Genomic DNA, 144179 nt, shown 5'->3' on the forward strand with positions numbered 1-144179 from the left:
TCTTCAATCTCCTTCCATCAGTGTTGTATTGCGCTTTCAGGCGAAGTTAGATAAATAATTATATCATCTGCATATAGTGCTAATTTATGTATTTCTTTCCCTATCTTCATCCCTTTAATATTTTCACATTGTCTTATGGCTATTGCCAGCACCTCAATATATATAGCAAATAATAACGGAGAGAGAGGATCTCCTTGTCGAGTGCCTCTTTGGATGCTAAATTTCCTTGAAAAGGTACCATTTGTTTTGACTATAGACACAGGTTTACTATAAAGTACTTATAACCATTGGCAAAATGTGTCATCTATACCAAAGCTCTTAATTATTTCAAACATAAAAGGCCAACTTACTAAATCAAAAGCTTTTTCAGCATCTAATGTCATCAATAATAGCTCTTCCTTCTCTCTTTGTGCATAATCAATTATATTCAGTGTTCGTCTAATATTATCAGCCAGGAGTCTTCCTGGAATAAATCCGCATTGGTCGGGATTAATTGTATCTATAACTGTATCTTTTAGCCTGTTCGCTAATATTGATGATATTATCTTATGATCCGTGTTGAGTAGTGATATAGGTCTATATGATGCACATTTTGTAACATCCTTCTCTTCTTTATGTATCAATGTTACTATTGATGATGACCATGTTTGAGCCCACTTTCTTGTATCTAGTGCATACCTGTATGCTCTAATCAGTAACGGACTTAATTGATCTTTAAAAGCTTTGTAGAATTCATTTGTAAAACCATCGTCACCTGGAGATTTCCCATTTTTCAACCCCTGTATTTGCTTATGTACTTCTTCTGCCGTTATTGGTTTAGGTTAAATTTTCGTTATTTACTTGTATTAATTTGGTAGGCTCCAGTTTTCTTAAATATGTCCGAATTTGTTCGCGATCTGCACTTGCCTCTGCCCTATATAGTTTTTCATAGTAACTAGCAAATTATTCTACAATCTGGTCCTTGTCAGTTATTATTCTAGCTTGTTCTGGTTTTAAATTTGTGATATGCATTTTCTTTGTTTGTTTCTTAAGTTTGTAAGCCAGTATTTTTAAGGACTTTGGCCCACCATCATAACTTTCCTGCTTTGCAAACGTCATTAACTTTTCAATCTCAAACATACGTATTTTTTCTAATTGTGTCTGTTTTTGTTTTAACTGTAGCTTATCTTCCTTGCTATTAGTTTTACTGTGTCTATTCTCTATCGTTTTTATATCCTCGATTAGCTGTTTCTCTTCTGCTCTTCTTGTTTTTTTTCTAGTTGAGGAATATGAAATAATAATTTCATAATTTTAAAATGAAAATCGAATCATTTATTTAAATTTCACTCAACCCCCTTTGACCATGAAAAAGAAAATCGCCTTGTATTTCAATTTTATTTTTTGTATTTTAAAACGAAAATCAAATAACCACTCGTTTTTTGTTTTTTAATACCCGTTTCTTACAGGAAAATCGAATGACCAAAAGATGCACGGACCCCATTTCTACTTCTGCACTACAGACGAATCATCAGAGCAGTGACACTGTCCCTCCTCTCCGTATCTGAAACTTTCACACAGAGGACCATGCAGAGAATTGGTGCACCATTCTGACACTCAAAGGGCTGTGTGAATGGGGCTAATGTCTGCACACCGACTACTCACATGCATGAATTCACAATTAGGAAATGTACAGCTATTCTCATTGGAATTAATGCAGACAGGAGACTTATATCCTTAAGGAAAAGTGCCTGACACTTTGGAGGACAGCTTATGGACTTAATCACTAGGTTTTTTGGCTGAGGCTGATATTTCATGCAGTGCAGTTCTTGAACAAAGGGAAGTCATGTGTAACTCTGGAATTCCACTGGATGCATGTGCATGTGGAACAGCTCAGCAAGAGTTTTGCCCCGTTGACTGTCATCCGGCAACCAGCTGAAGTTGTTAGACAGAGAAGTTCCCACAATAATTACATTATCCTGCGTGACCACAGTTATACGTACATTAAACACAATAACAAGAAGTGTTCCCAACCAGAGGATTAGAAGAATGGCTTGGATTTGTCTCTTTTTTGAGATTTTTGTGCTGGAGTGTTTTATAATGGGAATTATGGGTCTGACTTCTGGCTGCTCTGTGCTGAATTCAGCTGAATTGTTGCGCCGTGCTCCAGCATCCAGAGCTGCAACTGGGCAGATATGCAACACAGCGGAGACAGTGGAAGTAAATACATGAACTAGAGAGAAAGTAGAGGCTGAAACTAGAGGCTGTCGTGCACTCCACACTTTTCTGTTTTTTATTTGTAAAAAAGAATGTAAAACCATGTATCATCTGCCTTCCACTTTACAAGTATGCACCACTTTGTGTTGATCTATCACATAAAATCCCAATAAAATACATTTACATGTGTGGTTAACTTGAAAAGTTCAAGGGGGGTGAATACTTTTGCAAGGCACTGTAGATACCTAAATAGTAAAAGCCCAGCTTGGACAAATGAAAGAGAATTGAGATTTGTGTTTTTGTTTTGAGACGGAGAGAAAGAGAAAGGGGGTTGATTGGGAAACATTCCCTTTGCAAGAATTTTGTTTTGTAACCTGGAAATTAACCCAAATGCCGAAGAACAGACTAAATTGGAGGTATGGTAGGACACTGGTTTCATTACATAAAGCAAAAGATCATCTGCACAAAGGGATACCTTATGCTCAACACAGCAGCAGCAAACAGCTCCATTGCTATGGCCAAATCTGACCTAACTCCTAGTTAATGGACCCCGTTATCTAGGGGCACTTTATTTTAGAGAACACTGAAGATATGTAATCAGCTGTTCTTTTTGTCAAATAAGAATAAAATTAGAAAAATATGCTCTTAGACTGTAAAAATACAAATGTATATGCTAAGTAATCTAATAAAGACGTTATAAGACATAATTTGTAAAAAAAAAAAAAAAAAAAAAAAAAAAAGACAAACCCTAGAAATATGTTCTTTATTAGAAACTGGTACATCCTAACTAACTAAGATGCAACAATCTGAAATGTATATTGACATTAACAAAAACTATAAATAAGATGGATATAAACCATAAATAAAAAATATTATAATAATGTAATTCAGTAAGAATAAAGTTAACGCTCAGATTAACCAGCATTGCATTGGTGGCAGAGGGTTTTGTTAATTTTCTCCTTGCTTTGGGCTGCTCATACTGCAAGTTAATGCTTTGCTGATGACCCGGTAGGTGTCATGGTGTAATAAAACAGACTCTGTCAGACCATTAATCCTCAAGATAACAAAGTATTATATAGGCCTACGAGATTATGAGAGTGACTGGCACTGTCGATATAATTATTAAATTTTTTCTTTGTGGATTTAGTATCAAAAACAGTGGTGCAGTCACACACTAAGTAGGGGACAGTTGATGTTTATCCGGTTGTCACTTTTTAAAACTACATGTTGCTGGAACTGTTTGTCAAGAAGTATAGTATTGTACTGGACCAGTCGAACAGGTAATCTGATGTGCTGCACTGTTAATTAACCTCTAAGAATGTCTAATTAGGGTCTAACAAGATTGTTATTGGCAACAAATACCCTGTCATAAAGTGAATCTATTATAAATAATCCTCTGAGCTCTGTTTTTTTTGTGTGAGCATTATTACTATGGCACTGCATTTATGAAATCAGCCTGTGTTGTCTAATTAATCCATCGTAGGTCAATGTTGGTTAGGTGTGCTGTCTACAGTATTATTTGGTGAAAAGGGTAATATAGGGTTTAACTAATATATTTTGGATATGATTCTTGGATATTTCTGATATGGTCTTGCATTTTAATTTTTTATTGCATAATCTTACAAAATGTTATGTAACAGTGCATGAGGATCTCCTATTTGGTTAGAGTGTAATTCGGTAAAGTAATGTCTAAGTATTGTACATTTGAGCTCTAATAATACCTTATATGCAGTTATATAAAATTCAGTTTGTAACATCTTAGTAAGTTAGAATATAACAATTTAATACACTAAACTACTTTCTAATAAAGAGCACATTTCCAGGTGTTGCCTAATTTAATACAAATTATGGATTATACCATTTTATGAGTGTATTGAGCGTATAACTGTGTATGTTTACAGTCTAATATAGTCCATATTATTTCTGGTTTCACAAAAAGTACAGCTTATTGCATTATCTGCATCAAATGAGACAACGATGCCTGGAGCTAGAAGAGTGGATAACATTTATGAGCCTTCAAATATTGGAAAATGCAAGGATCCTTTTTATCATTATTGAAACTGATGTCCAAATAGAAAATCAAAAGCGATCAAATCAAGGTGGTGGCGCAGAGACACAGCAGCTTTGCTCTTTCTTCTCACTCTCTCTTTCTCAGCAAACCTGACTCTTGAAATCTGGGCTGCTTCCTGTCTGCAAGTTTAGCCCAGTCTTACACAGCATGTAATAGACCCATCGCTACAGGTCATAGTGTGAGTGTGATGATGTGCCATGCCTTTGTGTGAAAAGTACAGATGTAACAGTCTGATGAATATAGTATTAGGGCGAGGTGACAGTGAGGAGTTGGTCTACTACAGTACATAATTTGCAGTGATACCAGGTTGGAACGTCATGCAGTGTTCATGCAGTGTTCATGTAAATGCTTAAGCTTAGTTTTTCGTCAATTAAACTTTAGTCCCAGTTTTTGTTTTTCCTAGGAAACCTAGCTTATCCATGCCTAAAAACGACCCTGCTTGTCTGCGCACAGCAGACGTAGATGTAGATGACATAGATGTAGTCATCTCCCCCTAGAAGTTATCTAGTCAGTCCTTAAGTCAGCTAACATTTTTGTAGCTTCTTTCAGCAGGACCCAGAGATAAGAAAGCTTTATGCCTAGTTTCCACCAGATACGTGTCAGATAGTCTATGTGTTAACTTACACCTGGTCAGCTGCGTTGTGTATCTGCTCCTTCCCATCTCCAGCAGACTGGGGCCCTCTGGAACAGATACGCAGGACTTCTATTTTGGCGGATGCCGGAGCCACGACGTAGCAATTCAGCCGAATTCAGGACAAACAGATAGGAAGTCAGACACCTAAACAACAACATAACATACGGTTCATTTTTTTTAAAAAAAACCCTCTGTGTTGACGCCAGCACAACAAGCTCAAAAAAGACACAAATACAAGCTCTTCTTCTAATCCTTCGGTCGGGAACACTTCCTGTTGATGTGTTTATAAATAAGACATAACTGCGGTCGCGAGTGATTATGTAATTATCGCAGGAACACCTCTGTCTCGCATCTTCAGCTGTCTGGCAGTGCTATGCTATCTTTATCATTATGAGCATTTATTTATGAAATTAGATTGTTGTTAAGAAATTAGATCTTTCTGTACATTTGTCAGTTTTAGTTTACTGAACAAACTGGTTTTTTCACAATTTTATTTCAGATTACATTTTGGTTGAAATGTACATTATTGAATCAAATCCAGTTTGTTATTCTAAAGTCAGAGATAATCAGTTCTACAATTCCTTGAACCAATGAAGCCAATATGTAGATTTTTGCTACATACATAATATAATAACAGAAACTGTAACTGCTAGCATTTCCATTCACATTTTGATAGAGGCCAATCCATTTATAATGCAGCAAGTACAATATGTGCATAAATACACACAATCTATTGTGTTATCTAATCAGCTGACACACCCAGCACCACCATTTCCCTCCTGTATGGTCTCATTCTCTCTCCCTCCATCTCTCTCTCTGCCTCCCACCTCACATGGACACACACTTGCACACACACAGGTCATAAGTCAAAAAGGGTTTGAATGGCAGGAAGGGAGTGGGATTGTTAATACTGGACTTTACTGTAATATATGGTGTGAACTGCTTTCTGTGCCACCAAGCTTTATCCTCACATCTCTCTCTCTCTCTCCCCCTTGTGCGCACGCATGCGCGCGCACACACACACACACACACACACACACACACACACACACACACACACACAAATTGTGTGTGCCAACATCTTATCTTTTCATCAACAGACATGGGTAGCTCCACTACCTTCCTTCCCTATTATGGAGGGATTTGACGTGTGCTTACATCCCACCTTTGCTTCCTGGAGACTAAAACAAAGACAAACAAAAGGAACTAACTTCATGTATTTAACAGAAATAAATGTATGCAGGTTAAAGTGATTACAAAATTAGGTAATTCAACATATGAAGCACTCTTTAGACTTGGAAAGGTAAAACACATCACCCCTCCCTCGCAAGTTGACAAATGGCAGAGGCACATTAAACAAGGTGTTTCAATTGAGCAAATGTTCATTCAGCTCAGCAAATGCAAATAAATACCTTGTCATTAATTGAAAGGTATACTATGAAGGATTTTCAATGAGGGAGAGAGAGACAGAGAGCCACTCGAACAAAATAATTCATAACTTATGACCCACTAGAAGTGTGTGGTGGCGTCTCTTGTTTCTTAATTTAGCTGTGTTTGGCACATTTCTGGATTAGGGTTAGACTCAGCCAATAACAAGGCACAAGGTATGAAGTTTGGACTCTCTGTTGCCCCCTCTGAACATGCACTTTTGGCCATATTCACAACAAATCTGGAGGATTGTGCATGGGGGGTTGATTTGTATTTTAGAACACTACAACAATAAAACAGAAGATATCATAATTATCTGATTCAGCGCTTTGTTTTTGCTTATGGCGCTTCCTCTCTTTATTTGCTCTTTAGCTGATTTCACCACTGTTGCTTTCTCACTGTCTGGCCCATTAAGACAGAGAGGAGTGGGCAATTATGCATGGTACACTGCTCAAAGAAATTAAAGGAACGCTTTTTTTATTGGGTATGGCATGAGGTCAATTGAACCTGTCTGATAATAATCTGGTCAGTTAAGTAGCAGAGGGCGTTGTTAAGCACTTTCAGCTGTTTTGGTGTTGATGGAATTAACAACAGGGACAATAGAGTGGCAACAATGGGAAAAACCCCAAAACAGGACTGGTTTTGCATATGGAGGTCATTTCAAGTTTCTCCCTCTTGATCTTTTTTGGCTGGTTTTCCACTAGTGCTGGTTTTTGCCAGAGTCGTTATCACTACTGGCAGTATGAGGCAATTCCTTAACCCTACAGAAGTTGCACAAGTTGTCCAACTCCTCCAGATTTCAGGAGACAGGCAGTTACTCTAGGAGAGCTGGACAGGGCCGTAGAAGGTCCTCAACCCATCAGCAGGACAGATATCTGCTCCTTTGTCCAGGAGGAACAGGTTGAGCACTGCCCGTGCCCTGCAGAATGACCTCCAGCAGGCCACTGGTGTGAATGTCTCTGCCCAAACAATCAGAAACAGACTTCATGAGGGTGGCCTGAGGGCGCGACGTCCTGTAGTGGGCCCTCTGCTCACCGCCCAGCACCATGGAGCTCGATTGGCATTTGCTAGAGAACACCAGAATTGGCATGTCCGCCACTGGTGCCCTGTACTTTTCACAGATGAGAGCAGGTTCACCCTGAGCACCTGTGATGGATGTGAAAGAGTCTGGAGAAGACAACGAGAACGGTAAGCTGCCTGCAACATTGTTCAGTATGACAGGTTTGGTGGTGGGTCAGTGATGGTCTGGGGAGGCATATCCATGGAGGGACGCACAGACCTCTGCTGGCTAGAAAGTGGCAGTCTGACTGCCATTAGGTATCGGGATGAAATCCTTGAACCCATTGTCAGACCCTACGCTGGTGCAGTAGGTCCTGGGTTCTTCCTGATGCACAACGATGCCCGGCCTCATGTGGCAAGAGTATGCAGGCAGTACCTGGAGGATGAAGGAATTGATACAATTGAATGGCCCTCACGATCACCTGACTTAAACCCAATAGAACACCTCTGAGACATTATGTTTTGGTCCATCAGGCGCCGCCAGGTTGCTCCTCAGACTTTACAGGAGCTCAGGGATGCCCTTACACAGATCTGGGAGGACATCCCACAAGACACCATCCGTTGTCTCATTAGGAGCATGCCGCAACGTTGTCAAGCATCCAAACAAGCACGTGGGGGCCACACAAGATATTGAGAAGCATTTTAAGTTGCAGCAATTACATTTTGGCAAAATGGACTAGCCTGCCACATTATTATTTCACTTTGATTTTCAGGGTGTCTATACAATTAAGCCCTCTGCAGGCTGAAAACTTTTATTTCCATTAAAAGATGTGGCATCCTTTCATTCCTAAGCCATTGCCCTGTCCATATCTGTATAAATAAAAAACATAACTTTTTTTCACATCGAGATTTGATGTGTTTTCAAAGTGTTCCTTTAATTTTTTTGAGCAGTGTATTTCTACAAAACAACTGACTGATCCTACATAATATGCCGTGAAAAACACTGGTGTGATACTGTAGTACAGGGGTCTTTTTTCAGGCCGAGGACCCCTTAGCTTATGGAGAAATGGACCCCTACTCCAATTTTTTTGCAAAGTAACTAAAATCTTACATATACAGTATATATTCTACAGATCTCCACAAACAAATGATATCAGGAATTTACCAGAGGAATGTCTGTATTTGCAGTTTAATAACAGTGATTATGTAATTACACTACCAGTCAAAAGTTTAGACACAGCTTGTCATTTAATGTGTTTTTCTTTATTTTCATGACTATTTACATTGTAGATTCTCACTGAAGGCATCAAAACTATGAATGAACACATATGGAATTATGCAGTAAACAAAAGAGTGTGAAATAACTAAATATGTTTCATATTTTAGATTCCTCAAAATAGCCACCCTTTGCTTTGATTACTGCTTTGCATACTCTTGGCATTCTCTCAGTGAGCTTCATGAGGTAGTCACCTGAAATGGTTTTCCAACAGTCTTGAAGGAGTTCCCAGAGACTCTGAGTACTTGTTGGCCCTTTTGCCTTCACTCTGCGGTCCAGAAAGACTGGCAACTATTGGAGAGACTCCATAAGGTGGCTACAATGAGGAAGACTTTACAATGCAGTCTGAGAGCATCAAAGCCTTCATAGGTGTCAGCTACAACAATGGTAAAAATTAGACGTTATATACAGTAGCCTATATTGCTACTATGCATATATGCTATGCTAAAAAATTATAACTTAGAGCGTGTTTCCTGGTAATAATGGGAGACAATAGATTTCAGCCAGTAATAGTACTTATTCATAATGGAGTCCCATGCACTTAACTGGAGGACCTGAGTTTTTGGGGACTTGGTCAAAGGAACTTTGAGACATTTTTATAATTTGGAAGGATACATCCACTAACATGCAAGTTAAAGGTTGTTTCTCACCAGAATAACTTATTGGGTTACATGCAGTATCCATGTGGATTTGTTTGTTCTGTGTGGACTTTTCGGAATCGGCCACACACTTCATATATCTGTGCACTATAACAAGCATGTGATAGGCCTCCTCTGAACAAATGTTGTGATATTCTGACATTTGAGGCTCCGATGGGATCTAATTAGAATCAAATTGTTGTGTGTGTGTTTGTGTGTGTCTCTCTCTGTGTGTGTGTGTGTGTGTGTGTGTGTGTGTGTGTGTGTGTGTGTTTATTATTAAATAGAAACATAATCTTGGTTTATTTTGATGTCTGACTCTGCTGGTGAGATACAAACAACTCAGACAGGCAAAGATACAGGCATTGAAACACACACACACACACATGTTGGCTGGGTTGACATGAGGGGTGATGGTTCAACAGCTAACATTCTACATCTGGAGTGGATTATAAAAGTATCTACCTCTGGAGCAGCATGTTCTCTGTACACACATACAGACATACACATACTGACCTCTGTACAGCTGCAATAGGCTGTCTCTAAGGACCATCACTGTGTGTGTGTGTGTGTGTGTGTGTGTGTGTGTGTGTGTGTGTGTGTGTGTGTGTGTGTGTGTGTGTATAAAACAATTGAAAAAATAATTTAAGAAAATGATTTCTAATTGATAATGAATGTGATGAAATTAATGTAAAGAGTGATAAACTGTCAGTTAATTTGATAGTCTTGACTGACATTTTATCTCAATCAAAGTGAATTATTTCACCAACACTCACCCCATCCCCTGTTAATCAGAATAGCAGTTCTCATGACTTGTCCCGTCCGATCAGAGGACCGAGATCCACGCACTATTATGTACTCGGAGATGAACATTAATAGATCCCTATCAAAGGCAAAGCCTATGTAGAAAGAAAGGACTGTCAGTAGCTGTACTGGGTTGCTTGTAACCATGGTGCCTTCAGCTGATCAGTGAGAAGAGGGCAAAATCTGTGCATACAGATTATGAATCAGAGAAACCAGGGCTGCTGCAGCTAGGGCAAAGCCTCTGTACATGGGACGCCTGCTCTACCCACTGAGACAAACGGCGCCCCACTTCTCTAGAACTCTATGGGTTAGTGCTGCAGCAAACCAGCTGACAGGGCCTGACATGCATTGAAGGCAAACCTAAAGACTGAACATCTTAGTTCAATTTCAAAGCTGATGGATGTTTTCATATTTGCATGATGTAAACCCTCATTTGAGCATTTATGTAGCCACGGGGTGACTCATTCCTGGAGAATGTTCAGGAAGGAAATGAGGAGGAAACAATAATAGGGTCAGTTTTTTGATAACATGTCTTAGCGGCTGAACTGTGCAGGATCCTCTGGCTGTGTGAACTCCAACGTGATTTGAACAAATATTTGTCAGTAGAACTTGTTCAGTATTTGTATTAAAAAACTTTCAGACAGCTTCAAGAATTTTGAGCTTTTTTTTTATTTTTTATAACAATGGCTTGTGTCGTTGAATGTTTTAACAAATGCTTGCAAGTCTCATGTTCCTGACATTTTCCAAAAACAGTAGTGTATTTTTAATATGCTCTTCCTACTAGTCAGCCACAGGTTTCAGACTATTTACTATGCTATTCTAGTAAAGCTTTACAGTGAATATACTGAATACCTCTTGTTAAAGCTAATATTTGTTTGCAAATACAAAATCAGTTTTGTATTTGCTGTAAAAGATTGAACCCAAAAGGCAAAGGCGTTCATAAAGAAAACATTCATTTTTTGTAGTATCTTACACTTAAAACCTTCTTTTGTAGATTGTGGTTGTTTTTCTTCATTGTGAAATCTGGTATTAATCAATAGCGATAATATGTATTCCAATACAAAAACATTTTTTGTATTTGTAGATACAAACTGTGGTCTTGCACAACACACTTCATTCAAACTGGACAGAAACTGAATCAAAGTCACCAGAATAGTCTTGGTTTGTTTTTTCCACAATCAGCTCTGGTTTTGCACAAATAAATCCTCAGTTCACAGAATAAGATGTGAAAACACACACAGTTTTCACCAGCTGAAGATGGCTGACTCTCCCTCTCCTCTCTGCCACTTCATGATTCTTCTGTAACCCGCATCACGTCTTTCGGATTCATAGTGTTGATCAGAGCTGCTGTAAATCACCTCTGTACCTTGTTGCCTATCTTCAAACTAGCATCTGTTGCTCTTAGGGCGTTTTCTCACCTATAGTTCGTTTGCTCTGGTCCGAATCAGGGACCAACTTGTTACAATGTTGCATATTGCCTCGAGTTTGGTTTGTGTTCACACAGCAGCATTTACAGGTGGACCAAAATGTGTGATGCGTGAGGAAACTGCTCTCTAATTGGTCTAAATTTCGAAAACGAGGCAGCAATTCAGCTGAATTTAGCACCGAGCAGACAGGAAGTCAAGCACTGAAGCAACAACAATTTGACATCTGGTTACTTTTCAAAATAAAACACTCCGTGTTTACACCAGCACAAAGATCTAAAAAAAGAGACAAACACAAGCTCTTCTTCTGATCCTTCGGTCGGGAACACTTCGTGTTGTGGTTTTTATGACACAGACCTATAACTGCGGTCGCGAGTGATCATGTGATTATCGCGGGAACTCCTTGGCCTCGCGACGCCAGCTGCCTACCGTACTGCACCGTGTCCGACTGAAAACGCAACCGGGGGTTACCGGACGGCGGAGCAAAACACCTGATCGGGCCGTAACGCAGCGGACACGTATCCAGTGGAAATTCGGGGTTAAGCACTGATGCTTCCTGCAGTTGGGTCGGATCAAGTTTGGATCATGTTCTCACCACAAATGAACTGTACCAGAGTTTGTTTGGAACCGGATCGAGACCACCTCTTCAACAAGGTCTCGGTCCGGTTGTTTTGGTCCGCACCCGAATGTGATTGATGCAACGAAGTGCACCAAGGGGGTAAATGCTCCAGGGTTCGATTCAACCGAACTAAACAAGGCAGGTGTGAAAACGCCCTTAGGGGCGGAGTTCAGTCCCGGTCTGCTGTCCAGACAGTTTCACTAGTGGTTGGCAGAGCCTGGTCTAGCTGAGTACCATTGACATTGGTATCATTCAAAGTTGCAGTACATGCAGACTCCTGTCAGCTAATGGGACCACTTAACTTCATGGCTAATTGAGCTTCTTGCTAATGGCAGCAAAACAGATAGCCACAACAAAGAGTTAATAGTGAGCAGAAGTGAGGGGTTTCTTCTGTAGCTCTTTAGCTAGCATCGAATTCTAGACATTTCTGACAAATAACAACATTAAGTTTTATATTTTGGACTATGAACAACTGCATACAGTGATACGATGATATGCACTAAACATCCTTTACTTACAGATTAAGAAAATGGAAATGGAAAAGCAGGGACGAATATGAGCGCTTACAATATATTATTAACTGCATGTACACAGAGCCTGAAATGTAAGCATAAAGAACACTGTTGTACATGGAACAGTCTAACATTAGGTATTTTATTGCTATGAGAGAAAGCAATTTAAACAAAAACAATAATAAAATGTGCATGTCTGATTATTTATCACTGTATTATTTTCTCATGTTATCGGAAATTACAAAATATTGTGGAAAAGTAATAAGTATAATAAATTAAGAGTGGGGTTAATGATTCCATCAGTTTTGTGGTCTAAGAAATTACCCCAACTTCACATATCGAACAGATGCTGCTCTTGAAGGTTCTTATCCACCCAAATCCTAAGCTGATGCTATAGCTGTCTTTATAAATTGAACTTATTGTCAATGTAATGCCTTCCCAGTGTAAAACACCTTCAGCTTGTTTCTGTTTGACACATACTTTCACAAATATGAATAAATTATTATCAATAGAAGAAAATCTGGGTGTTACTACCACTACATTATGTACTGTAGTCGTCACACTATGAGCAACATAGATTCTGACATTTACCTTAAGGCCAATATTCTACCAATGCACCAGAACAGAAAACTAAGTTAACAATATAATATGTCCAGTATACTTTATTGTATACTTTATTTTACACATATACTATATGATACAAAAATATTGATCACAGTGTATTTTCATAGAAAAAGATTGAAATTGCAATAAACATAGGTTTAAAAAATTTAATAAATTATATAATCAATATCTGACATAATAATAGTGAGACATAATTAATACAAAAAAATATTTTAAAACAAATTATTTAGACAATATTTTAACATGTCAAATGTTGCTGCTCTCTCTCACTTTCAGTCCTTCTTTCTGTTTCTGGGCTCCAATCATCTGCTGTCCCATTAAAATGTCCTCAAAGCTGAGTCAGTGCATTTCCCATCTTCAGTTCCCCAGAGGTTCCCATACCTGCACCTTCATCACTAAGGTTTCCCCATATTCGTCAGGGTCCGCACACTTAGCCTCCATCACAGCTGATGGGGATACTCATGGCCAGCAGGTCTACAGGGGATGGCTGATGAATTCTACTTCTTCTAAGATTGTTATCTGTTCATTAGCATCATGTTAGCATGTCATTAGCCAGTGGTTAGTCCAGCCGTCTCCAGTGGGATGGTATGCAGCGACACACTTCCTCGCTGAATGAGAAACCTGGTTCACACCTTCGCCGCCTTACCTCGCAGGGAGGCCTGAGACAACTGTAGCCAAAGAGACACAAAATGGATTTAGTTTCAAGACTTAAAACATCCCGTCATATGTGTGTTAGGTTAGATTATTACGGTTAAAAATAATAGGTGGTCATTGTAAAGCTTGGAACACATTTATACAGGGTTGAGTAAAACAAAACAAAAGTTGTGTTATTCAAAGCCTGAAGTCAGACAAAAAATGTATCATCTGTATCTGGGTAGGGTGGTGCTGGAGAGAAAAAATATCTTAAAGATTTATTGCCCTGAGAGCATGATTGTTAAAATATGAACCTCAGGGCATCACTATAGAAAAGCTCATGCAATGTCAAAAGAGCATGAATGTGCTCAGTAAATTTCAATTGATTTTGACATTGCTTCTGTTCATGTGAAACATTTGGCTTGATAGTAGTAGTTTCATTATCAGCAGGTATCTGATATTAAACCAAAGTAGGGCTGCATCTTACAATTCTTTTTTTATCGATTAATCTAGTGATAATTTTGTCGACTAATCGAACTATCGTTTTTTATTAGTCAATTAATATAACAACAAATTTACCCAAAATAAAATGTAAAACTTAATATATTTCAATATTTTATTCAATCATCTTCAATCATCGGCAAAAATATGACAAAGTATGTGCTGCAAGGCATTATTCACCAACAAAAATGGTCCAGTTTTAAGTGGTAATCTGTGTAATCCTAATAGATGTTACGTTTGAGTGGGGACAACAATGTAAACAGGACTTATATTCACATTGGATCCAAAATTGTGGTGACAGTGCTGCTTTTTTATGATTCATTTTAGTAAGGGGAACATTTTTGGAGCTGTGGTGGTGTGTGCCGCAGGGGATTCCCCCCCAAAAAAACGCAGCTGGCTGCTGTGGAAAAGTTGAAGCGAACTCAACTTTTGAAGAAATGCAGTCTGACATCGTGTTGCGGTGGCCAATCATATTAAGCTGACAATCAGGAGGCAATGTTAAAAAGCATGGATATTACTACAGAGGGAACACAACGGATATTTCTCTGCATAGTGTTAAGTTTCACTTTCACCTTGGTTCAGCCTTGTGCCCCCGTTTAAAACATAGTAACGATCTGCCGCATCCTGGTTGTTTACTGTTATTGATGGGCAGTAGGTGATTTGTTCATTTTTAACAGGGGGGATAGCCCAATGAAAGCATCACCCTGCCCCAACACACCTATGCACACCTCCCAAAGGACATTGTTGCAGTATGCCTTAACCATAACTGTGACATTTCTAAGTCTACAATTCCATTTTATCCAGTTAATTGTATTTTTATAACTGCAATAAAGTAATGAGTAAATTCACCTATAAATTTAGTTTCTCCTGTTTCTCACAGTACACTACAAGCAGGGTCATTTACATGACCCCTTGACATTTTTGACTATCTAAATTCCTTGAAGGACACACATTGAATATTGTGCGAAATAATAGAGCACGACTGATTTAACAATTTATCGAGCAGATATATCAATATCGGTGTATATATTGTCCTATATGAAAACCTTATATTTAAAAACTATAATGCAGAAAAACATGCTTGGGGTAATTTAAAATTGGTGTAATGACGTAGTTTGTCCAGCAGAATGCGCTTCGACAAGTGATAAAACAGCTGGTGTCAGGAAATGTAACAGCTTCCTCACTAATGGTTAAACTATAAACCAGCACAAAAATTACAATTGCCAACATAACATAGCCGCCATGTTCTGAAATGACACACTAAAAACACTTTTTAGTTTTAGAACATAAATAGCAAGTTTTTGTTGATCTGGTAGTTTTTCGTTTTTATACAATCGGGAGTCTGCACAGGGAGTTTTATTTTGAAGATTTACCAGATGATTCATGCCGTTCCTGTGTCTCTGACTTCCTGCTGGAGCGATCTGCTTTATTCAGCTTGTTGCGGCTTCCGTAAAAAATAGACCAGGCAACCAGATCATACAGCAGCCATGCCCGCCTTGACTCCACTGTGTGCCAGAGCTGATCGCGGCCACTTGTGATTTGCAACACACTATCTGCTACAAGCAGATGGAGAGTGATGGCAGGTTAACAAGGGGGATGCTTTTTGGTAATTTTGCTAACAAGGGGGATGGCATTCCCCCTCAAATCGCATACTGTTGATGAGGACAAACAATCACTAGTAGGGCAACGCAGCAGCTTCATCTTTTGGCTGATCAGTGGGGGATTCTGAACACGTCACACACATGGACCATGGAGTTACACTCCCAACTTGCGGCCTTACACTGCGCCGCTTGATCACATGTAAATACAGCCACCCTGGGATGCTTCTGCTTCAAGTGCTCGAGTATGGCTGTTGTACTGCTTACATCCTCTGGGTTGACACATGTGACAGTACGTAAATTCACGTATTTATGTCCACGATCACGTCGACGCATCACACCAGCCCTAAACCAGAGTATAACATTTTGACCTAATGAGAAGTCCTAGATAAAAGGTCAGGTGATCTTTTTAGTCAAATTCCTAAGGGGATATGAATATCTGTACCACATTTCTTGGCAATTCATCCATCAGTTGTGGAGACATTTCAATAAAAAACACAAACGTTAACCTCGAGGTGGTACTAAAATGGGGGCGGGACTTGATAAGCTTTGGCTTCTCCCGCTTTTCCCTTTCGGCCATGTGTATTGTATTATTTGAACAATGATGAAATGTGATGTTTATGAATTGACATGCCCAAAATAAACAACATAAAAAAGTCAAGACAGCAGACACACAGCAGAGCAACTTTTACATTATCGCATGTCATGTTTGTGGCCACTTAAAGATTAAAAGCCAATACACTTATTCAATGTAAAACTTTGTGTGTAGAGATCAATCAATTATCAGGGCCAATCATTTTCAGCATTTTCCCCATTATTGGATTCAGCGTTTGTTTCTTCTGATTGCTGATAAAATAATGCAATATCCCTTTTCTGTTATTGGTCACGACTCTGTGGTCTCAGTGTCCACAACACTATTTGTGTTTACAAATAATGGCCAATCAGCACTGTATAATCAGAATTTTAACAAGTAGCTTAAGTTAACGAAAAAATGGAGTGATACTTTGTTGCTTACACTAATTCTGCCGAGCACCACAAGTTTCACCCATAATAGCTTCCCCGGGAACCTCCCCAGGAAACTCATGGATATAATCAACCCCTTCACATGATGGCATTTGTTTGACTGCACGTTTACTATTACAATAGTTTAATGCAGGGGTGGGGAACCTCCGACGGAGACAGTTTGGTCCGGCCCGCAAGGCAATCCGTAAATACATTCACAAAAAATTACACACAACATCAGTGTAACTGTCATCGCGTGTCATCTCATCGCGTCGTGTCCTCAGTGATTGACAGGTCACAACAATGAGAGGAGACTCGCGTTGGCTAAAACGGGAGATGGCGAGTAAGAAAAGAAAAGTTGGTGCGGAGTGTCGCTCTTTTAAGGATAAATGGACGAATGAATTCTTCTTTGTGAAAGTGAAAGGCAAGTCCTTGTGCCTGGTTTGTGGGGACGCTCTGGTGGTAATGAAAACTCAAACATTGACCATCATTATAGCGCGAAACATGCAAAACTGGATGCGTTAAGTGCGCGTGGATAAAGTTGCCGCTCACCGAGTTTGATTGGCCAGCAAGCAGATTTATCCAAACCGCCAGTGGACCAGGACAACGTGACGCAGGCTAGCTTCGTCGTGGTGAGTGAGCTAATTGCTAAGAAGCTGAAACCTCATGCCGAGGGGGAATTTGTGGAGTGCCTCCTTGCCGCTGTGGAGCTGCGCACGCCAGAAAAAAATCAAGCTGTTCCAAAGTGTCAGTTTGTCTCGGAGAACCGTCTCAGACTGACATGGCACAAGACATTGAGAAATCATTGAAGGATTCTGCAAGAGATTTCCAGTTTTTCTTTTCAAAACTGACTCTTGCAAAGACTCGGCTCCGCTCAAGACTGACTGACCCAAACCAGGACAACCAGCTGAGATTGTCATCACTGCCACCTGACATCAGACGTCTCACCAAGGAGAAGCAGTTCCAGACATCGCAATAGGTCACACTGATATGATAATGATACTGATACGTAAATTTCTTTTTTTCCACCTCAGATTGACAGTAGACAACCTCATAATGTACCTCAAATCATTTCAGAGCATTCTGATGTGAAAATAAACAAATACGGCCCTCTCAAATCACTAGAAAAATGACATCGGAGCTATAGTCAGCCTGCTTTCAAAAGAAAACTCCCTGTTTCAATTTCACCTCAGATTGATAGTAGGCAACCTTATATGAGACAACTCAGATCAATCATTTTCGAGTGATTTGAAGCTGATATATGAGATTTAAGAGAGTTGATTTATTTTTTATTTCACATCAGAATGCTCTGAAATGATTTGAGGTATATTGTAGATTATTTACTGCTTAAACTGCTAAACATCAGTGAATATAAAAACCAACAGGAACAGACAATTAATTGGATTAAACAACTAAGATACACTGAGATGGATGAAATCAAAATTGGCTAAAACATTGATTAATAGTCATGATATTTGCGTTATTGCAATTAAGTTAAAGAGGCCATAAAAATTATGTTGTGAGCTGCTTACCTTTAAAAAAAATGTCATGGCCCCTGAGGGACAGTATGAAAATTTAAATGGCCCTCGATAGGAAAAAGGTTTCCCACCCCTGGTTTAATGGAAAGCAGTCAACTTGAAACCTGATTTCTAAATCAGTGTTTGGATGTGATTACTCATGGATGTTAATGAAAACTAAAGATTGACTTATGGTCCTCTATAGTCTACATCCACCATTACTAGATGTGGTTCTTGTTACCAGGGGCCTGCAGGTTTTCAGGAGAGCCAAAGACCACTGCAGGTGACTGAACAAAGCTTCAAACACTAACTACTTTCTAATGGGTTCTAATGGTCAAAGATTAGAATATGGAGCCAGAACGGTGACTTTAAAATTTGGCATCCAAAAAAAAAATTGGCATTGAAAACAAAACCAGTACTGAAAAAAGAAACATTGTCATTGAAACATTTGTATTGAAAACAGTTGTATTGGCATTGAAACAAGTATTGGCACTGAAAAAATAAAGTAATTCAAATAATTCAAATCCGAAAATCTTATCATTTTATTTTATTGGGATTTTTTTTTATTTTTCAATGACAATCTTCAGATTTTTTCTTCATGTCACTTTTTTTTCAGTGACAGATTTTTTTACAATGTCAGTTTTTTTTCAGTGTCACTGATTTTCAGTTTCAACTTTCTGTCACTGTTTTGGCGTCGAGAGGGAGGGGCCTGAGGGGAGGGGCAAGTAGAGCGTGGTTTGCATATCATTTGAGAAGGTAATGGCAGCAGCCTGCGGGAAGGCGGGGCTGGACGGTCCAGCCACAATACACCATGTTAGGGCCCGTGTGCCGGCCGTCTCTGGGCAACACAGAGTTCAACTACCTCGCGGATTTTTCTTCAAGCTCTCTCCTGATGTGTCCAAGTCTCTGTGTATCTGGTTCTGACCCGCAGCTCCCGAGCTCCGGTCTCTATGCGTATGGAGTGTGGTGGTAGTACCGGGGCGCCGAGCACGGAGCATTAGCCACAGTTAGCACAACAGTAGAACAGCCTGTTGCTCCGAGCCGGGGCTGCAGCGCCGACAGCAGCGCTCTGGTCTGCTCCCTGAGCTCTATGCCACCTAGGTGCCAATGCTCCCCGAGCTCTATGCCACCGCAGTGCCAATACTTGTTTCAATGCCAATACAACTGTTTTCATTACAAACGTTTCAATGACAATGTTTCTTATTTCAGTACTGGTTTTGTTTTCAATGCCAATTTTTGGATGCCACATTTTAAAGTCACCGTTCTGGCTCCATATTAGAAATTTAGATTTCGTAGTGGTAAAAACATCAGTGTTCAGAGCTGCTGTAGTTGTATGAAGGTAGATTTGTGTCTTTATTATTCAATAAAAAAAGTTTGCTTCAATCAAAATATATATTTTCAATGAAAAAAAACCTTCACTTCAATCCATAAAACCCTTTTCAATCAAAGATAAAAAGTGTTTGAATGCAAAAATATAGTTGAGACTCAAAAAAATGCATTTGAACACTGTTTTCTTTGATTGAAAATGTTTTCTTTGATAGAAGTAAAGGGTTTTTTGTTTGAAGCAACTTTTTTGATTGAAGTAATGTTGTTTTGTGTTTGGGCCATATTATGGGTAGGACATTTGTGTCTTCATAATTCAATCAAAAAAGAAGTTGCTTCAAAGAAAAAAATATATTTTCCATAAAAAAATCACTTCTATCAAAAAAATAACTTTTTCAATCATAGAAAAAAGTTTTTGAATGCAAAAAAAATATTTGAGACTCAAAAAATTGCATTTGAACACTTTTTTTTTATTGAAAATGTTTTCTTTGATTGAAGTAATCTTTTTTGTGTTTGGGCCATATGATGGGTAGGACATTTGTGTCTTAATTATTCAATCCCAAAAAAGTTGCTTCAATCAAAAAAAATATTTTCAATCAAAGAAAAAACTGTTCAAATGCAAAAATAAAATTGAATCCCCCCCTAAAAAAAAAAAAATCATTTGAAGTGTTTTTTATTGAAAACACTTTTTTCGATTTGAAGTGATTTTTTTTTTTAATTAAGTGAAAAAAGTTTTGAGTCGTTTTTTTTTTTTTTTTATTGAATTATTTTGACACAAACATCCCGCAGTGGGCGGGTGCTTCCCCATTGGTCAGACATGTTTGAGTGACAAGTGTCTACACAAACGACGTCTTTCTGACAAGCAAGTCATGGCCGCCAGCAAGCCAGGGAGCAGTGGTGGAGTTGTTGTTAACTACAGCATTAAAATGATTGGTGTCATGTTATTAGCCTACTCTGTTTGATATTTCGATTAAACATAAAGCTTGCTAACTTAGTTCACGTTGACTAATTTGTGTGATGGTGTTAGATATCTAACGCCGTCATATTGTCAGGCAGGCTAGCTGATAACGTTAGCCGATGGCCCTGCACACTGAATGAATTGTTTATTTCACCCAAGTACAGAGGCTTGCTATGTGCTAGTGCTATGTGATGTTATAATAAGTAACGTCATTAGTGGTCAAACAACAGTCCACAGGCCAACTGTTGCCCGCAGCGCTGCCTGTTTAGCAGCAACAGATCATGCAGAGCCTGAGTCTATCTTCTCACACAGCCCAGTGGATTACTGAGGTAAAGCAGCTCTTTACTTAAAGACACCTATGAATCCAGGATGAAATACACAGAAGAGTTCAAATAGACCCACACTTTCATTCAAACACACATGAAGTTACATACACACAAGCGCCAGATCCCAGACAAAGATTCCTACTGCTATGTTATACACATAAATCACTCTCAGAAGAGGTCACAAAGGGTCAAGACTGGACGGTATGGATGGATTTGTGTGTGTATGTGTGTGTTTCCTTCTGTGCCGGGAGAGGAAATGGTTAAGTGACAGCTAGGAGAAGTCATTAGCGCAGTGAGGTCTTGTATTACACACCAGGTTCATGCACATAATCACGATAACCACCTAGCACTGCCTGACTAGTGCTTCTGTGATTTTGTGTGTATTGTGTGTGTGGGTGTGTGTGTGTGTGTGTTAGAGTGGGGGTAAACTACACTCAATTGATGCAACCACTGAACCACTTAAATCTAACGAGAAGTCAGAGATTGTATCAGTTGTATAGAAATTATTTATGTTGATTCATTAAACTAACTGGCATTCAGTAGCTAATAATCCTATGCCAACACATTTGGCTTTACATAGCACCTGGCAATATGATATTACAAGTACATCTTTGAACACTACACTTAATACAGCAGGAATCTTTACCGGAAAATGTTTTTTCTGTAGTTGATTTTCTCTATGTGGCCTTAAAATGCCTCTCGTCATAAATATCTGCTTTTACACCCTATGTTATTCCATAGAAATATATAGGGACCATATCATAGGCCTTTTACAGACTATATGAATCTTTGAATCTGTATTTTTTTAATCAACGTATCTCTCATCGTGCAACACAGAATATACTCTATAATTAAAACACTATTGGATCTTGGCTGTAACGGTAGATTTAATCAAATAAGTGATATCATTATCAGTAATAACAATAAGTCTTTATGCAGTCAATGACCCTGCTTCTTGCTGTCATGGATGGATGGATGGATGGAAAATGGATATGTGGGTGGACAAAGGGATGAGTATATGGAAGGCTCAGGAGGAAGAGCGGTCATCCAACAACTGGAGAGTCTGAGGTTCAAATCCCAGCTCCTGCAGTTTACATTTGGAAAAGTCCTTGGGAAAGACACAGAACCCCAATTTGCTCTAAGTGGCTCTTCCATCGGTGTGTGAGTTTGAATTAATGGTGTTTCCTTTTTTATTGTGGTGTCTAACTCTACTCTCTTTCCAAAGCCCCTTGCCTTGTCTGTTCCTCACCACGGTGATTGCCTTATCCAACAGGATCTGCATTGTGTTACTTGTATTTCAGTGCTTTAGGTCAACAGTTAACAGTCAAATGACCACATGAATAAAAATGATAAAGATGGAATTTGCATGGGACAACAGTGAGGATTACAAGTATTTTGAGGTGGTAAAAATACACTTCAATCTTGCACAGCATTTGTAGTAATGGCCTGGTTGGATGGGTCATGCACTGGATTTCCCCCTCTGATACAAGGGTTTGCATCCTGTTTGGGTCCGAAAGTCCGACTGGATGTAACATATTACATATTACTGCTAACTTAACCATGGTACCCTTGATGTGCAAAGCTGACACTAGAGTGGTAGATACAGTGTCATGCAGTAGTTTAAGTTCAGGGCAACTGACCAAGCTGCTGTATTTGATCAGTTGAGATTGAGAACAAGTTGTTCAGGATGCTGCTAGGTGGTGAAAACAATTGTGTTTTTGTAGGTTTCAGCTGTATACAGGTTGGTGGATCTGAACCCCCCCACATTGCTCCTCACCTGCATGTGGCTTGGTGAAACCTCCTTCCTTTTAAGAAACACTTATTGGGTGACTCGTTACATTCGCAGGAACACTTTGTTTTATTGAGGGGCTGGTGCCTTGGGCATGTCTTGCTACACATGCACTGACAGTTCTCCTTGTTGAAGATGTGGTTCAGTGGGCAGGAGGGAGCAGGCAGGATATTGCAAACGCACTGGCAGGTGTTGAGGTCGAGGTGTCGGTTAGAGCCACAGTCTTTAGTTTGAAGCCCACGTTGACACACACACTGACAGGATTCCACGTCCAACTCCTTATCTGGTCCACACACATCTGCTGAGAATATGTCTGTAGAGATGAAGGGAAAGGGAGACATAAGTAAGGTTTGTCTTAAACGACTTGAGACATAAGTTTATTGATAAACTGTGTTACTGTTCTTAACTCTCTCATCACAAACTACCATGGTTTGAACCCAGCTCTACAGCAAGTGATTAAAATCAGCATCAGCGACATCAGTGAAGTGAGATGTCTACACAGAGCCCAAAGGATACTAAAAGACAACACCCACCCAGACACATTCTGTTCACCCTGCTGCCATCTGACAAAAGATACAGAAGTATCTGCTTCCATACCACCAGACTGAAAAGCAGCTTCACTACCCAGGCTGTGAGACTTATCCTCAACGCTCCAACATTGTTTATTTTTGTGACTTGATCATGTATTAATTAGTCTGTGTTGTTGGATGTGTCATCAGTGGTATTGAGGTGGCTGGTGTCTATGAGTGAGTACTGTCATGATTCTTGTTGTATTTCTGTGATTTCCTTTATTATTTTAAAGTTTTTCTCTTTTATCATGTGCTGATTTTCATTATCTCCCATTTTGTGATTGTCCCTCCCTCCTGTGTCTTAAGCTTCTTTAGCCCATCATCCCCTTACCTGTTTCTAGTGTTTTTTAATTTTTTCCCTCACCTGTGTTACTCCACCTCACTCCACCTGCACACCTCATCCCCTCGTTAGTTGTATGTGTATATAGTCTTCGTGCTCCCTCTTGTCTTTGTCAGTTCATTCCTGTGTTACCCACCTGTGTAAGTCCCCTGTGTTTTTCACCTGAGCCTCTTCCCTCCAGTGTCTTTGAGTGCATACCTGTGTCTGCCCGTGTCCCCACGTATGTTTTGGTTATGTGTGTACCACGTGTTTGCCACGTGTTTTTTTTCCTAATTTGAACTTTGCTTTTGGTTGTACCTTGTATGAGGTTTCATGCGGCGACTTTGTTTTGTGGTGTTTGCTGTTCTTGGTTTAGGATTATTTATTTGTAGTTCCTTATCCCTGTTCCAAGTATTTTATATAACACCACTATGTACAGTGTACTTAGTTCCACCTTATAGCGCCTCCTTAACAAATTAAATACAGCTTGGACTAACATCAGTTAGGTACTCAAAATAAAGTTTCCATATAAATACAAAGTAATGCTTTACACATGGTTGGGAGACCAAAAGAAAATAAATAAAATACATTTTTTGCCACTCATTCCAAATCAGTATAAAATAGATAGTGATTGTTGAATCACATATGTACAAATGAAAAATGATAGATAATGGGACGTAAACAGTATAATGTTAAATCCAAGTATATTAGCAATGCTGCTTTCACTATAAACTGTCAGGATATATAACAGATATATAACAGTATAATAAGTGTTACATCTGTATTACGTCTTTGTTTCCTGTTAAGGAGAAAACCGTCTCCTTCTAAATGTGGCAAAAACAAAGGCAATGGTTGTGGACTTTTAGAAGACCGGGACTACCCTGAGCTCTGTTTCCATCCTGGGAGAAGAGGTGGAAGTAGTGAAGAGCTACAAATACCTTTTTGTTCATCTTGACAACAGACTGGACTGGAGGTGCAACATTGAGGCTGTATACAGGAAAGGACAGAGCAGACTCTACTTCCTAAGGAAGCTCACACCTTTTAATGTTCATAGAAAGATGTTGCACATATTTTATCAATCTGTTGTTGCCAGTGCAGTTTTTGCAGCTTTTTTGCAGGAGTCTGAAGGGCCAGGGACACCAAGAGACTTAACAAAGTCATTAGGAAGGCTGACTCTGTAATGGAGACTGCTCTTGCGCCCCTAGAGGTGGTCGTGGAGAGAAGGATGCTGCAAAAACTGCTTAACAGCATGGACAACACTTCACATCCTCTCCATGACCTGCTGATCAGGTTTACACATTTTAGATTTATACTCATATTTTATTCTATTTATTTATTAGCTATTGTCGCCCGTTAATTTCACAGTATTGTAAGTACACGTATGTATGTATATCATTATAATTATTGTGTTATTTTTATTTTTACCATTCTTGTGTGTGTGTGTTTTATATTGTGTGTTATTGGGAATTGTGTTATTTTATGTTATGTTAACTGTTAAATGACCCTTGTGGATTAATAAAGTTATCTATCCATCTATCCATCTATCTATCTATCTATCTATCTAATAAGAAGAGGCGGCTGTCATTTCTAAGAAAGTAAATAATGACCTGTACAAGGCACTGTTTTAAATGTTGGCTATTATTGAAAACCTCACTACAGTGCCTTGCAAATGTATTCACCCCCCTTGAACTTTTCCACATTTTCTCACTTTTTAACCAAAAATGTAAATGTATTTTATTAGGATTTTATGTGATAGACCAGGGGTTCTCAACCTTTTGCAAGCTGGGCCCCCCCAAAGCTGGTCCATTGCAGTTGCCCCCCCCCCCACACACGCCGTCAGGGGCCCATGAAGAAAGAAGAAGGAAAAAAAGGAAAAAACAGCTGTCCAGAATTGCCACAGGCCCTGTTTTTGTGATTGAAATATCTGGGGGCGGGTCAGTAAGGTAACGCTGAGTGGCCTTGATGCCTGTCAGTCATGATGAGTCGTGTCTCGTCACCTCTCTGCTGTGTCTGCAGCTGAGCACTGTGATGCATGTCTCTCTCCCCGGCCTGGAGAGTTATCCTACCGTAAAATACCAAATAATAGTCGGGGCATTTATTTGTTTCGATCACTGAACAGACCAGGCGGCAATTTGGGACAGGCATATAATTCCTTCCTCACAAAAATACAGGATGAAAATGTCACAAACTTCGCCAGCTTCTCTGTGAATTCTCTGGCATCTTACTGCAAGTGAAGCTGTTGCGGCTAGAGATGGGATTTATGGCTCTTTGAGGGGAGCAGGATCTTGGTGAGCCGTTCCTTTCAAAGAGCCATTCAAAAAACTGGCTAATTTGCCTGATTTTTAAATTTATTCCGTTATAAGAAGCCAGCCTGGTGGTAACTCATTTTATCTTGGAAATAATCACTGGGAGGTATGATGGGGTGAGATTCGGGAACAAAACTGTCCTCCTCCTAATTAAGACCGCTGCAGCTGCTCTGCTCTCCGAGGCAGGGCAGTCACGTGTTTCTGTTTTTTTATTTATTTTTTTTTAGCAAAGGCAGCGTGCACAAGTCAGGTGGCCTAATGCTACATTTGCATATCTAATAAGCACCGTGCAGTTGGGTGCGCTCCTCCCCATGTAACTTCTCTGTTCCACTCAGGAGAGGAGCAAAGGAGGAGCACACAGTGATAGAAAAAAAAAAAAAAAAAAAGAACGGTTCTACCTGCGACTCGGATCCCATCGTTGATGTTAACGAGGCGTTCAATAGAATCGGTTCGTTCGTGAACGTCACAACACTAGTTGCGGCGGAGGAAACGATTCAGCCAACCAGCACTCGCATCTCATCTCTGCTGTCACTCACGGTGGCGTACATTTATTTCGCCCTGATCATTATGCGGGACACTCTCTCGTGGCGTGCCCGTTTGCTGATAACTCATCCCCGCATGTTTATCTCCAGCTCCTCGCTAGCCTTCTTCCTCCCTCCAGCAGGCAGCCTGGCCCTGTTGCTGTCCTCCTCGGACAGACGCTGAAGCTCCGTTTGATTTTTTCGCCAGTCTCTCACTCTCTTGGGGTCGACAGAGAAACATGTAGCGGCTGCTTCTCCAGAGTTTTCCTCTGCATATTTTACGACAGAAAGTTTGAATTTCAAGTCGTACTTTATATTTTTTGCTGCACCGGAGCCATGGCGACCATTAATGTGATGCTGACTGAGAGGAAGCAAGCACAATATGTGAAGAAGGCAAAGAAGAAAAATGTGCAGTGTCAGTGGTCACGTCTTCTTTCTTGATTTAAAAAAAAATAAATGAATTAGACCCGGCATTTATTTGGGTATTTATCAAAATATACACCTGCACCCGGCGTTTAAAGGGGACCCTGCGGTTAATTGAAACCCGGCTATTATTTGGTAATATACGGCACATTTACACCTCTGTACGCCAGGGCGGGAACGGCGGCGGCCATGCGCATCCGCGATTCATTTACATCCTGGACGCGGAGTGGTGTGTTTCTCCTCTCTGCTCCGACTGCAGGCTGGACTGCTGCGAGGCGAGAGACTGACCGCCTGTGAGTGCTTTTGGACGGGGGAGGGACTCACGGCAGCACCCGCTGCTCGTTGAGCAAAGTAACTGCAGAGTGATAGGTGCTCCAAACACCAGAAAAGTCTCCAATAACACCAGTAAAAGATAGATTTGTTGGTAGTCGCTTTTGACAAAAAAAAGTCGCCAGAAGGATGATTTGTTTGTGTGTTTTAATAGTCCAACCACTTGCATTTCTACGGAGCCCTGGAGGTGACATGGATAGGTTTTTTTTTTATCTTGCGAGTGCGAGTTATTATCTCGCACGCGCCAGTTACTATCACGCACGTGCGACTTGCTGTCTATCTTGTGCACGCGAGATAGTAACTGGCGCATGTTAGATGATAACTCGCACTTGCGAGATAGTATGTAAGATGCAGTGGCACTGTGGCTCAAATGATTGAATGAAGTGAACGTTGTGGTGTTAACTCAACAATGATGGGACGCAGGAATCATGAACAAGTGCCGTTTACTTCAACAACTTATACTGTAACATTGTTCTCAGTAGCAGCGTCGTATCGTACATAGTCGCCATGTTGTTGCACTCTGACCTCTCTACGTGCAGGTGTTAACTATGACCTGTCTTATACAACAGCGCCCCCTTGTGGTATAAAGAGCAATAGTATATCTGTTTTATATAAAACAGAAGACAACAAACGTGTTTAGTGTACTGCGAAAACCGAGAGAATGTGGTCTGTGTGAGAATGTCGTGGAAAATTGAAGGTACTGAAGGTATGTAGGTTTTCTGTCACAACTTTCACATGAATATGATACTATATGCACCTGCATCCATTGTTAATCGTTTGTCCTGATTGCCAGTTGTGACTGCTGCAACGTTATTTCCCAAACTACTATTACCTTTACAACTCCTCCATCATGGCTAGCATAATAGCCATTAAAATAGCTATTAAAACACCTGGACACTCATCGTGGATCATAAAAATACCTGTTACATGTACCTCTTACCGTTACACAATAACAATAAGACACTTTATTAACTTTAATTAATTAATTAATCAATAAAAATTCTGAGATGGTCTCGATCCATGATAATAAGCCTGCATTTAACCGACTGCACTGTTTAATTACGTCAAAATGCGCTTGAATTAATATCTCGCACGCGCGAGATACAGTAAGTCACGCGCGCCAGAAAGTATGTTGGGCGCGCAAGATACAGTAAGACGCGTGTGCAAGATAGTAACTGGCACGTGCGAGATAGTAAGACGCCCTCACGAGATAAAAAAAAAAACATCCATGTCACCTCCAGGGCTCCGTACATTTCGACATGGGGGAATTTTCGTGATTGTTTTTTATTTATTTATTTTTCCCTCCCATCCTGTAGCCTACTCGCGCCCCCCCGAGAGAGTGTCCGTGCCCCCCCAGGGGGGCGGGCCCCACCGGTTAAGAACCACTGTGATAGACCAACACAAAGGGGGGCATAATTGTGAAGTGGAAGGAAAATGATACATGGTTTTAATTTTTTTTTTTTTACAAATAAAAAACAGAAAAGTGTGGAGTGCAAAGTATTCACCCCCCTTTACTCTGATACACTTAAATAAAATCCAGTGCAACCAGTTGCTTTCAGAAGTCAGAAGACATGGCCGTCCACCTAAACTGATAGGCCGGGCAAGGAGAAGCAGCCAAGAGCCCATGATAACTGGAGGAGCTGCAGAGATCCACAGCTCAGGCGGGAGAATCTGTCCGCAGGACAACTATTAGTCGTGTACTCCACAAATTGGGCCTTTATGGAAGAGTGGCAAGAAGAGAGCCATTGCTGAAACAAAGCCATGCAGTTTGCCACAAGCCATGTGGGGGCACAACAAACATGTGGAGGAAGGTGCTCTGGTCAGATGAGACCAAAATCGACGTTTTTGACCTAAATGCAAAATGCTATGTGTGGCAGAAAGCTAATACTGCATATCACCCTGAACACACCATCCCCACCCTGAAACATGGTGGTGGCAGCATCATGCTGTGGAGATGCTCTTCTTCAGCAGGGACAGGGAAGCTGGTCTGAGTTGATGGGAACATGGATGGAGCCAAATACAGGACAATCTTGGAAGAAAACCTGTTAGAGTCTGCAAAAGACTTGAGACTGGGTCGGAGGTTCACCTTCCAGCAGGACAACAAGCCTAAACATACAGCCAGAGCTACAATGGAATGGTTTAGATCAGGGCTATTCAATTACAAATTCAGTTGGGCCAAATTTTAAAAACAAGAAATGTAGCCGGGCCACACATGTTAGTTGCCCAGTAAGCAGCTGGTAATGACACATTTCAAACAAATACAGTTTAATGTCATGAAAAATATGCTTTTTTCTTATTCATAGTCTCCCTTTTAAATTCAGTAACATGACAAAGCATATCAAAAAGTGCATAAAAACACAATAACAGAGCTGTAATTGAACAGAACCTGTAACAGTAGAAATATTTTTTTCAGTTAAATAACAATAAAATACACAGAAAGAAAAAAATAAAAGGAAATAATAAATAATCATTTTGGTCTCATCTTACCCAGGCATATCAAAAGTGCATAAAAACACAATAACAGAGCTATAATTGAACAGAACCTGTAACAGTAGAAATATTTTTCACTTTAATCGAATTAAATAAACAGAATGAAAACAAGGTAATAATAAATAATCAGTTTGGTCTCGTCTTACAGAGGGCATATCAAAAGTGCATAAAAACAAAATGTGCACAGTTGTAGAAATAACATTTGGTTCTGGCTAAAGTGAACTTAGCACATTACAAAGTGCATTTCATTGAATAACAATAGAACTGTCAAACATATGAATGAAACTTAATCACACATCTACTACTGCAGTTTGTTTTAAATCACCACATGTGTGTTTAGGAAACACATTTAGTTACACATCCCACATTATCTCGCTGACTTTCTCAATGGGAAAAGAGACATTTTTTGTTCTGGACAAGAGCAGTAAGTTTTGGCTCATAAGATGTTAGTGCAAATCGAAGACACTGGTGAAGAGTGCTGTCAGCCAGGGAACAGCGGGTGCTGCTTTTTATTGAGTTTATGTGTGAAAAGCTTGATTCACATGTGTATGTTTATCCAAACATACTGAGCACGTGGATGGCAACTTTTTGAACGTTCGGGAACTGGTGCCTGTTGACATCACTCCAAAACTTCACAGGTCCCTTTGTACGAAGCTCTTGTGCCATAGTTAGGGATGACTGCAAGTCCACAAGTTCCAGTATGAATTTCCCCTCGTCTATGGAGGGGACCACCTCCCTTGCTCTGGTGGATATGTCCCCTGCTGTTGCAACAGTGAAAGGGTCCCTGGCAAAGCCCATTACTTCTGTGGCCAGGGCAAATCCATCCAATCTACTGACAAAATTCTCCTTCAACCTCACAATGAAATCTGTCATCACATCCGTGATCTGTGATGAGATGCTTTTGCGTAGCATCGGAAAATGCAGCATTCTGCCGGTGCTCAAGTCTGTTGCGAAAAGGTCCAGTTTGACTTGGAATGCGCACATCTCTTCCACAAGATCAGTGACATTTTTGTCTCTGCCCTGTAATCCCACACTTAAGTCATTCAGGTGTTTGAATATGTCACACAGAAAGCAGACATTAGCCATGAAGTTGTCGTCCAGTATATGTTTCAAGTGTGCGCCCGCCTTTTTGTGCTTGCTGCTATGGAGGAAAGTTGCAATCTCCTCTCTGAGATCACAGAAACGCTCCAGTGCTTTAACCTTTGGACAGCCACCTGACGTCATTATGCAAAAGCAGGTCGCGGTGCTCAGCAGACATTTCTGACAGCAGCTTGCGGAATAGACGATGTTGGAGGCTTGATGTGGAACGAATAAAATTAATTGTAGTCATCACACTCATTGTTGTTTTAAGCTCCCCGCTAAGTTTTGCACAGAGCACCACCTGATGAACGATGCAGTGTAACGATGTTATCTGAGGTGCAACAGCCGACCAACGTGCTGCCAGTCCACTTATTTTACCTGCCATAGATGGAGCCCCATCTGTCAAGCATGGACACACGCTCCATATCCAGGCCATTGTCTTTGAAAAAAGTTGAAATCTTCTCAAAGACAACCTCGCCAGTTGTGTGTCCTTCTAACGGCAGTAAGCCAAGCAGTTCCTCTCAGAAGCATTTGCCGTCAAAAAAACGGACGTATACGCACAGTTGTGAAGTATCGGTTCTGTCCGTGGACTCATCTACTGCTATAGACATGACATTGGCTTTCTTCACTTCACTCAACAGCGTTTCAAATACATCTGTAGCTAGAATTTCAACACTGCGGATGTTTGACGTGTCTGACAGGGGTACATTTTTAATAGCAGATGTCACACTCGTTTCATTTTGTCGTCATTTAACACTTCATCCACGATGGCTAGCATACATTCTTTCACAGTTTCAGAGTCACTAAATGGCCTTTTCTTTTTCACCAAAATCCACAAAACACGGAGGGAAGCAGCTGTAGCTCTCTCCTGAGATGTGCATGTCCACACCATCGTAGTACAACTCCTGTTGTAAGATGCAGTCAAACTCTGCACTTTCACTGCTCTCTCCTGAGATCCTTCTGGAAAGTTTGTCCTGAAGGCCGGGTGTTTCTCGATGTGGTGCCTCCGGACATTGTAATCTTTGAGTACACCAACGCACTCATGGCAAATTAAACACATGGGTTTGGCATTTGAACTCGATGGTAATATGAACAAATATTTGTCAGTCCAGACAAGGTTAAATCGGCGGTTTTCATTGTCAATTTTGCGTTTAAGAGTGGAAAAGGACATGTTTCAGACTTTCTTGGAACGACTTCAATTGATGCCACGCATCAAAACAACGCGCTGCATTGTGGGCAGACTGTTGCTAGGCTACGCGGAGTGTTGCATTCACGGTCTGAAACACTACAAACGAAATTTGCCCTCTGCCCTCTCTTTTCAATTCAGGCCCGCTGGACCACAGGCTGGGCCAGTCAAGGGTTGGTTCTGGGCCGCATGTGGGCCGCATGTGGGCCGCGGGCTGCTAATTGAATTGGCCTGGTTTAGATCAAAGCATATTCATGTGTTAGAATGGCCCAGTCAAAGTCCAGACCTAAATCCAATTGAGAATCTCTGGCAAGACTTGAAAATTGCTGTTCAGAGACACTCTCCATCCAATCAGACTAAGCTAGAGACTTATCCCAAAAGACTTGCAGCTGTCACTGCAGCGAAAGGTGGTTCTAAAAAGTATTGACTGGTACTGGTGAATACTGGTACTGGTGGTGCACAACACACTTTTCAGACTTTTTATTTGTAAAAAAAAAAAAAATTAAAACCATGTATCATTTTCCTTCCACTTCACAATTATGCACCACTTTGTGTTGGTCTATTACATAAAATCCTAATAAAATACATTTACACCGGTAGTTAAAACGTAACAAAATGTGGAAAAGTTCTAGGGGGGTGAATACTTTTGCAAGGCACTTATATCAAACTGTGCATAACAGTTGTTTGACGACACTGATAAACTAGGAAACTGAGACATTCCCGAAATCCCTTCCTCAGGGATAACACAGATGGTTCACTTTTAGTGCTGGCAGATCATCTTTTAGCTGAGAAACAAGTGGAGAGAGGGAGCAACAGAAGTTGTGGCTAATGGATGTTCAGACTGTCCCATACACACATACTGTGTGTTTGTGTTTCTACAGATGAACAAACAAAGATAACATAGCTTACTTCTGACAAACTGCAAGCTGTGTCTACTCACACATAGCAGCATGTGCGTACACAGACTTTTACAACCTAAATCAATGTAATAAACTTGGATGGAACTTTATTCACCCCCAAGTATGATTGCTTTTACGATGACTGAGAATGAAATCTTCATTACACAATGCGATATACGGAGAAGCTCCTTTTGTTGAATAGCTCTGCCAAGTGAATAATCTTTGCCACAATATATACATATATATATATATATATATATACACATATATATATATATATATATAATAATATCATGTGAGGCGCCGAAAAGGGGGGGATAAGGGGAAGGATTCTAGGGGCCCATCATTGACAGGGGCCCAGAGAGGCCCCTAATAAAATTATAATACTGACAAAAATAATAAGACACTAATTTGTTAGTTTATAATCATAAATATGCATCACTTAATGCACTGATAATAACACTAAGTTTATTTTGGAAAAATTTCTCAAGGCCCCCCCCCCTTAGGTAAAATGGTTTGGTCCTTCCATCGAATCAACTGAACTGCTGTGCGGTGCGGTGTATCAGTCAGTAAGGAGACCGAGAGAAGGCAAAATGCCCCAGAAGTCGGGTAGCCAAAAAAGGAAAGACAAAAAGATTAGGCAGGAGAGAGAAGCAAAGGGGCGTCAGTATGTCACCCAGTTTTTCCAAAAACAAGGTGGGTTTGGTTCATGTGGTGGAAAGTTCTGGAACACATTAGTCTGTTGTTTATCTTAACCTTGTGTTTTTTAAGCTAGCTCACTTTTCTCCCCATATTAGCTCATATTTTGGAAGAAAACTCTGGATTTTTAGATTTCACTGTTCACGTTTAGCAAGCTGCCCATATTTAATCAGTTGACCACCCCTCCTGTCAAAAATGATGCATGTTTGAACAGACACGTCAAGTGCAGCAGCAGCACCAGCCGCAGCTGTCTGTGAGCCCTGTGAGCCCCCTACACCTGAACCAGCCCCAGTACCCCCACCTACCCCTGAACCAGCCCCAGTACCCCCACCTACCACTGAACCAGCTCCAGTACCCCCACCTACCCCTGAACCAGCCCCAGGACCCCCACCTACCCCTGAACCAGCTCCAGTACCCCCACCTACCCCTGAACCAGCCCCAGGACCCCCACCTACCCCTGAACCAGCCCCAGGACCCCCACCTACCCCTGACCCAGCCCCAGTAGGCCTACCCACAACTGAGGAAGGAGGTGAGCAGCTCTGTGTTGAATTAATCTATTATTATCGAAAAAAAGATAAATTGAAATTAATGAATAAAGATCATTCTGAAATAAAAACACATAGTCTGTATTTATTTCAGAATTATTTAAATGGTTTAAAAAGCATATAGCCTATAACTTTATTTTGTTTTGTTGAAATTTAGCTATCACTGAAACTGAACTATAAACTCACTGAAATACTATGTTTGGTCAGTAGTTTGGGACTCTCACTCCTTGCTTTGCAGTAGGAAAAGAGGAGAAATTTTCAGGTGCTTGCAGACTAAGTGACTGCTCTCAATCCAATCAGAGAAACGTTAACAATATTAAATCGCAACAACCATAGAGCCTCATTTATGTATTTTTTTCCACCCCAACTCTATTTCCACCACGTACAATTTTGGAGATAAATTATTATTATTATTATTATTATTAATAGATTTTTTTAACAAAATATAAACGTATATAACAAACTTAATAAAGACAACAACAAAAACATAATGTAAGACAGCATACAGTTTTTACATTGAGTGCAGTGGCTGGTCTAAGTGTGTGTGTGGGGGGTGATGTGCATGTTTGAAAGAGAAATTGTGTGGTATTGCTATAATAGTATTTTTGGAGATAAATTAGACCTAAATGCAGGGCTACAAGAGGGAGACAGTGAGCAGTGGGGTACTGGTTGTGAAAATCACATTTTCTTTTGTTATTTTTGATCAAATCACTGACAGTAAAACAGAATGGTGGGAGGAAACCTGAATCTGGTGATGGTGATGCTATTTCAAATGGTATTACAGGAAATTCTATATAAGTCATGTATGTCATGCATTTGTATGTTTCAGGTAATTTAATTTAAGAGAATTTTATATTTCAACCATTAAAGTTGCAGACTTGCAGACAATGAATCTAAATTCCGTTATTCTGAGTGTTCAGTGCTTCCCCTACCAAGTAACTGTCATGTTGTTCTTTTCACACATATAGGAAATTATAGTCAAAAATATCATTAAAATGCACAGTTAAATGTAAACAGCATAACAAATTTTCATACAAGGGCCCAGTAATATTTCTTTTCATGGGGCCCAAAATCCCTGGCAGCGCCCCTGACTGCAGTTATAGGTCTGTGTCATAAAAACAACAACACGAAGTGTTCCCGACCGAAGGATCAGAAGAAGAGCTTGTGTTTGTCTCTTTTTTGAGATTTGTGTGCTGGTGTAAACACGGAGTGTTTTATTTTGAAAAGTAACCGGATGTCATATTGTTGTTGTTTCAGTGCTTGACTTCCTGTCTGCTTGGTGCTAAATTCAGCTGAATTGCTGCTTCGTTTTCGAAATTTAGACCAATTAGAGAGCAGTTTCCTCGCACATCACACATTTTGGTCCACTTGTAAATGCTGCTGTGTGAACACAAACCAAACTCGAGGTAATATGCAACATTGTAACAAGTTGGTCCCTGATTCGGACCAGAGCAAACGAACTATAGGTGTGAAAACGCCCTAAGCCGTTTTAGTTTGTGGGGAGCTCTTTCACACAAAATGATTTGTGTAATATTTCTTAATACTAAGGTCACTGGACTAATAACATGGTTTGTCGAACCTAAATTCCAAATATCTGTCTTATGTCTTAGAGGTGACCTCTGAATCACCCTCCATAATAAGAAGTTTCTGATTCCATTGAAATCAGGAGATTCCAGAGTGATTTAGTCAGCCCACAAATCAATCCTGAAACACAGACTGATTAAGATCTTTACTTTATTGCACGGCAGCTTCCAACTTAGCAAGTGTCTGAAAATTAGCATGGTTTCTCTAAATATAACTAAGGTGTATAACACACTAAAATGACTACTATTGGTGTTTTTCCACCGGCACTTTTGGTTGCACTGAGTTGAACCGAGCCCCATCAACTTGCTTTTCCACCACCAGTTTAACTGTGCAGAGTTGAGTACTCTTGTATCTTCTCCCTAAATCTATTTAGTTTCTCTCATCATATTTGTTCTTTCAAAGATCTTCCTTGTTTTACTGTTTCATCGTGTTCACTCTCAGCTGTTTAAGGAGTCTGCTGCTGAAAACACAGTGTTTCCTGTGATGTTGCTTCATAATAGAAGATTTTAAATGACTCAATAACAGAGGGAATTTACTGAGAAGAAGTTATAGTAATGGAATGTGTTTACTTTGTTAACATCGATCCTTTGATAGTACTTTGGCGATAGAGACAGGCACGTCATTAGTTGAAGACACCTTCAAGTAGGTAACCCAGTTGTGATGGAAATGCAAAACCTTGCCGCGCCAAGTCAAACTGAGTGGAGCTATGCTGACAGTTGAATGTGGAAAAACGCCATTGTTAGCCCATAATGAAGAGATGAGGTAAGAATGGTAAGTAACAGCTTTAGAGCAATGGTTCTTAGAGTGTTAGGGTTGTCGCCATTAGGCAATATTACACAGTGGTTTGCTTTATCATGTCAGTGACACGGAAGTGATGTGGTCCATAAGCATCTTCAGCTTTTACCAACAAAACAAAATGAATTATCAAAATATTTTCATTGAACTAATTGTACATTAAAAAAGAGGCTTTAATCAATTACTTACTACATTCATTTATGAATCTATATATAATTAAAACTGCAAGCTGTGATGAACGGGCCCTCGCAGGCCGCGCATGTCGGGCTGCGACGTTGTTGGACTGCGCGCTTACCTTTTACAAGCATGTCATGACGGGGAGAAAACAAGCAGTGAACGTCATGTCAATCGGATGATGTTTGTCTGACTTCCTGTGTCCAGTGGGTGGCGCTATGGATATGACACAGTATTGATGCACAGATCTATTCATGGCGACTCCCTCTAGATTCCTGAGAGATTTGGCCGAGATAGGAAATTGTATGAAGAAGTTATTAGGACTCGATTCTTCATGACGAAGGATTTTTATGGCGGGCACCGCCACGGCCAGCAGGTATGACATAGGATAAAGATTTCCATAACTTTTCATCTTCAAGGTCAGAGGATCATGCTGAGTGACTGTAAAGTCTTAATTTAAGCATAATTTAAGTACGAAGATTGGCAATATTTCAAAATGGCGGCCAAAAGCAAAATGGCTGACTTAGTATTGATGCCGAGATTTATTTGGGGAGACAGCCTCTACACTTATGAGCAGTTTGGTGTGGATAGGAAATTGTATGTTGAAGTTATAAAGCCTTGATGCTTGACGGCGTGAGGAAAAAATGGTTTCCACCGCCCCGCCCACTAAAGTATGTCGCAGCTGAATGATTTCCATAACTTTTGTTCTTCAAGGCATGAAGATGATAACTGAGTTAATTTGAAGTGTTTAAGCTCTAGGACAAGATAGTTTTCAAAGTAGGCATGAATTTGGGAAAAATGCCGCCACACATCAAAATGGCTGACTTCCTGGTGGAGTGACAGTATGGGACCCCCAGACTTTTTTGTGCATCTGGTCATGAGGAATCTGCGTACCGAATTTCGTTTGTCTACGCGCATGTGGAAGGCAGGGAAGAACATTAGGGGGCGCTACAGAGCCTGCAGGTCATGACCACGCCCAGTGACAATGCAGGATCATAATTTTCGCCGGATGTGACGTATATTCCAAATTTGGTGAGTTTTTGGGTATGTTCAGGCATCCAAAAAAATAGAAAATTTCTATCCTTACAATTACAATAGGGACCTCGCAGGTCTACCTGCTCGGGCCCTAAAAAGACTAAAATACAAAGTAATTCATCATTAATTTTTTTTTACAAATGAAATATGAATCCATCAATAAATAGTTCAAATTGAAAAGGGATTTACAAAAACAACATAAAACAGTCATTTAGTACATAATTTGAAAATGCAGTTTTAAAGAGAAATAGTTCGATTCACGAATTGAATTAATAATACAGATTTTAATCAGCCATTTCAAAGAGCAATTTTCTGTTCTATCTGCATTTCCCCGCCGCTTTTTCTGTTAGCTATTCCACTTGCTTAGCTTCATTTAGCTTCTCCTTTTAGCCTCTCCATTTAATCTTTCCATGACACTTGTGGTCCATTAGCTGGTAAAAGAACGTTAAACAACGCAAATTAGCCATGGGATGTAACAAGCTCTCTCATTAGTTATTATCACCTTGTATGTCATCTGCATACGTATGACATGCCTGTATGTGGCAGACCTCCAGGCCTGAGCTGCACCCGCCTCTTACCCTATCATTTTCTGTGCCAAGAACCCTTAAGAATGAGCTGGCGCTAAGGCAGTGGCTCATTTAATTTATTTGTGGCAGTCCATCTCAATATAAACATTAGCCACAACGTATAGATTTTCTATTTTTGGAGCTGCGCATTCCTTTTCTCACTCACTCAAGATGCACCTGACAGTGAACAGCATGATGATATATACTCTTATACAGTAGATGGCGTATGGCTTGACCGGAACTTCCTCTGCAAAGAAGACAGCTAAGAAGACAGCTGGCCACAGCCCCCTGGAAAAGCGCCAGGCTTAAGAGCTAGTTTTCATTGTGGCCAAACCATCTAATTACATCGCTTCAAATGCGCAAGTCTTCCTCCACTTTATCACCTTCTCTTTCCCACATCCAGGCAAGTCATACATCTTTAGACGACATACATGGTCATATTAACCATCAGAGAGCCTGTTACATCCAATAGCTAATTGCATTGTTTTATTCAGCTCATGGACCACAAGTGTCATGTAAAGGATAAAAGGAGAGGCAAAAATGAGAAGCTAAATGGCTAAGGAAATGGAATAGCTAATAGGTAAAGGAAAAGTGGCAGGTAAATGGAAATGCAGATACAAAAGGATATTGCTCTTTTAAATGGCTGATTCAAATTTTTAATTCAATTTGTGAATCCAGCTATTTATTTGTCTTTTTAAACTGCATTTTCAAATAGATTAAAAGATAAAGATAAATTCCATTATTTAATGTATTAAATAAAGTGGTGTACTTATTGACTGTTTCATGTTGTCTTATTAAATGCTTTTTTAATTTGAACTGTTTATTGATGGATCATATTTAATTTGTAAATTTCATTTATAATTCCTCTTTTTATTGCCCATTAAAATATCAAATAATGAATTACATTTAGTCTATTCATCAATAGATTTCTAAATTAATTTGTAAACTAATGTATTAATGCCTATTTTTATAGAATTTGTACAAATAGTCAGCTCAATTACTATTTCTGTGACACTCCTGGAATCTATCCCTTACACATGATTTGTTTTGGCCCTGTTAGAAGGAGGAAGTGTGTATTTGTATGTGTGAGTATCTGTGGAATCTGCTGCTCTGGGGTCTCCACATTCTTCTGTTTCCCATTTGTTTACACTGGGTCCAGAGTGTTATCATAGCCAAACCCCCCCCCCCCCCACACACACACACACACACACACACACACACACACACACAGGCTCTCAACAAACATATTGCAGTTGTAAATACTCCTCAGTGTGCACATGAACATTCTCCTGTCACAAAGATTGCTTTACTAATGGTGTGTTTGGTATGTGCATGCTCACTACAGGCCTCAGGGACATGTCTTCATGCAGCAACAGGCCACACTGATCAGTTGTTGTATAGGTTGATTTGCAGTTTTGGCATACAACATTTTTGTAAGCCGACCCCAAACCTCTTGTTTTTTTCAGTCAGGTTGGCTTTTACAATTTGTAACTTTTTTCTTTCAAATTTTCTAATCTATCTATAAATGCACGGAATCTCTGTCTGTCTGTGTGTGTGTGTGTGTGTATGTGTCTGTTGGTCAAATATCTCTGCGGATAAGGATCACACTGACCCGAGACTTTCAACATGGCTGCTGCGTGGTTCAGTGGTGTGCATCTAAGCATTTGTTTGGACTGCAATGATACCGTGAATAAATTATTTCATAAATGCTTTACAAATTCCGCCGAGCATTGTCCACCAGAGCAACCACAGTCACGTGTGCACCAGAGCCAATCACTGCACACCGTGGCCACGTGCACACCAGAGCCAATCACTGCAGAGCTCAAGCCCATGACATACCTGAAGAAACAAGCTAATTTATACCTGCAGCGGCGCGAGCTGGACCGGGATTTTGCCGGCGGTTTGGTCCATTCTGTTCTGTTCTGTGCATCTACACTGACTGTTGTGGATTAATGAGATTAAACGAGTCCGGACCGAGTCTTTTTGGGTCTGAGGAGATCCGGAGATGCGCGGACTACAAAGTGGAATTGGAATCTGTGGATGTTCGTGTGTAGCTAGCCGCTAGCTAGCTGCTAGCCACTAGCCGCTAGCTACATGGCCCACCTCCCGAGGCGACGGACCGGACGCATCGGCATGTCCAAAACCGGACCTAGGGTAAATAATGTCCGCCACGCTTTTTCGCGAACATTGCCGTCACGTTTGCTTTGTGTCTGGTGCAGGAAGAAACGGTAAAAACGGGCTTTTGTCACGAAAGTGTCCAAGCAGCAAGTTTGGTTGTTTAAGGAACAGGAAGTTGTGGGAGGGACCTAGGCGGATGATTGACAGGCAACGACGGTCGGTGTGTAGACAGCAATATTGAGAGTTGAGAGATTTGTGACATTTAGCGTGTTTGGAGTGTGTAGTTAGTGTGTTATGTAGTGTTTGGTGTAGTGTGTTTAGTGTGTAGTGGAGTCGGTTTTTTGTTTAATGAGTCAGAATAATGAGGAGATGCTGAATGTGGAGCAGGCAGTCCAGCTATTTATTCAGCTGGAAGGAGCTCAGGCAGATCTGAGCATTGCCTGCATTTAAATGTAAATAGTTACATATAATTTTGTAAATTTTTTAAATGTATGCACAAATTTAGCAAACAACAATTTATATTTGCATTATAAGTAAAAAAAAAAAAAATGGTTTGTTAAACATATTTGTGGTTTTCACAGTAAAAAATCAAACTTTTTTTACTCAGATTTTATGTTTTTTTTTGTGATTTTAGGTCCATTGTGTTAAGACAGTATGTCAAAATGAAAAAGGAACTGTACAGTCACACATGTGAGGTTGTGCTGAAAATAATGACACCAAGTAAATAGCTTTTAAGGTGAAATATAATGGCAAAATCAAAAATAGTCAAAAACAGCCGATTATACCCTGGAATATCGGATTTCACAACAAACCTAAATATCCCTGACGTCACACCTTCAAACACAGCCTCATTTGGCCATCCATGAAAAAGCTGCTTAACCTCCCACTTTTTTTATAGGAATACACTTTTCTTACGGGCACTGCACTAGTTTCAACTAATGACACCAGTTTATCAGGAGATGTGCATTTCTGGGGTTTATTATTAGCATAGTCAATGCTGTGATATGGAATTGTGTAATTGTTATTAAGTTGTAAATGTATTTGTTTGCAAATTAATGGTTTGATATTTGTGTATTGCAATTTCCTGTAACTTATACATGGGCTCATATATACACTTATGACAATGTATTTACAACTTAAATGGCACTCGATAGAGCACATATCTCTGCCTAGGCCCAACTGTCCCCTGCCATTCAATCTGTCTATGTCTTTTAAACCATTTAAGATCACATCTGAGGTTACTTTGTTCACCTTTTACAATACATGCCAAAGAAACGACCAAAAAATAATTTCTTTGTATTTTCATATCAAAATCCAGTCATGTCTCCTATAAAACAAAATGTCACCTCTGCTTATGTAAGCTTGAACCAACTCATTTCAATTAATAATATCATGCCATCCACTCATCACTCAAGCATCTTTAGGCGTTGAGGGAGTGGCACACAGCTCAGATTTCAGATCAGAAAAGATGCAGCTGCAAGACTACAGCAGCTAATTTTATCACATTAAATATTTATGTTTAACATCAGGCATTAAAAACATGACCACACACACCTTCCAATAGCCTTGCATTGTACCCTGCTTCTTACTATACTCCTGACATTCTTGGCAGTGGAAGGTATTTCCCTTGCCATTGGACCTACTTTATGCCTATCAGCAGCCGGTGTTGTTGATTTTCTTCCTCTGTTGTCATTTTTACTAAGTTACTGCAGGATGAGTAAGCACACCCAGTTTCCTCTACAATGTTTTTTTCTAAAACAATGAGAAAAAAAATGTATATCTCTGTGTGCAAATTACCAAGGTGCTGTTGGGAGGGTCTTGGAGGGTGCAGTAGTGGAGGAGGGGAATTGAGGTGCACATTAGCGGTCATGCTGAAACACCGACAATGCCTGCTGCTCCAAGTCTGGCCAGGAGGACACGTTCTGTTGGCTATTGGACACCTTCAACAGAGACAGAAAGAGGAGGATTTAGGTACATGAGACGATTACTTAGTTCACTCTGACAGCCACAAAGGTGGTTTCATGACTTTATGCCATCAAAAATCACCCATCCTTCACACTTAAGTTTATTAGTTTTTATTTCTTTTACTTGGTTAATACGTGATTCTGATTGGCTGCAAGGTGTCAATTACCTCGTGATAAATGGATACCTATTGAATTACTGTCTGTGTACTGTTTTAAATTAATGTACTATCGCCAGTATCTAATCTGAATAATTAATAACGTGAGATGTGAGATGGTAATGATTGTTCCAGGTTTTAGTTAAACCATCAGATGATGACAGGAAAACATCCAAAGATAATACAAATATGTTATATGTTTTTCTTCATTGTCCATTAATTCCTGATTATAGACGACTAATTGGGCATTATCCCTTACTATTGATGTTGTGGAAACTTAAAGATAATGTAACTCTAGAATTCCATTGGATGCATGTCTGTTGCAGAACGGCTCTGGTATGGTTTTGCCCTGTCGTCCTGAAACCCCCACCGGCCACGTTTTGAGTCCGCCATGCTGGACAGCTGGAGTTGTGAGACCAAGGAGTTCCCGCAATAATTACATAATCACTCGCAAACGCAGTTATAGGTATGTGTTATAAACACAACACGATGTGTTCCCAACTGAAGGATTAGAGGACAGCTTGGATTTGTCTCTTTTTTGAGATTTTTGTTCTGGCACTGACACAGCGTTTTATTTTGAAAATTATCCAGATGTTATGTTGTTGTTTCGGTGTCTGACTTCCTGTCTAGTCTGTACGGAGCCCCAGACATGACATGGTCAAAAAAAATTAAATTGTGGCCACAATATAGCTATAACGTGGGCACGAAATAATAATTTGTGGCAGGATGTGTGTAAAGTGCAGGATGTGAGGCATACGGAACTCAGGATTAAGTCCATTTTAGGGATCTATCACAAACACATCTTTGCTATTGGCTCTGGCTGCTTAATAGAATTGAGCAATTGTTAACGTTACTGGTCACAAGTGTGTTGGAACTGATAAGGACCTGCTTAATCCTTTGCATCCTCTGCATAGGCCAAAGAGCACCATTATTATTTGTAACGCTTAAAAAAGCTAACGTTTTTATTTGTCTTACAGAACAAATCTTACAATGATACATTAGTATAGGGAAACAGTAAACAAAAATTGTAAAGAAAAGCCATTCTTACCCTTCATCAAAAAGATAAAATGCACAACACCCCCTAATAATTTCCCGTACAGCCACAGAGAGACAATATATAACCCCAATAAGCTTTACAAAACCCATTACCTCCAGAGCCACTACATAGAGCTATTGCTAATTAATATAGGCCTACCAAACACTGTCAAAAAAATTCTGATTATCACATAGAGTGAAAACAAACTCCAGGCTGATGTTAAAATTACCCTAGATACTAGATACTTTGTTTGGATTCCCACAAACTGCCAAGAAAAATATACTTCCTCTGCAAATATCACACACACACACTCACTCACACACACACACACACACACTCACACACATACACACACAGTCATTATATAAAACACCACAATGCAATGTGAAAATGTTCTGACTTTAATGCAATATTAAGGGAACTGTTGACTTTGTCTCCCAGACAGACAGAAGGCGGTGTGTTCGCAGACAGACAAATTGTTTGAAGTTGTGAAAGAGTCTGGACATGAAGAGACACAGTGTGGTTTCAATTAGAGCTGTAGAGACACACACACTCATGTTGGGCTGAAAGGAAAAAGAGAAGAAAGTGAAAGAAAAATACTATCTCCTTAACTGACCAGCACAAACTTTTATACAAGCTGATGTCGACATTATGTTAGTAGAATGAACATTGTGGGAACTGGAGTGAGTTGACGATAAGGTTTTAGTTAAAAAAAAAAAAAAAAATTTAGTTAATTCTTCCAGCTCCTCTACACTATGTCTGTTGAATCCCCTGTGTCTGTCAACATTCTGTCCCACACCAATGTAAAAATCTAAAAATGCCTCAAAAATGATGAATTAGTTGGACTGTGACTTTGCGAAGAGTATGAATGATGTGAAAAAGTTGAATAAAGATATGTATGAATATCTGAGAAACGTTTCAAAGTTTGTCTGGAGTTTCAGTGTTGATGTATGAAGGACTGGAAAGGGATTAAACATGAGTGGGTTGAAGTGATTTCTGATTCACTTCCATTATAACTGAACTTCAAAGAAAGTTGTATGTCTTGGAAGTTTTAATGGGATTTGAAAGATGAATAATCTCTTGAGTGTAGACTTGATGTGGAATAATATTTAAAGTTTGAATGCTCAAAGTTTCGAGCTGAAACCATGAATGAGTAGTTAAGAGTTGAAAATGCTTGAAAAGGTGTGAGAATGTGGGATTTTGTAACAGAGAGAGAGAGAGAGAGATAGAGAGGATTTAAAGTCAAATCGATCACCCTATTCAATATGCCATCTTCTTCTGCAATGGTCAAATGGCACCAACAGGCAGTGTTGTGCCTGAACGCATTCAATGAACGATCGTTCATGAACTCGTTCATATTTCGGGCTAACGTGAACTGAACGCACTGTATTTCTGCCTGATGAATGTTATTGTGAACGCGTTCATTCTGGCGTTTGTGAAAGGCGCGTTCTCACAGTTTAACTTCGTTCAAGACAGTGCCAGATTTCCATCGAGCCTTCCAGGTGAAAACCGGCTAAAACACACTGTGAACAGGCTTTGACATGTAGCGGGAAAACACCCAATCTGGCTGTTGTGTATAAAAAGGACGCTGGTCGAGAGGTTTGTGCAGCTTGCTTTACTTTCGATCAAAACGAAACTTAACTATTTCAGACAGAAACAGCTGCATACCAAACATGCAGTGAGGCATTACCAAACGAACACAGATGAATTCGTCCTGAACGGATACAGCACTGGCAACACCCATAACACCAGCCACCACAGAGTCGCACCACCGCATGCGTCATCAATGTGCTAAGCATGGAGGCAAAAACAAATGAATGCTTTACATCTGTTTTTTTTATTGTGATATATCTAAAAAGTTTTGGAGTGATGTTGTCGAATCTCATTTTTTTGATGCTGCTAACTCTGTCCATTCTCTTACCCTTAAACATGTTATTTGCTGTTAACCCAGAAGATAATGCTCTTGAACACATGATGAACTTTGTTATCCTATGCAAAATGTTTTATTCTCAAACAAAAATGTGCAAAATCACTATCTAAATTTGCTCCTTTTCTGCTGGAACTGAGCTCTTTGCTTAAATCTCTGATTTTGTTATTTACTCTGTGTCATTATTTTCAGCACAACCTCAGATGTGTGACTGTACAGTTATTTTTTTATTTTGACATACTGTATTAACACAATGGACCTAAAATCACAAAAAAAACATAACATCTGAGTAGGAAAAGTTAGATTTTTTTACTGTGAAAACCACAAATATGTTTAACAAACCATTTTTTATTACTAATAATGCAAATATAAATTGTTGTTTGCTAAATATGTGCATACATTTTAAAAATGTACAAAGTTATATGTAACTATTTACATTTAAATGCAGGCAATGCTCATTCAGCAGTCTCCTCATTGTTTTGACTCATTGAACAAAAAACCGACTCCACCACACACTAAACACACTACACCAAACACTACATAACACACTAACTATACACTCCAAACATGCTAATGTAACAAATCTCTCAACTCTCAATATCGCTGTCTCTACACCGACCGTCGTTGCCTATCATTCATCCGCCTACGTCCCTCCCACAACTTCCTGTTCCTCAACAACCAAACTTGCTGCTTGGACACTTTCGTGACAAAAGCCCATTTTTACCGTTTCTTTCTGCACCAGACACAAAGCAAACGTGACGGCAATGTTCGCGAAAAAGCGTGGCGGACATTATTTACCCTAAGTCCGGTTTTGGACATGCCGGTGTGTCCGGTCCGTCGCCTCGGGAGGTGGGCCGTGTGGGTTGGCTAGCGGCTAGCAGCTAGCTACACACGAACATCCACAGATTCTGATTCCACTTTGTTGTCCGCGAGTCTCCGGATCTCCTCAGACCCGAACAGACTCAGTCCGGACTCTTTTAGTCTCATTAATACACAACAGTCAGTTTAGATGCACCGAACAGAACAGGACCGATCCGCCGGCAAAATCCCGGTCCTGCATGCGCAGCTACAGGTACAAATCTGCTTGTTTCTTAAGGTGGGGGGTCGCGGTGGGCTCTGCAGTGATTGGCTCTGGTGCGCACATGACTGTGGTGGCTCCGGTGGACAATGCTTGCTGAATTGGTAAAATATTAATGAAATAATTTATTCACGGTATCATTGCAGTCTAAACAAATGCAATGTTGCACACCATTGAACCAAGCAGCAGCCATGTTGAAACTCTCAGGTCAGTCTGATCCTGATCCGCAGAGATATTTGAGGCAAACACAGACAGACAGACAGAGATTCCTTGCTTTTATAGAGAGATTTTTTATTTACATATTTATGTATTATTTTATTTTTTATTTTTTATTTGTACTCTATCCTGTACCACAAACCTGAAACGGCACATTGAACTAAAGCACCCGGCGAGCTTTTCAAGGTATGTGCAAGTGAATAAAAAATCAAAAGACACGGCAACAGCGAGCCAAAACAGATCCTCTACCACCCAAATCACATTAACGGCGTACAGTAGCGGCTCCGCTGTCTTCATCTCCCAGCCGCAGCTGGACAACCTGGTTTTGCAGAATGTTTCAGTGTTAAAACGGATAAAATAATAGCTGTCCGTGGTTCTATATGGGTTGTGGCAATAATTTTGAAAAATAATAACTCGCATCAACATATTGAAAAAAAAAAGAACTATGAACTAGTTCATATTTGGACCTGTGAACTTAGTTAAACATTTTAGATTATGAACTATGAACTATGAACTGAACTAGTTCATTTTAAAGTTTGTGAACTGAACTTTGAACTAGTTCATGTAGAAAGTGAACTTTCCCAACACTGCCAACAGGTGACTTGGATTGAAACCTGACTGTGCCACTGTAAGTAGAGTTTGGTTGTAATCATGCTTGTTTTAATAATTAAGGTTTGTTGAAACAATGACACAATTCTTGTATAAAATCAGTGCAATCTATGTCATACTTTCAGCCTTTTCTTTCTTACTTTCTTTCCACATTCTACCACTCTAGGCACAAAAGCCAGAGTTTTTCAAATTGTATACAATGGTGGCTTTTGGGGTTGGGTGATGAACGATGGCATTGTCCATTGCCAACTACAAACCCCTGACCATTGTGACATTGTGATTTAAAAGTTTTCCCACCAGAGAGTACAATTAAAAGCATGTCCAATTAGAGTTGCCATAGGGCAAGAGTTGTTGTTCTTAATGATATGTGGAGAGAGGAAATGAAAAGAAGCACGTTTCTGCTCAGTTAACATTACATCTCCTTGTCCTGTGTATTATTTTCCTTTTTAAACCAGCTCAACTGGGAGAACCCAGGACACTCAGTTTAATTCCTGGCAGCAGAGTTTCTTTTCCCGCTGCCACTGTTTCTCTCTGTCATTCCGATTTATACAACGTTTTCTAAGCTTAGCCGTGGCTTCCGTGGCTAGTCAGCCAATGTTGCAGAGCTGCTAAGCGTCACGCTTTGAGTGTGACAGTCACGCAATTTGACCCATTCTCACACCACACGCCACACTTGACATTTCTCGCGCTTATATTTCCCCATTTAATACTCTACTATACTATATATATTTATTTTTTTCATGATAATAAACTTTGGTCCTCGCGGATTGCCGTAGGGTCTCGGCGTCTCTAACTATCTTTCACACACAACAGCGCCGACATTTAAAACCCACTCGACGTTCTCCTGTGTGTGAAAGAGAGAGCGCGGGTGAGTGTGTGTTGGGAGAGAAAGAGAGCACGGGTGAGTGTGTGTTTGGAGACTCTGACTTGAAAGCACGTATCACTCTGCAGTTACTGTGCTCAATGAGCAGCGGGTGCTGCCGTGAGTCCCTCCCCCGTCCAAAAGCACTCACAGGCGGTCAGTCTCTCAGTACCTCGCGCAGCAGACCAGCCTGCAGTCAGAGCAGAGAGGAGACACACACCACTCCGCGTCCAGGCTGCAGATGAATCGCGGATGCGCATGGCCACCGCCGTTCCCACCCTGGCATACAGAGCGGGGTGTAAATGTACCGTATATTACCAAATAGTAGCCGGGTTTCAATTAACCGCATGGTCCCCTTTAAACGCCAGGTGCAGGTGTATATTTTGATAAATAACCGCCAGTTCCAAACAAATGCCGAGTCTAATTTATTTATTTTTTATAAGTCAAGTGAGACACTGACACCGCACGTTTTTCTTCTTTGCCTTGTTCACGTACTGTGCTGCTTTCTGTCAGTTAATATCACACTGATGATCGCAATGGCTCCGGTGGAGCAAACAAATAAAAAGTACGACTTGAAATTCAAACTTTCTGTCGTAAAATATACAGAGAAAAACTCGGGAGAAGCAGCCGCTAGATGTTTCTCTGTCGACCCCAAGAGAGTGAGAGAAACGGAGCTTCAGCGTCTGTCCGAGGAGTACAGCAACAGGGCCAGGCTGCCTGGTAGGAAGAGGGCTAGGGAGGAGCCTGAGATAAACATGCGGGAATAAGTTATCAGCAAACGGGCACGCCACGAGAGAGTGTCCCGCAAAATGATCAGGGCGATGGAGAAACAAATGTACGCCACCGTGAGTGACAGCAGAGATGAGGAGTTTGCAGCGAGTGCTGGTTGGATAAATTTTTCCTCCGCCCAACACCTTCACTTGCCGAAGACAACTATTGCCCAGAAGGATGCCGGAGAATTCACAGAGAAGCTGGAGAAGTTTGTGACATTTTCATCCCGGATTTTTGTGAGGAAGGAATTAAACGCCTGTCCCAAATTGCCGCCTGGTCCCAAATAAATGCCTGGTCTGTTAAGTGATTGAAACAAATAAACGCCCTGGCTATTATTTGGTATTTTACGGTATGATAACTCTCCCAGTCGGAGAGAGAGACATGCATCACAGTGCTCAGCTGCAGACACAGCAGAGAGGTGACGAGACGCGACTCATCATGACTGACAGGCATCAAGGCCACTCAGCGTTACCTTACCAACCCGCCCCCAGGTATTTCACTCACCAAAACAGGGCCTGTGGCAATTCTGGACAGCTGTTTTTTTTTTTTTTTCTTGTTCTGAAACTTGGCAGCCCTGATGTTGTTTAATGCATAAGTGGCTTAACAAAGCTAAGTCATGGACATGTGGTGCGGAGAAGAGGACACTTTCAAACATGGCACAGAGATGTATGTTGGGAGTAATGGCATATATAAAAATTAAAATGAAAAAGTCAGTGGATTTACACTATAATATTAGCCTATTCTTAGTCTATTCATACTTTGAAAATGTCTCACTTCACAACCTACAACAGCCCACACTCAGGATCACTGATTTAAAACCACAATGACAACTGCAGCTGTCCACTAAATATTTGCCAGTTGACTCAGACTAAGGGGCCGTCCACACGGGCGAAAACGATCTTTTTTCTCTCCGTCTTCCTCGTCATCATTTTAAGAATATTTGCGTCCATACGGATCCACTGAAAACGACCAAAAAACACTGTAGTTCATATTCCAGGCCTCTAGGTGGCGCTTGACAATCGCCAAAAACGGAGAAGAAGACAGGGAGCATGCGCATTAAGCTTGCGCGCTGTAAACAAACAGTTGACGGAGAAACCGAACACAACAACAAGAAGATGAAAATGGCTAGTGCAAGGAAACCAGAATTGTTTGTGTGGACCGTTAATGAGGTCGAACTGCTGCTGCGACTCACACTCAACTACAAGGAGAGTAAGTTGCAAGAAAGGCTCAATATCTTCTGCGGCACGAACACGAGCATGTAGTCCGCCATTGTTGTTGTTGTTATGGGACGTCGCGGGGTGGGGCGATGGCGTCATCGTTTTGGAAAGTATGCTGATTCGCCGTCCACATGAAAACGGGAGGGCTGCGTTTTCGGATTTCTCCACCCTGAGACCCGTTTTCAAAAAAGTGCGTTTTCAGGCGCTGCGTTTTCAGGATCCGTATGGACGGTCGGCCAAAACGATGCAATACGTGTGCGTTTTTCGAAAAAAAAACGTTTTCGTCTGGACGGGGCCTAAGGGGCCACATGTATTACATCGTTTTGGCCGACCATCCACACGGATCCTGAAAACGCAGCGCCTGAAAACGCACTTTTTTGAAAACGGGTCTCAGGGTGGAAAAATCCGAAAACGCAGCCGTCCCGTTTTCTTGTGGACAGCGAATCTGCATACTTTCCAAAACGATGACGCCATCGCCCCACCCCTCGACCTCTTACCTTCGACCTCTGAACCCCGCTTTGTCTCATAACAACAACAACAACAATGGCGGACTACATGCTCGTGTTCATGCCGCAGAAGATATTGAGCCTTTCTTGCAACTTACTCTCCTTGTAGTTGAGTGTGAGTCGCAGCAGCAGTTTGACCTCATTAACGGTCCACACGAACGATTCTGGTTTCCTTGCACTAGCCATTTTCATCTTCTTCTTGTTGTGTTCTGTTTCTCCGTCGACTGTCTGTTTGTTTACAGCATGCAAGCTTAATGCGCATGCTCCGTGTCTTCTTCTCCGTTTTTGGTGAATTTCAAGCGCCACCTATAGGCCAGGAATATGAACTAAAGCGTTTTCAGTCATTGGATCCGTCCATCCGTATGTACGCAAATATTCTTGAAACAATGCCGAGGAAGACGGAGGAAAAAAAGATTGTTTTCGTCCGTGTGGACTGAAGCCACATTGGAGTGTAAAGTAATGTGTTGTGTGTAATCACTCAGTTTGGCTTTGTGCACCAGATCTCTCTGTTTAACCTACTGTGGCAGAGACATGACCGGAGATCATAAACAGAGTACAATGGATCAGTAGAAGAACATGTTATCTAGCATGGATAAATACTACAGAGGGAGCACAACAGACATTTTTCTGTGTAGCGTTAAGTTTCACTTTAACTCCTGTTCGGTCCTGTGCACCACTTTAAAACACACTGTAATGACAGAAATGACTTTACTGTCATGTTTAAACCGTAGATGAGGACAAACAATCACTATTAAATTCAGCATGCCAGTAACAGAACAACATAGCTTTGTCTGTCGGCAAACTGATCAGCAGGGGTTCCCAACACATCACACACACGGACCATGAAGGGACACTCTCACACCGCCACATCAACCTGAGGCATTTACTTGCACCACCCTCTGCTTGCTATGCAGGAAACACAACAAAATATGGCAGGACATATCCACAGGATGGATGGATGGATGGATGGATAGATGGACAGATGGATAGATAGATAGATATTTATGTCACCACATATTGGATTAATTTATTGAGCATACACTGCAGTTACAACAAAGAGTCAGTAGATGGCAGGTATCCTCTATGACCTCTCTTCTTATGTTAACAGTTTCCAATTGACTGGTGAAACAAGTTATTGTCACATTTATATTGTGAATAGATTATTCAAATTTGACAATAAGGCCTCAGTGTGTGGCACATTGCAAGGAAGAATGGAGATTATATCACTTATGACACCATGTAGACTATCTTTTGAAACAAGATCAAAAATGATGATCCTAGACTACACTAGTCTAAAAATGGCATAGCCATCAGTGCTCATAGAAGAAACACACATAAAAAAAGACAGAGAATCAAACAGAATCATGATCGTATTAAGGATTTGGAGAATCATGCCACCCCTAATCTTTATATTAACAGTAACTGATTGGTCTTCTTGAATGTGTTTTTGAAAACAATTACACACAGTCATCTTTCTGTTTTCAAAGGACACAGGCCAAAAATACATTTTTAAATGGCTTCCTCTTGAAATTCTGACTGTCAGAGAGTGTGTGTGTGTGTGTGTGTGTCTGTGTGTGTGTCTGTGTGTGTGAGAGATGCAATGTAGTGAGTTTGAGTGCTTACTCAGACAGGGCTCTCCTGATGATGCTGTGAACTTGCTTGTAGACGTCCAGTTTGGACAGACAGCTGCACTGGGTGTGATTGGCCACACTGATGGTCACTGGCTTGGTGCCTTGGGTGATCGGCACTGTTATCTCAAAGAGCTTCATAAAGAGCAGAACAGAGAAGAGTCAGACAGTGACAAGGTGAATCAAGACCAGATGTAATGAGCATAGAGAAGAGCCCTGTGATCAATGGCAGTGCACTATATGTGTTGTCAAGGCAAGAAGCACCTATGCAAATGACTGCAGAGAAAGTTACATGACACTGAGGTAAATAATAATTATTATAAAATATATTTTTACAGGTGGTCCTTGTTTCCTTTGAGTTATGATGTTGCATTCGATAAATGTTATGTTTACATTTGACAATAACGTCCCTCATGCCAAACTGGGTAGAGATGTTGTCTTTAGGGTTCAACATGGCTGCATAAAGGTCCAACAGTACTCCAATTCATCATCCACTAATAAGTGTTACCCACAGAGTGACCCCCTTCAACTCTCACTGGTCCCTGGGTCCTTGTTTGATGCTTTAAAATGAGGTCGACTAAATCATCAAGGCAGTTCGACACACCTCATGATGCTTTTGATACGCGTTCTGCCTTTTAAAACAAACCATGAGTGTCAAATGCTTTCAGTGCATCAGTGCAAAAATGCCATAGCCTAACCACAAGTACTTTTTGATGGCAGCTGAGGTATAGTCTGTGACACACCAATCAAACATTGTTTTGCAGTTTTTAAAAGTGACTGCCCACAGCAGACTGACCAAACAAATCAGATGACTAAACTTCTGCCACACTCACTTACAAACAAGATTCGAATGACTTTGAATATCTTCACTTGGGACAGAAACTCGATCCCATTCACACTGAAGGAGAGCACTCCAACTTCTATTGTAATTTAGTGACACAACTTGTAGTATTGTGTGAAAAAGTACAAAGACTCAAAAAAAAATATAAGTAAGAAAATATAGAGTACACATTGTTTATTAAGAAAATGGTATAAGGGAGACCATCCATGTCGAATGCTGGAAAATTATAACAAATATGGACGTGTGATAGAGATGCACCACTACACTACAGACTGTTGGACAAGGTTGCACTGCACCAGTTTTAAAGCATCAAAATAGTAATGTCGCTGTATAGCTGTGTTGATGAAGGTTCTCAGTCATCCAGGTCATGGTGATTCTCAGTGCTGTATTGTAGGTAAATGGACCCATTATAGTTTCGTGAAGACATTTCAACTCTCATCCAGGCTTCCTCAGCTCTAAATAACTGGAGGGGAGTTGCAGGCTTTTAAACCCTGTGTTGGAGGTTCCTTACAGAGCTGTTAAGGACACGTGTGAGCTCTAAGTTTCCGAGTCGTTACGGCCCCTTGTGGGGCCCAACGAGTCTTCATGTAGGATATTAGGGTTAGGTGAGCCCAGGTGTGGATGCTTGTTAAGCTGTCTGGGGAGAGAACTCAGTACAGCATTGTATGTGGGTGATAAGTAATGTCTTAGGCCATCTCCTCTGTTCAAAGATGGTTGTTCTAGTTTGAGATAGATTGATTCCTTTACTCCCGTTTCAAACCATCTGTCTTTTCTGGCCAAGATGTTTACATTGTTGTCCTCAAAGGAATATTTTTTCTCCTTCAGATCTGTGCAGTCTTGGCTGCATTGAACAGCATAAACGACATTACTTTGTTTATGCCTGGGTGTTTTGTCCTTAAGATGGAGTTTCTGGCTTAGCATGTTGTGGGTTTAAAGTGAACCGGGATATGCTGTATATGAAAGATTCTCCTGAGTTTCTCAGAAGTTCCCGCAAAGTAGAGAATGACGATGTTGTTACGTTTTTTCATCTCCTCCTCTCCGTCTGCTCTGGATCTTTTTAGCGGTTTGACAAAGGTCCAGTTTGGGTAACCACAGGTTTTAAGTGCTACCCTGATGTGCTTCTGTTCCCTCTCCTTCCCCTCTGTCTTTGTGGGCAGGGTGTCAGCCTGGTGGTGTAGAATATTGATGACCAAGCTTGTGCTCCAGTGGGTGATGATAGTCGAACAGTAAGTATTGATCTCTGTGTGTCGATTTTCTGTACACCTCAATGTTGAGGTTTCTGTCTTCTTCAATGTGTACTGCACAGTCCAAGAAGAGCAGACTGTGTCCTCTGACATCTTCCCACGTGAACTTGATGATATTGTCTACTGCATTTGTATGTTGGGTGAATTTTCCACTTTCCTTGTTCTGATTTTTACCCAGGTGTTATCCACATACCTGAACCAGTGGCTATGAGCAGTTCCTGTAAAGGTTATTGTTGGGGTACAAAGGTAGGGCAGGTGTGGTTATTAGAAATGAATAATTATTTACAGTAATTATCAAAATTAATAATAGAAATGATTCATTAAATCAATAACATCGGTCATTATCCTGGAATTATGGACCAATAACCAGACTGGACTTCATATTTGTTTAAATATTTTGAATTAAAGGAACAGTGAAGGAAATGAATCCGAGCACTGACCATCATAACCAGCTGTTACCACAAAGCATATGCATGAATCATCACAGAAAACTGCTCTGTACAATATAATAGCATTTATTAATGTTAGTTAATTAATTAATGTGTGTGTGTGTGTGTGTGTGTGTGTGTGTGTGTGTGTGTGTGCGTGTGTGTGTGTGCGTGTGCGCGTGCGTGTGTGTGTGAGTCAGAAAGACAAAGAGAGAGAAAGAGAGAGACAAGATGGCAGACATGGAGAGAGAGTGAGTCGAGAGAGTGAGCCAAGATTGACAAAGCAATCTTGTGTAAAATGACGTCAGAGTGTTCAAGATGTCACGTCACACCAAAGGTTGGTCAACACAGAATCTCAAGACTATAAAGACTTTTAGTGTGTTGTTTTTTTCATTCTACCTGTTAACCTGTAAAGTATCTCTGAGTACCTTGAAAAGCGCTATATAAATTAAATGTTTTATTATTATTATTGTTGTTTTCATTACCAATAAAGTGCATTATGAAAAACTATGCTTAGTTCTCTTAGAGCAACAGGTAGGCTAACTCACCAACGAGTAGCACAAACCCACTTTTATGTTATGAACAATAAAAATAAATTGTTTACAAATAGAAAAAATAAACTAGTATTAGCAGTCACATGCTGCTGTAAACCAACATCAGTCTCACTTTCATAATAACAGTCATGACAATAACATGGTTTAGCTGTGGTAAGAATTTGCAAATAGAAAAATTATTCAAAGACTCAAAAGAAATTATGTCAACAGGCACCTTGTGGCCATCCAAAAGGTAACTCTTTTCCAAAGATGAAAGCAATGGAAGATCCACTTGTTTTTTCCATCACTGCAACACATCTCCACCCTCTCTCTGTATTTAAGATGCTCTCCTTAGCTCTCTCACGTATGGCCCCCAAACATCTGGTCCATAGTTGTCCTCTTCTGGGGAGGGACATCATCTACAGAGTAGAACAGAACAGTTGTGCTGACAAATTTTTTCTGCCAATACTACAATATGAAATTAAATTATGACATACATAACAATATATAGTAATATAACCCATGCAACACACACCAACATAGTTTTCTAACTTTTGGAACTGTTTCAATCAAAACCAACCATTGTCTTTTTCTTTGTTGGCTCCTGTCATCTTGTGTGTCGGCTTCTTGATCCTCATTCGGTGTAGCAGAAGTAATCAGTACAACACAGAGACTAGCAATCAGTTTAGCTTATTTAAATTAAAACAGCATCTAATTGAGAAACAAGTTAAATATGAGGAGTTATTTCATTTGACACATTTTGCTCAGGTTGTGCTTTCACAATATATTTTATTATAATGTATAGTGTTTATTTAATTATTCTAAGCAACCGTCATCATATAATTTTATAACTAATGGAAAAAATGCATGCACCATTGCACATACAAGCTAATATATGCTAGGTTTTAGACGGAAAAATAATATCACTAGTGATGGTAATCTTACTGAACATGTTCATCTTACCTCTCCATTCATCTGTACCACTAGTGATGTCATCTTCATGAATATCATGTCCTTGGTGTCATTGTCATTCAGGAAAGCTAGGTCTTTGAGGCAATGATCAAGCGCCGAGGCATAGTGGAGGAGGTCTTGGAGATATGTACAGTGGCCATCATAGTCCTGTTTCAATCGCTCCTTCATCTGGGAAATTACCAGTATATCATCCACTGTTTTTCTCCTCAGTGAGGAGTGTAGTTGCCACTTTCAGAGGGGCCATCAATTTGATGATCTCTGGGATCAGTGTCATGTCATTTCATCAGACTGACCATAGCTTCCCCCCTATATCTTCCTTGACAGCAGGATAAAACTATCAGCAAAAAGGACTCGGTCAACAGCGTAGTTAAAAAGCATAAAATACACACTTATTTCTTGTATTTACCCAGACACTAAATAACTCTCACTTGTGACTGCATTGGTGACAGTTAGCATGTGTCCGTTCGCCTGTTTCCACTGCTTGTTTCCACTGATTCATTTAAGCAAATACAACATTTTGTTAGTAACTTTGTAAGTACAAGGAGACTGCATGTTGGGCTTTGGTCTGTGTGCAGGCTGCTCTATCGTTAAACCATGTGGATTGAGATCTACTACTGGTATCTGTTCTTTAAAGTTCAATCACTTGGCAGGGACGTCCTTCTCCGGTTGGGGTGAATATTTTTAAATCTAACCAAACATCTACAAACATTCTCAAACATAGACAGTCGGACATGGCACACCAAACATACATCTGTTTGTCTGTTGTTTGATTGGTGAGCGAAAAAAACTACCAACTAAATGAAACTCGACTCTGACATTGGTGATACCTTTAGTTTCACAGTGGTAGATCCTACCTGTCAAAGTATCCTTGAACAAGATACTAAAGCCCAAGTTTTTCTAATGAACTGGGTGGCACCTTGCATGGCAGCCCCTGCCAACAGTGTCTGAATGTGACAAGGCTGTTGTTGAAGGCCTGTGCCACTGCAGTGAGCAGCCTGTATATATGGGACACCTGCTCTAGCAACTGAGCTAACAGGCGCCCCAGGATGACTTATTTTTGTTGGCAAACCCTGAAGTTAGCATTGCCCTGGTTCCCTCTACAGAAACTCTACGGGTTTGTGTGATTTTGGAATATTGTACAAAACAAACTCTATGGTTAAAACAAGTTTATGATACTAACATACATTTGTTTAGCAATATAATCCAGATGAACACCACTTTCATGAATTTTGAAGCATGAATGACAAAGCCAATGTTTGGCTACAAACAGGCTTCATTGTCACATGACTTAAACATCACCACCACTAAGCATCTTACTACACAGTTACTATACAGGTATTCAATAAACCGATCAATGTACAAGTTGTAAAGTTAGAGTTAGAATAGTTAATCACTAAAGGACTAGAGTCTCTGTGTTCTCTGTGATGACATTTAATGTCCCCAACAACATCTGTAGTCTCATCAAGACACTTATTTTGCGACTGCTGTTTTTTGAACACACCTTATATGGGCTCTGTGTCTTTCAGCTTTTATTACAGTTTGTCTGCTCTCTAGTGGCCACAAATTGACTGTTAACCATCTACTCTTTACACTTTTTACAGCATGTGTCACAAATGAATATATTCTGAATTAACTTCGCAAGAGTGGCATTGCTCACCTCAAGTGGCCTAGCCTTCAGATTCAGTCACTAAAGGTGGTTCACAAGAAGCCAATATTTCCCTCACTCTTAATACAAGCACCCTTCAGCTGGGAGTTCAACGTGAAGCTTGAAAACACCGCATTCTTTAGACAGAATGTCAGGGATTGCCACTTAAAGATCAAAAAGAGTATCAAGGAGCTCGGCTTCAGTTTTCACATGGTACTCATGAAAATACTTACACTAGACTTTTGCACAGAAACCCTGAGAGCCACTTCATTCTTTCAGTCACAGAGATGAACAGTATGAATAGAAATTAATTAGTTTGAATGATGCCTTTTCAAGACCTTTAAACAGCTTAAACTGTCTTACTGCCTATTGTCCTAATTGGGATATTATTAAAGCTGACCACAGTCTTTTTGACCTGGTAAATGGTCACCATGGTTACAGAACGCATGCAAAGAGCTCTTTGGTAGTCAATGTGACTACCACTGGGTCTACAAGTTCACCTGCACACATTTCTTAAATTTGTTGTAAATGTAATCTTATCCTGTTTCTAAAAATAAAATGAAGGCCCTGATATTACAAGAGACCATATTCCAGCAGAGGATGGAACCCCTCCATACTGCTCCAATGTGCCTTAAACAAAACACAAACTACAGTATTGCTGTTGTTTTGTCCTCTACAGCCCAGCAAAGGTGAGGAAACAGTTGCAAACCTAAGCCTAAGTGAAATATTATGGAAACTGGTTGATCCTTGAGGAGATATTAGTATGTTGCAGCAACAAACTGTAATAACATACTGCATGACACAGGAATAAGGGGTTGATTACAAAACTTTCCATTGACATCATGGCACATCTATAGTTTACTGTGGTATTTGCTGATGCTGTAAATAAGGATATGTTTTCTGAGCTGCAAACAACTCATTTATATGGCCGAACTTTGATGAAACACATTCATGCTGGTGTTAATATTAACATTTCTTGTCAAATTTATAAAGATGCCACCTGGTCCCCGTTCATTCAAGGTAATTTGATCTAGATTACCTAAGAAACACATGCTCTTGCAGGCCTGGAGTATAAGCGGCATGAAAAAAAACTGCCACAAGCGTTCCAGAGATATCACTTTCACAAGAATGGGATGGATGGCTGGATGGCTGGATGGATGGATGGATGGATGGATGGATGGATGTGTTTAGCATGTACTGTATCTGTGAAACATTGTCCATCATCTTTGGCTGCTTTTGAGAGTTCATCACCCCTCATCTGCATTCTATCATTGCGGAAGATGGTCCACCTGTCGGGTGCATGATCTGAGATTTTGAGGAGGAGCTAGGTCTCTAAAGATGTGACCACAACAGTCTCTTATTTCCTGTTGCTGGGTCAATCCCATTTCATCCATTTTATATTCTTTCAACTAGATATTAGTCAGGAGTGAGCTGATTAGTGGAGCAGCCTTAGTTCAAAGCGGGGTTAGCTTAGCTCTTATACCTGCTTTTTTCCTCTCTTTCTAGATCAGACGCCCCAACAGCTCTTGGTCACGCTGGATGTGTGGCCAAAACATTCTCAGTGCAGTTATTGTCCCAAGATTAATAGTGATTATTAATAGTTTTTACCTTTGATTTTGGTACATGTGTTGGTTTTGTTACCTTCCTAATCAGATTTTTTGTTATGTAATGTTTAAAGTTGACATTTAAGTTTAGGGCTGTTAAAGTGCCCAAAATGGAAATCTCACAGAATTTTTTTCTCACTGAAAATTTTGGCCTGATAATGGTGAAAAAGGAATGGTCAGAAGACTATCAAAAACATAAGGATTTATAATTTAGGGGTCATTAATACACTGAGCCAATTTATTTGCCATCTGGCCATTAGTGGTCCATATAAGTTGCTGTAACCATTGGAAAAAAGAGCAGACTAACCAATGTGAACCAAAATATCTCTTATATGGCATAAGTGAGGCTTTGAAGGTAACAAGCATGACATCGCAGGTGCTGAACTAGATCTTTAAACAGAGAACTACCAAACAGACATAAATGCTCAAAAATACTTAGTGTCAGTCAAATAGTAAATTACACAGTTTAGCACAACTTCTATTATCTGCTAACTGTTGAAACCTCTCATCACCTGCCAGCTGCTTAAAGACACTGCCAAAACAAATCAGCAAAATGAAACTTTGGGAAAGACGAAACAAACCACAGACTGTTGATAGAACAAGCCACATTTGACTTCTCACCTTCAATACATCCACTTTGACACAAATTATTAACAAATTATTAGAATTCAGAAGAACTGCTGCGTGTCTATCTAGTCTGGCACAATTTGAGTGATTTACGATGCAGCCTATGTTAATCTCCAAACTCTGGCCAGAGGTCTAAGACCGCAGCCAATAAAAGCATTTAGTCTTGTGGAACCTCAAACAACTGAGGCTCAGCACCCTGTCTTGTCAACACTGCCAGGAGAAAACCTCTCAATTTCAACATCGTCATCCTTTGTTCTGACCTCAACTTAAGGGTGGCAGCTTTAATGAAGATTCTTGATTCTGCAGTCCAAGAACCATTGAAACACTATTGTCCAATATTCTAAATATATGTGTAGACAATACATCAATACAAATGCTACTTCACTCCTCAACAACCATCTCAGTAAATTATAGTTTGCATCTACCTGATACACTCCACTATTTATATTTTTATTTTATAACAGACTCAGCTAAAATAGATGATGAAATCAACATGCTAGTCACATTACTGTCCTGCTCTACAGTTGCTGCTTTACAGTTTTTTAGTGTTATCATGAACATTATGTAAAGTCATAGCAAGTGTGCATGGTCTAGTGGCGCCTGTATACTCACACACACACACATATGACTATACACACAAAAATGCTTTTGCACATGTACGTCTACAAAAACACATACACAGCCAAACATTCAGCCACACACAGGCCATAGCACACTTCCTGCTCTGACTGAAATCAGCTTAACACATCATGGAACAAAAGAGCTATCAGCCCAGACTGTCACTGCCAGTTCATTAAGCTAACCCTGATGGGAAATGAATAAAGCAGCTGAGCTGAAACAATAGGCTGTAACACACACTATGCACCAGTCCATTAACAACAGATCCCTGGAAATAAACTAACCAGATGAAAGAATTCACCCTCTGTTTAAGGTGCAGCTGAGTGGTGATTAAGGCGAACGTTAATAATACATTATATCACGCGGAGTTGGTAGTTGGAATGACTGCGTGGTATTTAAAAGTGTAATTGTAAAAATATGATATTACCATAATTCGAAGAAAGCTTTTAAAATACAGAGGTTAGCATAACACCAGAGGAACCGACAACTGCTGCTCTTTGCTAGATGTCCTTGGCTGCCGCGTCCAGCTGCAGTTAGCTAGTTGGCTTATAGTTAGCCATGATGCTAAGTGTCCCTATTAGTGAATAAGACAGAAACTTGAATTTATAAGGTGTATGGTCATAGCTTGTTTCACTATTTCATTAGGCGTAAAATGATCACTTTCTTGACATTCTGTGATATTTTTTTAAAATGTATTCATATTAAAGCTGATAGAGCTTATAAACTAGCAGAAGCTACAGGGGCTATAAGGCTGCGCTACCACTCTTGATGTACAAAGTGGTACTATGAGAAAGGATGGCCAGGGTATGCTGACTCTATTAGACATGATGTCTATCCATATGTTTTTTGACAACATTTTTTCAAATTTTTCGGATGATTTAAGATAACATTTCTTGCCATATTCTATTTTAAAGCTGCAATAGACCGACATGTTTTCACCCCCAAATAGTCAAATACACCAGCTTGGTCAGTGCCCTTAAAGCAAAACTCTCGGCAAAATGCAACCTAGGCTTTTTTTGTGATTGTATATGAGTCAAACCTTCGTGTAAAAGCATAATTACGACGAAAGAGGCACTATTAAGATTTACCGTAATTTCGTTTTCGGGCAAGCTCATTTTCAATGGAGTGCTGGGGCACTCTTACACTAGCATCAAAATCACTATTTTTGGAGACATGTGAATGGAAATGTTTAGAATAACTGAAAGTAGCCTGTCAAATCATAAAATCTGAGTGTATGACCGGCGTGAACCAGCCTGTGTAGGCGCATATAATGTATCTGCTAAATAGCAGAAAAACAGACTTGTTTTTAACTTGTTAGGGGCCGTCCACGTGGACGAAAACGATCTTTTTTTCCTCTTTCTTCCTCGGCATCGTTTCAAGAATATCTGCGTCCATACGGATCCACTGAAAACGCTGTAGTTCATATTCCAGGCCTATCGGTGGCGCTTAACATTCACCAAAAACGGAGAAGAAGAGACGGAGAATGCGCATTAAACTTGCACGCTGTAAACAAACAGACAGACCGAACACAACAAGAAGCAGATGAAAATGGCTACTGCAAGGAAACCAGAATCGTTCGTGCGGAACGTTAATGAGGCCAAACTACAGCGTTTTTCGGTCGTTTTCAGTGGATCCGTATGGACGCAAATATTCTTAAAACGATGACGAGGAAGACGGAGAAAAAAAAGATCGTTTTCGCCCGTGTGGACGGCCCCTTAGTCTACTTGTTGGTCTGCGGTGCTGTCGCTTTCTGCTGTCTCAAGATAGCACTCCGTCATCAGTGTGTCTGACCCCACCTCACTTTAAGACCAACCCGTCCTGGGGCGCACAGCTGGGAACAAGGACATTTGCTTTTTACACAATGTGGGCGCTGGGCGTGAAAATGAAAACTGTGTCGGTCTGAAACAAGTAGTGAGCCACAGGTGCACCTTGGGAGTGTCAGGTGAGCTTAACGATGAAATTTCATGGAATGGTCTTGAATTTATCAAATTAAATTCTTCCTGTTACATTATCACAAATTGTGTAATGCATCTTTATCATGTGCATAGCTGTTTGAAAGTACTCTGTAATGTTATTGAGGCAGGTCCTCACTGTGTACTAACGTTTTGCACCCAGCTCTTCAGCCAGCTGCAGGAAGATGTCATACTGGGTGATCTTCTCCTTCAGAAAATGTTTATAGAAAACATGTGCACTGATATCTTCTACATCCAAGATTTCTGAAAAAACACTGCGCCGGGTCAACTGCAAGCAGCAGCAGCAGCAGCACTTACTGTACAGCAGAGTACTATGCCTTTTAATTTTAAAGAATGCATGGGCATATGTGATTCAAGAATGTCAATTAAAGTGCGCTTGGAGGATCAGACTTCATAATTAGACCTACAAAATACAGCAAATTTCAGTCACAGAGAGACTGAACAAAGAATTTATGGTCATGTTGGTGTGGATGGATACTAAAAATAAACAACAATAAACGATTAACTTCAGTCCGTAACGCAAATTGCAACGTGTTACATGACATAACTGTAGTAATATATTACTGAAATAGTATTAGTAACGCATTATATTACTATTTTATTACTAAAAGTAGGATATTACTGTACTGCGTTACCCCCAACCCTGCACACACACATATTGCTGAGAGATGTGTGTGAACTTAAACAGCTGTTCTGTTCATCCTAGTCAGTGCCCTCACATGCACAGAATTCACTAGGTTACTCTGAAAAACCAGGTAACAGATAATCAGAGAGTATCAGAAAGGAGGACATGCAGACAGACAGAACAGAGTCTCACATGTAAATATTTACAAGACAGCGAAAGTCATGGTTAGGTCAGTGTTGGAAAACATCTAGAGGCTAATTTGTGTTCTGTTGTAATGTCATTTGAAATATGCATGTATCACTCATTTATATGACAGCTAGGACATCAGCTTATTGGGAAGAGAGTCGGTAGGTAGATGCTCCAGTACATTTAAACACACGGACGGTGGCAGCAAACTCATACATAAGATTCCCATGAAAATTCAGAGGATATTATCATTACCAGAGGACTAATCTAAACTACATGTATGTAATCTTTCATCCAGCACCACCAACAAGAAGGTCAAAATTTCCATTTGTCCAACTCTAAGCGATAAATGTAGTAAGAAAGTAAGTAAGGGTATTAAGCTACATGTATTTGTCCTGAAACTTTGTAGACGTTAAAGTTCAGTGCGTGCAGTCATATGAAAAATATGTGTGACTGTCACACTATGGACAGAGCATATGTCAGTGGGGGAGAGTGTTACCATTCTGATCCACAGTTCAACCCAGTAGAGGAAGTAATGCACCTAAAAGTTATTCCAGCCACTATTAAACAACAAAAGCAGAGGAAGGACGAAAAGAAAAAAGACATAATGCGTACATGTCTGCCATCTTGCATGCCATCCCAATTCTCTTATTTGTGCTCTGAGTAGCCATCTCTGATCTCACAAGAGTTGCCGTAGCGGAAGTCTTCTAGCAGCCGACATGTCCTCTTAGTTATTGATTGGACGCTGCAGCGTCATAAACATGACCAGAGTTACATACCAGAGTGAAGACAGATAACAGATTAAACTCAAGTGTATCGCCATAATGTTTTATATTTAGTTTGTTTTCTGGTTCACCAGCGAGTTAAAATGTGTCAGCCTGACTGTAGGAGAACAAAAGGACCACAAACAACTTTCTTCATTCACTGGAAACATTTTTCTTATCATGGTCTGTTTTAAACACGTGAGGCTGATCATTCGCTAGCATCAGGTTTCATATGTTACAGCATTTCAGTTTGCCTGAAACATTTAGTCTAAACATAGCTTCCAGAGTCCAGAAGACACCATCATCACATTCTGGGTTATTAATTGATGATTTCACAATCAGAATATCACTGAATACAGAGGCAATAATAAATAAAGGTGCAGTTGAACTTTCCGGTTGTAGGTTCACAAAAAAAAATCAAGAAGAAGTTTAAGAAAATGAATAATCAGGATATCAGCAAGAGCATAATTTCTGACATGTCCAGCGAGTGATAAATATGCAAAAATAAAAAGGGGAACTGATCTCAAACCACAAAACTCCAGATGTTAGAGTTTCTCCAGATGTCAGCCTTTGAAAAAATAAAGTGATCATCCAGCAGGATTGTTTAAATGTAGGACACAGACAGACTCTAAATAATGCAGAGTACTAACTGCAAAAGAAATCTGATCTTTATTTCAAACCATCCAAGAATCAAGTTCATCACAGCCTAATTTCCAAGTGTAGGTCTAAATTATATTCACTATAACTTCTTCAATCAAAATCAATTAAATGTCTGAACTGATTACACTTAAACTGCAGACACATGTTTGATTTTTCAGTACATTTGACACAGGTGGACACCGCAGGAAATCTGTGGATTGGGCAGTCCAGGTCATAAAACTAAACATCCTGATTAATATCAGATGGGCTGCTGACAGGTGAAATAATACTTGTCATTAAGGAGGAAAACATCACATTACCTGCACTAATTGAAACAATATAAGTGCGTGTGCAATCAGGCACACCACTCATCAGTTTAACTTTTTTGATTATTTAAATCTCTCCACAAGTTTTAGTTCTGTGTTGTAATTTAAATATATATAGATAATGGCATTCTTGGGATAAATTCATCCGTCATCGTTACAGCTGTTGAAGCCGACTGACAGCTGATCAGAAATCATCAGAAATGGACGTTGCCTTACATGATGCTGCAGTGGAAAGAACCTCTCATTTGTTTTAAAACAGATTTCCCCAGTCCTCTTTCCTCCCATGGTTTCTGCCAAGAAGGCAAGTGAGGGAATTGTGGAACCAATTCAGGTGAAGTGAGAATAACCCATTGTGTGCATTACATTTTCCCTTATATGTCATTTCCCCACTCCTCAGAACATCCCTGGTACCATCTACAGAGCATCAGTGACACCCATTGATGTAGGCCAGGGTATACGTGGGTATACGGTGTATACCCACTTATTTTTCAGTCAGCATTGCGTTTACCCACTTCTAAATCCCCCCTGATGCAGACCCAGTGGCGTCACACCCGTGGGGGATGGGAATGTTGCATTACCCCCACTTTTACAACAAGGTGAGTTCACCCCCCCCCCCCCCCCCCCCTTTTTCCTAGGTATTAAACCGTTTGCCCGCCTTCGCAAGTGTACTGAAATGGAGCGCACCTCAGTACGCTGAGAAGCTTCCCCATACATGAATACCCATTAGTCAAGTTAGATTGATTGACAGCCATCAAGCCAATCACAGCAGTTTGACCAAACCCCCTAGTCCCGGCTGCCTGGGAAAGTTAATGGCGGAGAATTGGCGAACTGCGGCTTTTATGAGTCTTCTCCTGTGTGAACTGGGCTACTGACATGCTGACACGGAGCTGCCTTCACTCGCTGCCACAGACAGCGAACAGAGGCACGAAACGGTTATTTAACTAGTTAATAATGTAGAATTTTGTCTGTAAATAACAAACTATTACTTGCTTTGTGGCATGTCAGCTAATATTAAGCAAGCCAGGTGGCAAGCAAAGTTAATGCAAGCCAGGTAAAGTTAATGGTAACAGACAGAGACATCCACTGATTTTGATATTATTGAACATTTTTCATCTTTTTGTTAGGAATGCCAAAAAGGAAGAGGCAGCAGAAGATTGACTTCTTTTTCAAGTCAAGTTGTCATGAAGGTGGAGTTATGTGACAGGAGGGAAACAGAAAGCTAGCTTTCATCCATAAATGCACTAATTCAAGTTTATAGTACTACATTCATATTCTTGCATTAATGCCATGTAGATGTTCATTTACCTAACTTAAAGCAATTTGTTGGAGCTTAAAACCTTTTTTTCAATGAAGAAAATCTCCTACATCAACTCATCCCTGTTACTGCTCTCAGAAACTAGAAAAGAATAGAAATGAAGACAATGAAATGCAATAAAACTATTAAAATCTTAAATAATAAGAGGAATAAAATAATATAGAGTATAATAAAGGCTAGGATATAAGATTAGTTAAAACAGATTAGAACAACAAAATATATGTAAAATAATTAATAAAAAGCAGATAAAAGATTTACATAAAGTTTACATAAAATATTTCAACACTTCCATGTTCAGGAATATTAACATTGAGTTCTTTATGTAGGATGTTTATGAGGAAGGCAAGTCCAGGAGTCAGGACAAAGGAGAGCTAAGGAATAAGGAATAGTTGTCTCTCACTAGTCTGGGGGCCAGTATTGGTTTAGTAATTTCATAATCCTTCCTCCCTGAGATCAAGCAGCAGAGATTATGTGACAATGAGCAAATACTACTGACGGATTTTTGGGTAAACTAAATAGAGTAGTCTTACAGGTCACTGTTTCTAAAACAGGGTGTTTTTCTTGGCTTCGTTAATAAAGGGCAAAAATTGAGAGTATACCCACTTCTCCAGGGACCACTACACCACTGGTGACACCAGTGAAGTGAGATGTCTGCACAGAGCCCAAAGATACTAAAAGGCAACACCCACCTAGACACAGTGTAAAATAACAACCCTTTGTTATAGAGTGACTCTCGAACCTCAAAGTTAAACACATGTGGACATGGTCATGCCATGGGCTTCAGACAGAATTTGGTGTGCGCTGTACTCGCCGTGGGGTTTAACGCAATGCTGCACCCAAAGGTCCAACATTGAAATTTGCGACTAAGCTTGCGGAGTGGTGTGTTGGGCAAGGCATGCAACTTTGCTCACTGCAGCAAAAAATGACGTGTGGTGGAGCTGATGTCACATTTTGGTATTTAATAACCATTTAATTAACTAAGACATTGTCAAATGAGCTGTTGTTTGCCAGTAACATTAGCTACAAGAGGGGGAAAAGTTGAGTAAATCCAAAACAAATGGTTCCAATGTGAGAACAGTGGTAAAATAATATACCCATTCTATAAGTTCATTTTATATAATACATATTATATACAATATATACTTCAACAATACACCTTATTACAGAAGCTCACTGCATTCACTGGATTAAAAAAACTTAGACACCTTATCTCGTAATTATGAAAAACGAGATCAGGGTCTGGTAATTATGAGATGAGGAAAGGTGCGTCGTTGACTGTGGTCAAGCCAGCCGTGGTTCGCGTTTGCTTGGTCAAATCAGCCACACGTTTTCTATTCTAGTGCGCAAACCTAATAACATTTACGGTAATCGTACTGAAGCCGCTCTGAAGAGCTGCTGGTAGTGACTGTGTGGGTCAGACTGCAGTCTCACAGCCAGACCCATGAAGCATACAAGGATAAGGATTTTGACAGAGGATTACTCGAAAAGTACACAGTCAAAGTACTTCATATTATGCATGCAAGTAGTCTAGGAAGTGTTTAGTCCAGCTGTTTATGAATATTGAACTACTTATGGAAACAATGTTTTTTGTTGTTGTTGTTGTTTTTTCCCATGTAGTCCTTTACTTTGAAATCCGGATACCTTCGTGATACCTTCAGTTTATTACCGAGTATTTACTGTAAAAGTATGATCTCATAATTACGAGATGTTTTCTCTTATTTACGAGATCTTTTCTCGTAATTACGAGATTTATGAGATCTTTTCTCATAATTACGAGATCCTGATCTCATAATTACAAGATCTTTTCTCATAATTACGAGATTTACGAGATCTTTTCTCATAATTACGAGATCCTGATCTCGTAATTACGAGATCTTTCCTCGTAATTATGAGATCTTTTCTCATGATTACGAGATAAGGTGTCTATTTTTTTTTTTTTATCCAGTGAATGCAATGCGCTTCCATACCTTATACAATGAACTATGCGTGCAATATATAAAAATAATAACAGGAGGAGAAAGGGAATGCGCTTACAGTTTTGCTGAGGTAACCCGTGGAGATATTTCTGCATTGTTTGTCTTCAGAGTGGCAGCACCCTCCACATCTGTAGACCGACACACATGGTGGTTTATAGAAGATGTTGGTAGGAGCCCCGAACTCCCTGCCCACATCGACACACACTTCTCTGGGCATGCACTGAGTCTTCCTCCATTCCACCTCTATACCTGCATACACACAGAAAGTAAGACCAACACCACAGCCGTGAACAGATCTTTTTTCTCAGCCGCTGTACACATGTATGGCAATGCATAAAGGCAGAGGGGCAAACATATATGATGTATAAATGTTCATATTATAAGTGAATATATGTGTTCAAGGTCAGGTCTGAGGTCTTTACCAAAATCGTCAGATTATTAAGGTGGAGTCGATGTGATCTACCATGACTGATGACAGTATAGTATGATAAATTTATTCATACACCTTTTCATGTACTACCCATGTGTATTTGTATGCACAAATATAGCAAACTACACCCTCTGACCACACTGGATATAGAAAATATGGTTACATGGTGAGCAGGGCTAAATAGGGCAAAAACTGGGCCGAGAGTCAACCTTTGTCAGCAACCTCAATGATGTTATAACAGATGATTTTTCTACTTAAAAGTGCTGGTAGTATTTGCTCATCTCAGTTCTAACAATGATTCAGCAAATTAGTAAAGACAATAGTTATTTATAAGCAGAGTGAAATAATCTTCTAGTAGACATATACCACCAAAATTAGTAAGTACATGTGAGTAAACCTTCTGAATATAGGCGATTGACTCCTTTACTATTGTCAGGATACGAGTTTGCCTCTTTGTATTTTATTCCATGTGTGTCACATTCCTCATCACAAACATGCAGGAAAAACAGGGAACATTAGAAAGCAGCGTATCAGACTACATCCAGAAGATGTTGAACTCTAACAATAGCCTTCTCATTAAAACACATAATGCTTTTCTTCCACCTGAGAGGGGTGTTGTGCTTTCATCAAAGCCAATCAGAGCTGGAGCGATAAACAACCATGAATATTGCAGTCATTTCACCCAGAAGTGATAGTCTATTGTACCCATTCACATGCCAGTAACTTATCCAAGAGGCTTCTTCAGTTTTAACTAACTGGAGGGTAGTCACAGGGAGTGTCCTTACAGAGTCGTTAAGGACTCGTGTGAGCTCTGAGTTTCAGAGTCGTTAGGGCCACCTGTGGGTTGTTGACTTAACTGACATTCATGTGGGTTTCTAGAGCCAAGTGAGAACAGGTGTGAAGGCTTGTTAAGCTGTCTGGGGAGGGAACTCAGTATTGCATTGTAGGTGGGTGATAAGTAATATCGTAGGCCACCTCCTCTGTTCAAAGACGGTCGTTCCAGTTTGACATAGATGGATTCTTTTACTCCTCTTTCAATCTGTCCGTCTTCTTTGGCCAAGATGTTACATTATTGTCCTCAAAGGAATGATTTGTCTCCTTCAGATGTATACCCATCCAAAACATTATGACCACTGACAGGTGAAGTGAATAACTGGTAATCTGTTATCATGGCACCTGTTAGTTGGTGAGATATATTAGGCAGCAAGTGAAAATGCTGTCCTCAAAGTTGATGTGTTAGAAGCAGGAAAAATGGGCAAGCGTAAGGATTTGAGCGAGACGACTGGGTCAGAGCATCTCCAGAACTGCAGCTCTTGTGGGGTGTTCCCGGTCTACAGTGGTCAGTATCTATCAAAAGAGGTCCAAGGAAGGAACAGTGGTGAACCGCCGACAGGGTCATGGGCGGCCAAGGCTCATTAATGCACGTGGGGAGCGAAGGCTGGCCCGTGTGGTCTGATCCAACAGACGCGCTACTGTTGCTCAAATTGCTGAAGAACTTAATGCAGGCAGTGTGATGCTTGGGGCAATGTTCTGCTGTTATTCATGTGGATGTTACTCCGTCATGTACCACCTGCATTGCTGCAGACCATGGACACCCTTTCATGGAAACGGTATTTCCTGATGGCTGTGGCCTCTTTGAGCAGGATAATGCACCGTGCAACAAAGCAGAAAGTTTCAGGAATGGTTTGAGGCGCACATCAACGAGTTTGCCCTCCTGTGTTGTACCATTAATTTATGGAGAGGTTGTTGTATCTCCCCAATGTACAAATCTGTGCAGTCCTGGCCGCATTGAACAGCATAAGCTACATTACTCTGTTTATGCCTGGTGATCATCAGAACCCTAAGATGAAGGTGATAAGAGGTGAATTTTCTTCAAGGAACTGAAACAAGTCCAGTTGCCTATGATACACTACTTAGAATTACTATGACCTGAATTACTGACAACCTTCATCAACATTATACAGTGATGTATAACAACTGGCTCTTAAAAACAGCCCTTTCAACAGCCTTAGGCAGAATCTATCTGTGTGTCTGTCGGCCCAACCCAGTCAGCAGAATAAAATGTTGATACTGTAGTAAACATTGCTGATGCCACTGATACAGCGTACATGTGTACGTGCTGCTAGCACTAGGACGTCTAAAGCAGTAACCTCAGTGCCAAACTGCATTTCAACATTTGTAAGCGTGTTCCCACTGAATATTTTTAAGGAGACCTCAAGACATCTCTTGTCCTTTTTGTGGCAAACAAACTATTTTAATCCAAAACATGATCTTTCCTCACCTTCACCAAGTGGTTTTTGTACCTAAGCCTTACCACAAAAAATAAGCACAGTGTTGTCACAACGTAAACAAGTTTCTGGTTTGCAGAAACTTATGTTGATAACACTTCTGCCAATTGGGTGATCTTCACTTAAACTAGCATTTCCATAGATTTGTGCATGCGTAGTCAGTTCTCATCACTGGTATTATATCATATTTGTACTAGCACTTTGGGTCAGACTGATAAGTGAAGACCATTAAAATGATGTTAAGTGTGCAAAAGATAGTAAGTAAGGCTGAGACAGAAAAAAACAGAATGAGCTTGATGTGAATTAACAAGATTATGTGATGCATGTGGTTCTCTGAGTTTATGGAAAGTTAGTTGCAGTCACTTCAAGTAAAGCTCAACGCTGCTGTCCAGTTTCATTTCCATACAGCCATCAAAGCCTTGTGAAGCTCTGACTGGTGCAGAAACCCTTAAACATATTTTGAAACCAAAGCAAACATCTATATCTCAGTGTTTCACCTAGCAGCGACGGACCACCACTGCTGAAATATAACCGCCGCTGCTGAATTTATTTATTTTTTTTTAACAGGAGAGAGGAGAGGTGGAGAGTGGACTCAGTCTTGTCTCTTTAGAAACTAACATTTTATCATTTTGCGCTATGGGCAATTTCGGCTGCCACCATGGTTCTATTGTAGGGCTGAACGATATTGGAAAAAACTGACATTGACAATTTTTTAACCCTGCGATATATATTGCGACATGAAAAAATACAGGATTTTTCATCAGATGACCTGAATAGCACTTTATTTTATGCTGCACTGCTGCTATCTTGTGGACAATTAACCTGAACTGATCCTCCCTCTTTTTGTCATACTGAGCTGTGTGGTACCGACGTAAATGGTCACTCGTTTTCGGTAATTTTCTCTTCATTTCTCAAAGTTGTTACCAGCGACTCACTCCATGTGCAGGGGTGTGGTCTGCTTCGGCACACTGATTAAGAACTAACTTGATTGGTGGATCGCTCTGCATGCACAGTCTGCATGCACAGTGTGTGTCAGATACCCTTGAAATTGAAAAATTGAAATCCTGGTGCAGTTTGTTTGGGAAGGTGTGAACACATCAATCGCACTCGGGTGCGGACCAAAACAACCCGACGAGACCTCATCGAAGATTAGTTATAGGTATGTGTCATAAAAACAACAGAAGGAAGTGTTCCCAACTGAAGGATTGGCAGAAGAGCTTGTGTTTGTCTCTTTTTTGTAATATGTGTGCTGGTGTCATAACGGAATGATTTATTTTAAAAAAGTAACTGGATATGATATTGTTGTTTTGGTGCTTGACTTCCTGTCTCAAACACAAACCAAACTCGAGGCAACATGCAACATTGTAACAAGTTGGTCCCTGATTCGGACCAGAGCAAACAAACTATAGGTGTGAAAACGCCCTGAGTGGCGCTCCAGTGAACTTTTTCTAGTAAGAGGTCGGAAAATTCCTATTGTCTCGAACTCAGCATTACTATGCGCGAGGGCCACTGTGACGCACGAAACCTGTCAATCTCAAATTACTGACAGATTGTTTCACAGAGGCACAGACATGTTGGATTGTTCTAGTATTTGTGTTATGTGATTTTACTGTATACGGTTGGTTGTTGATATATTTTTGTGAAATTATTGTCAATAATTGTTTTAAAGATTATACTTTTATTGTGTTTAATAAAAGTGTATTTTCCTAAAGCTTGAGACACCTCATATGTAAGCTAGACAGTGTACTGTTATGTACTTAAAGGGATATTCCGGTGTAAGTTTAATCCATGTTCTAACACACTGTGACACCGAGTAGGACCCCCCCTCGAGAGATAAAGTTTGCAGAGCGCTAGCTGATGTAGCTTTAGCATCCTCAGAAATGACCGCAGGACAACAATACACTGCAGTAAATGGATCCAACTATAAACCGCCACCAAAAAGCCACAAATAATGTTCTGAACAGCACCAAACTTCAGCAACAGTACAAATAGGGTCTCAGCACATAGTCCGGGGCATGAAAACTCCACTAACAGATTTATAGTTGAATCCATTTACTGCAGTTTTGACAACAGTATTGTTGTTGTGCGGTCGTTTCTGAGGTTGATAAAACCCGTAAATTAGCGGTCTGCTAACTTAATCTCTCGAGAAGGAGTCTAACACAGTTTCACGGTGTGTTAGACCATGGATTAAATTTACACCAGAATATCCCTTTAAGCCTAAAGAGCCCCTCTGGTGCCGGCAGACACATAGAAACCTCCCAGCGGGAGCACTTTGCGCTTTTGCCTTTGCACGCGGGCGAACACTCACCTCCACTGCTACAACTCCATCCTAGGAGAAACACTGATATCTCAAAGAAAAAAGAACATGAAAAAATAAGATTAAAACCAAGTGGAAACATACTTTTCAGTACATCCAAGTTGAGATAGGCAGCGGCAAATGTTTGCTCCTCTGTATCAGACTGTGGCCTCAGTCTGCGAGGCTGTGGCGACTGAGAGAGCCTGGAGGCTGAGGAGGCAGCGGCAGCAGAGAGTTTAGATCTGCATTTCAGAGCTGCCCAGTATGAAGGATAGATGAGACTCATCAGTTCATCAACACTAGCGGCTGAACGCAACTTCTGCTCCATGTCTGGCTTTAGTGGCGAGTCCTGAAAGAAACAAGAGACATGTTCACTGAAAATACTGCCATTACTTAGTCACTAGTAGTATCACAACTTTAAGAAAAACAAGTCAGGCATTGAGATAAGCAAGTCTGTAATTAAGAAAACAAGTCTGGAGTTAAGACAAACAAGCCAGGAAATAAGACAAATGAGTCAGGTGTTAAGATGAACAAGTTAGGCATTAAGACAAACAAATCCGCAGGTAAGACCGGCAAGTCCCACGTCGAGACTATGATGAACATAAACGCGTGCCCCCTTCCTGAACCTGACACAGATAAGCGAAGCTGAAACTCAGAGTCACTCAGTTGTTAGCATTGTAACAGCTTGCCTGTACCCTGATTACAGACAGGCACAGTGTAGATGACATGATAAGGCACTGTTCTAAACACATAGACCAAAAATTCAAAAACTCTTTAGCCTACATATATTAAACAAACCTCAAACAAAACTGAGGTTATATCCTGGGCAGAACATTTCTAAACTTTTGTCAGAACCCAGCACGCGCTCTCGGGTTCTGACCTACAGTGTACATTGTTTGAAGGCATCCAGTCTGACAGGAGTTAGGACAAACTAGTGTTTCTTCCCCTCACAGTTGCTGATGGTGTTCTGTTTGGGTGAACTACCAACACATGTTAATGTGTTAAATACAGAGACACAGACAGATAGTTATACTTAGTGTAGAGAATTTAAAATGGTAACAGTGATTAATAGAGGCCACAAGATGACAGTAACATCTACACATTACTCTGTTAATGATGCACATACATTCTGATCAATTAATTTGAAGGAACCAAGACTGACATTTTGACTTTCTAACCAACCCAGTTTTGTATTGCAATGTTTTATAAATTATATCCTTCATACAACAAAGAATCATTACAGGCCTGAATACGAAATCAGACAGAGTTTTGTTGTGTTCATTGCTCCACTTACAGTTAAGCAATGTAATGAATCCTGCATGTCCATTTCAACTCAGAGAGAAATATGACTCTGATGTTGAGATGTGACAGAACTGGTTGTGTGGGCAAACTTTGGCTTAAGTGAACAGGATACAGAACAAAACACAGCTAAATATATAAATATAAATATAAATATATGTACTGCCAGAAAGTAGTGGAGAAACACAGCCTCAGTTGAAGCATTCTGTAAAGTCTGTGTGTGTGTGTGTGTGTGTGTGTGTGTGTGTGTGTGTGTGTGTGTGTGTGTGTGTGTGTGTGTGTGTGTGTGTGTGTGTGTGTGTTATAAGTGTGAGGGACAGAAAGACAGTGTGATCTGACAGATGTTCAGAGTGGAGTCAGGTTGGCTTCAGTAAATATGGAGCTACGATTTGTCAGAAAATAGGTACTGGATCCCTTTGAGAACCAAGTTGAGTCCCTGAGGTTTGCCAAGTATAGTGACGCTGAGGTTAGCCCTGATGTTAACTGGATTCAGCCCTGGTGCTGTAGGAGTCTCTCCTGTGCTCACAGACCACAGTCTGCATGGAGACTGGCCTCCAGATTCTGTTACACAAGCATTTGTTAAAATACTGTCACACTGAACTCAGTAACAAATTACTGATGGAATTAAACAATAAGTATAGCTTGTATCCTGATGATACATTTATTCTTCAATCTGTTTTTAATTTCGATCAATCATAGCGAATATAACACACCGCAAACGTTAAGGTCTAATGTCAAGTTAGCCACTTGTTCATTACACACAAATGGTCAGAATCAGAAAAATGACCAAGTTAGACAAGCGGCGGATTTTAAACCAAACCACAATGTTTTCCAAAACCTCACCTCATCAAGTAGTTCTGTTGCCTAAACATACCCAAGGTCCAGTACATGTGTGTTTATGTAAGTACTGTTGTGCTGAAAAGGTCATGTTGTTTTGGGAGATGGCATACATTGGATATGTGCTGTTGTTTGGCTCGACTTTGATTATCTGTTGAGATTTTTTATTCCGGACCAAGGTTTTGGATTGAGTTCAGTCCACTGACAAATAGCCTGTGTGCATACTAACTTCCACACCAAGTGCTCAAGCTGAAAAAGACTGACAACTACACCTTGAGGTAGATGGCCCTTACTTAAAAAGTTTACAAGGTTTTTTTTAAACAGTGTCACAGCTCACGTCAATCAGATTTATTTGTCTCTTTATTATCAAGACCCAAAACTGTCTGGCTGACTACTATGACACAAGTATCACTAAAATGTCCATTTTCTCAGAGAGTCTGTGTAAATGACTGTAAAATAATCATTAGTTTGGCAGACAGGGGACATTTACTAACGTCATACCATACAATGGGCCTCATGCAAGAAGTGATATATGAGCACATTTTCTCTTATTAATGTTCGTATCAACGATTTTCTCTTATTTTGTTAGAACCCTTTGATTTCTGGGATTCACCGATGTTTTCAAATTTTTGCTCTTCTCTTTGGTAAGAGAAAATTGTAAGAATGGTCGAGGGCACTCTTACCAAGAAAAGAGACAAACATCCTGTTTACAATTTGTTTGTCCAATGTACGGAAACATGTTTTAAATTATAGGAGCATAAGAAAACACTTCAAATAATCAGATTATCAGACTATATGTTTTTAGAAGAATTTTAATGATTAGATTGTTTAATTCATGGTTAAAAATACCATTGGTCAATCGATCCTAATTTAAGACTATAAAAACCCTGGGACAATCGCGAGCGTTCAGCACAGATAATAAATGTAGTTTGTACTGCTACTAGATGCTTTGGCAAACAGGGCCTTACGTAGTTTGATGAGATGGATGAATGGCTGCTGACCCATTTCAGATTGCCATGAGTACTGCTTATGGATTTGTGCAATAACCTGGAGCCTCAGTGAAGGAGAAACACAAATCCTGTGCCTTCACACCTCCACACACTCAGACTTTTGGTCACAGGATCATTTCAGAGAGACATATGAGACAGGTCAGGCTTTTCTGTCTTCTTTGAGCCGTGTGCTTCCGAGAGTACTGAAAGCGATTAATATCATCATGTCCCAGTACATATCGTTCCCAGACACTGCTGACCAGCAGGTAGAGATCAAGAGCACCATTTCTGTTGTAGCGCCAAATATCATTGGTGCTGTATATTGCACGCATATAGGGCTCAAAGCACCCTCTCCAGATCCATTCCCATTCCTCAAGCAAAAGCTGTATCACTCTGTTAATGTCCAAATAATATCAAATGCAAACTGCCACCCTCTGAATGTTGTGGCCCATTGGCCAGGGAGATCACATGACTCCTGATGGAGGATAGAACCATGGGGATGCGTCCGGCTCAAGGAGCTGGTGGAGACGGGTGGCTGATGAGTAGATGATTTGTGATTCTAAAACCCACCATCCAGTTTAACTTTTATAAAACTCAATTTTATAAAAATGAAACATAGGTGACCAAGGTTATGCCCTCACTCTACGGCTGATGACCCCTCTGGCAAACCCCCAGACCAGAGCGCTCTTACAGCCACTGGCATGAGCGTACCCACTCCTTGGTAGAGTGTGCAATTGGGCTGAAGGCTGGGTGGATGTGGCCCTATACTTTCTGACGTTCATGTAACGCCAGTGCTTATATATATTGTTTATATATTAATTTTTTAACAATACCTTGAGGTCACCTCCAGCATCTTGCCATTCCCTCTGCCAGTGACACCTGCCCTTATATATTACCTATGCTAATTACAAAAAGCAATTGCCCACACGCCTCCAATTCACGATCAAGTGGGATTCGAAGAATGTTTGGTTTGGTTTGGTTTGGTGCATGCAAAGTTGACTTCTCTTATTTTTTCAAAAACAGAAAATATAAGAGACATTTAAGAGAATGTTGCTGCATTAGGTCCATTGTTTAGACTTGGGTCTGTATGGTTAGTATGTGAATGTTATCTCACTTCCTGTCCTTCAGTAGTAATACCAACATCCACACAATCACTGTGACAGGAGAAATATGATTGTTCTCTGGAAGCAAGGCTGTCATACACACACACACACACACACACACACACACACACACACTCAGAGTGAAGCAGTCTATTGTATTTTAGAGGCCAGTAAAACAGACAGAGTGAAGCAGTCTATTGTATTTTAGAGCCTGCGAAAGTAAGTTTACAGCAAATGAAGAGATAACATACACAACACTCCATTTCCTACCAGAAACAATGGGTTTATGTGTGTTTCTACATGCATATGCATGTTTGTGTTTGGCTTCCGTCTGCACAGATTTTTATTCATGTATGTCTTTGTGTGTGCGTGTGCGCGTGCATGTGTGTGTGTGTGTATTTGTCTTTCTGTATGTGTTCCGTCTCAGTTTCCCCTGATTCTGTACGTTTCAGCTTGTGTTTGGAGTAGTGTTTTTACACACAAATATGCACACACACAGGCTGTCCCTTGCCATGGGAAAAAGCTTCTCTTCCATCACATCAGCTCAAAGAAGCTGAAACAAACAATTGAGAATGCAGCAGCTCTAAATAGGATCCTGCTGTCACCTGACTGGAATGACCACATTCACCATTTTGGTCCTTCCTGCTATTGAGGTTTCCTGGATGTTTCAAGGTCTTAAGGTTTGTAACTCTTTTTGAAAGTCAACACTGCTGAGAGCACCAAGCCAATCAGATTATTTTGAAATAGTTGGCAGTATATGAAAGCCACACTATTGATGGTATTACAAGTTTTCTGGCTGTTGACTTTAAGCTGTGCTAAATTGCTGCAATTTTTTGAAAAGCATGGTGTAAGGTTTTAGATCAATGTCCAAATGTAGAAGCAGGGTTGATCTGATTTGACTTGATTTCAGTAAACCATGAAAATCTACTTTCCACAGACGTGGAGATCCTGCCACAGAAAACAACTCATAACATTTACTCATGTGTTATATCATAGTAGAGGGATATTTTAGCCAACAGGGACCATTTTTAAAATGTCTATGATGCTATAACAGTGCTTAGTTCAGTAAGTTGATGTAGAAGGGGGTCAAATGTGGCCCAAATGTAGGTTGTTAGATGTTGGCAATTGTATTTCTTCTGGTGCTAATACTAATAGATATCAAGTCTGAATATCTAAAACCGTTTCAATTAAGGGCCGACCAATATCTTTTTTTCAGAGCCGATACCGAATATAAGTAATCCGGGAGACCAATAAATGATAATTAGAACTGATATACATTTACAGGCAAAATAAAAATCTTATTCTCATAGTTAAGAATAGTCAGTGATGGAATTTAACTACAATTTACCCAAGTACTGTGCTTCTATGCACAATTTTGAGGTACTTGTCTCAATATTTCCATTTTCTGCTATTTAATATTTTCACTCCATGCTATCTATTCAATAACTTATGCTACAGCCAGACCAATAATCTCCAGTCTGCATTGGCCTAAGCATCGTGGAATCTTTGTGTAAATATTTTTTTGTTTTTTTTAAGGTATATTGTGTTAAACAAGTAGCACACTACTTTCAGGGAATAATGGAATATGGTAGAGACAGAGAAACAGAGTGCGTGTTTGAGTGAGTACGAGGTTTACAGTAACATTATAGAGATGAAGGTAGTAGAATAGTGTGTGGAGAGTGAATAAATGCTACAGCTTCTTAAGACCCAAGCCAAGTCGAGTCTTGTTTGCAACCTACTTATTAAAGTTAAGGGGTTAGCCATAGAGTTAGTGACGACTTCGACCCCAGCTGACTCAAGGTTGACTGACCTTTAAGGTGGACCTGCTTTTCATATTTGAGTGACAAACACCTTCTCTGCCATTTAACATTAAATACACTCATGTCACATAAAGTTTATATATTCTGGAATGTATACAATGCATATACAACTAGAATGTATGCAATCCATTAAATGCCAACAGTCCTGAAACCCCATTTTCTCAGTTGCACATTGATGCTAGTTTCAGGTTACTATTCCTATTTGTTACCATATAGCAGCGGAAAAAAAGACAACAAAAATATATCTAAATCTGCAATATCCACATTTTATTAGGATTTACATCAAATTACATCTAATGGTACTCACTCATAAGCCGTTTTTAGACAGGGCACCAAGCCGCCAATTTGCCTGTCCTTTAGGCGGCTCGGTCCGCGGTTTTAGATAGAGAGCGGCAAATTGGGGGTCTGTTGTGGTCCGCCGATTTTCCGCCTCGGAGGGTACACTTATTTCCACCTCGACTGCTATCGAAAAATGAGGCGGAAATGTGCCGGCTTCTGCGTAAGGTGGGCGGAGGTGTCAATGACCTGCACTGTATTGCAACCCACAGCCGGGGAGTTTTAAAACCAAGAAACAGCTGATTACATCAGCAGTCAGTTCATCATTTCACCCGCGGACATCTCTCTATAAAAGCAAGGAATCTCTGTCTGTCTGTCTGTCTGTGTGTGTGTGTGTGTGTGTGTGTGTGTTTATCAAATATCTCTGTGGATCAGGATCAGACTGACCTGAGACTTACAACATGGCTGCTGCGTGTTTCAAGGGTGTGCAACTTTGCATTTGTTTGGACTGCATTTCATAAATGCTTTACAAATTCGCGAGCATTGTCCACCGAGCCACCACAGTCACATGCGCACCAGAGCCAATCACTGCACACCGTGGCCACGTGCGCACCAGAGCCAATCACTGCAGAGCTCAAGCCCACGACATACCTGAAGAAACAAGCGGATTTATACCTGCAGCAGCGCAAGCTGGACCGGGATTTTACCGGCGGTTCGGTCCCGTTCTGTTCTGTTCTGTGCATCTAAACTGACTGTTGTGGATTAATGAGATTAAACGAGTCTGGACTGAGACTGTTCAGGTCTGAGTAGATCCAGAGACGCACGGACAACAAAGTGGAATCGGAATCTGTGGATGTTCGTGTGTAGCTAGCAGCTAGCCGCTAGCTACACGGCCCACCTCCCGAGGCGACGGACCGGACGCATCGGCACGTCCAAAACCGGACTTAGGGTAAATAATGTCCGCCACACTTTTTCGCGAACATTGCCGTCACGTTTGCTTTGTGTCTGGTGCAGGAAGAAACGGTAAAAAACGGGCTTTTGTCATGAAAGTGTCCAAGCAGCAAGTTTGGTTGTTGAGGAACAGGAAGTTGTGGGAGGGACGTAGGCGGATGATTGACAAGCAACAACGGTCGGTGTATAGACAGCGATATTGAGAGTTGAGAGATTTGTGACATTTAGCTGTTTGGAGTGTATAGTTAGTGTGTTATGTAGTGTGTTTAGTGTGTAGTGGAGTCGTTTTTTTGTTTAATGAGTCAGAACAATGAGGAGAAGCTGAATGTGGAGCAGGCAGTCCAGCTCTTAATTCAGCTATGTAGCAGCACGGGCAGACCTGAGCATTGCCTGCATTTAAATGTAAATAGTTACATTTAACTTCGTAAATGTTTAAAATGTATGCACAAATTTAGCAAACAACAATTTATATTTGCATTATAAGTAAAAAAAAATGGTTTGTTAAACATATTTGTGGTTTTCACAGTAAAAAAATTCTACTCGGATTTGATGGGGTTTTTTTTGTGATTTTAGGTCCATTGTATTAATATAGTATGTCAAAATAAAAAAGATAACTGTACAGTCACACATGTGAGGTTGTGCTGAAAATAATGACACCAAGTAAATAGTTTTTAAGGTGAAATATAATGGCAAAATCAAAAATAGTCAAAAACGGCCAATTATACCCTGGAAAATCGGACTTCACAACAAACCTAAATATCCCTGACGCCCCACCTTCAAACACAGCCTCATTTGGCCATCCATGAAAAAGCTACTTAACCTCCCACTTTTTTATAGGAATACACTTTTCTTACGGGCACTGCACTAGTTAAGATGAACAACTGGACAGCAGCTGAGATCCAGGAGATGCTAGCGTCTCCTCGGTCTCTGTAGCTGTTTTGTTGTGTTAGCTTGATGTTGTGTCGGAAAGCTAAGGACGGTCGCTACTTTCAAATTAAAAGCCCCCCGCTAGGAACCCAGTTCTAAACTCCAATAGGGTGCAATGTAAAGCTCTTATTTTGAAGACAAATTCTATGTCACCGTTCACAGCCCAGCTTCGAGCTTCACTTCACGTCACACTATTACACCTCCGTTTTAGAAAGACAGGCCAGCACATTGCCGCCCTTACCTTGGAGCAAATGTGCCGCCTTTTCTATCTAAAAAGGGCTATAGATACATCCACTTAAAGCGGCACAATGTTTTTTTTCCTCAAAATGAATGCATTATTCCCCAGTCCCACGCTGGCCTGCACTCACATGGCTCCAGCCCCAACCAGGCCTGAGCACAGTCACCTCTTGAGCATACATCATCAAGTAATAATACATAACACGCATGACTTTGCATCATCATAAAGGGTCCTTTAGTTTACAAGAAGCATGGTCACAGTGGAGAAAAACACAGAGAACATCACGAACTTTACTGACTTTGTGGCTTATTTTGTGTTGTCTTGGTCATAGACTGCCCTCTCACATTCCTGGATTTCTGGATTATGCAATCAGCCATTTCATGGCTAGAGACAAATAACAATTAAGTGTAACTTAAGAGTATTATAATGAATGTTTTTAAAATTGTCCACAAAAATCCACAGTTGATTGGATGTTACTCAGTGTTTGGATAATTACCTAAAAACACGTAAATGGCATGGCTTGTATTTAGTCCGCCAGCCACAAATAAACTTCAGTCACTTGCTCACCAAACCATGGCTATGTTGTTGATTAGTCAAGCTTATTTGACATGATCATCATTAAAGACAAAGCTGCCCAGACTGAAGAGCCTCTCCACAGGCACTCTGGATGACATTTCTATGTTAAATGTCATTGATATAGTCTTCATTCAGTGTTGGAGTTGAGGGAGGCTGTGTCCTCCCCATCAACAGCAAAGCTGCTAGAGGCAGGGGTCTGAATTGATCTGCTGTTAATGTGTTGTTCCTGGAATATCATAAGAGATTATGTCAGGGGGCAATATTTTTATGAGAAATCCACAAAATGTACATTTCTTTACTTCTTGATGCTTAAGAAGTAGACACTGAGGTTTGCTCCCCAATTGGAATGTATCAATATACTGTTCACCATGTTATGGTGGCTGTTTGATTGGTTGTGTAAAGGAAACAATTGCTCAATAAATTAGTAAAATGCAACATTATATGTTCTGTTTGGGTTTATTCAACTAAGGTAGGCATGGTGTGACCCATGTATTGCTTTCTTGTTTGTTTGTTGTTTTTCTACTGTAACTGACTTCCAAAAGAGCTAGAAACAGGGACTTAGCAGGTGGTCCTCCATAGAAAAACTATAGGGACCACAGGCCATGTATTATTTATGTTTCGTACCCTTTACTGAAGGTTACCACAGATGAACTGTTCCTGTTACCATATCTTTTGAAATAACACTGCAGAACACAAAGTAATCTAAAAAGAATGGGGAGAAGATCAAATCAAATTCAATGTATTGCCTAAAGACTAGAAAAAGAAAAAAAATGGGAGCAGTACAGGAGTGGGAGTCATTCTGAATGGGAGCGGGATGGGAGTGGGAGTCATTTTACCAGGAGTGGGATGGGACAGGAATTTATTTTTTACTCTGGCCCAGGATGGGATGAGACAAGATTTTTTTCCGTGGGAGTGGGATGGGACAGAAGTGAAAATCCACTCCTGTGTCACCCTCTAATTCCTAGGTGGTAGAGTAGCCAGAAACGTAAGACAAGTAAGAGTATTGTTACTTTAGAACAATATTACTTATGTAGCGGTAAAAAGTAGTCATCCACTTGAGTATGAGTAAAAAAGTATTTGGTGAAAAAACTACTCAAGTACTGAGTAACTTTTGAGTAGCCTAATGTCTGATTTATTCATCAAATAAGAACATTAATGTAATAATTTAATCAAAATAATAATCAGCAATTTAATGTATTTAAAACTTTAACTATCACAAAAATAAATAAAATCTTTACAAAAATAACATAGTCAAAGGAACACAAATACATTTATATTCTTACATATATATTATTTTCTACCCAGAAGTGGGTAACATTAGAGTAGAGAAAAATTGTTACGTTACTCAAGTAAGAGTATTGTTACTTTAGAATGATACTGCTCAAGTAAAAGTAAAAAGTATTTTGCAGTAAATGTATGTACAGTGGTGCTTGAAAGTTTGTGAACCCTTTAGAATTTTCTATTTTTCTGCATAAAAATGACCTAAAACATCATCAGATTTTCACACAAGTCCTAATAGTTGATAAAGAGAACCCGATTAACCAAATGAGACAAAAATATCATACTTGGTCATGTATCTATTAAGGAAAATTATCCAATATTACATAATTGCAAGTGGCAAAGGTATGTGAACTGTGAGTATTTGAAGGTAAAAATTTGAGCCAGGTGTTCAACCAATCGGATGACAATCACACGCCGTATATCTAACTCTAAAGAGGAGGTTATGTCTTCACTAGCGTATGTATGTTGGTTGGTTGGTTGGTTGGTTGGTTGGTGGGTTTATCAGCAGGATTAGACAAAATCCACTCCAACAGATTTCCATCAAATGTATAGGGATGATGAGTTTCAGTCCAGAAAAGTAATGATGCTGATTGGGATAAGGGGACAGATCCAGGAATTTTGTAGACATATTCTATCATTTCTCTGGGAATAATGCATATATCTTGATGAAAGAGGACAATGGATTAGGTTTACTGAGCGCCATCCTAGTTAATCACATGACATGTTGTCTAACAAAGTCAACAATTAACTTTTATGCTCATGTCTTTAGGTGTTTTCTTTCTTGTTCCTTGGTCTCTGACATTTTTGAGGATAAATGACCGACAGCTCACATAACAAGACAGAAAATGTTAGACTGGTGCACTCATATCAAGGAACTGGTGCTTATTTCTCACAAGACAACTGCACTTGTTTGTACAAATACAAACATGTTATGAAGGAAAGAAAACATTGTTTCCCTCATCTATATTTTCTTAGCTATTACATAGAAAGTGTTTCAAAAATAAGACTGATTATTCATCTTTCAACAAAACTGACAAAACTGTTTTCCAAAGAGGAGGCAGAGCCAATGAAACATTGCTAGAAGAAAAGCACAGATGGTAAAACACTCAGGCACAGCAGACACGGAAAAGACCTGTCAGAAAGTCAAACACACAAAGCCAACTTGTTTCTCAAGCACACTGTAATAGATATATGTAACGTTAATATGCAGCTCACAGCCATCTATGATTTTGTTCAGTCGTTGTGACATTAACTTAAGTTCATTTGAGACACTATTAAATTGTATAGTTCTGAAATAAAACTTAAGTTTATTTGGCATATTATATTACATTATGCACTACGTTTTCCGAGGTAGATGGGTGAACTGTTCCCTTAAAGATAGCCACAGATGATATAATCTGAGACTTGATTTATGACCTGGTCATCTGATAAACTATTTTAAGATGAACTAGACCTAACCTTTCTGCTAACAGAAACTGACGCTTTTTGACTTTGAGAATCTCTGCATATCCTCATTTGGATGCTAATAAGCTTCACTGTACTTGTTCAGACCCCATTTTCCCAACTGGTCCGTGGTTTCATACTGGTGACCTTACAATAACATATTTTTAATAGGACCAGTATTAAACCTCTCGTGTTTATGTTCAAGTGACACAGAACTATTTTAATCTTTTTAGAATCTTCCTGGCCTGACAGATATAGTCAAATGTGGATATATATTGAAGGGCAGACCTGTCGCAGATCCTGCCTGCCTTGGACCAGCCTGCCTCGTTTGATCCCCTGAAAACTCACCTGCCTTCTGTCATCAGCTTTAAGATTTTCCATTGCTTCTTGGATACTGTTTTGCCTGTGGCTGTCTGGATCTCTAATGCTTCGCAAATGTGTGAGTTTTCTATTCTGCATCCCTGTGATTTCTGGTGATCAGAGTATTTCCCTGTGTTGCCTCACTTGCTGCTGAGTACGTCACATACACAATCCCCAGCTGGCTTCCACCTTCATGAGCTCATCACCTGCTCTCGACTGCCTGTTCTCCATTGACCTTGATCTTCTGAGTATCAAGTGAGTATGGACTAAGTCTACTGCTCACCCAGCTATTATCCTGCCTGATTCCACCTGCCATATCAATGGATCCTTCAGAGACTTTGTAAAGGGATATTTCTGTGATTTTGCTTGTCATGCTCTTTTTCTGCTGAGACCCCTTATTAAACTCCACAAGTCACAATTCCTTCTTTCCTGTGTGCTGCATTTGGGTCCATAAACCACCCATTACCAGCACAGATATACTTGGTTTGAGACTGCTGATCATTTCTTCTGAAGAGTTTCGTTGAACATTTTCATGCCGCATTCATCTTGCTGTTCACCATCAGAGGAACAAACAAAAAAGCCAAAGCTTCTCAGATACACAGAGACTGTGTGTGCGAGACAAGTGTTGATGTCATTAACTGCTGCATGAAGTTTTTACAACATGATACAGTTTTAGAGGAGAAAATGCAAAAGTTACAAAAGTAAACAGTTGGTGACTCTTGGACAAAAGCCATTGGTCTGCAGTGATAATGCAGGGAGGAACCAGTTCGCCCACTCTTCTGTCTCATCTCTCACATATCAAGATCACAGATCAAGCATGTTGTTAGGCATGGTTCCCAGTGAATGAAACCTTTCGCTGATGGTAATTGATTTGACCTTACCTATAGTACCAACATCAGGCCAAACCAGGGCTTTTATCTACAATATCAGTCTTTCCCACACATTAATTTACTTGTGGCGGTCTGCCACAATATCAACAACGACCACCACATATTGATTTTTTTATTTTTGGACCTGCGCCTCCCATTTTCACTCACTCAAGACAGCGCACCCATCAGTGAAGGGCATGATGTTTGCTACAGTGAAGGCAAGTCTTCACACATGTGCCTAGATACACAAGTAGAGGTATGGGATTACACTAGATACCACCCCCCCCCCACACACACACACACACACACACACACACACACACACACACACACACACACACACACACACGTATGCCATGGCTACACTGTCAGTTTTAATCACATTTCTATTTTAACTGCCTATTGATTTAAACCTTTTCTTGAGTTATAGAATCTGAGTGTGAAACCAGCTGTTCATACGGCTCACAAATAGAAAACATCTGCAACTCTTTACAGAACCAGAAAAAATACCAATGGCAATTTACAATATTGCAGAGAACAAGGTGTAGTTTGAGAAATACCTAGAGACAATCGAGAATTACAGGGATGTGAAACATTAGATTAGAGGAATGAAAAATCCCCATGTATAAATTGCGTCATTGCAGCAGCAAGGAATGAGTACTTGCACTTACTTGAATAAGAATTCCAATTTACAGTGTAACATGTTGATGAAGGTTCTTAGTCATCCAGGTCAAGGTAATTTTAAAAGCTGTATTATAGGCAACCGGACATGTTTAGGTGTAAATGAGCGTTCATATACAAACGTTATTGTACGTGGAGGGAGAATACAGTGAAGAAAACAAAGCTGCACGTGCCACAAACTATACCACAAAGAGTCATAATGTCCACAAAGTATTATAGTGGAAACTATGAAACATTTAATAGAATCGAAGAAAGTCTTGATGCAGAAACAGAGCATAATCAAAAGTCTGCAGCTTATGTTGATAGCTGATAGCCTAATGTCCACCTTCAATCATTGGACAAACATTACTTATGCAGGAGGTTTGTTGGAGCAAGGCAGAGATTATCTGAGAGTGATAATAAAAAACTCACCTTTTTTTTTAAAACAGATATCTCAGGGCACGTCAGATTCATCGCTGACCATGACTAGCCATTTTTACCTGAAGCTAACGTCTGCAGCCATAAATAATAACTGTTACAGCAAGCCCATCTAATCGGCCAAGTTCTGAGGCGCTGTCAACTTAACCATCCAACTCTGAGAGAGGTGTGTGAAGTCAGATCTTTAAGCTGCCATGTCAAAACAATATTATTATAGATTACAACAAACGTGTAAGGCACTGCAGATGGATGAATGTTCTGTTTTTGTAATGTTTATGTATTGAAAAGATGTAGCTTTTATTTTATTGACTTCTGTAGTCTGATTATTGGAAAGGACTTTCTGCATAAAAGAGGGAATTTAAAGGGTGAAAAGTAGCCATGTGCAGTAATATAGATGATTGAGGATGCCAGACATTGAGATGCATCGCAAAGCATTGTGTCAAAGTTAGAAATTCCAGTAATGTGACACTGTAATACTCGATAATTCAGTTTATTAAAAGCTGAAACCACCAGCAATTATTAAGAATTGTATGACAACACTCATTAATACCATTCTAGATCAAAACTGCTCAAGTAGAACATACTGTAAGAAGATTGACAATACATAAAAGATTTCACTAAAGGACATGCAAATGATGAGTTTAACTCCATGAAACTGTGAGACAGAGCAATGTCACCAATTGATGTGATTAAAATTATAAAAAATAAGTAAAATAAAATAAGTAAGTAAAATAAGTGATAACTAAACACTCCAAGGCTCAACAGTCCCCCTTTGTACTCACTCATAGATAATAGCCACCTAAATACACCTGATTTTTTTTTTCATTAACTGAATGCATTATTCCCTGAGAAATTCATGAAAATGTTTCTGTAATGTTGAAGGAAGTGAGAAAAAATTCCTGATTTCTTCCACTGGATCTAAACCAAAAGTGAATGGGGCCCATCCTCCATCCAGGTTACATAGTGCTCTGTTCAGGTGTTGTATAAGCCTGATGACAAACCAACCATCGCATAATGTCTTCTGTGGAGATAATAAAACTAATGATATGGGCTACAGCAGTTCTTATTAGGGATGTCCCGACCCGATCTGCAGGATTGGGTTTGGGGCTGATTTGAGAATTTTTCAAAGTGATCAGGGATCAGCAATTTTGAACATGGACCCAAGCCCGTTTTTAGGGGGCCAAGCCCGAGGGGGCGAGGGAACGCGTTGTTTCCTAGGACCAGCGGTGCTAGGAACCCTATTGTAATTGTAAAGATTTGTATTTGTATTTTTCTCCGGCTAAAAGTGGTGCTGCAGGCTAAACCGTGCAAGGGAGGGCGGTGCAATTTGGAGGGTTGGTCCAGACTTTTGCGAATATCTCAGACACAAAAAACTACATATATCCGCCTGCAGGGGGCGCCATGACCTAAGCCAATGCGTTTTGGCCTATAAGTCCCACACCGTATGTCGCACATTCAAAAACCTTGTATCCCCAGATTCCCTGAATGGAGCTGAATCACTTTGCGATTGGCCACGCCCACTTCCGCCTAAAAAGTTTTTTCGCAAAAACTGGAAAACCTACTTTTTCAAACTCCTCCTTGGGATTTTGTCCGATCTGCGTGAAACTTGCCATGTACACTCTTCAGCTGGACCGGATCTAAAGTTATCAAAAGATTCTTGCTCGGTCAAAAAATGCGTAAATTATTAACAAACAAATTTCTGTAGCTAGCTATAAAAATGTAAACTGTTTGATATCTCGGTCAAACTAAATGCGATTAACACCAAATTGGAGATCCTTGGTTGCCATGAGACTGGGAAGGGATGAGCCTGAATGTTACGAATTTTAGCCACTAGGGGGCGCTAAAAATATGGGAAGTTTATATCTCTTGAACGGCTACACCAATTTTTACAAAATTTGGTCGGTATGATGTAGGGCCAATCCTGAGGCCATATCTTGACGGTGGTCATGTATGTGGTCATGGTCAATGTATATGGTACATATAGAATAGGACACAGTTCTTCCATACCAAAAATTACACATGTACTCCACTGGGTGGCGCTAAAATGGATGCAAACGCGTTTTTGCCTGTAACTTCCACATTTTAAATAACACATTCGCAAACCTTATATCCATATGTTCCCTGATAGAGCTGGGTTTTCTGACATAGGACACGCCCACTTCCGCTGCACATTTCGTTCGCTAAAGCGCCACATATGCAAAACCTACTTTTTCGAACTCCTCCTTGGGATTTTGTCCGATCTGCATGAAACTTGGCACGTACACTCTTCAGCTGGACCTGATCTAAAGTTATCAAAAGAACTTTGCTCAGTCAAAAAATGCGGAAATTATTAACGAACAAATTTCTGTAGCTAGCTATAAAAATGTAAACTGTTTGATATCTTGGTCAAACTAAATGTTATTAACACCAAATTTGAGTTCCTTGGTTGCCATGACACTCGGAAGCGATGAGCAGAATTTGGCGAATTTTGGCCCTAGGGGGCGCTAAAAAGATGGGAAGTTTATATCTTTTGAACGGCTACACCAATTTTTATGTAATTTGGTCGGTATGATGTAGGTTCAGTTCTGAGGCCATATCTTGAAGGTGGTCATGACTGGTCAATGTGGGCGTGGCTTATTACAACAAATCCAAATCGGCACACATTCAGCCTTTTGCACTTCCAGTGCACTTCCCATTACAGCGAATACTACGGCTCAGACGTTGGCCTGTGTCTTCACTTTTGCCCCAAGCCCGTTATCCGTTGGGCCAACTTCCGTTGGCTCTGCAGTGGCCTGGGCCCAAGTCACGCGGGGGGGCTTGGCCCCCGTTCATAACTGCTTGCAGTTCTAGTTTGTTTTTGGTTTTGGCTTTTTTTACATTAGTGCGCAATTTGTGGCAGAACACAGACGCACTCGTAATATTACTCTGGCAAACCTGTGGATAAAATGTCTGCAGTGTGGAAATAACTTTAAATTAGAAAGCGAAAGCCGTCCAACGGTGACATGTAACATCTGCAATATGACCGTTTCCTGAGGGGGTAACAAAAGAGTTGCATTCAATACTACTCATATAGTACGATAAAAAATTACAGAGAAGGTCATTAAATTAATCGCTCTGGATAACCAGCTCATCTCCGTCGTAGAGGATCAGGGTTTTTCTTCGGCAATCGAGGAGATGCTGAACGTGTGTGAAATAGACAAGCAACGTGTCCACGTCATTTTACGTGACAACCTAAGGAATATGAAAATAGCAATGCATGATATGGAGGTACCAAGCACGGACTGCGTCCCGCACACACTTCGGCTGGCTGTACTCGAGGGTCTGCTGTCACAGCGCAGCGTCACAGACTCACCTGCTAATGCAAGGAAGGTGGTCGGCCAATGTTGCAATAGCATATGCAGAATAAAAAAGAGCCATATGAAAGTATATACTTTGTTTCAGCAAAATAAAAAACCTTGGATGCAGGTACTTTTTTATCTTAATGCAGCTGTATTATCCAGGAAAATATTAGTTAAGGCTAAGTATCGGATACTTCGGATTGGATCGGATTGGGACTCTGTATCGGCATTTACTAAATGTCAGAGGACTCAGATCGGGGTAAAAAAAACCTGATCGGGACATCCCTATTTTGAACAGAAACACTGCCTCTTGGCTTGTAATTTGTGAAAAGTCTCACTTCATTATGAATTCTATTCTCACTGACCCTCTGTCACCCTACATTCACTCCCATTCATGCCTCCCCCCCACCTCCCATTCAGACACACAAATCCTAAAACGCATTGTGTCAACTGGTGAGGTCCGCATGTCAGTCTTTGGAAAGTCCAACACCAACTGGTTAACCTTCAGATATCAAAAAACTCTGAATGAATCCTCACATCTTTTAAGTTCATAGAGCAACAAAAGTTCAAAAGTCATGCATCAACACTGGTCAGCCAAAATTAGCCACAGAAAACTCAATCACAAATAGGTGCATACATAGAAAAGTATATAATCTTTAAATAATATCTCATTCAACTTCTTATATATAAAAGGTCATGGTGGGTTTAATATAAAAAGAGTAGTTCCATTGATTTTTTTTTATTACAAGAAATGTTTTTAATGAAGGATTAAGTTAGGTCACGAAGGGAGTTGGATAGAATAGAAGAGATAGATGAGGGAAAGAAATAGAAGTGGGGCAGACTAGGGAGGATGACTATCAGGTTACATTAGCTTGGATTAGGTCTTATCAGTTTTGCAATCCCAGGATAGACATTAAAATAACTTTGTAGTGATATTTCTTTTGGGATGATCCAAAAGAAATGTAACAATCTAAGACTTAATCCTATCAGACTTTTTTTATACACAAACAGCAATGATGGTAGACATGGTATTAGTTGAAAACACATCTGGCTAAGAGAAACTATTCTAATCCAGTTGAGACATCTGTGTATTGTTACAGCTACAGTGCTACTTACAGTGACAGTGTAGTAAGTAAAGTAAATCCAGAAATACGGGATTAACTACATGAAATGTATGCTTGCATATTTAAACGGCCAATGCAAGACCTTTCTGGATCATACTGCATTTCATTGCAGCAAAGGTTGAGTCAACTACAGCTTTATTGACTCATGACCATGCATCTTTTTTTTCCTGGGGCCGTATCATCAGCGCCACTGTTGCAAAGAAAAGAATGAGTCCTGCTTCTTTCCAAGAAAATTGTTTGTCTGTGTGTATATGGCTATACTTGTGATTTGAAGTCCTAGTCTTGTTGAATCGTCACATCAGCTATTTCTATTTCTATTCTCTTCCACTTTTCCATCTGGGCTTAAGACTTTGTAATGTGAAGGGGGCACTTGTAATGTAAGCCTACAAAAAGCTAATGCCCAATTCTAAAGTTCCCCTCGGCACTACAGAGTATTTTTGCATCTTTAAGCACTTTGTTTTGGTCTTTTAGCTCACAACTTTACTGTTTCACCACACTCATCAACCTTTTTAGCTGCAGAGGCAGCTCAACGTCTGTCCAGATTCTCTGAATTTACAGTCATCTGTCTGTCTGTGAAAGAGCACTTTAAGTTAACAACGCTTGGTGTGCAGACTCATCTATTACCAAGTTGACCTTTCTATCCCCCCAGCGATAGAATGATGTGTGCAGCTGTGGCTCAGTGGGTAGAGCGGGTTGTCTAGTGATCGGAAGGTCGAATCCCGGCTCCCCCTAGTTGCATGTCAAAGATACTGAAGATACTGAACCCCAAATTGCTCCTGATGAGCAGTTGGCGCCTTGCATGGCAGCCTCTGCCATCAGTGTATGAATGTGTGTGTGAATGGGTGAATGTGGCATGTATTGTAAAGCGCTTTGAGCTGTCAGTAGACTGGCAAAGTGCTATAAAAATGCAAGACCATCTACTGTGTTGACTGTAGCACATATCCCTCCATTTGCCAATGCTTACCTTGCTCTGAAAGAACTGCATGCATCCATGAGCAAACAACAGACTGCACATCCAGAGTCAGCCCCCTCATCCAGAGCCAGCCCCCTCAACCTAAAGAGTGTACTCCAAAATTCCATCAACGTGTCTGCTACCCTACTAGAGGAGACAAGACCTTGTACCATGTTTACACCAACTTGGTTGATGTCTACAAAGCCATTTCCCTTCCCAACCTAGGATAGTTTGCCCTTTTTACACAGAGGTTGTGCAATAATGCAGCAATAAAGACCTGTCATTAAATCACCTGTGTCTATTGACACTAAAAAAAACAACAGCAGCATAATGCTGTGCCAGTGTGTGATTTCAGATAGCATGCTGGCATTCCAGAAGCATAGGAGGAGTGACATGTAACACAACAGCGTTGGCATCAGTCAATGCTTTTTAAACAATAACATAGCAATAACATTCTAAAATCTCCAGGTGGTGGGTCGCACACATAATACATTATCAACTCACAACAGATATGTCCCAAACCACCATCTTGCCGCCTCATTCTTTTGACAGGAACATCGATTCAGCCCTGTCAATACCTTTGCTTCCGGCTCAGAGGCAAGACAAAAAAACCTGGACTCCACCAGGGACACTCTGTTGTGGACTGTATCGACACACCCACAGTGTCAACTCCCTAAAATAGATCGTAAAATTCCAACATCAGAGTCGCGGATGAACTGTGAGGTCTGTCAAATGCTAAAGGCACACCAACATGCCCACAACCAAAACACAACTTTCCCACATGGGCTTAACAGTTTGAATACATCCTTTGAGATACAGTGAAGGCCAAGAGGTTCCTTGCAGACCACTGGCTAGTTGCCTGTGCTGGGCAGGTCTTGATTGATCTTGATCTTTAACCTGTCATTTGCATAGCAGCTGTCCCCCTGTGCTGTCGATCACCATGCATAAAAACTCCAGCAAGCTTTAGGAAACCTCTGCTTTGTTGTACTAACCCCCACCACAATGAAGTGCTTTGAGAGGCTGGTGCTGGCACATCACACAACCTGCCTACCACCCTCACTGGACCCCCTCTAATTTACTTTTCACTAGAATAGGAGTATGGAGGGCGCCATCTCAGTGGCACTTCAGTCTGCCCTCTTCCACCTAGACAACAGCACTCATGTGAGAATGCTATTGATCAACTTCAGCACTCAAACCCATCACCCCCTCCAAGCTAATGACCAAATTCCGTCATCTGGGCATCAACACCCTACTCGACCTGCTGAATGTTCAAGCTTTAACTTTCTGGTTGTACACCTCTCCGAGGACATCTCTCGAACTTTTAATACCTCAACCCTGATCACCAGACTCTTCTCCTTGAGAGGACTAAAGAAAGTCCTCAGAATATTCAACTGCTGCACCTTCACGTGCATCCTACTCATCTGCAACACAGGAGGGTATGGCAACTATTCAGATCAGAATCTAATTAGCAGAGGTAGTCTGAGGTAATTAAGTAAGTTATTATTGAGGCAGAATTGTACAATTTGAGTTATAGTGGCACTGTTTTTTGTAGGCTGTCCAATTATAATACCAGAATGGTACCAGGCCACCCTGATCATATTTATTATCTAAAAATTTGGATGGACCACAACAATCTGAGAGAGGCATCCCTGAGCAGCTGAAGGTGCTGCCCAGTAACGGTAAAGATTCTAGCCATTGAGGCTAACGTTAGCTAGCATTCTACTCAGGGTTGGGTACTGTTTACATTTGAACCGATACCAGTTTCAATACTGGTGACTGGAATTCGCTACCAGTACCTACCAGTACCTTTTTTTCCACACTTTCCCCTCTCTATTGTAACAAAAAATGTAATTTCAGTTCTAACCAGTTAAATCATTCACTTCACAGTCAACATATCATCATATCATCATACTTCCAGTAACAATGCACATCTCATGTCAGTCAGTCTTAAATAGTTTTATTTCAGAAGCTTCTTGCTATACTGCATATAAATCTGATAAATAAAATACTTTATGAAGTAAACTGCTATATTTAGCTTTTCCTGCTGCTGAGATAGAATAATAGATAAAATTATAGCTGCTGTGCAGCGATGGGTCGGGTCCGGGCCATTTTTTGGCAAAATTAGGCAATTCTGAGCAACAAACAGGAGAATAGGAAGACAAGACAGTTGACAACAATGTTAATTTTGGACCACTTGAGGCATGAACTTACAACTTCTGGAACCAAAGACTGTCATCTGTCGCTCTGAGCTAATTGGCAAGTGGCATTACAACAGTGGCTTCACAGATTGAGTAAGCCATTCACTGTTGTGCAGGCAGATTTGAAACCACCGTAAAAAATTCAGTTATTAAGACAGAAATCTGAAAATACACATATTTCAGCATGGAGATGTGTTTTTAAAAATGATTGATTTGCTCCATAAGTGAATAACTGATGTTTAAAAATGTTGCTTACATTGACTGCAAAATTCTAAATGTTCTCAAAAATTCAGTTTTTTAGGTAAAATTCTGATATTTGTCAAACATCATCTACCATGAACATTGAAGATTTATTTATCAATTTGCAGGTATATGTTTACAGTAGTGTTCACAGTCAAACATTTTCATGCACTGTAGGAAAAAATTGTGGGAGGAGATAGGTTTTTATAAGTTTTACAGAGTGATGGACTTCATAATTTTTAATAGGTTTAAATGTACAAAAGTTTCTTTAGTATGGGGGCTACAGTTTGATGAAAGTGTGAAGTTCTAGCAGGTTGATTTGTTATGAATTTTCAAAGTTTTAACTTTAGACGCTTGCTGTAGCGCCACCATCAGGACTATTGGATTGGGTTTACAGCTGAGGTAATCTGGCATGAGACTGGACCTTTGTGCAAAATTTGGTTAGTTTTCACCCATGGTCCAGTCCAAGCTATTTGTTTTTATTTAAGTTAGAGGCTTGCTGTGATGCCACCATCAGGACAATTGCCTTGTGTTTCATGAGGGGGACATCTGACATTTTGATCTGTCATCATCACCATCATCACCCTTGCTCGGTCTCAAACCCACAACCCCTGACACCAAGAACCAGCTCCTAACTCACTGAGCTAATTGGCTGGAAGTCAGACCTGCTGTGTAGCTTCATTTGTCGACTCAGGGAGTCACTGTCCGTGCAGCTGTTGTCATAGCAGATTTCAAAAATGGTCAAAATGTCAGAAATTCTGTTACCTGAACAAAAATCTGATAATACATCAATTGCATCTTGACAGCATGGAAATGTTGGTGATTTGTTTTTAACTCTAAGTGTTTTGCTTCATAAGAGAAAATCTGATGTTTAAAAATGCCACTCTTACGTTGACTCCAGTTGTTTCCATGAGAGCAGAATTCAAAATGTTCTCAAAAATTATGTTTTTGAGATAAAATTCTGATATTTGCCAAACTTCATCAACCATGACTCCAAAATATTCTCAATTTTTTTCAGGAAGATTGAAAATGTATTTAGCAAGAATTTGATAGTATATGTTTACAGTACTGTTTACAGTCAAACATTTTGATGCACTGTAGGCTTAATTTTTGATAAATCAAAAATCCGAGAAACAAGTTTTGTGGAGGACGGTCTGAAGATGCTCTCTAGCAAGTTTGGTGACAATTGAGCAAAAATTGTGGGAGGAGATAGGTTTTATAAGTTTTACAGGTTTTGAAAAAAACTGAGTGATGGACTTCATAATTTGTAACGAGTTTAAGTGGACTAAAGTTTCAGCAGTATTGGGGCTACAGTTTGGTGAAAGTTTCAAAACTGTAGCATGTACTGTTGATTTTGTAGGTATTTTCAAAGTTTTTAAAATTTAAACACTTATTGTGCCCCCCCCCCCCAGGAGGAATATTGACATGTCCTTGGAATTAAGTAAATCTGGCATGGGGCCCGACATTTCTGTAAAGTTTGGTGAGTTTTCGCCCATGGGGAGTATGACTTCCTCGGAAGAAAGAAGAAAGAAAGAAGAAAGAAGAAAGAAAGAATTCCTAGGAATACAATAGTGTCCTGGCAGCTTAGCTGCCCAGACCCTAATAAGATGTTAGGCCTAAATAAACAGAGCCCTGAAAACCCAGCACAAAACACAAATGTGAGCCTTTTAACATTTTTCACATAAAATTAAACTTGAAAACTGTCCTTTAAAAATAATTTACCTGACCTCATAAAAGTGGAAAAAACAATGTCCAATAGAATGAATAAAATATATACTTTACAAAGTAAAGTAAGTAAGTAAGTATAAGAATAATGACAAGAGAAAACATAAAGATTTGTATGTGCTACCCACACAACATCTCCACTGGTGATGGCTGTAGTTTGTGTTTTAACCCTTTGAGCTTTAGCTGTAGCTGGTCAGTGTTGAAGCTACAGCAGCAGATTGAGTTAGCTAACAACGTCTGCAGTTATAAGTTGGTTTAGAGGGCATATGAAATACTGTCCATGCCTGTAAATATAAACTCACATGCTTTATGTTAAACATGTGAAATAAACTGTATTGTTTATAAATACATTTTCAGCACAGTTAGTGCCTTAAAGGGAGTTCACATTATGTGCAGGGGTAGACAATAAGGGAAATTTGCCACTGGCCCTCCGGGCTTTTGAAGATCACTGGCCCCACCATTGTAACCACTGGCCCAGGAATCGATCGCCATAATAACGAAAAAAGAACAATTTGATTTAACAACATTTACTTTAATACTGCAGTACTGAGGTCAAAACGTGCAAATACATAAATCAAAAGTGCAAACAGCACTGATTGCACTTTTGATTTATGTATTTGACCTGATGTGAAGTGCTGTTTTCATGTGGGTCAAACCCAGTAGCCCTTTCTGCCACATGGCCCTTGTAGAGTGGAAATTCCTCAAATAAACAAGCAAAAAAAAAAAAAAAAAAAACTCACATCTCCTGGCTGTATTCATCATAAATATAAAAAACTAGCTACTATAATTTCTATAAAGCAAGTGTTTATCATTAGATTATTAAAATAATTGTATCATAATAATTCTAAGTTATTAATAATAATATAATAACAATAATAATTCAAACGCCGATCTACAGTGTGTCACAAATGGGACACATGTGCTTGCAGATCTGCGTTTTCAAGCCTGTCTTTTCATAATTCCTGTCACTCTCTCTCAACTCCTCTGGTGCCTTTCTTTTCTTTTTGTTTTTTGCCCGGCGTTTGGCCGGGTACTGGGGGTTTTAGAAACATTACTGTTGACACGGAGTTTCTGTTCCCGACAACAGTCAGCAGCAGTGAGCAAGCGGTACACGTTACGCGGGAAAGAGCGGGCTGTGCAGGCGGTGTGTTTACATCCCAGGGAGAGTACAGCGCTGGCTATCTTTGATCGGTATCACGTAACACTATGTGTTAGCGGTAATAACCGAGACAATTTCACAGAAGTCATTGCAAAACACAGTACCACAGGGATTTAATGTGAAATTAGAATTTTTTTTTTTACCAAATATATTTTTTTTCAAGGCATATTTTTCACTGGCCCCACCGGGCCAGTGCTTGGAGCGTTCTGGTGGCCCGGACGGTTTTAAAAGTACGTCCGGGCCAACGGGCCATTTATATTGTCGACCCCTGATGTGTTATCGAGTTAGCAGGCTAAGCACTTGTTATATTATCAATTCAGGAATCAAATAATGTCTTTTGTAATATTTCCAAGTCGATAGGTTGCAGTACACATACTATTGGCTTAACATTGAAACAGCTCCAAACAGCATCTGGGTAAGGTATTGGTTGCGTTTTGGTGAGAGGTCTCACCTCCATTTTGTTATTGTCTGCTTCTACGTGAGCCTAGGTTCAGTCTAAAGTTGAAGCACTGAAGCTACACCCCCACTGCAGCACAGAGCTGTGTTTGAAGATCCTATGCTTTATACTTTGATGTAGAAACATGGCCATTTGCATAGATTGAAGGTAAGGCTGGTGCAGATGCTCATCCTTTAACTGTCACACTGGATCAAACTTAAACATACTTGTCTAGAAAGCATTAATTCCAGTTACACATGGAGAGCACAGTTATTTCTTGTTTTCAATGTGCTGTTTTTGTTTCACTTCTTATCTTTCCCACCACCAATTGTCAGCATCTTTTTTACACTGCTACATAACATGTTAATATTACATTTTGAACCAGAAACTATAAGGTGCCACACATATGCTCAACACTAACACACAGCATCTAGGGGAGACCAGGGACAGTTGTAACATTTTTTTTCCTTTACTGGATCAGTTTCTGTGAGCGGAAAAACCTGCCATGCAACTTTGGGCCGGCTAGAAAACAGCAAAGAAATTGCCAAAACTGCATAGCTTCTCTTTAATACCAATATCTGCAACTCTATCCCTAACCAAGTTTTTAAAATATAAATGAAACTTGGTTGGTGATACTGGGACGGTTGTAACGGGGCGTTACAACCGTCCCAGTATCACCAACCATGTTTTCATCTCATGTGAGCTAGCTTGACTGCTAGTTTGACACTTGTTAGCCATTTCTATTTTTAGCTTACAAAGCAGTGATTCTAATAATACTTGTTTGAATTCATAAACATTTGATCTTATAACAGCATCCAAAAAGGTACATCAGAAAGAAAAGTAATTTTTTTACCTCAAAAACAACCTTTTGTAGATAACGCCGTCAGGAAGTTTCAAATGTGGCTTCCTTTAAAGCAAGAATGGAGGGAAACTAACTGAGCATGAGCACAGTGTGTCTCATCACTCTAGGTTGTTTCTGACTGGAGAAATTCAAGGTGCTACAACCGTCCCCTGTTACAACTGTCCCCTACTCTCCCCTACTTCTATTTGAATCTGGGAGAACATTTAGCATTTTTTAGATTGACAGTTAACAAGGTTGACATTTAAAGCTAATGAAACATATGTAAACTCTCAGGCATAGCAGTGGACTGTGCGGGACTGTCCACAGAGAAATCACAGAAAATTCCTTGGAAATGATAGTTAATTACAAACCACATTCTTTTGCAGACTCCAGGGGGTTGTGAAATATGGGCGAGAGATACAGACAGAGAAGGAGAGAGAGGGAGTGAAGCATTTACACAGAGAATAAATAGAAACTTAGAGATTATGTGGTGATCGGGTCAGGATAAAGGCTAAAAAAAAGAAAGACAAAGGCATTGATATTGTTCTATTCTTAGTCATCTTCATCATGGTGAAGAAAGAGTTATGGAGCAACCAAAGCCCATAAAGGATGAGAGAGAGAGAGACATTGAGACAGACTCAGGGAGACAGAGAGGGAGATGCTGGTTTTATATAGAGAATTTCACCACATCCATTCGTCTATTTCAGAGTTCAGGGTCATCAACAGATTGCATGAAGGTTGGAAACTTACTTTCTTGCTACAGAGCCCTGCTAGAATCCATCCTCACTTCAAGGTCAAATCAGGAATTTGGTCTGAATCAATACTTCCAATTCCAAACGTTTCTCTTGTAGAATCGGCTTTCAAATTAAGATAACACCTGTTCTACAGAGCTGGCTCATGTGATAGGATGAGTATGTGATGTGTGTGTGAGGACTGTGAGGTCATGCAGCTGTGATGACCCTGGGGTTGGTCCTGCTCGGTGCTCTTTTGGCTGTGTGTTTTCTTTGTTTCAGGAGGTTGGTGGGAGGAGCTGTGTCACCAGTGATGCAACTCACCTGAGCAGGCTGGGCTCAGGTGGCTATAAATCAGACCTGCAGGATCCTCTCACTCTCTCTCCTGCCCTGACCGACCGACTGACATTATTATTTGTTTCGATATTGTTTCCACATACATACACTTACACACACACAGACACTGCATACATACTGACAACTGATACCTAATTATATTGCTTATTTCCTTTGGTTAATTAAAACATTTTGCATTATTTACAGACTATGTGTGGTCTCCCTCTTTTGTCGCATACTGTTGAGCCAGGTTGTGACACAGCAACACCACAAACCATGTTAAGTATCTGAGATTTAATCAGTACAGATGAATATAATGAAGTTATCCAGTGGTAGTCTGAGGAAGGTCAGAAGAAAGCTGCTGCTTAGACCAGACAGACTTCAATCACTGAGTCCTTTGGCACTGGCAGGTATAATCCAGGTACAGAGAAAGGGGAGCTTTTGCTGACTATCACTGGCCTTGGGAAACAGAAAGATGTCTGTCAGGCTTCAGTTCATGAGTTGAAGTTCAAACTGGAGTTCCCATTCTTAAAAGTGCAGAATACTGTTTCATCAAGCTTGTGTACAAAGTTTCGGCATCAGCGACAATTAAACATCCTGTGTTTTGTAATAAGAAGGGAAGAAAAAAATAGTGGTATCACACATCACTACTAGCCCCTTTCACACAGAGAAGCTGCATTATCACCACAGTGGCGGTTCACCAATTCTTTGCCGTTGGTCATTCAAACAGAGCAAACCATCTCACGTCATGATGATAACGTCCGTGTGTTGTCAAGGTGATTCCCTGGTGTCCCCCCTGTCAATCTAAACCTGCGGACAGTTTATACAGTTTTTACTTTTTTTTACTTTTCTTTGCTGTGGTTTGTTGGGGGAGCCAGCGACACCAACACTCAATCAACTCTTTAGGAAGGCTGGCTCTGTGAATGGCTGTAAACAGGACACTCTGGAGACAGTGGTGGAGAGGAGGACACTGAAAAAACTGTTATCCATCATGGATAATCCTCTCCACCCTCTCCAACTCACACTGGTCAGACAGCGGAGCACCTTCTCCAAAAGGCTGCTTCAGCTTCGCTGTCGTAATAACAGATACAGGAAATCTTTCCTGCCACACGCCATCACCTTACACAATAACTCTCTCAGCTCTGCCTGACAGAGAAAACTCTGATCTCTCTACTGTTTTGTTGTATATATTATTATTGTTTATAGTATATTCTGCACTGTATATATACACTATGTATATATTGCTTTCTATGTATGTTATGAACAGAGTGTTTTTTTTTGCGGACCCGTTGCTGTAACAAAATAATCAATAAAGTAATTCTATCTATAAGTAATTCTATCCATCTATAATCATATGGATGCTGTTATAATGTGTTGTGATTGAGATCCTGACCCACCAAACATTGTGGAAAGTGTCAAAGTTAAGTTTTTCGCTCAAGATTATGTAACTACCTAAACGCCATCACTATAGAGGATGCTGTCTGACTCTGTCACACGTGGGGAAGTAGGCTGTTTTCTGGGAGAAAGTTAACTTAAGTCTCGGTCTGGAGGGCTGACCGTCACGGGTTGGTTTTTTTTTAAACACAAATGCTTGGTGAGATAAAGTTTTTTTTGCCGGTGACAGCTGCTGTTTTTTGGGCAGAAATGTGATGAAGTTTCACGATCGTTGCTTTATGTATGCTAAATATACTGTATACGGTGGGCAGCTTTTTTCCAATGCATTTGCTATATCAATTCTATACGGTGATAGATTGTTTTTCTTTGTGTTTATAGCTTGTTTAACTACAATTGGATATAATCAATCTATATTTGCAAAGGAAACATGCTGTAGCTTATATTCACTGGCAACATTTGTTCCCACTGCAGGACTGTGAGTTGACCTTTCAAAACCAGGGCAAACAGTTGGACAGAGCTTGGGGTGAATGGTTAGGTGTACAAAACATTTGACACCAAAGGTCATGGTTTGTCTTCTGTTTCAAGTTACCACTCAGTATTACAATGTTTAAACAAGCACAACCTTTTTCTGACACTCATCATATGATTTGAGTTGCCAAAACAAAACTATAACTGAAAATGAATGAACAGTAAAACCATCGAGCCAGTCCACTTCCACATCCTCCAAAACACAGAGGAGAAGCAGAAAACAGGGAGAAACTATATATTTTTTAAAACATGTCTTTATTCAATTTTTCACATTTAGCACATTCAACTCAAAGACAAGCAACAACAACAACAATCACACAGCAAAACAATACAACTTCCCCATTCGAACAGGCAGCATATAACATTGGACACTTACTGATTTATCCCCACGGTACATCAAATAATTACATCACTTCACATCACATCATAGACACATTCATATTTACAGAGCTTCTTCAATATCGCCATGTTTAACAAAGTCTAAGAATCTTTCCCAAATGTCATTAAATTCAGAGGTTTTTTCCCTGATAAAATAAGTGAGTCTTTCTAAAGCCAGACTTGATGTTAGATTTCTCAGCCAAAAGCAGAGGGTAGGACCATTAATATTTTTCCAGCACAGGGCAATTGACCGTCTAGCCTATAGTAGACAGAAATCCACCATCTTTTTTTCTCTATTGGCCAGAGAGCAATTGGCAGGATAGACACCCAGAACACACAATTTGGGATTTAGAGGAATCAAGGTAGAGGTAATTTGTGAGATATACTGTGTCACTAATCTCCAAAATGTTTGAATTTCCTCATATCCCCATAAGCAATGATATAGAGTACCTTTATATTCACTGCACTTATAACAAAGATCAGGAATATTAGGGTTGAATCTATTTAATTTTACAGGGGTAGTGTATAATCTCATTATCCACTTGTATTGTATCAAGCGTAGTCGGGTGTTAATGGTCTGTGATTGGGTCTTTGAACATATTGTACCCCATTCCTCCAGTGATATTTCCTCATTTAAGTCTTGAATCCAATCTTGTCTCTTTCTCTCTATATTATCTTTGTTGTTATTTACCAAAATTTTGTATAACTGAGCAACCCGTCCCTTACTGAAACAGTTCTGTGTGGAGAATGACTCCAGTGTGGACAGTGGAGGTAGCCGAAATGAGCGTTTGAGGCGAGTCAGAATAAAACTTCTAAGTTGCAAATACTTAAAGAAATGCTTTTTTGGGATGTCGAACTTCAACGACATCGTGTATTGTCCTTATATAGGTCTAAAGGCTTAGTTTTACCCTTATCTAACCAACTTTTAAATCCCAAATCATTCTTGGCTGGGCTGAAATGTTCATTGCCCCAAATCAGTGAAAAACAAGACGGCACTGGAAAGTCTTCAAGATATTTATGTGCCTCATACCAGACCACAATAGTGTTTTTCACAAAGGGATTGGTTGTTTTTTTCAATAAACTTTTTAGGGGGGCCGAGTACAAAAACCCATGTAGTGTCAATTCACTCGATGACAATAATTCAATTTGTAACCAGGGCAAATCTATTCCTTCAGAAAACCAAAACATGGCGGTCCTCAATTGGGCAGCCCAATAATACCACTGAATATTAGGCAGTTGTAATCCACCCCTGTCATAAGGCAAATATAGAAGAGATAATCTGAGTCTGGGCATTCTATTATTCCAGATAAAATTCAAAAACAACTTTCTGGTTTTTGAAACGAGTGAGGGTGGGGGCGCCAAAGGGATCGATTGAAACAAATATAAAAACTTAGGCAAAATTGTCATTTTAATTACACTTATTCTACCCACTAACGAAAGAGGTAGAGCCATCCATCTTGTACTGTCTTCGCTGACTGAAGCTTACAAGGGCTCTTAATTTGTTGAACTAATGTCACTTATCTCTGGGGCTATTTTAATACCCAAATAATTAAAACCGTCCACAGCATTTATGAAAGGGTGGGGTATCACTTGATTTCTTCTCTCTCTATCATTTAGGAACATAATTGAAGATTTGTCATTATTCACCTTAAACCCAGAAAAGCCACCAACTTCATTCATCAGCTCTAAAAGGGAAGGTATTGATTTTCTCAGACCCGACACAAACACGATCACGTCATCTGCAAATAATGCAATTCGATGCTCCAAGCCACCTGTGTTAATACCACATATTGTACGATGTGTCCGTTTGCTAATGCCAGTGGCTCCATCGCTATTATAAAAAGTAAAGGTGAGAGCGGTGAGCCCTGTCTTGTGCCACGAGACAATTCGAATGGAAGCGAAGTCACGTAGTTTGTGCAAACTTCTGCAGCAGAGTCAGTAAACAGAATGTCAACCCATTTACAAAAGTAGTCCCCAAATCCAAAACGTCTAAGCACTTCTAAAAGATATGGCCATTCGACCCTGTCGAACGCCTTTTCAGCATCAAGTGATAAAATGGCGGTGTCAGAGGACCCTTTGTTAGCATGGATTATATTAAGTACTCTCCTCACATTATGAAAACCCTGGCGGTTCTTCACAAAACCATTTTGATCTGTATGTATAATGGATGGCAGGACTTTCTCCAGTCTCATAGATAGAGCTTTCGCTATAATTTTTGCATCAGAGTTCATAAGTGAAATTGGTCTGTGAGATCCACATTCAGTCGGAGGCTTGCCCGGTTTCAGAATGAGTATGATTAGGGTGCTTCGCAGTGACGGAGGAAGGTGGCCACGTTCAAAGGCCTCTATATACATTTCTAATAAAGGGGCAATCAGTTTGTCTTTAAATAGTTTATATATATCTATTGGCAGCCCGTCGGGCCCTGCTGCTTTTCCATTTTTCATGTTGCCGATGGCAATAACAATATCTGTAGCATCCAATTCTTTATCCAACCGAAGCTTTGTGTCTTCTGGAATGGTGGGAATTTCTAGCCCATCTAGGAAAGTATTCTGGTCCATAGATTCCGCTGGATATTTCGAATGGTAAAGGGTCTTGTAAAATGAAACAAAAGTTTGGTTAATTTTCAATGGGTCTGTTGTAATAACCCCTTTTTCATTTCTAAACCTACTGGGTTTTTCCCCTTGCTCATAAAAGGTCTGTTTAAGTCTTAATAGGCTATCTTCCGCTTTTCCGTATTTTCAAATGATAAGTTAAAGGCCTCCCACCTAGTGGTCGCAGAGGTCTGATCCGTATTGGTTGTAAAATATGCATCTATATGCTCACCCACAAAATGAAAAAACTCAGAGTTCTGTAGCCACCTCGGGTGCAAGCACCATCTATTGGCCCTTCTGGGTAACTGGGATCCACTGTAAAACAATGATGTGGGGGAATGATCTGACAAGGCTGTGCTATCGTATTGACATCCAGATATATTGGGCAGCAGGGATCTGGAAACTAAAAAATAATCTATACAAGATTGGGTTTTAAATGCTGATGAGAAGCATGAAAATTCTCTTTTTGTCGGATTTTGCACTCTCCAGGGATCACAGAGATTCAGTTCATCTATAAAGTGTTGTAACTTCTTCCTGCTGTGAGGTATCCACCCCAAGAGGAGCGATCAAATTTCGGGTCTAGTGTGCAATTGAAATCCCCTGCTATCAAAACTGTACCAGGAAGGGTGGCAATTAACAGAAATAGGTTCTCAAAAAATGAGGGATTGTCATCATTGGGGCCATATATGTTAATGTTAATAATAAGTTAATATTCTCACTCAAAAGTTTACCTTGTACCACCAAATATCTACCAGCTGTGTCTGAAATAGTATCATTTACATGAAATGGCACGGATTTGTGGATCAGTACCAAGACTCCTCTAGAGTGGGATGAAAAACAGGAAGAGAATACCTGGCCTGGCCATCTCCTACGCACTTTCAATAGTTCGTCATTGAGTAAATGGGTTTCTTGAATAAAAACAATTGAGGATTCTAGTTGTTTAAGCCTAGTGATAACCTGCTTCAACTTGATTAATTTAGCCACACCCCTCACATTCCAAGAGGTGAATTTTAAATCCTTAATTGGAGTCATCTTATATACATTTTAGATAGAGGTATATAACTTGGTCCTCTGACATATATATACTCCTGATGTTTTGTGGTGAAGTATACCATGATGTATGCGAAAACACAGGCGGATACCGTGAGCGATACAAGAGGGTAAACAAAAAGACATATAGAAAAACAACATGCTGCCATGAACAAGTCCCCTTAGCTGTTTTCCCGAACAGTACAGCTAATCGTACCCTCCCCCCCTCCCACTCATCTATGGGAACGACCATACGCAAGGACAGATCTAATGCTATGCAAGGGAGCCGTTAACTGAACTGAGGTCTTCGTGCACCTTAACCCAATAAAGCACACACAGAAAAAACAAAAACAAAAAACAATTAAATGAACATGAGACATGAGAGTCTCCCGGCAACAATTCGATATTTTCACGGACATGAAAATGAAAAGATGAGGCACCTGGGCCTCGCTTATAGTAGTTATATGTTGGTCCAATACAAAAAACGCGGGACTTCTAAAGAGCATCTATTCATCACAGTAGTCTCTGGTAAACAGTCATTGGAGTAGACAGAAAAAGCATTACTCAGGCATTTTATGAAAATAAATATAATAAAATAATAATAATATTACAACCACCTCTCATGATTTGTATATAAATGAGAATAACAGTCCCCACATTACCCCATGTCATTACTCACAGGGCGCCACATTTAGTGTTCGTTTCCAAGTGACCAGCTCAGGTCTCCTGGGCACCACCGGACTGTTTCAATCCTTCGCTAAACTTCTCGGCGTCTGCTGGGGAATTGAACTCGTGTGTTCGTCCGTCGGCCGTCATACGAAGCTTGGCTGGGTACACCATCCCGTAGCGAATATCCAGGGATCTCAGCTGTTGTTTCACCCCGTCATAGCGTCTCCTCTGTCGCTGTAGCTCTGCAGATATGTCCGGGAAAAACATAACCTCTTGCTCGCCGTATAGTATCTTGCCTTTGGTCCTGGCTGCTCGCATTGCTTGGACTTTGTCTTGAAAGTTTAGAAATTTAATAATGAGGACTCTCGGTCAGGGAAATCGTGTGTTTTGTGCCCCAGTGGGAATCCTGTGGGCTCTTTCAATGACAGGAGGCGAGGGAAACGTTGCAGAGCTTCAGGTAGCCGTTTCTCGAGAAAAGCGATTGCGTCGGACTTTTCTGCTTCAGTTAACCAACCTGAGATTTGATCTCCTCGAGCGGTTTTCAAGGTTGTCTAACTTGTGTTTGAGAAGATCTACTTGTTTAATTAGCTCTTTGGTTTTGCCTTTCTCCGTGTAAACCACGTCCTCGACCTTGCTGATTCGTTCTTCTGCCTCGTCCATGCGGCCTGAGAAGTCTCATACATCCCTCTTAACATCATGGATTGCATTCAGGAATTTAGTGGCAAAGTCACTTCTCATCTCTAATCTTTGTATAACATCCAGGTCTGGGGCCATATCGGCAGGTGTTGTAGCTAGCTGGGAAGATGAACCAGCATTTTCTGACAAGCTAGTCATGCTTTTAGCATCCCACTCGTCGTCTTCCACGGTTGGACCGAAGTCTGTTGCGCCTTTACTCTTATTGATATTTTTCCTCGTGGGCATTTTCAACGCGGCGTAGTCTGCAAAGCTGTCAGCGCTGGTTAACCACCGTGTCCGTGTATTTTTTTTTAATATTGAAGGATTTTAACCGAATATCGCCGGGAGCTCACAAGAAAAACGTGTGCTCAGTTCAGCGGCATGGACACCCCCCCGGAGAAACTATATTTAAAAGATGTTATGGGAAGTACGAAAGCATCAACACAAGTGCTGTTCATAAATTCCAGTATTATCTGTTCTATTCACAGCATACTGCATATGTATATCCTTACGTTCGCAAAGCTGTAGATTTGTCCGCATTGCTAGCTAGCTACAGTGTTGGAGAGCAATGGCAAATGGTATGACAGTGCAGCAGTATGAACACCTCATTGGTCGCAGAAGTGTTGGATGGAAACAAGTAAAAGCAATAATCAGGTCTGTAACACTGAATCAAACCAAATTCAAACTTGAGGTGAAAGCTCCAACATTGTTTAAAAAAAATGCCTGAAGAGACCTGCAGAAGTGGCCAAGAAAAACAAATATGACCAAATTAAGATTGAACTACTTTCTTGTGTTTGTCTAAACTATTGCCATTCACTGTATTTGTCATGTGTAGTAAAATTTCTCCCGTCTGGATGGCAGACCTTTCCGTAAAGTAATATTATTACCCACTAACACTGTTATTCTGAAATATTATTTGGTGCAGGACTGTTAGGTTGGTATGTCTTAACCTCAGAAAAACCCAAAACAGGGTTTTGAGTTCTGTGAGCCAAAATAAAACTGTATTTGGAAAGCCAATGAAAACGTTAAAGTTAAAAAGTCATGAGGACAAATAGCACTGAACAGGGTTCACAAGAGATGTAGACTGGGGATTTTTACTACATATGAAGCCAAACGTAGTAAGTCAGGTGAGTCATGGATTGCCTAGACTGACTTTGAAGTTGATTTAAGTGTGTATGTTGATGTGTTACATACAGTAGCACCTATCCTTGTCAGAACAGGAACATAGGTTCATACAGACCTTATATTTATATTTTATAAATAATAAATAATAAATCTTGATTTCAAGTAGTCATTTTGCCCCACTGATAATAACTGTCAAATGTCATGTCTAACTGATCAGTACCTGATGAAATATTTTTCTCTGAACATACTATTGTATAGATAAATGGTCTGGCTGGCTAGACCATAACTGTGAAAACCTGTAATCACAATCATTATACTCACCAAACCACAACTCTGATTGGGGGTTAATGCTGTCTAGAACTCCCAGGATAGGTCGACAAGGGATTAATATGTTTATGACAGACAACCATTCCTATAGGTAATTTAGAGCCACCAATCAATAGGGCTGCAGAAGTAATCATAATATAATAAAAACACAATTATTCATTAAATGAATTTTCCCCAATTAATCAATATTTAGATGAGACTATGAGAAATGTGAAAGCTGTCAAAGGCTGGAAAATGAACTGTAGTGGTGAGTCCGAGATGTTATCATTAACCCTTGGAGACAATTATGTACACCAAATAATCACTGTTTAACCTGCTGTACTGCCAGATATTTCCCTCAGCAGTTGGTGAAGTCTGCTCACTGGATACACAGAATTTCCTAGTGTGTAATTAATATAATTTGTTAATATGTAGCAATAATACCCTTATTAGCCAGTGACAGCATTGCAAGATGGGAAATGTTAAACATACACCCAAACATGACTGGCTGGAAAGATGTCACGTGCGATGGAAGATCCATATTTTGCTATCCTGTCAGGAAATTCAGAAGGCAAAACTATTGTAAAAGTTCGATTACTATCGTAAATCTGGCATTGTTGACCAGTGATGTTTGGTGGCCATGTGTCTGTCAGCTAAATTCCATTTCTTTCCCCCAGTGGCATAAAACGATTAATGCAGCTTCTAATCAAACTTAGTAATGACTAGAAGCTACAGTGTATTAGTCTTAAAAGAGTGCTACACCAAGTTTGCATTGCACTTCTATAACATGGTCGGACTGAATGAACAGTTTAGTTTCTGGATTGTCGGCAGTTTAGCCAGAGATTTGGGCGTGTTATGCTAGTTGTAGCTCATGTAGCTGTAATGTACCTTTCAACCAAAACTGATGCTGACTCAGAACATTTATCAGACTTCACAAATGTCTGTTGTGGCCCTATGTAGGCCTCAGCCATGCTAGCTAACATCCCCTGCTACTGAACTGCTCTGCTCATGCCTTTGCCACAGTAGGTTAGGCACGGCGGTCCTACAGTGATTGTCGGCATCCACTGATGAAATCACATTTTTTGTATAAACTGGTACACAAAGCCAAACTGAGTGAATACACATGACACACTACATTACCCTCCACTGTGGTTTCAGTCATTCATACTGCCAGTCTGATAACCATCTTATGTGTTTGGCCACTGAAACGTGACATCGTGAAATTTTAGTCATCCAGCACCGGCACGGCCAAAATGGACTACCTTCATTGAAATTAATGGGAAAGCCTGTGTTTCCATCGCATTGCCTGCTCTAATGGCAATCCAGTCCAAAGCCTGTAAACAAATTTGATCTATTTATTTAATTAATTTAGTGTTCCTTTAAACTTTGTCTGTTTCAATGTGGACAATACAAACAGAATCTGTATTCAAACAATTAGAGTAAACTAAAGCCACCAATGGAGTAAAAAGGGATATCAAGCTTTGAATCATTAACCTTAAATAGTGTGCTATTTGATTTAAGATATTAAGCCGGCATACTTAATCAAAAAAGGCTTTGAGAAAGGCTAGAGTTGACTCGGTCTTCAAACTGAAATCTTTCCAGCAGTAAGCTTTTCAAAACCTACTAAACCACGCAAATAAGTGAATCAAGTGTGGAAAAGCAGATTAAATGCTTGTTTAAAAACCTAATTCCTACCATATACTGCATTATCTCCAACATGCTCAAGTAAGAATATTTAACTGTTTTTTAAATCATAAGACAACTGAAAACCATATGAGGTGTTCACCTGACAGTGGAGATGAGTCAGTCTCAGTTGTTACTTACATTCCTCAGAATAAATGAGGGCTTTAAAGGTAGAGGACAGGAGTTGAGAGAAAAAACTCATCATTCCAATTAACAGTCTGCTGTGATCAAATGGCTGCATGTTACTGCTTAGCACTTATCCACCCCTCACACACACACACACGCACACACACTTGACCCTTGTGACACCTACCTTCATTGGCTCTTTTCTCTGGCTAATTTGAAAACACTCCGTTCTAATCCTCCCCCCTGGAAAATGTTCACTGCTCTCTCACATTGCTTCCCTTCCTCTCTCGCTCACTTTCTTTAGCAGTTGGTTCAATTCAATCTGCTGTGCTGGCATCACATTAAAGAAAAGCATGTTTCAATGGTGCATCAATCCAACTCTTATTATTAAACTTGACAGATGGATAATCACCATTAAACAAAAGCCAGTAAATATCAATGTTACCTTCTGTGTGTAAAACAAAACAAACAGCTACTTCATAATGTGACAGACAGAATCAGTGTTTGTGTATCTCTTTCTGTCACTGACCTCTCACATCCTGAGGCACAGCAGAAAAGGCTCAGGCTAAACCTTTAATGATATCCTGTGCACCAGAACAGATGATTACAATCAGTTAGGAAAATACACTCAAAGAGAACTGGCTTTGGCTTCTCATTCGGAGCACCGACTCTTACTAACGGGCCTTTTGTTTCCGCTTGTGCAAAGCCACACACACACACACACACACACACACACACACTCACACACACACTCGGGAAATGTAACTTGGAAAGTGTATTAATATAAAAAAGTGTGAGGGGGAGAAAGTGCAGGCACTTGGGGGTGGGTTTTTCTTCTTTTTTTCTGGCCATGTTTGAACAGATTTGTGGCATTTGGTTACTTGAACATTTCCAAAGAATGTACCACTTTTTCAGGGCATTCTCGGTAGAGCCCAACTGATATATCAGTTGGCTGATACTTTCACAGTTATATTGGTATGGGAGTATGTGCTGTCTGATTTGTCCAAAAGCTTTTGTTTTACAGAACATAATGCAGAAAAAGATGCTTGGGGTAATTTACAATTATTAAATTCACAGTCAAGTATCGATATATCAATATCAGATTTTTTTCTCTCTAATAACAGTAGCCATCTGCCCCAGAAATCATGTATCTGGTACGCTCTAATCTTGGGTGATATGTGTGCATAATCTGGGGGAATATGCACATTTTGTTGGTAGGCTACATGGGTAAATAAATAAATTTCAGTTTCTTTTTCTAGTAACACGGCTATATTTTCCCACAATATATGTTCATGTAGAGTGGATATAAGCACTTTTCCAGGGGATAAGAGTGCATGTTCTGCTTCTAAAATGTACATAATTCAGAGTTAAACACACAAATTTAACAATTATGTAAGATCTTGAGGATGCATAGAAAATGACTATCTACAGTAGCTGAAGAGTTCACCCACTGATGACACAAGTTTGTGTCTATGATCTGACCTAGGGCAACAGAAACAACCATTATCGGTCATCTGCGAAAGCAGCTCATTATGATACATATTTATGTTCATTGTTAGGTGGTGACCTCTATTGGCTGTACTAATAATTAGGGCAGCAAAGGAGGAAGTCAGACAAAGCAGTATGAATAGCAATGTAGTGAGAGGGACCAGGATGGATGTTTGGGTCAAACAAACACTGGACCTTCATTCAGGAGAGCACTGTTCATGTACAGTGTCAGACCAGCAGTCAACAGTGAGTTATTTCAACTTACCGACAGTAAGCTATCACCAGGTACATTATCTCACTTAAATTGTACCTAACGTAGGTACATTTGTAACTGAAGTTAGACATTTAAGCCAAACCACAATGTTTTCCTAAATGTATCCAAACTCAGAGCATACAACAGTCATGTTGTTATAGGAATGGTGATAGAGGTTTGTGGGATGACCTATTGAGTTGTTGTTGTTGTAGGGATGAGGATGTGTTGTCTTGCTTTAATCATATAAAGAAGTAAACCAGTGATTTCATAGTGCATTATTACCAAGCAATGGGACTGAGGAGAGAAAGAATGGAAACAAGAAACAAGAATGGTCCAAATAAAAGCAGCAAAGACATTGTGACATTAAAGTTCTGGATCCTACAGTTCCCATAATGCAACTAAAAGTTGTCATTTGCACACGTGCTCTCTTCTTCACTTCTATCAAAGCCCACACCTCCAGTGTGTGCTGCACACTTCGTATGGATAGTGAAACAGGTGGAGGAGAACTGAACATTTAATGAATTAGCACTGGATTTCAGACAGGTTTAAGTGGAATGTCTAATGCCAGGGTTGATAAATTCTTTATAGCCTTTATCTTAATTACTATAGCAATAATGTTTGTTATAGATGCTCTGACCCAACTTGTCTACATCAACTGAGCTGACACACCTGTTGAGGTTGGCAGAAATCCTTATGAAGTGGTTTCACTGTCCACTGGCTGTCCTCAGATTCACCTCTCTCCCTTTGTTTTGAACTGACATGATAAAATGTTCCCCTCACTTATAGCTGCAGAAGCCCTCAAATAACAAGGTCAAATAAGGATGAAATCAAATTACTCCTTTTTTTCTGTAATGTCCCCCCCTCCATCCACATCTTGACTTTTGACTCAAGATAAACCCCCAAAAAGGCCTATAATATGAGTGAGTGAGTGAGTGAGTGAAAGAAAGAAAGAAAGAAAGAAAGAAAGAAAGAAAGAAAGAAAGAAAGAAAGAAAGAAAAATAACCCCATCAAGAGTAGTATGGTGGTCCCTGCATTAGCCTACCATACTAATTACTTTTTAATACTTGTAAAGGTTGACTGTGTGGTTGCTTCACTCCATGCAAGTCCCGCTGATTATTTTCTTTAACTTACCGGCTCGTCCATCTGCTCCTGCTCGTAGTAATCATAATAGTCGTTGTGGCTGAAGTCGCTGGCGAGGTTGGTGTAGAGAAGGTATGCCAGTAGAACAGATATTCCCAGAAGGTGCATGTTTCCAAAGTTCTCAAGTGATTATGATCCACGATGCATAAAAAGAGACATTTAAAAAGCCCTCCTGAGTGTGCGCTCCCCTCTCCCTCTGATAACACTCTTTCATTTGCGCTCTCTCTCTCTCTCTCTCTCTCTCTCTCTCTCTCTCTCTCTCTCTCTCTCTCTCTCTGCCTGTCTGTCTCTCTGTCTGTCTGTCTGTCTGTCTGGGTCCAGTAGCTGCTTATTCCACAGAGGGACTGCTGCAGCATATGTATGAGCCCCGCTGTGAATGAAAGCCCGGTCATATGGAAGCAGAGATCCGGTGGGTCGGTGGATTCAGTGGCGTCAACGTGAGGACCGTTAAGACGCAACAATAACAGGAAAAGGGACGACCCGCCTTCAAAGTAAAAGCATACACCTGGCCACTTTTGGAAGTGGATGAAGTACTCGAAATTTTCTGCTGACCTCTGTCGTCAACTGATGGCATTGCTTCTGTTTCCTCACAGCTGCTCAAGCAAAAAACAACATATTTCATGAGAAACTATGTCTATGTCCCGTAATCTAAATATCACAAGTTAATTATTTTTACGTTATCGTGGGCTTAAATCTGGGGGTCATGAGCCAAGGAATAAAATCCATTCACTCTTGTTTACAGAAGATAATTAATATTTTGAGCTGGTGAAATGATACAAATAATTTCACAGCCTTCACGTGAATATCATCTTTTGTGTGCAAAATGAAAAATAAAAAAGCAAATGGGATGTGTAAAGAAGATATGTTGCTTAAGAAGTGTGTGTGTCTGCGTGTGTGTGTGAGAGAGTGAGAGAGAGAGAGAGAGTGATAAACCGCTGGTCGAATTATAAGACATTTGATGTATTTTACATAAAGTTACAATACTTTCAAACCTGAATACAGTGAACTTAAAACACATGTATTCAGTCACAGACTACTCCCATGAATACTTCTCTGCCTGTCGCTGCTCAGATAAGAGTCTTTTTATTTAGAGGTCTGAGCGGAAGTTCAAGTGTCACCTGATTTATATTAGCTTCACTCTGATCTGCTCTTTCACATGGGAGTCGGAGAATTAAATTGAGAAAACGAGCAGCGGTCAGGCAGACAACTAGGCAGGCACACACACACACAGAGACTATATATATTATAAAGTAGTACCCAGTGTTAGACTTGTCGACTTCACACAAGGGTCACTTTATTTTGGTTGCATGTAGCTCTATTATACTTCTGACAGTGTGCAGCAAACAGCAACACTTCTGCCACTGGGAACAATAGAGGTTTATCTAATCTTATCTTACACCTTTTACATGAAAGTGCATGCAGAAGTACAGAGTGGAAAAGTTGAAAATAGACTTAAGACCATTTATATTTTTCAAAATATAAATGTCAGTCCTTTTATTTTGTCAGTTCACCTCATGATTGTTTTCAGTGTGATCTTTGAACTCGTTTCACATTTTCATGTTTTGATGAAAATGTCAGGAATTATTATTTCTGAATTTCACGACAGCTGATTACATTTTCATCACAGTGGACCGAGTCAGAAGAGATTTTCTGGGATTTGCTCATATTCCTGATGGGAAGAAGTGTTGAGGTGAGCCCAGTCTACAGTGTGAGCAGGTTCAGCTGTAATAACTTGGCATGGAGAGAGGAGAGACAGAGCGACAGAGTTATTGAACCTTGGGCTGCAGGCCGAAACTCAGATGTATGCGCGCACACACACACACACACACACACACACACACACACACACACACACACACACTTGTGAAGTAGAAAGGTTAAACTATGCAGGGGGTCTCCCCATCTCAAGACTGTTATACTGAGGAAGAAGTGTGTGTGTGTGTGTGTGTGTGTGTGTCTGTGGTGCGTGTGTGTGTGCGTGCTTGTGTGTGCATGCATGTGAAAGGGGCCGCTCTGCAGTTATTTAAGGGATATGAAATCCTTCAGTGTGGCCAGCATTCCAGAGTATTACAAGACGCAGACACACACATACACACACACACAGACTAACAGTAACAACACTTTTTTGGGGACATATTCAGTTTGAATTAAACTGATGGAGTTAACAGAAACTAGTGAGCTGGGATCTTTCAAAGAAACCGATTTATTTTGTGTATTACGACAATTTATGACCGAAACATGTGATTGTTTGTGTGTGTGTGTGTGTGTGCTTGTGGGTGCATGTATGTGTGTCCCATGCTCCTCATTAGACTCAAACAGAGATTACTCCTTGGCTTTGCATTGTTTTGACTGGCCTGTGCCTGACAGGTCAAGGGTCAATCCAAAGATTGTAGAACAGGCTCAGCGTTTGAGGATCACTTATCATCATTTTCCATTCACTTTACGTGATGGAGCTTTTGACTGTACTCAATCTAAAACTTAAGAACGCACAAACAAACTACTTCTCAGAATGAATCACTTACAATAAACACAAGCCCATTTAGTCAGCTTGTGCAACCTGCTCCTACTGCCTCCTCTGCCACCTCAGCTGAAGCATGTCAATTATATATGTCATGTTTTGTAAATAAGATCAGTAGTATAAGATCCAACATTGTTAGTGTATCTTTATAGAGGTCTTACTGTTCATTGGCACTGCTGTTCTCACAATAATCATCCAAGCCTGGCATCAATCCATCCAACTTTCCAACCCATTACCAATTACCATCAGTTATTATTAATAAACTTAAATCTGGATTTCACATGCCCAACTATGACACCACTAGGAAATTTCGTAAAACCCCTGAGTAGATAATACACCAATAGCATGTTTTGAGCATTAACAGTAGCTGACAAACTGTCTTGCCATAAATCTAACCAGAGCATAAATCTAACCTGGTTTTGGGGCATGACTTATTATGTGACTGCAGTCCCACTCTACCAGTGATTCTGGAGAAAACGTTAAAATTTGCCATATTTGTGTGTACTCGGTCACCCATTCCAACTGTGGGAAATTTTATTCTACCGGAACTGAACAACAATGGACAGGGTGGTATGCGTGTGTGTGTGTGTGTGTGTGTGTGTGTGTGTGTGTGTGTGTGTGTGTGTGTGTGTGTGTCAGCTATGTGAAAAATGTGTGAAGTGGAAAAGACTTTTAGCCGGATATACTTCACGATGTGTTTTGAAGGTCTAGATGTGATTCTGAATCATGGCTCAAGAGCAAAAGTCATTGCAGAATGCATCAATCTATCCATCCATCATCTAAACCTGTTTGTCCTGTGCAAGGTTGCTGTAGTGATATAAATGGAAACAAACCACTGCCTGGAATGTGAACAACAATTAACAACGCACATTAATTCTCTTAAAGGCTAGTGATGGTTATAAATACAAAGTCCCAAAAAGTGCAACACACAGGACACAATATGACTATCACCTAAACTAATGCAAACAAATACAACATCAGTTCGACAGATGCTTCAGTTCAGAAGCTTATCATTATCATTTATGGGACTTTTTTTAGTAATTATTTAGATGGTTGTTATAGTTTAAATTGCATATGGTATAACTAATTATAGAGACTGAAATTTATAAAGGAAATAAGGGCAAGTAGCTAAAAGGAACACCCAAAAAGTCATACCAACCACAATAGAAGCTCTGGGATCCCAAACTGATTTGTAAAGACTTTATTTACACCTTCAATATGTGATCAACCTTGTGTAGAAAACAGGGTGTAAATAATGTCTTTTGAAATAATTTCAGCTTCTGGAGACTTGATTTATGCTAGACAAGCTGTATGGAGCTATTTTTTGGTTGTTTTACCATTTTAAAACAAGTCCCCAGCTACTTTAGTTGTTTAGGAGAATGCTGCAAGACTGTTTTGCTGTGAAGCTCCAGAAATGTTTTGTGGACTACGAAACTTCACCTGAGTTTCCATAAGGCAGTTTCAGTAGGCAGCATGTATGTGTGTATCTGTTCAGGAAATGCATGGATAGCGATACGTTGAAGAAGGAGATGTTTGTGATGGTCCATCAAATGCTAAAACTAAAACCCATTATCTTTTAGTAACTCAGTATAAACTCCAACATAGATTTTCTTTTTTTTTTTTTTACACAAAAAATGTCAATGAAAAATTTTGCATTAATTTGACATCTTGGATGTCAGATCTACACTGGGTCAAAGCACTGATTATTGGAATTTGTGATGCACAAGGTACCAAACATTAGATACTATTTACCATTTATGGTTGTTAGACTCAATCATTTTTCCCAAAAACACTGGTGGAAATATATGGAGCCACAACGGTGACTTTAAAATTTGGCATCCAAAAAAAAAATTGGCATTGAAAACAAAACCAGTACTGAAAAAGGAAACATTGTCATTGAAACATTTGTATTGAAAACAGTTGTATTGGCATTCAAACTAGTATTGGCACTGAAAAAAGAAACTAATTCAAATAATTCAAATCTGAAAATCTTATCATTTTATTTTATTGGGATTTTTTTGTATTTTTCAATGACAATCTTCAGATCTTTTCTTCATGTCAGTTTTCTTTTCAGTGACAGATTTTTTTACAATGTCAGTTTTTTTTCAGTGTCACTGATTTTCAGTTTCAACTTTCTGTCACTGTTTTGGCGTCAAGAGGGAGGGGCCTGAGGGGAGAGGCAAGTAGAGCGTGGTTTGCATATCATTTGAGAAGGTAATGGCAGCAGCCTGCGAGAAGGCGGGGCTGGACGGTCCAGCCACAATACCGTTGTAGGATCCGTGTGCCGGCCATCTCTGGGCAACACAGAGTCCAACTACCTCGCAGACTTTTCTTCAAGCTCTCTCCTGATGTGCCCAAGTCTCTGTGTATCTGGTTCTGTCCCAGAGCTCCCGAGCTCCGGTCTCTATGGAGTGTGGTAGTAGTACCGGGGCGCCGAGCACAGAGCATTAGCTGAGGCTTTTTTGGACGTATGTTGGAGTAAAAAGGACTTTGGTGATGGAGAGTTCTTACTTAAAGCGAAACTCTCGCCAAAAAGCAACCAAGACTTTATTTGGGATTGAATATGAGTCAAACCTTCGTGTGAAAGCATAATTACGACGAAAGAGGCACTTTTAAGATTTACCGTAGTTTCGGTTTTGGGCACGTTAATTTTGAACGGGGAGTGCATGGGGCAAGACATGCTAGCATCAAAATCGCTATTTTTAGAACACTAAGAAGGCTCGACACAACATGAAACTTTGCTCGTAGCATCTCCAGGGTCTCTACTAATGAACAAGAGCATTGAGAACATTGTCGATCCCCGAATGTCGATGTTGTTGTTTAAGTAAGAACTCTCCATAATGTTTAAGTAAGAACTCTCCATCACCAAAGTCCTTTTTACTCCAACATACGTCCAAAAAAGCCTCAGCTGCTCACCTGCCATGGCTACAAAACCAGCAGAAGTATCTACCTCACCCTGTGCTCCAGTAAAGGTCATGGTCCAGCTCAACAGCCCTAAAATGTTTGGGCACCAGCCGTGCGTAGGAGGAGCCCTCAGTTGATGCTATTTCAGTGAGCATTTCTGTCTCAGTCATTTCCTGTATGGAAGATACTTCCCACCAGTGACCACTCAGGCACAAGAATACATTTTTGGTGGTAAGGTCAAATGTACAACAGATTAGTTGGGGTAACATTGTTCAGTTGTGTTCTTTACAGTCACTATCCAGGTATTATATTACATGATAGATGTAGGATGTGGGGTCATGGCGATGAATCCACTTGTGTCAGCCCAAGAGAGCAATAATTCATAAAAAGCCTTGAAGTACATCAAATATATGCTCATATAATAATATACTGTACAATAATTGGTAAACGATACCAAAACCTCATTGTACAATATCACCATGATAAATAGTGCATGATACGATACTAATCAAGATAAAAAACAAAGAAAAAGATGACTTGAGTAATGTCCTGATGTGTACAGCATTTATTATGCTTATACAATTTGATTTTATTTAACTTGAGGTACTTCTGCTTTACTCCTATAGTGAAATAAAAGTAGCTGGCCATGACCTAAGCTTGTGCAAAAGTAGCCATGAATTGTCTTTGGTGATGAACAATTGGACTATGTATAGATACAATACAATACAGTAGCTAGTAGCAACCCCCTCCCTCCCTCCCTCCCTCTAGTTGTACAGTGGGACTACCAGGGCACCCGGGGGGGTCTGGCACGGGAGGAAAGCCAAGAACAGGCAATCAGCCATGGGTCCCACTGACCACCCTCCCTCTGGTTGTCCGGCTAAAAACCAGGGCCGCAAAATTTCTGCCAGCGTCACTGACACGTTATTATCTATTAACTGTATGTTCAGTGTTTGTCTGGTGTTAATGGGTTGATGTTGTGTGTTTTTCTCACAGTTGATTTGTAAAAACAAACAGCCAGTTGAAGAGCTGATACAGCATGCTGTGGGATGTAGTTTCCCTTCCGGTGAACACACGGTAGGTTAGGTAGAGCATACAGGCCACCTAAGGAGCCCAGAGACACTCTTGCAAAGAAGAGTGGCTCTAGAGAGTGAGTGAGAGCAAGGGGGGGGGGGGGTTGTTGTGTTTACCCACAAAACTACAGCTCCAACACCACCGAAAACAGACATTACCAGATATACTGTGTGAGTTAACAGTTTGAGTGAAGAATACAGAACGCAATTAACAAAGCTAACTAATGAGAAGCAGAGTGGGGCTCCCTCTCTCTCTCTCTCTCTCTCTCACACATGCACACACACACACACACACACACACACACACAGGGAAAGCATGTTAGTAGACAGATAAGCTGCCTTTGTTGGCTGGCTGACACTTAGACACCACTAATTAGACTGGGCCCGGGAAAACAAGTCAATGACCTAAGGGCTAATGGGTGTTTGGATCTGGGTATGTGTGTCTGTGTGCAGGAATGTGCAACTGTCCCTCCCTTTTATGAAAATCTCAGTCAAGAACTGATTTTAGTTTGGACATGAATCACTTTGCCTCATTCCACAAGCTCTCTGAGCTCTTTTTGAATAAATAAAATAAACTCACAAAGGAAATAATCTTACAGCTATTTACCAGACTAAACTCCAGTTCTGGTGCCCATTATGGCACTGTGCCCCTCCAGCTTTACTCACTGGTTCCCCCATGCCCTCTGCCTGAAAAGGTCCTTTTCCTGGTGGGTTGAAAGCATCAGTGCTACAGTTGTAAACACTCGCACCTGCTGCACAGCTTACTAAGTTAACTAGCCAACGACAGCAATCATGAAAGAATAAAGGGAATACAGTTAGGAGCAGTAAGCTGTTATTCTGGTGATTTGCTACCCCCTACTTGATTGGAGTATGAAGTCAACAGGTGTATATATTTTCAACCTTTAAAACTCAATGCTCATCGCTGTAATGATTTGACAAAAAATATCATGGACGAAGGTGATTAAGCATATGCTGCTGTGGTAAGTTTAGCTGCTGTTCTCCCTCCCTGCATTTCTCCAGCTCTCAGTTACATAAACAACAAATCCTTGACTCAACATCGACCTCTTGGTTTGGCAATTAATTGTGCACACACACACACACACACACACACACACACACACACACACACACACACACAAGCATTTATTCACAGCACATCCAAGGACTAATAGCTCAGACCCCACACAAACAGCAGGTCAAGGTTCTGCATGTGTGTGTGTGTGTGTGTGTGTGCCTGCGTGCGCGCGCGTGTGTGTGTGTGTGTGTGTTCATCCCTCAATGTTTGTGTGTGTTCCCTAATTGGAATGCTATGCTTTTGGTCGTGCAATCACAGTCTTCTAAGGAATTTGAGCTGATATGAAAATAATTGCCTCTCTTTGGCTTGGTCATACATTATAACCAACTGAGTGTTTTTGCAGTCAAAAATGTAACACAATATGCTCCAGTGTTTATGCTCAAACTTGTTTTAACCTGTAAACAGGCTGTTTTTTACACCTTGTGCCTCAGTGTTCTTCAACATACAGCTAAAGTTCTTCATTTGTATCAGTCAGACTTCAAATGTCATAGCAGAGAATTGGCACAAATGTTCTCTACCTCCTGAGCTACAGCTGTTCTCATTCTCCAGGTGCATAAAGACCGATTGGAGGGCAGTAGAAACGGCATCTTCTGTGGATCTGTTGGTTGTGAAGGCATACCGGTGAGTGTCCAGTCCGGCAGGGATGTTGTCTATGATGTGCTGGGGAACCACTGCATCAGGATTGGGGCGAGATCCACAGGGTGGTGGTCGTTGAGACTAGACACAGCAGACTTTTTAGATACAGGAACAATGATGGCTGTCTTGAGGCAGGAGGGAACAATCTCCTGAGAGAGTTAAAAAAAAAAAAGATAAGCTAGCTGATGTTATGTTATCAGCTTATAGTTTTATAGATAAAAAAATCTAAAGCAGCAGTCAGAGGGGGTATACAAAATCAAAACAGTGTATTTAAACTATTCAATTGAAGTAATGCTGGCCTTTTCTTTGTCTGGATTTTTGTGTGTATTTTTCTTTTAAAGCTCATAAACAGCTGCACCTTGTCACCCATGGGAGGAAATGTGGAATGGAAGTGACACACCAACAACAGGAAAAAAAAGCCTAGAATTTGAGGAATTTTCTCAGACATATGGAGGTGTCACAGCTCAGTAAATTGATTCTGTTTGCCATGTGTGACACAATGACTGACATTGGGACCATTAAAAAGAAGAATAGTCTCTGACAAACAACACCTGCTGTGTGTGTGTGTGTGTGTTTGTGTGTGTGTGTGTGTGTGTGTGTGTGTGTGTGTGTGTTAGAGAGAGAGAGAGAGAGAGAGAGAAAACGCCAAAAAAACACCTGCTGCCTTTATGACCAGCAAACACATCCTGTGGCCTCTGAGAGATGCAAGTTAAATCCTGTGTACTTGTCAGAACACAACAGGCTCAAGTTGAATACATATGGACTCGGGGGAAATAGATTTTGCTTCCATATGACCACCTAGGAACAAGGTGTATAGGAGGAGCAGTTTCCAGTTCAGTCTGAATTGAGCATTTTATTTTTTCCATCACTTCCCAAACTTCATGACTTTAGATTAGGGTTGGATTAATCAGGCTCTTCTTCTTCATCCCCACAACAGTCAGATATACAGTTAGGTCTGGAAATCTTTGGACAGTGACACAATTTTCATAATTTTGGCCCTGTAAGCTACCACAATGAAAAATGAAATGATAGAAATGAAATTGAAGTGCAGACTTTCAGCTTTAATTTGAGGGTATTTACATCAAAATTGGAGGAAGGGTTTATGAATTGCAAAAATGTTCATACATAGTCATTTCAAAGGACCTAAAGTAACAAATTCATATAATCGTAAATAAAATGTTCATTCTTAATACTTAGTTGAGAAACCTTCACAGGCGATAACTGCCTGAAGTGTGGAACCAATAGACATCACCAAATGCTGGGTTTCCTCCTTCATGATGCTCTGCCAAACCTTAACTGCAGTTGTCTTCAGTTGTTTATTTCCAGGTTTTTCTGTCTTAAGTTCTGTTTTAGGCAAGTGGAATGCATGCTCGATCAGATTGAGATCAGGTGGTTGACTCGGCCATTGTAGAGTATTCCACTCCTTTGCCCAGAAAAACTCCTGGGTTGCTTTTGCAGTATGTTTGGGGTAATTGTCCAGCTGTACTGTTTAGCACCGTGCAATCAACTTTGCTGAATTTGGCTAAATGTGAGCAGACAGAATATTCCTATAGACTTCAGAATTCATGCGGCTGCTTCTGTCTTCTGTCATATCAACAATAAACACCACTCATCCAGTGCCATTGAAGCAATGCATGCCAATGCAATAATACTGCCTCCACCATGTTTTACAGATGATGTGGGGTGCTTCAGATCGTGAGCCATTCCAAGCCTTCTCCACACTTTTCTCTTCCCATCATTCTGGTACAGGTTGATCTTAGTTTTATCTGTCCAAAGAACGCTGTTCCAGAACTGGGCTGGTTTCTTTATATGTATGTGTTCTGGCAAACTCTAATCTGGCCTTTCTATTCATGAGGCTTATGAACGGTTTGCACCTTGTGCTGGACCCTCTGTATTTAATAGTACTTCAGAATTCATGTGTACCTGGAGCAGAGGCTCATTTCCAACCTTTTTTTGAGGCCATGTGTAAAGTTTGCAGGTGACTCTCCTTGATATGTGCTTTGATAAAGTAGATAATACTGCCATGTTGGAATGTCAAACCCATATAAATAATCTTGATGTTGCCCAATCTAAATAATTGATGATATTACTTCAATGGTACTCAATGAAACATTAGTGAACACATGTTTGCAAGCTGCACAGGAATCTGAGGCAAATAAACTGAATTTGTCTATATGCTTTAGATGTGAGCTGTTACAGCTGTAGATCAAACTGTGTTGTGTGGTTGTTTATCATCTCAAGATCTCAAATGGTCTTACTCCAGTTGCAAGCAATTGACAAAATGTACTTTTTCTATGAATAATGGATTTTGTTCTTTGAGAAAGATCTAAAAGAATTCCCAAATTGATTTGAAAAAGAAAGTATTTACACCATCAACATGTGGTCGAGCTTTTGCATCTAAGATCGAGTGTGCACTAATGTTTTTAGCTCAGCAGCTACAGTGAAGATTTGATCTTAAAAAGGGTGTAAAAAACGTATTTCTAAAACAGTTTGGGATCTCTGGGCTTCCATAGACATGGATTACAGCAGACCATTTGAATGGAGCCATTTCATGTTTCCATTTTATGTTTCCATTTTATGTTTCCATTTTATGTTCCATTTTAAGTCTCAAGCTACTTCAGTTGTTCAGGAGAATCCTGCAATGCTGTTTTGCTGTGAAGCTCCAGAAATGTTTTGTGGAGTCCAAAACTTCAACCAACTTTCCATCGATGTGACTGAGAGTAGGTAATGACTGAATTTTCTTTTTTGGGTGAGCTTTTCCTTTAAAAACAACCGCATTAATTGTTGGAACAAAGTTGCCCCTGCAGGTGTTCTGAATCACATACTAAGACCTCTAACAGTTCAGTTACATTCCTGCCTCTGCAAAGCAATATCAGAGTGACCTTGATCAACTTTTGGACATTTTTCCTTTGTTTTCCAGTGTGGACAGCTGGCTAACAGAGGAAAACAGATGGGAAGAGCTGAACAGTTGTAATACATTGCACCATCAGTGACACCACCGTGTTAGAAATATGAGTTAATATGTGGAATATGTTCCCTAGCCTCTAGAGTCACCAGGACAAATGAGCTGAGTGGTTATCTATGCAACAAAGGTTGAAAAGGTTTTCTTTGAGTGTGCACATTAGGAATTTCTCAGCTATGAAGCCTGCTCTCTATTTATGGAACAATGGGAATCAGCGTTAGAAGCTTGGCTTATACAATGTTATCATAGAAAATATCATAGGATACAGACGCAGTATCTCAATGAGTCGTATCAGTGTTCCACTTCCCATCAACTTGAATGCACACATATAATTCTCGTTCAGCGTTCTGGTGAGATGAGTCATAAGCACCAGCAACAATAGCTGCTCCTTTGGTGCATGCCAACGTGAATCATGCTGGGCTTCACTTATGATTCTTCTTAGTGCTGACGTAAAACTGTGGACTGTGATGTTGTCTTCAAAAACAACTCTGACTGGCTCAAAGCAGGCCTTCGTTGAGCTGCTTGAGAAGTGTCGTTTGATGTGTGAGCTGGCTTTGAACTACAACAGTGGCACTGAGCTGGTGCCAGTTGATTAGCTCAGTAACAATATTGCCATTCAAGAACTAGCATCAGCTGATTGTATGCGGTATTTATTTTACCCTGCTGCTAGGTGAAAGACTGAGAAGCTATTCCAAAACACTGTCAATGATTAGGAAACTCAAAATAAGCTGTTGAGGAACAGAAATACGTAAATTGAAAAAGTCCTTTTCTTGCACATTTTGAACATCTTACAGCAGAGGTCTGTACACACATTCAGCCAAGAAAAGTTTATTAAAGGACATTGTGAAAGCTAAAGTACAAAAAAAAAAAAAACACTAAAACAAAAGCTTTTAACACATTTATGGACTGTGACTTGCAGAACCAAACAGACATGCCCATTCACACTCCATATCCCCAAACCCATCAGTATAAAGTGTTGTTTTCCCCTCCACGCCTGCCTGCAGCTCAGAGCACATTACCTCTGATTTGTAAAAAGATTAATGATTTTTACAGTCTGCACTGAAATTGGCACCACTATTGGTTATTTAAGTTCAGTGAGGAACAGTCAATCATTTTCACACAGGATTACTTGAACATCATGGCCTTTTCAAGCTTCATGGTTTTTGTGTTAAAGCAGCAATAAACTATCTGACTCAGAATGTCACACAGCTTTGCTAAAGTATAAAGAAACACGCTAAGTATATGTTTTTTATTAAACAGGAATATGCTGCCACCTACTGGCAAAGTGAAATTCTACCTGCGTACATTACTTGCAGTATGACCTGTACCCTGGACATTCTTATACATAAACTGTTGAGAACTTTTAAGCCTAAGATACAGTTGTGATCATAAGTGTACATTCACTTGTAAATAACATGTATATTATGGCAGTTTTTAGTTCAAAAGATGCCTACATCTCTCAGCAGATTTTCAGAAGACCTATAATGAATTAATGATTCAGAGCTGTAGAATCATTGGGCTGCCATGATATACATGTTCTTTACAAGGGGGTGTACTTTTGACCACGACTGTACTCATTGAAGTAAACTGTATGCTGATAAACATATATTCTGCATTTTCAAGTTTTTGCTAAAAATAATAATTTCCAGTGTGTGCAAAAGTATGATAGCATATTATACAAATCCTACTTCATAAAACAAGATGATGAACTCATCATCAGCAATGGAAATCTTATATTATCAATTGTGGATCATTACTATTTTATTTAGCCTACTTTCAGTAAATGATAATACTCATTTTAGAAAAATTCTGAACACATGGTCTTTACTTGCTATTGAGTATTACGAAGTTGCTGTGTTTCTGCTACTGCTACTAGTTTTATTTCAAGATTTGAATACTGCTTCGAAAACTTCAGAGTACATTTACTAATTCACTTTGCTTACAGCTACTACAAGCAGCTTTTAACTGGTTTTCAAACAGTTTAACAAGTTAAGTAAGCAAGCAAGACTATCGATAAGAAGATGTCTATTTCTGTATAATTAAAACAGCGATTCTTAATGCCCGTTAGCGACTCAGATTCAAATCAAGGTTGGATAAATAATACAACTATTTATTATGGTGGAATACTGAGGATGAATTGTGCAGTCTCACAGCATGAGGAAAGGGTGCACTGCCCTCCTCGTAGTTTCAGGTCTTCAGACTGCGCAACAACCTCGCGCCTACCCGGATAAACACAGGCCCACGTGTGGTGGATGTAGCATGCAGCTGTGTCAAGTTCACACACAGGAATGGTTTCGACCGGAATAAGAAAACTTTGCCTTCAAAATAAAACATAGGAGGACTTCGGTATGGTGACATTTCCAAACAAGGTACTGCAGATGTATCAGTGTAGGATTATGTTAATTTGAGTTTATTTTTTGTATACATAAATCCCTATTGTACAATAATTATTTACGATGCAAAGTATCATATGTTCTTACTGCCTTGTCTAATCATGGACTGCACCTATGCGTGTATTGACATAGACGTACCAGCCATTATACGATTATATTATACTTTTTCAAATGATTTAGTTTAAAAAAAAGTAATTGCTATGAGTAGGCCACCATATAATGTGAAAAGAGCTAAATATAATTACGTGTGTTTTTTTCGTGAGTTTAATATCTCGCTTTAAGCTTAGTGTAGTTTGTGTAGTACTCGTTTCCACGTGTAATTTTAAAACACGACCGTAAATGAAGCTTTTATTGTAAAAGTTTAGAAACGGAAGTAGTTCCGTCCATTTTGAGTTTACTTGTGAGCAGTCTCATGAGGTACATCGCAGCACGCATCCAGAAGCCTCACAAACAAACAGGTAATAACGCTAATTAACTACAAAGAAACATTGATACTGTGCACGTATACGTTATTGCACATGGAAGCTGTCGCAGAGGAGCCCTGCTGGTCCACAGCTCCTGACTCCACCTCGGAACTCAAAACACTAACGCTGTTACACCTCGTTAGCTTCTTAGCTAGTTAGCCAAGTAACGTTAACGCTTGCATGGACGTTAATTACACTTCATTACATCTCTTTTAGTCACCTTAGTTGGTCTATACTGTGTTTTTACTCTTATGTCGCCCATTACTGGCCAGTGTCCTTTTTAAAAGAAATACAATCCAATATTGCTATAAGTTACGTTAGTTTTCAGGAAATGGAAGAAACTGGACATGTGTCCATGCTGTATACCTTATTTCACTCTATTAGTGATGTTCGATACCACCGATTTCCTTTCCGATCCGATACTTAGTAAAATTCAGGCTGGTATCAGCGATACCAATCCGATACCGATACTTTGTGCAAACACACCCAATGTATCTGGTAAATCTGACAAAAAGTAGTGTATTTCAAATCATAGCTACATAAAGAATAGAACATGTCAGAGTATTTAATTATTTATTTTTAAATTCACAGGGCAAAACAAATGATGGGGCCACTCTGCACTGAATGCTTAAACTTATTTAGATTCAACTATGTATGTAGTCTCTCCAAATAGCCTACAATAAGGGGATACAAACACTTCTGTTTGATAATACTGGGTGACTCATATTGAAATTGCCAGTGAAATATTTAATTAAATAAATAAATGCCACAATAATTGCACAAGTTTGACAATACCTACATTTTAAAATATTCATTTAACAGTAAAAATAAATTCTACTGATTGTAAATAATAATAGATATATTTTATAGATAAAATGTTATTTTTTATCCATCTTTTCTATATTTTTCTAAGTTCACCATGGCTGTTTTATCGCAATTGCTCTGTATAATTTAATGACACCTAGTCTATGTAATCCACTTGAAATGATCAATTCTTTAGAAAACCTTACCTGAATAAATCTAGGCTTTTTTTTGCCTATGTGAGATTATCTCAGTGATACACCTATTATTACTCCAAGCTGAACTCATGCAGCTATTTGTTGAAGCATGTATTTATTTCGTTACTTATTTCATAACCATATTTATTAATTTGAACAACTCCAACAGCAACAGTGCTTAGCGCTGCTTAAAGCTCCACATGATCTCTCTCTGTACCTGGATAGTGCCTGCAGCACCGAAGGACTCCTCCAGAGATGTCTGTCTCCTGTCTCCTCTTCTGTCTGCCTCATCATAAATGCCTAATATTCTGTGTTGTGGTTTAATCGATCCGCACATCACTAGTATTAACAGCAGATTAAATATTCAATCTCAAGCTGCCATTTTTTTTAGTTGATCATTCAAGGTAGCCCCCCCTCCTGTACATTGCAGATGGATGAAAAACTATCAGAAGAGAATGGACAGACATTACCAGCGCACAAGGAGGGGGAAGAGGAGATGGAGGTTACCATGACAACTCAACTAGAGTGTCTTGTTGTAACTCCAGACGATGCAGACACGTCATCAAATACTCAAACACATGGAGAGGAAACAGGAGATGTACAGGCGGACTCAACAGCAGCAACGCTATCTTCAGTCAGTGTGTGTAAGACAGAGGACAGTGATGACGATGACTCTGAGGATTCAGACAGGTATTTACACAGACACACAATACTGTGATAACAGGCTCGTTGTTTTTAGACCACTCATGCTCAGTAATTTTGCTCCAGTATCTTTGTATTTGATATTAATGAAGTTCTAAACTGGAATCAATAACAAATGACTGACTCTGATTCTCTCTCTCTCTCTCTCTCCTGTCCTCAGTGACAGCTCTTCCTCCTCCTCCTCTTCATCATCCAGCTCTTCCTCTTCTTCACCTTCTCCCCGCATGTTTGGGAATGATGAAGACGACGAGGGTTTCAGCCAGCCAGCCCCCATCAAAACTAGAGATGAAGTCTTGCTCGAGGTCAGTCTGTGATTGTATCTTTGAGGAGTTGGAAGGTTTTCCATTCAGGGTCTGCTTCACTAAACAATGTTTAGTTCTCATTTTTAAAGGGTAATTCCTCTATTTTTAATCCTGGGTCCTATGTTTTCACGTTTTGTTGTGGAAAGGATTCATACTCAGCAAAAGTTCAGGAAACGGTCCAGTAGATCGCTTTAACCTGTAACTGAGACATCACTGCAACATAAACCTGTGGGGCAACTCCGACTGTTAACGTTATGTCCACTTACAGTGTTCGTCTCTCTTTGTAGGAATCATTTCCTTGATGCTGTCACACTCTCAGAATAACAACCTCAGCCTGTCAGGGACAAAACAAGCACTTTCAGTGGATGTAACTTTGACAGTTGGAGTTTCCCCAAAGGTTTACGTTTACTATCCATAGTTCAATGCACACTAATGTCCCACACATTTTGCAGTTAAATTTGGGTCACTACTTCCCATGCATTTCTCTCCAGATTTTCTCTGCGTTTGTCAGAGTCCTGCAGTGACAGCGGGTTGGTGTGTAACCGGAGAATACTCCTCACGCAAGTAAATGGGCAATCACTGTTACTAGACTCACAGCAGACAACATAGTGACTGCAGTTTAGAGGCGACAGTTTGAGGACATTTTGTTTTTGGTGTTGCGTACAATGATGAGGGAACAAAAACATTGGACAGAAAAGTTATTGTCAGCCAGCACTGCTCACCTCGTGTCGCTACCTTGTGGAAACACTTTAAAGATGAGCATACATCTCCATCGCCACAACCACCCAGCAACATCGCTGTGTGGAAGCAGGAGAGCCGAGCAGGTAATGCCGTCAGTGAAGCAGCAGTTTCTGCCTCATGCCTTCAAACAAACCTATCCTACCACACCAGAAAAACACAAAAAAACACCAGTGCAGTTGGGACATTCATTGTTAAAGACTTACTGCCCTTTTTCAGTGGTGATGGATCTGGGTTCTCATCACCTAATGGAAGCAATTGATCCATATTACATTGAGCCCCTTATACATTTATTAGAGTTATTCTGAACTCTATGAAAACACACGCAAAACCATAGAGGATGAATTGGATAAAGCACAGAGTCTTGCAATCACCAAGGATAGTTGAAATGAATTAAATGATTATACAGGAATAGATTGATAACTGATATTGTGCTGTATATTCTATCCTTGTAGTAAATATTGTATTCTTAAAATAGGCTGAGCATTAGCCATTTCTGAATGTATGTTTCTCTCAGATTATCTATGGGGTACCAGCTGTGAGCTGTCAGGACAAAAGTCTTCTCTCACTTTTGAAATAATGTTACTTTATATTATACCAGTAGTTGGGCCAAGAGACACATTTGGCATGTTTCACGCTTGAAAGTGTTTATATTTTTTCATAAGTTTATTTATATGACATTATCCAACACACCAGTAACCTGAGACACATTAAGTTGTTGCTAGAAAGCAAAATAAAGAGAGAATTTTGGATAATAATATTGTAGCTTTTTTTTCTCCTCATACAAAAAAGGCCTACTAAACCAAAACTGTAATCCAAAAACTGAGGAACACTGCAGACTAACTGTAGCGTTGCACCCCTAGTATGAATCATGCAAACATCAGAACATGTAATTCAAATTAAAAAGGAAAATTAGCAGAATTCCTCTTGTAGGTTTATATCAGAATCAGAAATCCTTTAATGTCCCGCAGACGCGGAAATGTGTTTGTCGCAGCAGCGTCAGAATGTTACAAGAACAGAGCAATGGCAAAATAGACAATATCATTGAAAAGGAAAGGAAATAGAATCGACGTGTATACATATTTACATGATATAGTGCAAGAATGAACAGCAAATTTTTATATACAGATTTTGCCACCACAGAGTCATAGGAAGAGGTCATTAGTGCTGCCCTGCACTCCAAAGGACCTGAGCTTCCTCAGCAGATACAGTCTGCTCTGACCTTTCTTGTATGTTGCTGCAGTGTGATCAGTCCAGTCCAGTTTATTGTTAATGTGAACTCCCAGGTACTTGTAAGATGTCACCATCTCAATGTCTGTTTCCTGGATGTTCACCTGTGTGCAGGGTTGTTTGTGCCTGCTGAAACCCAGCGTTGAGCTGGAGGTGGTTCCGCTTGCAACCAGTCCACAAAGTCCTGAATAAGTTCTCTGTAGGCTCCGTCGTCCCCGTCCTTGATAAGGCCGATGATAGCAGAGTCGTCAGAGAACTTTTGTAGATGGCAGTGAGGGGTTTGGTGGTAGAAGTCTGCGGTGTACAGGGTGAACAGGAAAGGGGCCAGAGGACTGTTCCCTGTGGGGCCCCTGTACTGCAGATTATTGTGTCCGATACGTAGTCCCGAGTCCTCGCATACTGTGGCCGGTTGGTGAGGGGATCCAGGATGTGAGGTGTTGGTTCACCCCTGCAAGCCCCAGCTTGTCCCCCAGAAGTGCAGGCTGTATGGTGTTAACATAGCAGACTTATAGCAGATTTTTTCTGTGTTTCGTTGCATGTTAAACCAAACAAACAAATGTACCTTTACATCGAGCTGACATGTTGTGTTTGTTTGTAGGAACTGCCCATGGTGGAGGAGGTGTGTATCTCTTTACCAGAAGATTCAGAACTCCAGCCTGTAGGAACGGTCTCCAGTATTATACAGCAACTTGGTAAATATACACACACACACACTTATGTTCAGGTCACACTTCAGCTTTTACTGATGGATTTCTAACCTGGAAAACCCCAGTGGAGTAGAAGCTTTTAATGTGTGATTTCTCAGCTCTGTCTCAAACTGTTCTTTACGTGTCTGCAGTCATCATCCAGTCCCTGAAAGACATGCCAGCTCTGACTGATGATAGTATCCTCTTTAGATCTGATAGGCTGGCTTTGGGAAAGGTGGGTGAACCAGCACAGGTAGTCTGTATGACGACCTTCAGCTTTGTCAACTCTGCTTCTCTGCATCAGTTTATTCTCATCTTGTTGGTATCCACATGTGTATCTGTATGTGTTTCAGGTGTTCGATGTGTTTGGCCCAGTGTCCAGTCCACTTTACATTTTGCGTTTTAACTCTGAAGACCAGATAAGCAGCAAGGGGCTGACGGTGGGACTGACAGTTTATTATGCACCCACCATCAAAGAGTGCACAAGATACATCCTCATTCAGCAGCTCAAACTGTAAGTATTGCATAGGGCACATTCAAGGTTTATTGTTGAATAATAGTCGCCTAATTATGATGAACTGACATTTGTTTCTGATCACGCCTAACTAATACATATTTTTTTAGCTTAAAAGGATCTGATGCATCCTGGAAGAATGACCAAGAGCCACCAGCGGAGGTAAACACGCACACTGAATGAGCAAGACATGGCATTATTGGGTCATTATTGTTTGATGCCAGAACAATGTACAGAACTTTGAGAACTACATAGTGTTTGGGTAATTTTCAGATCCTTGAAATGGTCTAAGACGGAAAGGATTCAGTATATTCAGAAACATCAGCTCAGGGCGCGCAGGTCGTTGAGTTGTTAGAGTGCATGCCATGAACGCAGTGGACCCCGGTTCGACTTTGTCCTCACTGCAGCGGCCCATTCATTCAGAGCCAAGACATACCTTTAAAAAATTAATAAGAAGAAATATAAATTACCCACAAAAAGTTTAAAATAATTGAACGTACTCAAAGCATATTCCAGACAGAGATGTTACGAATGGGAGCACATCAGATATCACATTCCCATAAGAATAAATGGACTTCCGATTGACTCTCCTCCGTACACAGATGTGGAAACAGGGTGTCGAGGGTTAAAAAAAATGTACTATGCAATTCTCAAAATCCAGTAAAGACATTTACAGGTAGTGTCAAATATCACTACTTTTCTTCAAAATGGCATGCTGACATTACAGAATGCATTGTTTTATACTGTAATGGTAGTGAGATTTAAAAATGTGGTTTTAATGGAAGTCAATAGGGTATTTTTGGCCACGAAGGTGGTTAGAGGGAGTATCTGTTACTACATAAAATATACTAATGCAATCAAATCAATTTTGTTGGTAATCTTTGATATATCCAAGACTCTAATCACCACCAAAGCCCCATCAGCCTACTACTTATTATATAGAAAATAATACATTTTTTGTGGGTTTTTTATAGATAATTAATAATTCAAATAATTAAACTGGCATTTAAAGGGTTAAAATCCTGAAAATTAATGAATATTTGATTATTTTGATCAGGGAACAAGTTGATTAAGGGATTCAAGCAAAAACAAGCAGAACAAAATATTGATGTATGAGGATTTTATGGCAGATTTTGTGCGTGTAAATTTTTGCCACGAAGGTGGTTAGAGGGAGTATTTGTTACTACATAAAAACTACTGATGCAATCAAATCAGTTTTGTTGGTAATCTTTGACATATCCAAGACTCTAATCACCACTAAAGCCCCATAAGCCTACTACTTATTATATAGAAAATAATACATTTTTTGTGGGAGTTTTTTGATAGATAATTGATGTATGAGGATTTTATGGCAGATTTGTGCGTGTACATTTTTGCCACCAAGGCCGTTAGAGGGAGTTTTTTTGAGGAGGGCACAAGGGTTAAAATGATATATTTCTTTTTATTATATATACTAGTGCATTGCCTGTAGGAAGTATGTATTCCTATAGAAAAGTGGGAGGTTAAGTGGCTTTTTCATGGATGGCCAAATGAGGCTGTGTTTGAAGGTGGAAAGTCAGGGATATAATTTGCCGTTTTTGACTATTTTTGATTTTACGATTATATTTCACCGTAAAAACTATTTACCTTGCCTTGTTTGGTGTCATTATTTTCAACACAACCTCACATGTGTGACTGTACAGTTATTTTTTCCATTTTGACATACTATACTAACACAATGGACCTAAAATCGCAAAAAACATAAAAGCTGAGTAGAAAAAAGTTAGATTTTTTACTGTGTAGACTCCACTACACACCAACACACTACACCAAACACTACAGAACACACTAACTATACACACGCTATATGTCACAAATCTCTCAACTCTCAAAACTCGCGATCTCTATTGAGGACACTTTCGTGACAAAAGCCTGATTCTTCCCGCACCAGACACAAAGCAAACGTGACGGCAATGTTCGCGAAAAAGCGTGGCGGACATTATTTACCGTAAATCCGGTTTTGGACGTGCCAGCACGACCGTCAACTCAGGAGGTGGGGCTAGCAGCTAGCTACACACGAACATCCACAGATTCCGATTCCAGTTTGTTGTCCTTGCCTATCCGGATCTCTTCAGACTGGAACAGACTCGGTCCGGACTCGTTTAGTCTCATTAATCCACAACAGTCAGATTAGATGCACAGAACAGAACGGGACCGAACCGCCGGCAAAACCCTGGTCCAACTCGCGCCGCTGCGGGTATAAATCAGCTTGTTTCGGGCTCTACAGTGATTGGCTCTGGTGCGCACGTGGCTATGGTGGCTACGGTTGACGATGCTAGCGGAATTGGTAAATATTTTATGAAATCATTTATTAATGGTATCACTGTAGTCCAAACAAATCCGACGTTGCACACCCTTAAACCACTCAGCAACCATGTTAAAACTCTCAGGCCAGTCTGATCCTGATCTGCAGAGATATTTGAGGCGCACACACACAGACACACAGAGAGTCCTTGCTTTTGTAGAGAGATATTTTTGTAAAAGCTGCTGAGCTTTATAGCTTCTGTATCCAAGTAGACAAGTGTCTTCTTGTTTTATTAATTTGTCTTGTTTGCTCTCAGAGATTATTAAATAACCTGATTTTTCATTAAAAGCTCAGTGCCAGTAGTAGAAAAAAATTAACAGCACATTAACTACAATTTTATACAGCATAAAAATAATGAACATAAATGACATTAACTGTTAGTCTGGCAATTCATAAAATAAGATAATACTTTATTCATCCCACAAAGGGGAAATTTGCAATTTGCATTTAATGTTGATAAAATTCAAACCCTGGATTATCAGCCTGTAAACTACATTAGTGCACTAAAGTACAACACAAATGACCCAGACCTGGTGGAGGTCTGTGCTCTAATCACACCATTTTCTAATTATATAAATTACAATATATATTATAAATGACTGACAAAAATGTACATGCTATGATTATATTACTAGTACTGATTGACTTAAAATAGATAATTTATAAGTAGTGTTGTTGATCAGCATACTTGAGAACACCAGCGCATGTTATGGTAAAGTTCATGTTACCAGTGTGAACGTTGTGTTTGCATACAGAGATGTGTGGAACCACATCAGACTGTTAAACAGTTAGCTTTACCCCTGACTGCCTCGTGCAACTCTGATGGTGAAAAAGTTCACTTGTCACAACAAAAACCTCGCTTGACTTCCATCTGGGGATATTTAACGTTATCTATCGTTAACCTGCAGCTCTTTGAACTCTTTGAACAAGTCCGCATGTCTGTCAACTGAAAGTGGCATGAGTGCTCCTGCCGACCGTCCTAGGCTTGTTGAAAAAGCAGACGCACGAAGCGAAATATGGAAATATTTCGCTTACGTTGCAGACAGTAAGGACAAGCCCACGGACACCACAAAGCCCGTCTGTAAACGATGCTTTAAATCCGTAAATGACCAAGGGAGCCAACACATCTGTCTCACTCTGCTCTGTGACTGTCTGTCACCGTGAAACCACGCCAGGCAGTGAGGAAGCAGAGAGAAGCTGCACACAGACACGCTGCCCCGCTGTCGCACAAAGTTCATAAAGTACCGATACTAATAAAACGTGAAAAAGTATTGTTCTTAACGGCTGGGTACCGCGGTACCTTTCTAGTATCGGTTTACCATGCAACACTATTTACAGGAATAAATAAATGGCATACACATAAAATTTGAAACAAAAATCAACATGTAACTAAAAACTTCTATTTGATCTGACGCGGAATAACCCCATGCATGATCAAAGAAAGCTGTGATTGTGAATGGAGGCAATTGGTGGAAACCTGCAAAAGCTTTAGTAAATCATGTGCTGACCATTCTCTGTTCTCATAGACTGGATTCTTGTTTGTTATATCAGATCAAGATCAAACCGAGTAAATCTGAAAAAAGTGATGGTTGGGCCAGAAAATATTTAGGACTTCTCTAATTTTGGTAATTTGATGTGGAATTTCCCTTTTATTAACAAGAGTCAATCTCTGTCTCTCTTCTCTCTAGGCTTTAGATTATAGTGACGACGAGAAAGAGCAGGAAGCTAAGAGGAAAGTGAAAAACTCCAAAAAGAAGAGGGACAGTAACAATACAGGTATTCACACACATTCAGCAAATGTATTCTGAATTAACAGAAAAGTTTAGATAGTCTTAAGGAGTTATCCCCCCATCTGCTTTTGTTTCTCTCCAGATAATCCTGACCACATTACCCAGGACATCTTGCAGCAGCAGCAGCAGCAGCAGCAGCAGCAGCGTAACATCAGGGTTTTCCCACCAAGACATGCAGGGCCTCCATTCAGGCACCAGAACCCAAGGAATAAACATCCACCGTTCCAGCACACACACACTCCACCCAGACAGATGCACCCACCATCCAGACACACAAACCTTCCTCCCATGTACCTCCCACCTCCCTGCCCTTACCCTCCTCCACCTTTTCCACCACCCAATTTCCCTATCTACCCCCCCCCCTCCCTCTTTCTTCAATCCAGCTTTCTCTTCTCCTCTCTGGCCATCAAACTCCCCCATCCCCTTTTCTAACCTCCCTCCTCCTCCTCCGCCCCCTCCCCCTCCTCCTCCTCCTCAGTGATGCCCAACACATACCCTCTGTACATGTAGACAGTCAGGCTGAACAGCTGGACAAATTATTCACATGTACCAGTTCCTGGCTCTGCTTGTCAGCGGTGTGAATTAGGCCGTGCAATCACTGATTATAACACAGGACATTGACTTAATATTGCTGATGGAACGACATGCACAGCCAGCCTTTGTGTTGTTTTTATTATTTATATATCATTTTGACTATATCAGTTTCTCTTTCCCACAGCTGTTGATATTAATTAACCATTTGCACCCCCAGTCCTGAAGGAATGTAGTCCCTAATCAAAATGGTGATGGTAATTATCACTTCCATCCTGTTCACACATGGAGAATAAAACACCAGAAAAGCAGCTGCTATTCATTGTGAAGTGAACCTCAAAAACATGTTTGCACCACTCACTGTGACTCAAGACTCAGAAGGTTGAGAAATATTTAGCTTGATGCAAAAGTCTTGGCAACAGGCAGTTGTGCTTGGTTAGATTTCCTTGTGAAACAAGCACACATTGTCCTCCAACTTGTCTGTGTAACAGAATTTTGCACAAAGCTGATCGTCACAGTCAATGGTTGCCTGATTCTTGGTATTGTATTTAGCTAGACCTCAGCTCAGGAAATAAAAGACTTCCTCTTGTGCCAATATCATCTTATGATTATCTAATGAGGTCATACCACCCAGTAGTTCCAATCTTGTAAATTGGATGCCCAGCACATAAGATTAGGGAGCCTGCCATTTCAAGTCTGTAGGCTCCAGTGAACACTTACATGATGTCTTTAAATTTCACTATTGAGCATGTGTCATTATTTGACAGCAAAGTTGATCAACAGAATATTTATGGAAAGCTTGATGAGTTCCTCAACATCTGTGGTATTGATAAAGTTTCACTTGAAGGCAGAATTCTGTGCATTCTGAGCACATGTGAGTGTATGACAACTGTTGCAATTAGTGTATCCAATGAAATCAGTTTGTTGTTCACTGAAGGCAACATGTCATCATTCAGTTTTCCGCAAACTTCTGGTCAAATATGCATATGGTGACGATGTATACACAGACATACAACTTTGATGCTACTTGAATTCATTGTTTTTTATGGTGATCACTAGTCATGTCAATTGGGTGAAATATGAATTGATTTTTGGTTAATTTCATTATAGTTGTCCTAAAAAATGCAGCACAGCATGATCTGTTCTCAAATGTATGCTCTTGTTGCCTTCATACAGTCCTGTCTCTAAAGCAATATGGTGGTTTAAGGTTTGAAGAAAATTGACTATTGGAAACAACATTTTTGGATGGGTACTAGCAGCCACATGTTTTGTAGACCTTTAAGTTATGTATGTGCTTTAGCATTTATGGACAACATTGCTGTGGTCTGTTAAGATATGAAGGTGAGAGGATGATTGGACTTGAATTGATATTTTCATTTCACTAACTGAGCTGTGAACCAGGACATGTCATTGTCTCTCATTTGCAATGCTGTAAATATGTATTTCTTTTACCAGTGTGCTTTGTTAATGTCTTCATTCATCTGATGAGCTGTGTCAATGGGAAATAAATGTCTTTATGCACGCAGAACAGGCAGTATTTTCAGCCACATTTGTTTGTGTAATCCGTTTTGCTCACCCTGTTGTGTGAAGCTGCTGTGTTCACACTCTACCACATCCTTTTCTCAACACACTAAATGAAACTGCAATCTGGCACGAAACTTCCATAACCACAAGTCCAGAATGTAACATTTCATTTAATCCAAAAATCACTGTTACTTAAACCACAAACAGAGACAGCATGCATTACACACAAAATGTTCAAATTGTAAAAAAAAAAAAAAAATTTAAAGATTCTCCAATTGCACTAAACAATCATAAACAAAGAGTTTGTTAAAAAATAAAATAAAAAAGAACCCCCCTCCTCACAAACACATACACACACACACACAAACATAATCAAATCCATTTAGTGTATTTAGGATGAAACATTCAATGAAACAGTACTTCCTCTAAACTATACAGGGTCCAATGACAGGAAAAGAGGCATGTGTTCAAGTGCTGCACAACAGAAGACATCAAACAGACCTTCTCACTGCAGCAACTTCAAAATGTCAGTGTTGTTTCGTTCAAGTGAGTCTGATGTCCACATTGAAGTTGGTGAGTATCAGGAATTCCCCAAACCTGAGTATGCTGCTGTGGAAAGCCCTCCGAAACCAAGTAAGTAAACATATATTTTTTCAGGGCGGTATCTGTGTGTTACTAGTTTTTATCCGATAGATGTTGCCATAAGACTTATGCCAGTGAATTACTTTGATTTAGATAGATTTGGTACAAGATTTCTGAAATGTTATGCTGGAATATGCAAATGTGGCACTAGTTATAAATGCACTAATTTTCAAGTTTCCAGATTATAAATCTCAGCAGAGCCAAGTTAAAAAAAATGTGTTTTATTCACTTGTCAAACCCCCTTTGAAAACCTTTAGAATATAGATAGGAATTAAAGTGCTGCTGAAGTGAAGATTTCTGGCTCAGAAGAAAAACTCATTCTGAGAAAATGGCCTTTTAAGATAGATAGTCAAATTCCATAATTTATGTATATCACTATGAAACATCCGCAATAATAGTAATACATTTTCATAAAGACGGTTACCTTTGTATGACAAGTTTTTTGATGTGTTATGTTCAAATATGCAAATTGGGGAGTTTCTAGTTAAAATGAATGAACCAATTAGCATGAATATCCCACAGTAAAAAAAACAAAAATTAAAATAATCTGAACACTGGATAAAGCCAGGTCCAAAGTGTTTGGTTATTTGTTTCATGTTGTTGACATGTTAGAGTCAAAGTTTTGGATCTCTCTTTTATCACCAAAAATGGTGAATATGGTTAAAATTGTAACTAATAAACATCACAGTGAAACTTCCCCTGCAGCAGAGCCGGCCCTGGGCATAGGCAGTATAGGCAAATTCTAGGGGCGCCGTCATCCGCGGGGGGCGCTGAAAACCGGGGAAGAAAAATTACAAAATTAATAATAATAGAAAATAAAATAAAAAATAATGTTTTTTACCAGTGCCATTACTACTATTATTTCGAAATATTATACCAGCCCACAGCAACATAACTTAATAGCAAGGGCTATTAAATAATGGAGAGGCCTTTTTTCGTTGTACTGTACCTGTCGGCTGTGTGGGGGGCGGGTCGAGAGGCGAGCTGCTTGAATCTGACCGGACTGAGACCCCAAGACAAAGAGAGAGATTTACTGATACTGTAGTGGAACCACAACGTCCAAAAGACTGAAACTATCCGGCACCAAGAAAAGGAAAAGAAGGAATGAAGAGGACGAAAAACGTGAAGAAGATAGAGGTACAGTAACGTCAATGTGATGAATTGAATGACATTAAAAGTTTAATGCATAGTTACCGTTGTTGGAGCAGAGTGTTAACTTGCTAGCTTACTTCGGACGATAGCAGCATCATTTAATAATCAATAAATAGCTGAGTCGACGTGTGTTAATACTCCCCCTTATATTTATCAGGGACATTTGGAAGGTTAAGGCCTGTTCAGGTGTTATTTTACAGTCCCTGCTTGTATGTCAGTTAAAATGCTATTAGTTTTCCATTAGTTTTTCCATTAGTCTTATGTATAGCACACACCATGCATCTGTTTTATTTTATTAAAATGTAACATGCAGTGGTCACATATACTTCTCTTCTCTCTTCAGATGCACTTTTAAAATATTTCACCACCACCCTAGTGACACAGCATCAGGTGCTCCTGTCCCTCTACCTCAGCACAGCAGAGTGACACAGCATCAGGTGCTCCTGTCCCTCTACCTCAGCACAGCAGAGAGACACAGCATCAGGTGCTCCTGTCCTCTACCTCAGCACAGCAGAGTGACACAGCATCAGGTGCTCCTGTCCTCTACCTCAGCACAGCAGAGTGACACAGCATCAGGTGCTCCTGTCCTCTACCTCAGCACAGCAGAGTGACACAGCATCAGGTGCTCCTGTCCTCTACCTCAGCACAGCAGAGAGACACAGCATCAGGTGCTCCTGTCCTCTACCTCAGCACAGCAGAGTGACACAGCATCAGGTGCTCCTGTCCTCTACCTCAGCACAGCAGAGTGACACAGCATCAGGTGCTCCTGTCCCTCTACCTCAGCACAGCAGAGTGACACAGCATCAGGTGCTCCTGTCCCTTTACCTCAGCACAGCAGAGTGACACAGCATCAGGTGCTCCTGTCCCTCTACCTCAGCACAGCAGAGTGACACAGCATCAGGTGCTCCTGTCCCTCTACCTCAGCACAGCAGAGTGACACAGCATCAGGTGTTCCTGTCCCTTTACCTCAGCACAGCAGAGTGACACAGCATCAGGTGCTCCTGTCCCTTTACCTCAGCACAGCAGAGTAACACAGCATCAGGTGCTCCTGTCCTCTACCTCAGCACAGCAGAGAGACACAGCATCAGGTGCTCCTGTCCTCTACCTCAGCACAGCAGAGTAACACAGCATCAGGTGCTCCTGTCCCTTTACCTCAGCACAGCAGAGTGACACAGCATCAGGTGCTCCTGTCCTCTACCTCAGCACAGCAGAGTGACACAGCCAGGAGCGGTTCTGGGGGGCCAACAGGGGCCAGTGCCCCCATAACTCCGAGTCTGGACCCCCCTGTGGCCCCCCGACAGGGAGTCTGCATTAATAATACAATGACAGATTTCTTGCAATGATTTTGTTTTGAAGGGAAAGGCAGAAATAAAGTGTCTCAGCAGTTTACTACCCAATCAAAATTGCTGAAATTGTAAACACTGTTTTGTCTGAATGAGGGATTTATCTTTTTTTCCGGGTTGTATGTGCCCCCTAACAAAAAAGCTGGCCCCAACATGGCCCCCCTATTAAAACTGGTCTAGAACCCCCACTGGACACAGCATCAGGACTAAAGGCACCAACAGACCTGCTGACGGGACATCTCTTCTAACTGACAAAGTGAGATGAGAGTTAGTTTACAGAGGACCATTTCGAATAAAAAGCAGTCACACATTTCCCAAAAACAAAGATGGAGAGTGTCAACATGACTTTTGTAACAGAGTCTTAGTCATTGCTGAAAAAATCAAAAGAAGCTGGCTGATGTACTCAAACAAGAATGATAGCTTGCACTGCTTCTGCTGCTAAATGTTTTCTCCAAAAGAATACAGACTTAATAAGGAAGGACTAAAGGACTGGAACAATGCAAGTCACTTGCTGAAGGTTCATGAGGATAGCCAGGAGCACAATACCCACATGGCAACATGGAGGAGTTGGAGGTCGTTTGCAAAGGGGCTGACAATAGATAAGAGAGAGATGGCACTTGCTGAGGCTGAGAGATAATGTGTTGTTTATTATATTATTTTATGCTTGTTTATTTCTTCAGTTTTTATTAGGTGTGATATTTTTTGAGTTAAAAGAAATAAAATCTTGAATACATACATGCATTTTCTGTGTGAGTGTATGAAAATTGATTGTGAAATTGACTGCGATGCCACGGGGCGCCGTCTAAAATCTTGCCTAGGCCACCAAATTACTCAGGGCCGGCACTGCCCTGCAGATATGAATACGATTATTTTTTATTCCATGTTTTCTGATACTTCATAAATAAAGAATGTATAAATAAATGAGGGAAATTATCTGATAAATATGTGCTAATTTGCATTAATATGAAAAACATAACTATGCACTTGTAAAGCATAACATCAGAAAACTTCATTTTGTTTAGAGGGTTTAGTTGTTAGTTTTATTTTTTCTTTTACACAGATAGAGCTCAACTGATTCTTGAATTCTGGGGTTGATTCCAAAGTTACAGATTAAAAAGTTCTGTTCTCTATATATCAGCCAATAAACAGACGCTCCATCAATAACTTGTGCAAAACATCTAACAGAGGCTGGATATTTATGGATAAATGATTAGCTTTGTGACATCAGTGCACCAAAACAAACTCTATGGGCAATTATATAATTGTAAATCAACCCAAGAATCTTTCTCTGCATTATAATCTCTAAATTAATATTCCATATGTGCAGATAGCAATGTATGT

General features: G+C 40.1%; 3 protein-coding genes across 4 annotated transcripts in view; 2 read left to right on the forward strand and 1 right to left on the reverse strand.

Moving 5' to 3' along the window:
• Window positions 1-13244: 13244 nt before the first annotated feature.
• On the reverse strand, window positions 13245-114751 carry vegfc (vascular endothelial growth factor c). The gene is made up of 7 exons (XM_030426853.1): window positions 114312-114751; window positions 73913-74156; window positions 68852-69042; window positions 52473-52612; window positions 42306-42448; window positions 22858-23182; window positions 13245-13890 (listed from the first exon to the last, which is right to left on the reverse strand). Exons 1-7 carry the CDS (start codon window positions 114426-114428, stop codon window positions 13782-13784), a joined length of 1269 nt encoding a protein of 422 aa, XP_030282713.1. The 5' UTR covers window positions 114429-114751; the 3' UTR covers window positions 13245-13781.
• Window positions 114752-128285: 13534 nt separating this feature from the next.
• naf1 (nuclear assembly factor 1 homolog (S. cerevisiae)) lies at window positions 128286-139707 on the forward strand. Its single transcript, XM_030429962.1, is given in 10 exon segments — window positions 128286-128336; window positions 129749-130030; window positions 130203-130344; window positions 132911-133004; window positions 133151-133233; window positions 133352-133512; window positions 133623-133674; window positions 137545-137632; window positions 137729-138005; window positions 138007-139707. Coding segments are annotated over 9 exon segments (1278 nt in total). The 5' UTR covers window positions 128286-128336; window positions 129749-129770; the 3' UTR covers window positions 138128-139707.
• Window positions 139708-140190: 483 nt separating this feature from the next.
• The window catches only part of LOC115589202 (CD209 antigen-like protein E), a 7588-nt gene continuing 3599 nt past the window's right edge, over window positions 140191-144179 (forward strand). For both annotated transcript variants that reach the window (XM_030429976.1, XM_030429985.1), the window contains exon 1: window positions 140191-140334. In XM_030429976.1, coding sequence (XP_030285836.1) covers window positions 140226-140334 — 109 coding nt within the window. In that variant the 5' untranslated portion in view covers window positions 140191-140225. The remainder of the gene's footprint in view (window positions 140335-144179) is intronic.

Source organism: Sparus aurata, chromosome 1, assembly GCF_900880675.1.
Source record: "Sparus aurata chromosome 1, fSpaAur1.1, whole genome shotgun sequence".
Classification (NCBI taxonomy): Eukaryota; Metazoa; Chordata; class Actinopteri; order Spariformes; family Sparidae; genus Sparus; species Sparus aurata.

Coding starts and splice junctions, on each gene's coding strand:
- vegfc (XM_030426853.1), bottom strand. CDS start 114,428: ATGCACCTTCTGGGAATATCTGTTCTACTGGCATACCTTCTCTACACC. Junction 52,613..68,851: donor CGGGTTACCTCAGCAAAACT/GTAAGCGCATTC, acceptor CTCTTTATGAAG/CTCTTTGAGATAACAGTGCC. Junction 13,891..22,857: donor TTTCACCAAGCCACATGCAG/GTGAGGAGCAAT, acceptor CTTTGGCTACAG/TTGTCTCAGGCCTCCCTGCG.